This window comes from Natator depressus, chromosome 2, assembly GCF_965152275.1.
Source record: "Natator depressus isolate rNatDep1 chromosome 2, rNatDep2.hap1, whole genome shotgun sequence".
Taxonomy (NCBI): Eukaryota; Metazoa; Chordata; order Testudines; family Cheloniidae; genus Natator; species Natator depressus.
The window spans coordinates 141,660,101-141,781,996 of record NC_134235.1 but is presented as its reverse complement, the minus strand read 5'-3'; the positions used below and the strand labels follow the sequence as shown (position 1 = coordinate 141,781,996).

General features: G+C 44.6%; 1 protein-coding gene and 1 pseudogene across 2 annotated transcripts; one reads left to right on the top strand and one right to left on the bottom strand.

Annotated features, from left to right (window-relative positions):
• Window positions 1–436: 436 nt before the first annotated feature.
• On the bottom strand, window positions 437–28,873 carry LOC141982745 (E3 SUMO-protein ligase ZBED1-like; annotated as a pseudogene).
• On the top strand, window positions 25,394–105,984 carry ICE1 (interactor of little elongation complex ELL subunit 1). Of its 2 annotated transcripts, none has more exons than XM_074945077.1 (20): window positions 25,394–25,526; window positions 32,100–32,158; window positions 33,890–33,925; window positions 34,571–34,588; window positions 35,529–35,640; window positions 40,955–41,031; window positions 43,225–43,262; window positions 45,357–45,439; window positions 45,759–45,798; window positions 45,960–46,019; window positions 49,875–49,964; window positions 50,076–50,135; window positions 54,001–54,374; window positions 55,257–60,299; window positions 60,909–61,077; window positions 63,895–64,055; window positions 91,197–91,387; window positions 92,116–92,222; window positions 103,464–103,562; window positions 105,072–105,984. In XM_074945077.1, the coding sequence occupies exons 1-20, from the start codon at window positions 25,446–25,448 to the stop codon at window positions 105,251–105,253; spliced, it is 7,080 nt and encodes a 2,359-aa protein (XP_074801178.1). In that variant the 5' UTR covers window positions 25,394–25,445; the 3' UTR covers window positions 105,254–105,984. The 2 variants fall into 2 exon arrangements, with proteins under 2 accessions (XP_074801178.1, XP_074801179.1); XM_074945078.1 differs by having other exon boundaries at window positions 25,398–25,526; window positions 55,257–57,476; window positions 105,072–105,979.
• The last annotated feature ends 15,912 nt before the right edge of the window (window positions 105,985–121,896 follow it).

The window sequence follows — 121,896 nt, the reverse complement described above, 5'->3', positions numbered from 1 at the left end:
TACAGTGCTTAAGAATGACTCCTCACTACCCTGCACCTTTGTTCTCCCTATCCATAAGTCCTTTTGTTTTTGGTTATTATTAGGGCTGTCAAGTGATTAAAAAATTTATCGTGATTAATCGCATTGTTAAACAATAATAGAATACCATTTATTTAAATATTTTGGATGCATTCTACATTTTAAAATATATTGATTTCAATTACAACACAGAATACAAAGTGTACAGTGCTCACTTTATATTTATTTTTGATTACAAGTGTTTGAACTATAAAAAAAACAAAAAGAAATAGTATTTTTCAGTTCACCTAATACAAATACTGTAGTGAAATCTCTTTATCATGAAAGTTGAACTTACTAATGTAGAATTATGTCCAAAAAACCCTGCATTCAAAAATAAAACAATGTCAAATTTTAGAGTTTGCAAGTCCACTCAGTCCTACTTCTTGTTCAGCCAACTGCTCAGACAAACAAGTTTGTTTACATTTGCAGGAGATAATGCTGCCCGCTTCTTGTTTACGTCACCTGAAAGTGAGAACAGGCATTCTTATGGCACTGTTGTAGCCGGCATCGCAAGATATTTACATTGCATATGCGCTAAAGATTCATATGTCCCTTCATACTGCAGCCACCATTCCAGGGGACATGCGTCCATGCTGATGATGGGTTCTGCTCAATGACAATCCAAAGCAGTGCGGACTGACGCACGTTCATTTTCATTATCTGAGTCTTTTGTCATTATCATAGTCATAGTCATTATCATAGTCATCATAGTCATTATCTATTTCTTTTGTTTATCATTTTTACAGTGCAAATATTTGTAATAAAAATAATTTATACTTTCATTTAAATTACAACACAGAATACAATATATATGAAAGTGTAGAAAAATGTCCAAAATATTTGATACATTTCAATTGGTATTCTATTGTTTTACAGTGTGATTAAAACTGCGATTAACGGCGATTAATTTTTTTTTAGTTTATCGCGTGAGTTAACTGCGATTAAATGACAGCCCTAGTTATTATTGTTTTTCTATTGAAAAATTCCTGGGTTTTTTACAAAAGCTATTTTTTGGGGAGGAGGGAGGTTTACAATTTTCATCCAAGTTTTGAGCCACTCAAGTACATGAAAATACTGATTATGTTAAGAAAAACCAATACATTACATTAGGTAGATGTCATTTTGTTGTTAATAAATTAGTCTAAGTGTTAATATCAGGCTGGGTCTGTTAAAATAGTAGAAGATACACACACACATACGCACACAAATGTGCATGCATATAAGTACATACTGTTAAAGTACAGTTCATTAAATAAACCATGGAATTATACTTCTTTTACTTTCAATACTCTTATTTTGCTCTATTTGTTGTTTTTTTTTCTATCTGCCATCCCCCAATATTCCAGAAATTTACCCAAAAAACTGAAATTAATTTCACCTGTTTTTAATTTTTGTAATAAACACTGATAAATTCCTGGGAATTTTTAAACAAAATACAAAACAAAAACAAAGAATGTAGTCTATCCATCACAGAAAGCAAACTATATGGCTAGATAGGGGACTTGTAAAGTGAATTTATTTGAGAAGCAACCTCTCAACTGCTTCTTCCCCAGACCAGCGTGTGCCTACTCATGTACCTACCAATTGCTATGCACCATACCAATCTCCTCATTTCTCTCTCTCTCTCACCCCACCAAGCTCTGTCCTCAGTCCCCTAAAATGATTCCCTGCTTGCCTCTTCATCCATCATAGCTTTCTGTGTGCCTGTACACCTATAAACCTACATCAGGGTCATCCTGAGTTAATTTCATGATGCCCAAAACATAAAGAGAAACTACCATCAGTTATTAAATCCTGCCCCCCCCCAGCCACACACCTCCACATCTACCCAAATAAAACTAGTAAAAACTACTGGTTATTTGAAACACTAAAATCTTTAACCATATTTGTGCCAAACCATTTTAGAATTAAAACAAGGCGAAAAATTACAGGAAAGTGCTGAAGAAGTAAATTCACCAGTTTTTGAGCCTTCACATGCTTTGTCTAATTTGCCTCCTGAATTCTAGAAAAAAACTTAGCCTGGCATAAATTTGTGCCAGTCAAATATCAGGTTTATTGTTTTCAGTTTTGTAAGGCTGGTGATAGGGTTATAATGGAAGGCTAGCTTCAACCTTATCTATTGAGCTTCTCTCCATAATTAACATGCCACAGTGTACATAATTTCAAAGTTCCAAAACTTCCCACTGTGCACAAAAATATTTCAAAATTTTAAAATTATTGACATAGACTATGACTGCAACAGCAGTGTATGGAGTGCTTTCATAGGTTCAACATAATTTTGGGTATAATCATGTTCGGGACACTGGGCACTACACTAGGTAACTCGGGAGGGTGGAAGACCACGAGTGTCAAGGAAGCCCTCCTGCTCTAGGCCCAGATAAACCAAGGCCCCTTTGCTCCTTGAACCCTCTGTGATCCTGCATAACACTGAGGAAGCTAGCACACAAACAGACAGGTTTGCACACAGCTCGCCAGCCAAGGCCAGCTTCGGCCTGGGAAACAGATAGATAAGGCAGAAATGTTTAGCAAAAACCAGTAACAAATAGGACCAAATAAGGCAAGGCTCGGGCAATGCTATTGAGGAAAAACACAACTGGCTGCTTTAGCTGATTGGCTACGGTATTGTACAGGGCAACAGGTAATTGGTTGCATAAGCTTGTGTAGTGAAATAGGCAAAGGTATAAAATGTATACTGAAATCTGCTGCACTGCTGCAGGATTTGAGACAGCTCAGTCTCCCTGCGCCCTATTTGGAGCTCCAAATAAATCTCTCTGGTTCTCCACCCTGTTGTGGTCATTGGCGCGACGCACACCGGGCAACGAACCCAGCTGTTGCTTGACTCGGGCACTCTGTGCTGGCAATAATCATATTACTCCATTTGTGCAGTATACCGAAAAAAGTGGATAAAAGTATAATCTTTTCACAAAACTAAACATACTACAATATACCAAGATCAGAACAATTTAACTTTGTTAACTATCCAGTAGAATGTGAACAAGAAATAATCATGCCTTCTGTTATATATTCTTTTACTGTGAAATATAACCAACTTGATTTCAGGCACGAAGTGTAATGTTTAATAAAAACTCAGGAGTCAGGCTTGTCAGGAATCAAGCAATTCCATTTATTAATGACAAAGATGCAGTGAACTTCCTAGAAGATATGCAAACTAAAACAGGCAGAGTTCAAAATAACCCAGGAGGAATAAAGACTTTTGCTGAGGGTTATGCAAAAAAAAGTCAAATATGTAAATATAAAGAATTTTGCATTTAGAAGGATACCTATGAAAACTTTGAGGAAAAGTGTCAAAGTATCCGGAATATTAACACTGTGGAGTAAGAGAAAGAGAAACATGTGACTTGATCAGGGTTATTTTATTTGTATGACTAAATATCCCAAAGTGAATTGAAAAAGATACATTGCATGATATGAACAGACCATTTATTTGATAATTTATATTAATTCTGAATAAAAGGTGAAGTTTTTCAAACAGACGTGGATGAATCCTCTCTGACTATAGTGAAATAAGTTAAAGTCTGAGCCATCAATGAAAATGAGCTACTTTGTCCTTAAATTACAAATGCATAGTTTTTGATTAAAGCTCATTTTCACAGTTCATAAAAGGAAAATTGTTCTGATTGCTTGGGAAAACAAGGAAAACTCTTATCTAAGCTATAGTGAAAAAATGTAAGGTGTTTGGTAAAACATAAGACTTCAGTTAGCTGGTTGTACAATCCTGAAAGAGTGGGAAATCATTACAGCAGGGCCAGCACATTTAGTCATTCCCACTTCTTGACATCTAGATATTCTGTTTCCCAATACCTCTTTCAGTCATCACTGAAGACAATAGGGATTGCCTGAAAACTACAAGAGTTTGATAAACATAACAAACCAGATTCATGGAAGATACATTCCCCAAAAAACTTGCTTGTATTCATCTGTCAGGAATGATCAAGATTCAGTGCTAATAATTGAGGTGTTATCCTAGTTAAATGTTACCTCATTGTGTTTGAAATACTTAGTCATCTGAGTATTAAACACATGTTCAAAGGCTAGGGTTAGTGAATTAAGATAATGTTACTATCACTAATTAAGTTCAGAATCCATGCACTTTATGCCAGTGAAAGCTTTTGAACACAGGCCTACTTATGATGAAAGCGATGCTGTCAAGATAAAGATTATTTATTAACATTTCCCCCCAACCTATGTTAATAACACCTTAGATTCTTTTACATTTCTTCAGGTTTTAATAATCTAACTCTCTTTTATCCTTTGATGCTATCTGTTTACTTCATTCATCTTGAACAGTGAAACTAGACTGGTCAGTTTCACTTTCCTTTAATACTATATTTTAATTTCTGATTCTTGGGCACAAGTGCAATGCTGTTGAATCTTGAGGTTCAATAGTGCAATGGAATTAAATTAAAATGAAAACTGATTTAGCTGAAATTAAAGAAAACCCCCAAACATACAAACATATTATTTCATATTAATTTATGTTAAATTCTTTAACAGACATAGGTGAGATTTTCAAAACTGGGTGCCAAACATTAGGCTTCTAACTCTATATTTAGAGACCTAAATAGGTAGCCTAATTTTTCCAACGTGCAGAGATTGCAGATGTTTAGCAAACTTCCATCTTCAGGTCCCAATGAGCAAAGTGTAAACAGATTTCTGAAGAAGTTATTCCCGCAAATGATGCTGTTAGTTTAAAAAAACAAAACCAGAAACACACACAAAAGGTCACACTCCTCTGCCTCAAAGGAACACAGAGAGAAAATCACCTTAAATGCCTTTTTTGTCTGGGCTTTTGTGCTCTTTATCAGTGCTTTAGATATGGTGCTGTATAAATGCCTAAGAAAGATATATTGGTAGTTATTAAAGATGGGTTATGAATATCAAATATTCTATAGAAGGGCTTGCCAAACGAGGCCTGAAGTAGGCATTTCAGATTTGTTTGATTATGTGATCTCCTAGCTTACCCAGGGAACAGTTTTTATAATGCTGAAGTGAAGAAACAGATTGACAGAGACAGAAGAGTACCCAGAAGTAACCTACTACAGGACAGGCCCAACAAAGAAAATAACAGAACGCCACTAGCCATCACCTTCAGCCCCCAACTAAAACCTCTCCAGTGCATCATCAAGGATCTACAACCTATCCTGAAGGACGACCCATCACTCTCACAGATCTTGGGAGACAGGCCAGTCCTTGCTTACAGACTTCCCCCCCCAACCTGAAGCAAATACTCACCAGCAACCACACAACAAAACCTCTAACCCAGGAACCTATCCTTGCAACAAAGCCCGTTACCAACTGTGCCCACATATCTATTCAGGGGACACCATCATAGGGCCTAATCACATCAGCCACACTATCAGAGGCTCGTTCACCTGCACATCTACCAATGTGATATATGCCATCATGTGCCAGCAATGTCCCTCTGCCATGTACATTGGCCAAACCGCACAGTCTCTACGTAAAAGCCTGGTACTTCTACATATGCACCAAGTGAGCCTAGGGTACTACCCACTTTACCTAGAGAGAAAGGAGGGGCTTGTGGACTAGGAGTCAGGTGATCTGGGTTCAATTCAATTCAAGCTCTGCCATGGTATTCATCTGTGATCTCAGGAAGCTCATTTATTCTCTTTGAGACTCATTTCTCCATCTGTAAAATGGAGGTAATAATATTTCTCTACCTCACAGGGGACTTGTAAGGTAAAATTCCTCACTGCTGCTTTTATCCTCTGATACTGTGGAATGGGGAGCATACAATTTAATTAACTATTAAATAAAAATAACTATGATCTACAGTCACAAAGGAACTGAGGTATAGTGATGTTTAGCCTTGCTATGCTTCATTTATAGGTGCCTAGAAAATCACTGCAATTCACAAAGCCTGAGTTAGGCATCTATGCTCCCTATCTAACTAGAGTAAACCCAGCTAGCCCAAATCTGTTGACTCAGGATGAGAGATTCACTACCATGGGCTCCAAAATGTGTGTAGACATACCCATAGACACCTTAAAATGGGATTCACAAAATCCAGCTTGCTAGGCAGCGCCTCACCTAAGCTAGGCAATGGGAGGTGCCAGGCCAGGATGTGTGTCCTAAACCTTGCCCCTCTCAGGAAGTTTGGCACCTAAGTCTGGGCTGCAAGGCGGTGTCTCTTTTTTGGATTTACAGGTGAAAACCCTCTCCTGGGGTTAGGCACCTACAATGTTTGTGCATGAGGCAGGGGAGAGGAGGCAAGTGCCCACCTCAATCATGTCTTTAGCCCAGTGGTAGGATACTCATCTGGTCTATGGGAGACCCCCAGTTTAAGTCCCCCTCTACCTGCAGGGAAGAAGGGATGTGAACATCTCATCCCTAAATGCCCTAATCTAACAGGAGAGATTGAGGCAGCCCTACCACCTACATCAGAATACCCCGTAGCCCAGTGATTAGAATACTCACCTGAGAGGTGGCAGATCCCTGTCCAAATCCTGTTTCCCCCTCGGGTGGAAGCGGGACTTAAATAGGGGGTCTCTACATCCCAGGTGAATCCCCTAACCGTTGTACTAAAAGTTATGAGGGAGGTGTCTTTCTCTCTGCAACCATTTCATGTGAGCTCACCTCTAGGGAGAGTGTTTTGAGTGTTGGCTCCTATTTTTTCAACTATCTTACTCCAGAAAGGACTGATTCTAATATTTATCCTGAATGAAGGGCAGATGTCATGCCCACCATCTTCAGCGACATTTCACCCAACCTCCAGCATCATAATCACTTCCCAGTTGCAGAAAATTGTGACAGTCAGATGTGCTGATTTGTTGATATAATAGATATGAAAGCATATGAGGTCACTGTTAAGGTTTTGCATTAAACTGAAAGTTGATGAAGTTGGGGTGTGTATTGCCTAAGAGTGTGAGGCTGTGGCATGCATCAGTAAGTTCTGTGTGTCCATAACACTTAATCCCCACTTTAAAAGTACTAATAGTATGTATACCAAAAGCAACCCTCCATGGTGAGAGGAGAGCATATAACCTGTCAGCTGGATGGAATCTCCCTATAGGAATCCATGTGATTCCCAAAACGCTGTAGCTTTCATGAAGTTCTAGAAACAGCCAGAAGCAGCTTGCTTGTGCCTGTATTACAGCAGCCTGTTGCATCCCCTCCTTCCTCTGGATCCCACATCCCTGTCTGTATGAGCATGCTTCTCACTCTTTAAACATGCTAATATGGGGCATATGCCATCTTGCTCAGCACCAATGATTGAACTGGGGTTCTTACCAGCTGAAAGCGGAAATATTTACAGCTTGTGCTAAAGAACCAGACTCCCAAGTTCTGAGCTGTTAACAGATGCACATCTTCTGTGGATTGGGTGCAGAGGGGAACACATACCACACACACTGACCAGTGGGGTACAGAGGCAGAATGTGTGACAAATGACTGAAAGGTGGAACATGTATTTTTGGGAAATGACACTATAACTTTAAGAAGTAATGGGATTTGAATCCTATGAGTTGTATGTACACTATATAGTTCAGCATTGTCCCTTAAGGTTATTTGTACTGCATCTCTTTTCAAAAGTCCAATATCTCCAAATATTCCATCGAATTCTTCCATCTTTCTCCCTGGGCCCATCATGGCTGACATGCTGTGGCTGAGAAAGATGTTGGTCCGTGATCCTTTGATCACATACACCCTGAATGCAAAGCTTTTGTTAGTTGTTTCTATGGTGAACAGGCCAATGCAGTTCAGGATATTTTCAGGGCTTGTCAGAGCTGTGTCAGGTGACTTCAGCTCTGGGAGAGGTTGAAGGTGATTGTATGTCTCTTCTGTGATGTCTGCTCCTGAGTCAATTTTAAAGTCAATAGCCTTGCTATGAATATTCAATTTCACTGCCCTGGCAGTATCTATCAGCCACACCATCAGGGGCTCGTTCACCTGCACATCTACCATTGTGATATATGCCATCATGTGCCAGCAATGCCCCTCTGCCATGTACATTGGCCAAATCGGACAGTCTCTACGCAAAAGAATAAATGGACACAAATCTGACATCACGAATTATAACATTCAAAAACCAGTAGGAGAACACTTCAATCTCCCTGGACACTCAATAACAGACTTAAAAGTGGCAATTCTTCAACAAAAAAACTTCAAAACCAGACTCCAGTGAGAAACTGCAGAACTGGAATTAATTTGCAAACTGGACACCGTCAAATTAGGCATGAATAAAGACTGGGAGTGGATGGTTCACTACAAAAATTAATTTCCGCGTGCTGATACTCACACCTTCTTGTCAACTGTTTGAAATGGGCCAACTTGTTTACATTGATGTCATTAGCACTACAAGTGATTTCCACCCCTTATTGTCTACTGTGGAGAATAGCGCACTTCCACCTTAATTGAATTGGCTCGTTAGCATTGACCCCTCACTTGGTAAGGCAACTCCCATCTTGTCATATGCTGTGTATTTATACCTCCCTACTGCATGTTCCACTCCAAGCATCTGATGAAGTGGGTTTTAGCCCATGAAAGCTTATGCCCAAATAAATTTGTTAGTCTCTAGGGTGCCACAAGGACTCCTCATTGTTTTTGCTGACTAATACGGCTACCACACTGAAATGTGATTTCACTATATTAACCTACAGTTTAATAGATTTCAGTTGCTATTGGTAAGAGAATGTTTTCTATATACGCACATTAAAACTATTTCTTAGCTAATTAAGACACCATTTCAACTGAGATTAGTGTATGTTGTAGAATATGTTTTATAGTATATATAATGAATTACTGAGTTCAATGTTAGATAAATGCAGATTTACATTTGTGCTCCTATCATAATGGAAAATGTCACCTTCCCAAGGAGAGCCACCCCAGACTTTTCTCTCCTTTGTATTTGAAAGAAAAGAAAAAAGGATCACCCTTTATTGTAAGTTAGTGGGTCAACCCTCTCTTGCATTCTGACGCATTCCTCTCTCTCAGTTCCTTTCCATGATAATATTTTCTTTGTCTTTATCTCCGTGAATCCTTTTTCCTTCTCTTCCATTTTCATTTCATACAACTCATTGATTGTTGGTGACCAACACTCCAGTAAGTTGTTACCATCATTATTATCTATTTTTTTCTATTTTACTTTTTTGTTTTTGGTCTAAATAATGATAACTGGTCACTTTGGGCCTTAGTGTTTGGGTATAAAGTTTTCCTTTTAAACCTTTCCCATTATTGTTCTGTGTGCATGTATCAAGGGAATTCTCTTTCTCTGGACATTCTCCAGTCAGCCCCTTTGCAAATTTGTATATTTTGGAAGCAAAATAAATGAATAAAACTAATTGGTAGCATAAATGCATTACAAAACTCATACCTCACTATTACTATTCTTACGTTGTTATTTGTGATCTGAAGCTAGGCCATTTTTTCTAGTTTTGAATATGATTATCTCGGTAATATAGCTGAAGTTTCACGGGTGTGAGAAAACAAAAAGGGAGTTTGGCTAAGGTAATCATAGATGTGAGTCTTCGGTCTCACACTATGTAGGACAGCCTTAACATTTTGCATACTGTGATGTCCTAACAGCTTGATATGCTATCCTGTGCATTCTTCGCTACCACCTTGTGTATGTCTTTAGGTACTACAAGTGTTTTATTAGGTTGTTGCTGGTCAACTTTTTCTGAACACAACCCTTCTACAGGGGAGCAGGACGCCAACCCTCACCTGTGAAGTCAGAGGCGCTGACTTTTCAAAGTGCCAGGGGGCCTTGATCCCTGGCTGTGCCCCAGGACCCACCCCCACTCCACCCCTTCCCTCAAGGCCTTCCCTCTTCCTGCGCCTGCTCCACCCCGACCTGCCTCTTCCCACCCAGTTCCTCCCCCTCTCCCGAGCATGCTGCGTCCTTGCTGCTCCCCCTTCTCCCACCCTCACTGCATGCCGTGAAATAGCTGATTGTGGCAGGCAGGAGGTGCAGGGAGGGAAGGGGAGGCGCTGATCCGCAGGGCCCACCGGTGGGTGGGAGGTGCTGCGGGGGAGAGCTTATAGGGGGGCTGCTGGTGGGTGCTGAGCACCCACCATTTTTTCCCCATGGGTGCTCCAGCCCCAGAGCACCCATGAAGTTGGCGTCTATGTGTGAAGTACAAGCTTGCATGCCTAAAACAGACATGCAGGGAGTGGGAGAGAAAAGAGAAGTAGTTCTGTGTCTGAGGGCCAGATAACACTGTCCAAAAGACCTTGGGATAGTGGAGTGGGAGTGACGAGGGGCTTAGCATGATAACATTGGTCAAGCAAACTGACCAACTGACAGAATGATGCATATACAGTGCCTTGCTGACTGGCTTAAATGCCGCTCAAACAAAGTTGTGCAGAGGTTGGCTTTGGGGAAATAAAATTATAAAGTTACAGGGCCAGATTCTCAGTCTTCTATGGCTACTCTGTATGTAAGTAGCCTTAGACAAGGCCACTGGAGAATTCCCCTTTTAAAGTGAAAAGAAAAAAGAAAAGGAGTACTTGTGGCACCTTAGAGACTAACCAGTTTATTTGAGCATGAGCTTTCGTGAGCTACAGCTCACTTCATCGGATGCATAGCATATCGTGGAAACTGCAGAAGACATTATATACACACAGAGACCATGAAACAAAACTTCCTCCCACCCCACTGTCCTGCTGGTAACAGCTTATCTAAAGTCTCTGTGTGTATATAATGTCTTCTGCAGTTTCCACGATATGCTATGCATCCGATGAAGTGAGCTGTAGCTCACGAAAGCTCATGCTCAAATAAACTGGTTAGTCTCTAAGGTGCCACAAGTACTCCTTTTCTTTTTTCTTTTTACGAATACAGACTAACACGGCTGTTACTCTGAAACCTTTTAAAGTGGAAAATCCCAACTGGCATAAAGCCATATGTGCCAACATCTGAAACAAAAACAACCCTGGTAGATTCCAATATTTTTTTAAAAAGAAATTGGATGTGTTGGTATGCGTAACTGTGCATAGACACATTGCCTGTTCAGCCCACTCACACCAGCTCCAGGCATTCAATATATTTTCACTCCAGATGCTCTGCAGAGGCATACAGCACCTGGAGAAACCCCATGAAGAGGGAACCCGTGATTCACCCGGTCAAATTCCTTCTCCTGGTTGAGAGACAGGAGGGCAAGAGACAGAACATCACTATATGGTAGATGGAGTAGGTCCTGGACCAGATAGATTATCAAAGACGGTTTACCTTGGACTGTGTAGGTCTCCTCTGGGTGGATCATGTCTGCCAGCACAGACTTCAGCCTCAGCAAGATGGCCTTTGCTATGTTATAGTACATGCTGAAGAGTGATATTGGTTGCCAATTCCTGAGGTCATGGAGGACTCCCTTTTTGGACAGCAGGGTGAGTACAGCCTACATGCATGACAGAAGGAGCACCCTGCTACCTAAGGACTCAGCCCAGATGGTGGCAAGATCCAGGCTGAGGATGTCCCAGAACACATGGTAGAGTTCCATGGTTAGCCCATCAATGCCTGGAAATTTGTTGGTGGGCGTAAGATGGAGGGCCCCAAGGAATTGGCCAGAGAAAGAGGGTCCTCTAGATGGTCTTGGTTACCTGTGTTGATTATAAGGAGCTTGTCCCTTATTGGTATGAAGGGTGCCATCCTCCTTGAGGAGGTAGGTGATATGCTTTTTGGCACCCCTCTTTTTCTCCAGAGCATAGAAGAAGTGGGAGCCACAATCCATCTCCTGAAAGAGCTGGATGCAGGATTGAAGAAAGGTTCCCTGTGCCTGATGGTTATTAAGGTTTGTCCTTCTCTTGACAATCTCTGCAGAGAGAGTGCCCCAGGATGAGCAGCCGCCACTCCAGCTCCAACTGCTAAATTGCTGCATCCCTCCTTCAACTGCCCCCCTGGGTGTAAAAGCGGCAGAGGAGGGCAGTGTTAAAGTCCCCACCCAGGCCCAGGCACTTGCAAGGATCCAAGGTGCTGAGGAAGATGGATGCCTGCCAATTGAACTGCATCCACTCGCATAGCAGGGCTTAGATGTTAAGAAGTTTGAGGATCAACCTCTCCACACAACCAGGAGGTGCAGCAGGCATCCCAGCATGACCTGGGGCTGTAGGTCCAGGGAGAACAGGGTGGCCACCCACTCCAGCCGAGAGTGTAGTGTGGTGGCTGAAATACACCCTGTCCTGCCACTCCAGTTGCCAGCTGGCTTCAGCAGCTGGATTGGTGTTAATCTCCTGCAGGAAGAGTACCCCCCACCACACACACAAGAAGGAGAGTACCTGGCACCTGCGAAGACTCTCCCAATAGCCCCTGATGTTCAGAGATGCAGAGGTGTTAAGTCTCATTGTGCAGCTTGAGGGTCCTGGCAGCTGGCGGCTGTGCCACCCGCCCCCCAGGGAACCACGCAGCAACATGTTGTTGATCCCATACGTGATGAGGAAAGCTGTGGGCCTGTTGGTAGACTTTCCTTTTATCCCTTTACTCTCCCACACCAAGACCCTCATGCCCTGGAGAATGTGAATAAAATCCTCCCACTGCTGGAAACCAAGCTGCACCTTCTTCCTGGAGCTAAGTGTGTCTGACAGGAACTGACACAGCTTGACCCATTGCATAGAGGGGGGCCAAGAGCTCTGCAGACTCACGGACTCCCTTTTAGGTATGGGAATGGTTGCCTTAATGGTCATGGAGCCCTGGCACAGCACCACCCATACCACATGGTCTGTCTTGCCCCCTGACAGAGATGTGAGCATCAGAGGGAGCACAGCAGCCCCCACTGGAGCAGGGAAAGGGACAGTGGAGCAGTATTCCCTCCAATTCTCTTTCTTTGATTATTTTTGTAATTCTTTGTGCTATTGCCTTACTTCTTTTATACTTCATTAGATCTTCACTATTCATTGTATTTGTCGCTTTTTATAGGCTTTGTTCCTTTCTTTAAGTGCCATTTTGAACTCTTCATTCCACCATGGAAGTGAGTTTTTAGTTTTGGGATACTTCCGTATCCAAGGTATGGCTACAATAGCTGCTGCTATTAATGCTTTTTTTACATTATCACTGAAATTCTCTCTGTCATCATTCACACAATGATTATTTACAAATTTGGTACATTTACTTGTAAATAGGAGCTCCCAGTTAGCTTTCTTAAAATTCCAGGTGAGTAATTTTCCTTTACCTTACCATTGAAAAGTAATAAGTATAGAGAAATGATCACTTTCCTTTCCTTCTCCCTTATATATTTCCAAGTTGCATTTATTTGCAATATCTCCTGTTATAATTCCCAGGTCTAAGCAGGAAAAGCTACCATCTTCTGCATTAAATCTAGTTGTGATGCCATCATTTAAAACCACTAGATTGTTCTCATCAATGACCTTTTCTAACCATGCACCATTTTCATCAGCTGTCTTACTTCCCCATGATTTATTATGTCTATTTAGGTCACCGCATATAATATATGGTCTTTTATAATTTTTTGCTATTTCTTGTATCTCTGAACTTTCTAATTTCCCACATGGGTTATAGATATTATAAATCCTCAAAAAATATTTCTCTTCTGCATTGGGATTTCAACAGCATTATATTCTAGGCTTGCTTCATCATTCCGTGCTACTATGTAGTTTAATCTTTCCCTTATTAAAGTACAAGTGCCTCCTCCTCTTCTGAGTTTTTGGTCTTGCCTAAAGAAAATATATACACTGGAATTTTAAAAAACACACAATTCAACCAACCATGTTTCTTAGATACATATGACATCTGGTTTAGTTTTCATTTCAAGGATATTTTCTTTGAGTTCTTCATGATGCGCTATCAAACTGTGTACATTCCAACAAAAGATTGAGATCCCCATACTACTCATATTTCACCATTAACTTCATTCAAAATTGCATGACTACAGTCTATTGACAAGTATGTTTTAATTGCCCTTGCTATAATTTTCATTTTTTTCTGATTTTTCCCAGTTTATAATTTATGATTGATAACTTTTTCATGAGTAGTAGACCATCGCCTATTCTTTCTGCAGCGTTTATTAACAACTTTTGACTTTTGTATCTCTTTAGGTTGCCTTGCCACAATTCACCCTTAGTTACTACATTTGACTTCTGTCCCCTCTATACAATTTTCATAGGAATGCTCTCCCCCAAATTTACCGCATCTCATTTTCTCTTTAGCAACAGCTGCTATATGCCCATACCATTGGCACTTATAACACCATATGGGACGTGGGATATATGGCTTGATTCACAATATCTGAAACCATAGAGTTACTATCTCAGGTAGAATCCCTCTGTGACAGATTTATGTTACCAATCTGCCTGAGGCATCAGGTGATCAGGCTGAGGCTGCAGGATCATTGGGGAGGAGATGAAGGAGCACACCAAGTGACTAAATTTTAAACCTTTATTAATAAAATAAAGTAAAATAACAGCGGAGAGTGATGGGTGCTCCCCATGTCACTCAGAGGAAGGAAGAAAGCGTTAGTGCCCCAAGCCCTAACCCACTTTCATACTCACACACGCACTACCTGAGGCTGTCCAAGCCCGGGTGTAACGTAAGAACAAGAGGGGGAAGGGTAGATGAGAGTTCTGTCCTGTGCACAGGTCACCCTGGGTCCGCTGTTGATCTCTGACCTGCCCTGGCTCTTGGGAGGATTTTTAAGCCCTTGGTTCTTCTGGGGGGCATTCCCCCCAGAATGACCTCTGTCCCCCGTGCTCTTTGTACCAGTCCAAACTGGCTTTCTGTGGTTTCCTCAGCTTTCCCAAAACACATCGGCTTCAGGGATGGGAGATGGTTGTTTTCCCTTCACCGTCTCACTCGTTTTCGCAGCCCCGGCAGTTCAGTTCTGCAACTCTCCTTTCTCACAGCTGGTCAGGGTTGAAATCTCGACCCCCATCTTTCTTGGAAAGTAGCAGAGAATCTGTTGTGTGCAGCGGCCTTGGGCTGGAGTCAACCTCTTACTTGTGGACCTAGCTGGAGTGTCGAGTTAACCCGTTCCCTTCTCTCTTCCTCCCCCTTTAGCCTCTTGCAACCTGCAAAGAAATCTTTAACTCTGCACTCACACCTTCAACCCTTCCCGAGATCCTTACAACTACATATAAAAGCATTAGCAATATATAATGCTCGTGCTTACCCAGGGTACCCCCTGGGGGGGAGTTATATTGTGACAGTCCCCCTCTTGACCCCGAATCAACATTCTGTTGTGAGGGGTCACCACTTAGGTTTCCACCCTCCGGTAAGGAGGAGTTCTAGGCTACCCTTAGCTGTACGGTTATGACACACCCCCCAAATCACAGATGGTGCTAGATAGCCTGTACCACACTGGCTATGATTTCTTCCTGGAGCTCTAGGAGAAAACAGAGTTAATAAGACACATGCACCTCTAGATATACTACTGATTACATAAAAACTAACAATATTTTCCACATTTCAAGGACGATTTTAACCAGTTGATTCTGGGAAAATTTCATGGGAGAGTGAATCAGCCACTTTCTTAGAAGCTCCTGAAATGTATTTCAAAATCTTGGAGAGCTAAACTCCACTGAAGAAGTTTTTTGTTATTGTCCTTGACGGTATGAAGCCACTTCAGCGCAGCATGGTCTGTTTGCAGGTGGAAACGCTGTCCCCAAACGTATGGGCGTCGCTTTTCCAGAGCGTACACAATGGCATAACATTCCTTTTAGCTGATTGACCAGTGACTTTCCCTCTCAGACAGTTTCTTGCTGAGAAACACAAGGGGATGGAATTCTTGATCCGGTCCTTCCTGCATTAAAACTGCTCCCACACCACCCTCGGACGCTTCTGTGGTTACTAGGAAAGGTTTATCAAAGTCTGGGGCCCTTAGCACAGGGTCAGACATGAGTGTCGCTTTAAGCTGGTTAAAGGCCTTTTGACACTCTTCAGTCCACTGAACTGCATTTGGCTGTTTCTTTTTGGTTAGGTCAGTCAGTGGGGCGGCGATTTGGCTGTAGTGGGGTACAAATCGCCTGTAATATCCAGTGAAGCCAAAGAAGGATTGGACCTGTTTCTTTGACTTTGGGAAAGGCCACTTTTGGATAGCATTCACTTTGGCCTGTAGGGGATTGATAGTTCCTTGACCCACCTGGTGTCCAAGGTAAGTCATTCTGTTTAGGCCTATTTGACACTTCTTAGCCTTAACAGTTAGTCCTGCCTCCCTTACGCGCTCAAAGACTTTTTGTAGATGTTCCAGGTGTTCTGCCCATGAATCAGAAAACATGGCCACATCATCAAGGTAGGCGACTGCAGATTCTGCCAATCCTGCTATGAGACTATCTACAAGTTTTTGGAAAGTGGAGGGTACATTTCGCAGCCCGAAAGGGAGCACATTAAATTCATACATGGGTGACGAACGCTGACCTTTCCTTAGCAGATTCATCCAGCAGTACTTGCCAGTACCCCTTGGTTAAGTCTAAGGTAGAGACGAACTGGGCACATCCCAGTTTCTCCAATAGCTCATTTGTGCATGGCATTGGATAGTTGTCTGGGCGAGTTACAGCATTTAGCTTATGGTAGTCCATGCAAAAGTGTATCTCCCCATCTGGTTTGGGAACTAGAACCACTGGAGATGCCCATGCACTGCCAGAGGGGCGGATTACACCCATCTGTAACATATCCTGGATCTCCCTTTCTATAGCAGTTTTAGCTTGAGGAGACACCCGGTAAGGTTGGACTTTAATTGGGTGAGCATTACCTGTGTCAATGGAGTGGTATGCCCATTCAATCAGTCCTGGGGTGGCAGAGAACTTCGGCATGTAGCTAGTGCACAGCTCCTTGATCTGCTGTCACTGCATATGCCCAAGGGTCATGGAGAGGTTCACCTCTTCCACGCCACCGTCACTTTTTCCTTCGTAGTAGACACCTTCAGGCCACTCAGCATCATCTCCTCCCTGGGCTGTAAACTGACAAACCCTTAATTCTCTGGAATAAAAGGGCTTTAGAGAATCAACATGGTACACCTTAAGCTTTAGGTTTGAGGTTGGGGATGCTGTGAGATAGTTAACAGCTCCTAGGCACTCCTGGACCATAAATGGCCCTTCCCACAACACTTCCATTTTATGGGCCTGAGGCGCCTTCAAGACCATGACCTGCTCCCCTACTTTAAAGGAATGTTCTCTGGCTTGTTTATCATACCAGGCCTTTTGCTCTTCCTGAGCATCTTTTAGGTTTTCTCTAGCAAGGGCTAAAGAGGTTCGGAGGGTTTTTGGAGGTTGTTTACAAAGTCCAGAATGTTAGTTCCTGGAGAAGGCGTAAACCCCTCCTATTGCTGCTTCACCAACTGTAATGGCCCCTTAACCTCACGGCCATACTCAAGTTCAAATGGTGAAAACCCTAAACTGGGATGTGGTACAGCCCTGTAGGCAAAGAGCAACTGCTGCAACACTAGGTCCCAATCGTTGGAGTGCTCATTTAAGTATCATGGCCCCCAAAGTTCCATTAAACTTCTCCACCAGACCATTTGTTTGATGGTGGTAAGGGGTGGCAACCAAGTGGTTCACCCCATGAGCTTACCACAGGCTTTTCGTGGTCCCTGCCAGGAAATTAGTTCCCGAATCCATAAGGATGTCGGAGGGCCAACCTACCCTGGCAAAAATGTCTGTTAATGCCTGGCACACACTTTTAGCCCTGGTGTTGCTTAGAGCTACTGCTTGCGGCCATCGGGTGGCAAAATCCATGAAAGTCAGTATGTACTGCTTTCCTCTGGGTGTCTTTTTCAGAAAAGGACCCAGAATATCCACAACTACTCACTGAAATGGAACCTCAATGATGGGGAGTGGCTGGAGAGGGGCTTTGACCTAGTCTTGGGGTTTCCCCACTCTTTGGCACACCTCACAAGACCAGACATAGGTAGAAACATCCTTGCCTATTCCCTCCCAGTGGAAGGACCTCCCCAAATGGTCTTTGGTCCTGTTCACCCCAGCATGGCCACTAGGATGATCGTGGGCTAAGCTCAGGAGCTTTACCCAGTTCTTAGTTGGAACTTCCAACTGTCTCTGAGGATGCCAGTCTTCCTGGTGTGCACCAGAAAGAGTTTCCTTGTATAAAAGTCCTCTTTCTACAACAAACCTGGATCGACTAGAAGAGCTGAGAGGCGGTGGGTTGCTCCGTGCTGCTGTCCAAGCTCCCTGGAGGCTTTCATCTGCTTCCTGTTCGGCCTGGAACTGTTCTCTTGATGCTGGAGACATCAGTTCCTCACTGGATTGTGGACCTGGGCTTGGTCCCTCTGGAAGCGATGCAGGGGATGGAGCTGTTTCCATTGACTGTGAACCGCTCTCCACGGGTGCACTATGTGGTATTTCAGGCTCTGGCTGAGCCTCTTGTTTAGGGTTATCTGCTGCTGCTGCCCGTGCAGGCTTGGTGGTGCCCTCTGGTGTTGGAGCGGTAGACAGGGTTGCAAGTGCTGGACTCAGTGCTGGCAATGGTTCTGGTGCTGGTTGCTCCGCCAGTTCTGGATTTGGGACTGGCTCTGGCTGGGTCTCTGCGACTGGATTCACTACTGCTGTCACAGATGTTGGCATGGGGTCTGGTTCCACCACCTCAGTCTGGGTCTCTGGTAACACAGACTGGGCCCTTGTTGAAGGCTCAGAAACAGAACTAGGTGTGACATCTCGCTTAGCCTGGCTGCGGGTGACCATTCCCACCCTCTTGGCTAGCTTCACATGGTTGGCCAAGTCTTCCCCCAGCAGCATGGGAATGGGATAATCATCATAGACTGTAAAAGTCCACATTCCTGACCAGCTCTTGTACTGGACAGGCAACTCGGTGGTAGGCAAGTTAAAGATTTTGACATGAAGGGTTGAATTGTCACTTGGGCCTCTGGGTTGATGAATTTGGGGTCCACTAAGGATTGGTGGATAGCTGACACCGGTGCTCCAGGGTCCCTCCACGCTGTAACCTTCTTCCCACCCACACTCACAGTTTTCTTTCACTCTGAGGGTACCTGGGAGACATCTGAGCCTGAGGACCTTTGGTGTGACTCTGGTGTAATGAACTGCAGTCTATTGGGGTTCTTGGGGCAGTTGGCCTTCACATACCCTGGCTCATTACATTTAAACATCGCCCAGCTGACTGGTCACTTGGGTGAGGTGGGTTGCTGGTGATGTATGTGGTGGGACGATAAGGTGTTTGGGGTTTTCCTGGGGATGTAGGTGGGGCCTTGGGCTACTCCCAGTGTTGTCTCGGGTTGCCTCTTCTGATATCCGCTCCAACTGCTACTAGTTTTTTTTCTTTTCCGCCACCTCCACCCATTTTGTTCCAATCTCCCCCGCGTTGATTATAGTTTTGGGCTTCCCATCTAGCATATACCTTTCTATTTCCTCAGGAACACTCTCTAAGAACTGCTCCATTTGCATTTGGAGAGACAGATCTTCCAGAGATTTAACGCTTGCTCCTGATAACCAGGCATCCCAATTTTTTACAATGTGGTAGGCGTGTCGGGAAAATGCCACGTCTGGTTTCCACTTTAGGGCTCTGAACCGCCGACGGGCATGCTCTGGTGTTAGCCCCATTCTGATTTTGTTTTTTTTTTTAAAAAGTTCATAACTGTTCATGTGTTTCTTAGGCATTTCAGCTGCCACCTCTGCTAAGGGTCCACTGAGCTGTGGCCTCAGCTCCACCATGTACTGATCTGTAGAGGTGCTGTACCCAAGGCAGGCCCTTTCACAATTTTCTAAGAAGGCCTTTGTATCATTGCCTACCTTGTAGGTAGGGAATTTTCTGGGATGGGAAGCGGTACCTGGAGAAGGATTGCTAGGGTTGTCTGGTATATTCTGCTTAGCCCTTCCCATCTCTAAATGTTTTGTCTATAACTCCAGTTCATGCTTCCTCTCTCTTACTTTATCCTCCAGTTCATGCTTCCTCTCTCTTTCTTTTAACTCCAGGGCTCTCTTGTGGGCAGCTTCTTCTGCCTCCAATTCCAAGCGCTTTAAGGCCATCCATATATCATGTTCTTTTTGTCTCTCATCAGCCTCGAATCTGGCTAATTCTAATTTCTTTTGGACGTCACTGTCAGTCATCCTAGCCTTTCTGTGTTTAATCTAGCCTAACCCAAACCCAAGAGCTAGAAAGAAAAAAAAACACTTGTGAATTCCCCTGCAGGAGGTTAACTACCCTGCCCTCAGCCAGAGAAAAAAAACAACAACTCCAGCTGCTCAGAGCTTAAAAAAAAAATCCTTAAAAAAACCCCGCCCTGCTTTCCAAGCAGCCAAAAGGGGAGGGGGGGGGAAATTGTTCTTTTAAAATCCTACTGTGCTTTGGGTTCAGAATGATCCCACCGCGCTGCTACCATGTCAGGGTTCCCTCCCAACTCTGAACTCTAGGGTACAGATGTGGGGACCCGCATGAAAGACCCCCTAAGCTTATTTCTACCAGCTTAGGTTAAAACTTCCCCAAGGCACAAATTCTTTGCCCTTGGACGGTCTGCTGCCACCTCCAAGTGATTTAACAAAGAATCAGGGAAAGGACTACTTGGAGTTCCTATTCCCCCAAAATATCCCCCCAAGCCCTTACATCCCCTTTCCTGGGGAGGCTTGAGAATAATATCCTAACCAATTGATTACAAAGTGATCACAGACCCAAACCCCTGGGTCTTAGGACGATAGAGAAATCAGTCAGGTTCTTAAAAGAAGAATTTTATTTAAAAAAAAAGGTAAAAATCACCTCTGTAAAATCAGGTGGAAAATAACTTTACAGGGTAACAAACAATTCAAAAACATAGCAGAACTTCCTCTAGGCTTTGTTTCAAAGTTACAAAAAACAGGAATAAACCTCCCTCCAGCAAAGGAAAAATTCACAAGCAGAACAAAAGATAATCTAACATGCCTTGCCTGGCTTTTACTTACAATTGTTGTAATATGAGAGACTCTTAGGATGGTTTATAGGGGAAGGAGTTTTCTGACCTGTTGCTTTTCCGCTTCCCAAGAGAACACATAAAACAAAGCCTCCCTCCGCCCCAAGATTTGAAAGTACCTTCTTTCCCCATTGGTCCTTTTGGTTAGGTGCCAACCAGGTTATTTGAGCTTCTTAACCCCTTACAGGTAAGGAGGAATTCTAGGCTACCCTTAGCTGTATGGTTATGACAGCCTCTACTATGACTAAGCGAAAGAATGCATGGACATGTGACTTGCCCATGGGACTCCAAACACCATCTTGTTTATTGTAATTTTCCACAGTGAGAACAATGAGGGTATGTCCACACTGCGAAGTTGTCGACATAAGTTTTGTCTTTTATGGGTACTTAAAAAAGCCCCCCCACAAAAGACAAAAGTTTTGCCGATGCAAGTGGCAGCAGGGCTGTCCTTACCCATATGCAAAGTACACAGCTGCGTAGGGCACCAGGAAATTTCTCTTCCCCATGGCCCCCGCCCTGCTCCGCCCCAGCCGTGCCTCTTCCCACCCCTGCTCCGCCCCCGCCCTGCCCCCACTCCACTCCCTTCCCCTGAGGACTGCAGCAGGGGTCGGGCCTGCCCTGTACTCACTAGGTGGCGGGAAGTGGAGCAACCAAGTGCCAACCTGCTGTGCTCCGCTGGCTCCCAGCTGTGCTGCTGGTAAGTGCTGGGGGCGGTTCCCCCAGCCCTCAAGTCCCAAGGCTGGGAGCCAGGGGAGCAGAGCGGAGAGGGCTGAGGCCGTGTCACTCCACTTCCCGCTGCCCCGTGAGTGCGGGGTCGGGCCCGCCCTGTAGTCACCAGGCGGCAGGAAGTGGAGCGACCTGGCCCCAACCCGCTCCGCTCCAGCCCCAATCCTGCCCCTCAAGCCTGTTCGTGCTCTCCCGCAGATGCGTGGGGCCAGCCCCCCCATTCCTCCTGCAGAGGCCTGCGGAAGGCACCAAAATGGCTTGGGACGGCCCTGAGTGGACAAAGCTAACACTGCTCATGGGGCTGGAAGTATTTTGTCAGCAAAAGTGCTGACGGGTTTCTCTTCACTTGGCAGAAGCTATAAAGGCCCTGGAAACATCTCCATTTTGCCTCTTTCCTTCTCAAACCTCCAGACTATGTGAACTTGTACTAATGGGAGCATTCTAACCAAAGGACCGAGGACCTTCCAGTGACTTGGAAGCAACCAGAGACTTAACAAACCAGCAGTTTATTCCATCAGTGCTACAAGCCTGATCCAAGAACTTTGCAATTGTTGTATGTATTTGTTTCCTTTAATCAAATCTTTTCTTTCTTTCTTTCTTTCTTTCTTTCTTTCTTTCTTTCTTTCTTTCTTTCTTTCTTTCTTTCTTTCTTTCTTTCTATAAATAAACATTTAGATTTTAGATACTAAAGGATTGGGAACAGTGTGATTATTGGGTAAGATCTGAGTTGTATATTGACCTGGGTGTGTGGCTGTTCCTTTGGGATCAGAAGAACCCTTTTGTTTGATTAAATGGGTTTTAAATAACCACTCATCATTAAGTCCAGTGTTTTTAGTTGTGATTCAAGGACTGGAATGCCTAAGGATACTGCTTTTCTGAATACTTGTTAGCCACTGTGGTGAAACAGAAGTTTACTTTTGTTGCTGGTTTGGTATATCTTATGGAAGAATAACCACCAGTTTTGGGGTATGTCTGTCTTATTTCTCAGCGGTTTTCAGTTGTGACCCACAGAGGCACGGTGACAGTTGTATACTGACATCTTATGCTAACCAAACTTTATAGTGCAGACACAGCCTTGGGGATAACCCTGTGCATCACTGACTTGCACAAAGACCAGGAGGCCCTGAATCAGGGGACCACAACTGCATCTCTGCAGCAGCCAGTCTCTGCTATGTCCATGCCTGATCATGGGAGGTGCTAAGCATGCTCCACCTTCCTGGAAGTCAGTGGGGACAGAAGTTGCTGAGAAGGGGGCAAGCATCGTCCCACCAGCTGAGGCCCTATATTATTAGGTCAAAAATTCCAATCTTGAATGCCTGGAGGTAGGCACTTGAACCCATACTTAGGCCTCTAAATAAAAGTCGTTGGATTTCCAGAGGTGCTGTGCATACGCCATCCCCATTCACTATGATGATAGCAGGACCATGCCCAACAACTAGTTTTATGATTCAGAATAATCAGTACAATGACTTCAGTGTCATTACATTGTCTCTTTTCTGCAGACTGGCACTACAACTGATATGCTGAAATACAGAAATGCTGAATTTTTTGCCCTTTATACAACAATAAGCATGAAGAAACTATACAGGCATAGTGGGGTTCAAAATCAGTGGTGATTGCGCGGCTGGGAGATGAAGGGGCAGGGCCAGAGCCGGAAGGAGAGAGCAGCTGCTGCGTGCCGCACCATGGGCAGCATCCTAGGCAGGCAGTGGCTGGAGGCTGCCTGGGAGAGTGCACTAGTGGCTCCCTATGCCAGGGGAACTGGAGCAGAGGCACACCCTGCCAGGAAACGTGGGATGGGGCATAGGCACCGACTTCCCCTCTTTTCCCTGAGTGCTTGACCTCCTTCTGCCCCCAGCCCAGCCCCCACTCCACCCCTTCCATGAGGCCCTGCCCCTCCCCCGGCTCTTCCCACCCCTTCCCTATAGTCTCCGCCCCAACTCCACCCCATCCCTGCCCCTATTCCAACTCCTTCCCCAAATCCCCGCCCCGCCTCTTCCCTGCCTCCTCCCCTGAGTGTGCCATGTTCCCACTCGCCACCCCGGAGTGTGCTAACGCTGCCAAACAGCAGTTTGGTGGTATCTGAGCGGGAAATGCTGGGAGGTAGGTGGAGGAGTGGGGACATGTCGTGCTCGGGGGGGGAGGAGGAGATGGGGCGGGGTGGGGAACTTGGCTGCAGGTGGGTGCAGAGCAACCAATAGTTTTTCCCCATAGGGGCTCCAGCCCTGGAGCACCCACGGAGTCAGTGCTTATGGGATGGGGAGGGGACAGGGAAAGCGCAGGACCCCCGGGTTGGGACGGATCACGTGGGGAGCGGGTTGGGGAGGAGTCACGTGAGGGAGTCATGTGGGGGGCGGGGACGAGTCACTTGGGGGGATCACACGGGCAGGTCATGTGCCCCCCCTTTAGCTGGTGCCTCCTTTGTGTCCCTCCCACTAGTCGCTGTTCAAATAACCATGCTTACTAAATATACACAACATGCAAGCATGCTCAGATTTCCAGTTAGGCACAGTAGGGACGTGTCTAGGGGTGCCGGTGTTCTAGGGGTACCTAAAACTGGCTTAAAAGTTTCATTTTTTATGGAAAACACAAAGGTCAGCTGAAGGTGGTGGTGGTGGTGGGGCACTGAAGATGCTGTGCCTAGGGATGCGTAAGGTGTAAATCCAGCCTTCCATGCAAGATTTAGCTATGTAGTCATTTATACATACACAAGCATGTGCGCACACGTGTGCTTTGGCTGGTTTCTAAAAAGCAAGTACCTTATATCTGACCTTGAGAAAATGAAATCATAAAGGAAATAAGGAAAGGGAGAGGTAGTGAATGTGCCTTATTAATGATGTATCCTGGATTGTTTATATTTGATTAACCTGGAAATGTAGAGATTTTATTTAATAAATCAATGAAGCACTATGCCAAAACTTTTGTTTTTGTTGCCATGCTCCCTTTGTCTAAAACCCCATGGGTAAAATCCTTTTAGTCCGTCTGGCTACACAGTAATCGCTCTCGTTCCCGCGCTAGTCTGGCCCCAAGGCAGCCAGCCCTGCTCTCCGGGACAGCGACCCGCGTCGTTCCCACGCTGCTGCCGCTCAGTGCCCAACACAGCTGTGTGAAATCACCTGGGGCGGAAGCACCATCGCAGCCCAGAGCCCTTCGGGGCAGCTCCCACAGCGCACGGGACAGCGGGAGCCTAGCAGGAACCACCGTCGCTCCTCCAGCCCCTTTGGGGATGCCCCAGAAGACTACAGCTCCCAGCACGCAACGCTCGAGAAGACTGGCCGCATTGCATGATGGGACATGCAGTCTCAGACTCTCAGGCCCCAGCCCACGTCACGTGGGAGGCGGGAAGAGTCCCTCCCTCTCCGCAATGGCTGCCGGTGAAGCGCCGCCAATCGGCCCCGGCAGCGACCCGCCCTAACGTAGCAGGACCCAAGCGGGGTTCTAGGGAATAGCCTGTTTGTAAACATGTCCCTGTCCTGAGCGGCTGCCTGTAGAACCCCTCGTTAATCTGGGTCTGAGCGGCTCTACGGAGCGAGCCCCTGCCCCGGCCAACAGTGCCTCAAGCCACGGCTGTTACTCTGAAACCTGTCATTATTCAAGCCGGCTGGTGTCTTCCGCTCCCGAGCAGGCAACTGGGCGGGCACCAGGCGGGGGGCGTGGCTGGGTCCTTCCTGGCACTTGCGGCTCGGTGCGTTTGTATCGCGTCTGCCCCGGCCCAGCGCTGTGCTGCCGGGGCTGGGGGCGGATGGAGGTGCGCGGCGGCAGGGCACGGCGGCTGCCGAGGGTGAAGCGGCTGCGGGACTGCAGGGCCGGTGCGGGGGACTCGGCGCCGCGGGGACCATGATGCCCGGAGAGGCGCCGGCGGCGGGGATCGCGGCCGAGGCCGCCACGGCCTGTGCGAACTGCAGCGCGCTCCAGCAGGTAACCAGGATTCCGCGCCTCCTGTCCGCCCGCCCGCCCCCGGCTGAGGCCGGGACTGTCCCCTCTCCCCCGGGCCGGCTGGGACCGGTATCGGCTGGACCCCGCTCCCTACAGTTATGCAGGTGGCACCCGGCCACCTGCGCTCCTGCCTGCAGCGGGACCTGCTCCTGTTTTCTGGTGCTCGGCCTGGGCAGGCGGCTCTGGCTCCCCCGCTGCCTCTGGTTAGAGCCCAGCGACCTTCCTGCTGCTGTGGCATTTAACCACAGGACGTGGGCAGAGCCAGTTCTCTCTCCCCTCGTCTTGCTGGACGTCTTGCTACTCCCCTCCGCAGCAGCCCTCGCTCAGCTGATTGGGAGCGTCCTTGGCCTCCACCGGAGCATGTTGAATTTTAAGTCTTAAAAAGAATTAGTTTAATTCTCAATCTTGGTATCTTGAACCTTAATGCGGTGGGCAGGTGCCGAGCCCTCCAGCTGTCAGTAGCCTTTCAAGGGCAATAGAGTGGGTAGGAACATGAATTGCGAATGTAAATAGCAAACGGAAAGAAGTCTGTTTCAGAAAGAATCAGAAAAAAGCCCAGGTCTCTATTGTCACTTTTCTCTAACAATTCCACTAGCGTCACCCTTTCTTCTGCACTTTTGGATTTCCTAAAAGTCTTGGATAACATGCACTTCTTCAGCTGGATTTTACAAAGATTTTCTTTTTGTAAACTGATTTAATTCCTTGTCTACCTAATCTATTTATTTTACAAATTTCTACAGCACTACAAGTGCGTATGGTACTTCACAAAACAGAAAATGGCAGCTTTCTTCCCAGACCAGTTAGTATTACTCTGTGCATATGTGAGCTCGTACTCATGCACGTAGTTCTCTTGACTTTAGTGGCACTCTGCAGAGGCTCAGTGGTCTGTCTTTCTATGGAGAACTCATTGCAGAATTGGGGCCTAATTTAAGAGTAAGAAAGAGTGATAGAAAGGGAGGCCGAAGGTGTTAAGATTATCACTTAAATTAGTGGTGCATGCATCTTGAGGGATATCCTGGGTTTTTTTGTATTTGGTTATGATTTTGAGTAGACACATCACTAGACATCGGCGATACCAGGAGGGATGAGATGGAGTGCTGATGAGAAGCGCAGTGGGGAAAGTAACTGGAATACTTTCCTCATGGGTTGTATTTTCTAAATGGACAACCTACCCTAATTCTCAATTACTGACGGACAGTCTTCACTCGCTGCTATATTTGCTTTCCTCAAACAACTCTCTGTATAACTTTTCATGAGTGATGTTACTGAATACTTGGATGCTAATAGCTAAACTAGGGCTGTCAGGTGATTTAAAAAAAATTAAACCTGATTAATCATGGTGTTAATAATAGAATACCATTTCTTTAAATATTTATGGATGTTTTCTACATTTTCAATTATTTTGATTTCAGTTACAACACAGAATACAGAGTGTACAGGGCTCACTTTACATTTATTTATTGGAAACATTTGCACTGTAAAAAAGAGACTGCAATTCACCTCATTGAAGTACTGTAGTGCAATCTTTTTTTATCATGAAAGTTGAACATACAAATGTACAATTATGTAAAAAAGAATAACTGCACTTAACAATAAAACAAGGTAGAACTTTAGAGCCTACAGGTCCACTCAGTCCTACTTCTTTTTCAGCCAGTCACTCAGGCAAACAAGCTTGTTTACATTTTGGGAGATAATGCTGCCCGCTTCTTGTTTACAATGTCTCCTGAAAGTGAAAACAGGCATTCGCATAGCACTGTTGTAGCTGGTGTAGCAAGATATTTACGTGCCAGAAGTGCTAAAGATTCATGTGTCTCTTCGTGCTTCAACCACTATTCCAGAGGACATAGTCCATGCTGATGATGGGTTCTGCTCGATAACCATCCAAAGCAGTGGGGACTGACGCATGTTCTTTTTCGTCATCTGAGTCAAATGCCACCAGCAGAAGGTTGATTTTCTTTTTTGGTGGTTTGGGTTCTGTAATTTCCACATCAGAGTGTTGCTCTTTTAAGACTTCTGAAAGCATGCTCCACACATCATCCCTCTCAGACTTTGGAAGGCACTTCAGATTCTTAAAACTTGGGTTTAGTGCGTTTTGTAAAATCTGTTGTGAAAGTATTTTTAAATTGAGCAACATATACTGGTCATCTTCAGAGACTGCCGTAATGTGGAATATATGGCAGAATGCAGGTAAAACTATGGAGCAGGAGACATACAATTCCCCTCCAAGGAGTTCAGTCACAATCCTGCACGGCTCAAGTAGTGTTTCTAGCTTTTGCAGTTTTTCAAAATCCTTATTTATTGGCACTGATAGATGGTGCTTTTGAAGAGCTAATGTGGATGTGATAGAGGCTTTATTGCAAAGCAGGTGCTGAATCATAGCCAATGCGGAGTTCCATCTGGTTGAATTATCTTCAATGAGAGGTTCTTGTTTCTTTCCATTTGCAGCTTATTGTATTCCTAGTTCTGTACTGTTATCTGGACTTTGTTTGAAATGGTCTACAAGTTTTCTACATTGTGCCAGCACATTTTCAAAACCACCATCATTGAGCGTTACTGTAATGGATTGCTGCAGACTGAGCAGGGCACATCATGTGTTCAAAAGGCAAGCGACTGGCTGCTGCTATCATTTTACGTGCACTGTCAGTACTAAATGATGTTACATTTTCTTGAATATTCTGTTCCTTCACAACATCCATGAAGCAGTCTGCAGGTGCTTCAGCATAATGTCTCTCTCCAGTATGAGTTACTGTTACAGCAAATGACTGCAGTGTCCATGCGGCATCGATAAGGTGTGCAGTGACACCAAGATAGCTGTGATTGTTCAAGGATGTCCAATGGTCACCAGTCAAAGCAACAGCTAGTGCATTTTTCAGAAGCTCCAACTTTGTAGTGTTCTCCTTGTCATATAGGTCATTTTTTCGTGATGCAAAGTGTATGACTGATTGGAAGATGCAATTTGAGTAATATCTTGTCATTTTACAATGTTGAGTGGTCTGCAGTCCATAGCTATCCACTTTGCAATAGCATTGGTTAAGGTGTTGTACTTTGTTTGATCCCTGGGCTTGTAGCGATCCTGAAACTCTGTAATTGTACTCTGTTGCGGCTGGCTGTATGTATTTGATGGTGGTGGGTTATCTGTAGCACAAGATCCGGACGCAAAAGCATGCTTAGAACGTAGGTGGTACTACAGGCTTGAAGTGCTTCTATGGTATTGGAATTCAGCCTTGCAATAGCTACAGATAAGTCTTTTTAGCCAAAGAACCATCTGGAAGTATTTTAAATATAAACTTCCTAGTCAAAAGACCTGAACTGTTGCTACTTTGTTCCATTACCTTTTTAAATCACTCCAGATCATGAAAACTCAGTAGAACTGTCAATGTCTGGAATAATTCAATATAATATATTTGTATACTGTTCAAAAGAGTCCTTGCCACAGATATGGAAAGATTTTTATCTCAGGGCTAACATTCAGTAGGGGAGTGAATTGTGCAGGAGGCTTTTTTTTCACCTGCTGCTGCTGGGTTAGCCTTTTATATACTATTTTGTATGCCTCCTTTAGAGGAGTGTTGGCTTGTTGAAGGAGTGAGTTTTTTTTTTTTTTGACTCCGTACTCTGGAGATGAGAGGTGTGTGAGTTCTTCAGGAGAAAGGTGAATTCTTGATGCTGCTCCTGTTAGGGTGGGTTTCTGAGCTCACCAGGTTCACCTCCTGTCCAAAGAGAGTTTCATCTTAGAAATCTGCATACAGTGTTGTGGGGAGGACCTGGGAGGGGAGAAGTAAGCAATGACTTGTGCAGGAGGAGGATGAGGGAGGTGTCTTGCTGGTGCTGCTTCTGGAAGGGTGGTTTCTGGTACTGGGCTCGCCATGTTCGCCTCCTTTTACTGAGTTAGGTGGGCTCCCTTCAGCAGAGTGAGCCCTTGTTTGCAAGGGAGAGTGGATTTTAACCTCAGAGACTCATCATACTGCAGGGGTGGAGAGGCTGGGGCAGGGAGGCTGAGCTCGCCAGGCTCATGTTCTCTGTGGGGTACCCCCGGAACAAGTGGCCAGCTAGGGGCAATGGGGCATGATTCAGGGGGGTTGGTCCTGGGAGTGGGGGGCCAGCTGGGCACTATAGGGCGCAGGCTGGCTAGGGTGATGATACGTCCCGTTTTGTCCAGGACAGGCCCCTTTTTCAGCTCTGTCCCGGCCATCCCTTCTTTTTCACCAAAACTGGGCATTTGTCCTGGCAGCAAGGCAGAGCAGAGAGAGGCGGCTGCTGCCTGCGGGGTTAGCTGAAGATAGGACTGCCTGCCAGCAGGAAAGTGGAGAAATTTGCTGCTGGCGTGGAGTGCTGGCTTTAGAGCTGACCCCTGGGTGGTACGGAGGTGGGGAGGTAAGCCTCAGCCGGGGGAGGCACGGAGCTGGGGGGGAGGATTCAGCCCTAGCTGTGCATGGCATGGAGCTTGGGAGTGGGGGTCAGCCCCATGTGGCATGGAGCTTGGGGGGGAGGGGGCGTCAGCTCCAGCGCCATGTGGCGGGAGTCATCCCCAGCCCCAAATGTGGATGGCATAGGTCTGGGGCAGGAGACCCCACCAAGGGCAGTGTGGCGCTTGGGGGCGGGGGCGCTCAGCCCCAGCTGCGGGCAACATGGGACTCGGGAGGGGGTCAGCTCCCAACTTCAGGGGGGGCCAGCCACAGCCCCAGGCGGCATGGGGCTCAGGGGAGTGTCAGCCCCAGCTGTGGGCAACATGGGGCTCAGGATGGGGATCAGCCCCCAAACTCGGGGGGGCGGGGGTCAGCCCCAGCTCTGGGCGGTGTGAAGCTTGGGAGTGGGGAAGTGGGACTCAGCCCCAGCTGTGGACATTGTGGGGGGTGGGGGGGCTGTGGCGCCACGTGGCTCAGCCCCAGCTGCAGGTGACATGGGGCTCGTTTTTGGGTGGGGGGGATCAGCCCCAACTGTGGGCAGCATGGGGCTCGGGAGGTAGGGTCAGCCTAGTTTTGGGGGAGGGTCTTGGGCTGCAGCTGCCCCCCCTCAAAACTCCAGGCAGCATGGGGCTCAGGGGTAGGAGTCAGCCCCTGAGCTCAGGGTGTGTGTGTAAGTCCCACACAGCATGGGGCTTGGGAGGAGTGGTTAGCCCCAGTTGCAGGTGGCACAGGGCTGGGGGGTGGAGAGATCCTGGCATGGGCAGTGCGGGGCTCAGCCCAGCTGCGGGCGGTATGGGGAGGGTGGCTCGGGCAAACCCTTGGCCACCCTGTTTTTACTTTTAAAAAATACTTCCTGGCTGGAGCTGGCATGAGAACCACGTGCATCTTTCTGTAGCCTCTTCTCTTTCTGCCGCCCTCCGGTGGTGGCTGTGTTACTTTGTCTGACCTGAGGTAGGTACTCTGAAGCAGTTTATGCTGCCCTGCTGCGATTAACGCGTGTTAAAAAAATTAATGCGTTAATTGTGGTGTGCGTTAATGGCACGCTTTAACGGCAGTTAATTGACTGCCCTAATCTAAACTGACAGGTTTCAGAGTAGCAGCTGTGTTAGTCTGTATCCGCAAAAAGAAAAGGAGTATTGTGGCACCTTAGAGGCTAACAAATTTATTTGAGCATAAGCTTTCATGAGCGTCCGATGAAGTGAGCTGTCGCTCACAAAAGCTTATGCTCAAATAAATTTGTTAGTCTCTAAGGTGCCACAATACTCCTTTTCTTTTTGCTAATCTAAACTGTATTATTAAATTTATTCACCTAAATTTGGGTTATTGCTGATTATGCACTATATGTATCGTATGACTTTAAAAATAAACTTTGTATTTGTGGATACTCTAAGCACTATACCCAGATGTACAGACACTCTTTTCTTAACCTGTGTACTATATAATTTTTGAACAATTACTAATTCTTTCTCCCCAAGTGGCAGAAGCCTAGGCGATAAATCTTGGGAATAGTGTTTGCAAAGTAAAGAGTAGTTCTGGATTTCTAAGAGGCTGAAATATTGTGTATTTGTCAAAAAAATTTGCTTTGTTTAAACTAGTCTAACTCTCCAGAGTCCAGAATGGCAGAGCAGTTTTCCAAACTGTCGTCTTTACCTCATCTTTCATAAGTGTATCCTTTCAATTCACATACCTTTGGATTTCGGCAGTGTTCATTTAAAATAGCCCATGTGGAAATTTGGATCTTCAATTTTTCATTGTAATTTCTTAAAACTCAGAGGCCCATATTTTCAGTAGTATTAATCAATAAATCCGTTTTAGATGAAAGATAGGCTTCTCTGGTAGGATGTTTTTTTAAGAAAGTTTGAATTGGGAATGAGCATTAGCATTATCAGGAATATTTGAATTGTAAATTAGAAAACCATTGGACATAGATAAATTAAGAGAACTGCATTATGGTTTGGTTTAGTTGTTTTAGTGTTTGTCAGGATTTAATGTGGGGCATAAAAGAAAAAAGACATTAGGTTAACCAGTCAACTTGAAAATATATAGAATGTTAGTAGTTAACAAGTTTCGTCAGTTTGGGGCATCTATAGTGTCTGTGTACTATTTTAGGTGTGAAATTTCTTTGCCAACTTGAGATTTTTTTTCCTTACAGAATTTAAATGAATATGTAGCTGCATTAATTGCACTGAAGCAAAAAATAATTGACACAGAGTAAGTACAACTGATATATTTTACACAAAAGCATTTTTACCATTTTAAGCTAGTAGTTTTTTTAAAAAAAATACATTTTATAGAAGTATATGACTGTTTTAATCTATTGTCCATTGTGGTTGTTGGTTATCACAAAAAAGTAGAATGGGCATGGTTTCCTCAGGAAAGAGTTCAGGTCTAAACTATAGAGTATTGCATTTTAGTTCTTACTTGCAACGTGTGAAGTGTGTAGAGAGGCTTAGCAGTGTGTCTTCAGACTTGCTGTCAGTTTTGCTTTCATGTCTGTACTACTGCATACTCCTGGGGGAATTCTGTTCCACTGCGCATGCAGAATTTGAGCAGAAATTAATGCTGTGTGCGCAGAATTTCCTTCCCTCTGCTGCCTCCCCCCAGCCCCCCAAATTGGCTGCAGAGCTGCTGGCCACCACTAGGGTGCGCTGGATCTGGCAGACCCAGCCCAGCTCACAAATAGAAGACGCTGTAGGAGGGACGGGGAGGGAGCTGGAGGGTTCCTGGAAGCTGCAGTTCCTGGCATGCCCTGAAGGAAGGAGGCAGCTGTACAAGCCTGAGACCCAGCATCAGGCTATTTGTCCTTCTGGATCCCAGGACTCTGGAGGTTAGGGGGTGCAAGTGTCTGGGTGGTGGCATGTTTGTGCTCTGGGGAAGCAGGGGGTGTGAGTGGCTGGGCTCTGAAGAGTTAGGGGGTATAGGTGTCTGAGCTGGGGGAGACCCTGTAGCTAGGTGCTGGGGGTGGCCCTGTGGCTGTGCTCTGGCAGAGGACGGGGTGCAGGTGTCCGGGCTCTAGGTGGCCCCACAGCTGGGCTCTAGTGGAGAGGGGGTGCGGGTGTCTGCGCTGGGGTGGGCCTTGCAGCAGGGCTCTAGTGGGGAGGGGTTGTGTGTGTCTGGGTTGGGGTGGGCCCACAGCTGGACTCTGGGGGTTAGGGAGTCTGTGCGAGTGTCTGGGTGGGCGGGGGCTCTGGAGGATATGGGGTGTGGGTGTCTGGCCTCCCTGTTGGGCTCTGTGGCCGAGGGAGCTGAGAAACAGTGGTTTCTTTACTTCTCTACTCCTGGGGGAATTTTTTTTGTCTGTATTGTTACAGACAGTTGCTGACAGGTATTTTGAAATAAATTACCAAAATAATTGAAACTGGCGTGATTTTTTGACAAATAAAATATGCAGAATTTTGCAGAATTTTTAATTTTTTGGCACAGAATTCCCCCAGGAGTAGCTAATATCAAACAAATATGTGAAAGTAAGAGAGTGTTCCTTTTTACCCAACATGCAGTAAGAAAATTTAGTGGAAAGCTTCTTTGGAGGCAGAGTCCGAGAATTAAGATTTTGTTCTGCTGTCCACTTTTTCTCAAGAAAATTTAGTTCTGTCATTAAGATGCTAATCCCTGTTACCAGTTGTTAATTATATTAAATATAATATACTGGAGTGAGGTCAATTTATCAGAAGAACCAAGTCATAATTAAATTAAGAGAGGCTATAGGTATTCTTAATAGCCTAAATTGAGAAGTGTTGCTGAAGAAGCTTAAATTGAAAATGTTAGGAAAAAATAAAGTTAATGACGTCAAATCCACAACCTTAGCATTGTGTTCAGATTTGACTTTTTCAAAAAGCCTGACAAAATTTAAAAATGGAATCTTAAAACTTGATTGTCCCGGTCAGATTCAAAAATGAATTGAAAGATCACCCTTGTAAACAACTTATTCTTTTCTTTCTACAGCCGTTTGCTGACAGAGTATCAACAGAAGTGTAACGATATCCTTTGTTTCTGTATTTCTCTTAGTGTTTTGTTGTATTTACATGTGAACATTTCAAAGATAGGGCTTTGGGGAATTTATGAAGTTAAAAATTAAGGTTAGAAGCTTATTTGTAGCAAGTACTACTTATTCTAAAATATTGAACAACTGAATATTGGAAAAAAATTGGACTTCAGAGGTGGAAAGTTAACATGCCTGAGTTTTGGCAATTTCCAGTATATATATATATGTGTGTGTGTGTATGTGTGTATATATATATATATATATATATATATATATATATATATATATATATATATATATATATTGTGTGTGTATATATATTTTAAATTGTCTATAGTGAAACTAGGGGTTGAGAATTATTGCTTCAAGTGCTTAACAAAGTCAGTGATTCTACATAGATATTGTTTTTTTCCCCAATGTATTCACTTCATATAATACTTTACTTTGTCATACTTGTTTAATGGTACAACAGAATTGTTACATTACTTTTGTTCCTCCGAGTCATCTTCCATTGGGAAGGGTGTGTTGACTTGATATTTCTTCAGTTGTTGAGATTCCAGCATACTACTTCCATTCTTAACACTTTTTTGAGAAAATTGTGGTAAACTTACTACTTTTTTTTCCCTTAACAAGGTATCACAGCTTCAGGTGGCTGAAAGGTAAGAACAAAATTCAGTTTTAGGTCTGTTTAAATCTCTGCTTGGTTTGGTAATTGTTCTGAAGTAGGCAAGAGGGGTATTTATCAATGCAAAGTAATGGACACTTACATGGCCATTAATTGACTCCAGTTTGCAATATTCTCCCTGTGTAACTTCGACCTAAATGGCCTATCATAGTAATGGCAGCTGCCTGGGGCTGCTCTTTGACCAACACTGCTGTTTGAAATCTCTGCAGTGCTACAACTCCATCCTAGGCATGTCCACTATGCCAAGGCTTTGAAAGGATTCTCTGAGGACAGACTTACGTCTGTCTTCCACAGTGTCCATGCTGGGGAATCTTACCCCCAGCTAGATTCAGGATTTTCAGGCCTTTTTACATGACACACAGGGGCCTAAGTGGAGGTGAGGTTCTTGCCTCTGGTATGGGTTCAAAGTGAGGGGTCTAGGGACTCAGATGCATTCAGTGGAAAGGGCTGAATTATATTCTTATTTATGGTCTGTGAGCAAGTATGGGAACTTAGCTTACCCACTCCACTCATTTCTCTTTAAATCTGACCCAAATTTTCTATGAGGAAAGCATATTACATGGAAAAAACGCTAAGTTGGCTCACACACTAAGAATGTTAAAGTAATTGGAGAGACTATGTGGGTAAGATAATCTTTTATTGGACCAACTTCTGCTGCTGAAAGAGACAAGCATTTGAGCTTACGCAGAGCTCTTCAGGGCCAGCAAAACGTATTACTACACCCACCTTGTCTCTAATATCCTGAGACTCACACAAGTACAATAATAAAGCAAACAAGTAGCTGGAGAGCATTTTCAGCTGTCTTGTAGTGGAAAGCAAAGTAGCTGCTGTTTCGGGAAATACAGCACTGAGTTCAGACTTGAACAAAATCTATGCTTTTTGGCTGAATGTTCTGTAGTCTTTGTCCATTTCAGAGAGAATAACACTCTTCGTCACCAAGTGGAACAGATGCTACAAAAAATCTCTCCTCTAGAAAAGTGTCAGCAAGAGTTGGGGTCTCTGAAAGCAGAATTGGAAGAGAAAAAGGTATGCTGAAAAGTATGAGGATTGTTTAAAAGTTTACAAAATCTTTGTTTAAAAAATGCTTTCTTGCAACAGACTAACTGATTTTTTGCCCCTAGTTTTATTGCCAGTATCTTAACTTTAGTAGTGACTAAACAGCATCTTGGAGTGATCTCACCTCTCCCTCAAACTGCTTGGCAGCTCTGAGTCATAAATTTTCAAATTCTGTCACCTTTACTCTGAAAGTAGATCTATTGTAATCATATTACTGACATTGAGTAGTACCTTTACTGTGAAAGTAACGTAGCAGAATCTGCCCAACGCTGCTAGGACAGCCTTTGTAGACTTGTGGGAGTAGGGCAATTTACAGCTCTACAATACTTCATAAACATTTAGGAAATCCTCTTTAATGTAAGGTTTAAAATTGGCTCAAGTGTAACAAACTTTACAGAATGTCCCCAATATCTAGCAAAGTGTGAAGATATTAATGTGTAACTTCAGAATTTATAATGTACATGGCTTGCATACATGTGAGCCTATCATTTTTCAAGCTCAGCTGGCTCATTACTTGGATGGAAGACAATTCAGTTCCTAGGATGCCACGGTACTTGGTTTTGGCCATTGAATATGAGACACTCTTCCCCTTGAATCACTAAAAGAACAGGAGTACTTGTGGCACCTTAGAGATGAACAAATTTATTTGAGCATAAGCTTTCATGGGCTAAAACACACCATCGGATGTATGCGGTGGAAAATACAATAGGAAGAATCAGTGCTCCTGAGTGGTGGTAGAGCAGAGGTATTGAAAATTCTGTGGTAATTATTTGAAGATTGCTGATGCTTTCACACTCATGGAAATGATACCCTGTGGTGACTCAAGCACAGAATCCTCTTTCAAAGCTGTCTAGTTGGACTGCCTGCGTATGCCTTGTAGTGGCATTAAATGTGTGCTTGAGACTACGTTAAGACCTAGCAGCATCCACCTGCCTCTGTGCCTTCACCTGCCCTATGGAGAGTACTCAAAGAACCCTTTGCAGTGTCTGCAAAAACAACGAGGAGTCCTTGAGGCACCTTAGAGACTAACAAATTTATTTGGGCATAAGCTTTCGTGGGCTAAAACCCACAGCCCACGAGAGCTTATGCGCAAATAAATTTTAGTCCCTAAGGTGTCACAAGGACTCCTCGTTTTTGCTGATACAGACTAACGCTCTGAAACCTGTTTGCAGTGTCTGGGTCTGCACCACAGACCCTTACTTTCTATGCTTTTATTACATATAATTAAGTAGTTCTAGATATTGCAAATTGCATGTTGTTGAGTGCTCAGGGTCTTGCCTTAGTAAAAGAACCATGTAGGGGCTTCAAATACTGTGCCTTGTGCCAATTTGTTTTCCCTGAATTGCGGGGAGGGATAGCTCAGTGGTTTGATCATTGGTCTGCTAAACCCAGGGTTGTGAGTTCAATCCTTGAGGGGGCCATTTAGGGATCTTGGGCAAAAATTGGGGATTGGTCCTGCTTTGAGCAGGGGGTTGGACTAGATGACCTTCTGAGGTCCCTTCCAACCCTGATATTCTATGATTTCTGGGTCCAGTGTGTTCTCAGCTTGTGGGAGATTCTCTCTGTAGCACAGTGTTTGGAGTGCAAAGCATTCATGCAAGAGGCCATTGGTACAGACAACTTTGGCTCTGGGCCAAGCCCACAGTGAATAGCTCGACTTTCTGCCTATGATGGGCAGTGAGTGAAGTGTCCCCTTTAATTGGTATATGAAATGATTCCTTCAGGTGTAGGTAATATATAAAATGGGTTTCAGAGTAGCAGCTGTGTTAGTCTGTATCCGCAAAAAGAAAAGGAGTACTTGTGGCACCTTAGAGAAAAATTTATTTGAGCATAAGCTTTCGTGAGCTACAACTCACTTCATCGGATGCATGCAGTGGAAAATACAGTGGGGAGATTTTATATACACAGGGAACATGAAACAATGGGTGTTACCATACACACTGTAATGGGAGTGATCAGGTAAGGTGAGCTATTACCAGCAGGAGCCGGAGGGGGGCGGGAGGAGGGGAAAAAACACAAAAAAAACCTTTTGTAGTGATAATCAAGGTGGGTCATTTCCAGCAGTTGACAAGAATGTGCGAGGAACAGTAGGGGGGAAAAATAAACATGGGGAAATAGTTTTACTTTGTGTCATGATCCATCCACTCCCAGTCTTTATTCAAGCCTAATTTAATGGAGTCCAGTTTGCAAATTAATTCCAATTCAGCAGTCTCTCGGAGTCTGTTTTTGAAGTTTTTTTTTGTTGAAGAATTGTGACTTTTAGGTCTGTAATCGAGTGACCAGAGAGGTTGAAGTGTTCTCTGACTGGTTTTTGAATGTTATAATTCTTGACGTCTGATTTGTGTCCATTTATTCTTTTACGTAGAGACTGTCCAGTTTGTCCAATGTACATGGCAGAGGGGCATTGCTGGCACATGATGGCATATATCACATTGGTAGATGTGCAGGTGAACGAGCCTCTGATAGTGTGGCTGATGTGATTAGGCCCTATGATGATGTCTCCTGAATAGATATGTGGGCACAGTTAGCAACGGGCTTTGTTGCAAGGATAGGTTCCTGGCTTATTGTTTTTGTTGTGTGGTTGCTGGTGAGTATTTGCTTCAGGTTGGGGGGGGGGGGGGGGAGTCTGTAAGCAAGGACTGGCCTGTCTCCCAAGATCTGTGAGAGTGATGGGTCGTCCTTCAGGATAGGTTGTAGATCCTTGATGATGAATTGGAGAGGTTTTAGTTGGGGGCTGAAGGTGATGGCTAGTGGCATTCTGTTATTTTCTTTGTTGAGCCTGTCCTGTAGTAGGTAACTTCTGGGTACTCTTCTGGTTCTGTCAATCTTTCTTCACTTCAGCAGGTGGGTATTGTAGTTATAAGAGCAATTGATAGAGATCTTGTAGGTGTTTGTCTCTGTCTGAGGGGTTGGAGCAAATGAGGTTGTATCATAGAGCTTGGCTGTAGACAATGGATCGTGTGGTGAGGTCTGGATGAAAGCTGGATGCATGTACGTAAGTATAGCGGTCAGTAGGTTTCCGGTATAGGGTGGCGTTTATGTGACCATCGCTTATCGGAATTATAACATTCAAAAACCAGTCGGAGAACACTTCAGTCTCTCTGATCACTCGATTACAGACCTGAAAGTCGCAATTCTTCAACAAAAAAAACTTCAGAAACAGCCTTCAACGAGAGACTGCTGAATTGGAATTAATTTGCAAACTGGACACCATTAAATTAGGCTTGAATAAAAACTGGGAGTGGATGGATCGTGACACAAAGTAAAACTATTTCCCCATGTTTATTTTTCCCCCCTACTGTTCCTCACATTCTTGTCAGCTGTTGGAAATGACCCACCTTGATTATCACTACAAAAAGTGTGTGTGTTTGTTTTTGTGGATTTTTTTTTTTGGCCCTCCTCTCCTGTTGGTAAAGCTCACCTTTCCTGATCACTCTCGTTGATACAATGGGTGTTACCATACACACTGCATGTTCTCTGTGTATATAAAATCTCCCCACTGTATTTTCCACTGCATGCATCTGATGAAGTGAGCTGTAGCTCATGAAAGCTTTTGCTCAAATTGGTTAGTCTCTAAGGTGCCACAAGTACTCCTTTTCTTTTTATAAAATGGGTTGACATCCTTTGGAATGAAAGCTTCTATATAAAGTAATAATGTATTCTTATTTTTAGCCAGTCTATTGAGGGCATTTAGTGCCTCTTTGAGCTACTAAAATACTTCATAAAAGAATTGTGGGTTGTCTTTGAAGGTTATAGTTGTTTTGTGTGCAAACTGCATACATTAGAGCAAGAAGATCTCTCAGATGTTCTAGCCCATCCCTCTACCATTGTTCTTTGAAAATATTTCAAGTATACTGATTGTACTGGGTCCCTGCTGTTAAAGGGTCATAACTCTATTGTGTGACTAGAGCCTGATTTTCATAGCTAGAGAGTTTTGAGGGCTGCTACCTTACAACAGCTGGTAGTATATTCCATTTTGTGTTGGAAGGGTACGGACCCTACTGCTGAGAGTTCCTTTTCCCTACTTCTGATAGTAGTGCTCATCTTCATTATTGCTCTTTCCACAGTCATTTTAATCAGGCTCAACCTGATAAAGTTAAGCATTTGGAAACTTTTCTAGCATTTAAATATAGGTTACTTGACCTAATTTGATCCTTTTGCTTTCCTCAACCTATAATATATTTGAATACTTTGAGGAGAAATTTTCAGCATCTTTTGGTGTGCTTGGGTGCATGGATAATTTGGATGATTGTGACAAAGTCTGAATTTTCTGTCAGATTTTTATGAATCCTGTATGAGTCGTTGGGGCCTGGCAAATGAAAGGGCTCGCTTCCAGGAGACTGTTACAGGCTGGGGCATTGATGAGACTCTGATAGGCAAGTAGTAGATAGACTATTGCATAGGATTCTCAGCTGTTCTAGCTGTTATGGAGAGACCTTGCCTTTTAGTATAGGGAAGGTATTAGAGAAGTCCAAGTGGAGTGGAAGGATTATACCGCTTCACATGACTTGATTTGTACTGTGTGACTGGTAAAAGCATTACATGTTTTTACTTAACAGAAGCTCTGGCTTCTTGAGGCTTCAGTACATATCTTACTGGAGTGCTGAACTCTCCAGCTCCTATACTCTTAGGAGAGATGGGTTGTGCCCAGAGTTGCAGAAGTTATGCCTTACTTCTCATGGCAGTTTGAACACTGGTTCTTGCTCACTATTTGGTGCTTGACTTTGCCTTTAATAGTTTTCCTTATTTCACTGTTTGGCTGAGGCTGTCTTGGAGATTAAAAAACATTTATGGATACTGCTATACAAGTGTGGGAATTTTCTAGGTTCATTAACTAATGCCTTTGGAGAAAACAATTACCTTTAAATCATGGTTTCTGATTTTATATGTTGAATTAAATCCACACTTATGTATTCACTGTAGACAGTACTTTGGGGATTCATTCATTAATGTCCTTAGTTCCTTTTGTCAGCAAGGGTTAAGTGGTGCTGGCACCTGTTCAGCAAGGGCAGAATGTACCATCCACAGTGTTCGCACAGTTGAGTAGAGTTTAACATCTAGTTAGGTGCTGGGAACACAGACAAATACAGCTGTCACAGCTTGTACCTTCAGAAAACACGAATCATAGCTGAAACACGTCCTTCTCTAATTGGTTTTTATTCCTGAGTAGAGTGTGTTCCTTGATCACTGTCCATTTATGTACTATAGAACAGGCAAAACTCTGCCAACCCACTGTTCTCTGTCCACTATAAGGGCAATAATGCTTTATTGTCATTTTCTTCAGAGTTCTCTCAAGATTTATCAGCAAACTCATCTGGAATATGCTCGGGTGAAAGAAGAAATTGCTAGAAATGATGCTGTGTAAGTGAGTCTTTTCTAAAAACTTACTCTTGTCTGTCATTTCTATGAAAATGCACAAGCTATCTGTAAATTGTCAGATTGTGTTTATTTGTATTTACTCTCTTTATATGCAAATATAATAGGGGGAGCTGGCATCAACACCTATTGTTAAGGTTGCCTAATGCTTCCCATGGGAAGACCCTATTTTCAGTTGCTTCTGACTTGCTAGATTTTAACAATTTTGTGCTGAAATTTTTCTTGATGGTTTTTCATGTTTCAGGATAGTTTTGTTTTGAAAGTTTTTCAGCGAAGATGGTGCAGCCATTTGCGAGTGAGAGCATGTAGTTGGCATACTGAAAATAGAAGTGTAGCTGCAGTGGTGTGAGGGGCTAGCTGCCCCGAGTATGTACCTGTGGTCTTAGATGGGATCATGCTTGGGGTAGCTAGCCTGTTGCACCACCGCAGCTGCACTTCTATTTTTAGTGAGCTATCTCAGTCAGAGCTAATGTGGATATGTCTGCTCCCGCTGGAATTTACATCTTCCAGCTCCAGTGCAGATATACCCTTAATAAAATCTTAAGTTAATGTAACTGAAGTAAGATTTGGGTTTTGTGTAATGACTTCACTTTACACTTCCTTAGTGGCTATGGAATTCTACAGGAATAAATGACAGTACAGAAGATCTATAAAATTAACATTATTTTGTTCTGTAAATATTAATGAAATTGCTAAATTAGCATCACAACGTCTGCCTATGTAATATCTAATTACTTATTTGCTTATAAATGCATTAGTTCATTTTGTTAATTGATCTGGAAACTGGTTCCCCGAAGGACTTATCTATAAAGCTTAAAAGTTCAGCTGTCTTTGACTAAACTGTGTGAAGGAAAAAGTCTTCTCTTCTATAAAACCACATCTGTGTCAGAAATAGTTATCATGGGAATCTTAATATAATGTGGGCCTTTGCTGTGAGGAAAAAATTACAGCAAAGGATGTTAAACATTTGGATTGGATGTTAAAACCCTCAAATTGGGATATGCCATTGTTAAGAGAACGTGTAATCTTAACTCGGGCATTGCATCTGTGTAAGAAGAATTTATTTGAAGTTAATCTAGTTACACTGATGCAATTTTTCTAATATTGAAATGGCCTCTCTACTTTGTTTAAATACATTACAATAGACTTAATCATGTAGTATTTCTTAAATATAATTTAAAATACGTTACTCTTAGTCATCTGTTGGTCTCTGCTTTAAGAAGTTGGGTAAGCATTATTACCCTCTTTATCAATCATAATTAAACGCAACGATGTGAAGAAGACTTCCTGAGAGGTACTATGATCTAGTAAAGACCACCTCAGAAATCCTGTGTTTTTATCTTTGTTCTGCTATAAATTTCTGTTCATTTTTGGGCAAGTCACTGAAGTCAGAGTTTTTGCAATTTGGGGACCAAAAGTTTGGCACTTACAGCCATATCTAAGCACTCTAATACTCTGAAGCAAACAGAGGCTCTGCGACATAGGATTTCCTGAGTTCTATTCCCCTTTTCAGTGACCCATCTTAATTCGGCTTCATTTCAAATCTTGTTAAGCACGGACTCTCTCCACCTTTTAGGGCAGGGGTCTTCAAACTGTAGGGGGGCACAGAGGAATGTTCGTGGGGGCAGCCCCCTCTCCAACTGTGGGCCTGGGCCTGGCCCTGGGCCCAGCTGCCGTCCATGGCTCTGCTCTCTGCCCTAGACCCACCCCCATGGCTCTGGCATCTGCCCCTGGCTCTCAGCCTAGCTGCGACTGCAGCCCCAGCCTTGGCAGTGCTTGGATAGGGGTAAGGGTGGGTGTAGGGTAAAAAGTTTGGGGATTACTGTTATAGATGGAGTAGCTAAAGCACATACAAGTTAAGCCCAAATATTCAAACTGTTGCTTCAGATAAAGTATCTAAATCCATATTTAGATACCTAACTCAGTGGCCTGATTTTTCTCTTTCCCCCTCCCTTCTCCCCCCCATGCAAATTTGAGCACTTCTGAGAAATAGTTAAATCCTTAATTTTAGGCACTCATGTTAAAAGATTTTGGTTTGAATAACTTAATCTATGAAATGCTGAGTGTACTTTCTCCACAAAAACTGTTGGATTTATTTGTAATTCAGCTGGTCTCTTACTGAGATCTAAATATAGAATAATTTTTTAAAAATATTTTTTATTTTTTTATTATGATCAGGAAGAAGAAACTGGAAGCCAAAGTGAAGAAACTGGAAGGTAATTGTCACTTTTATATTCAAGTTACAATATTAGTGGCTCACTTAATCTTTTTTTTAAACCTTTTATTAACGCAAAGTTAAAATCAAACATTAACATATGACATCACTTATTCAGGATCAGGTTAATATTTAAAGAACTTGGCTAAAATTCTCACTTGATGGCTGGGGAGCCTGCATCCTTTGACTACGTTACAAAGGGTGACCAGATTTCTAAATGCCTATCCTCCTTTTGGTTCTTCTCTCATGTATGACGTGATGTGAAATCTTCTTCATTACAAGAACAGTTCATATTTTACTGTATCACAATTCCATAGGAGGAATCACTTTTTTTCAATAATGTGAAATACAAAGTCTAGCTGCTAACAATAAAAAAATTAATTTGTCATTCTGTTTAAAATGTAGACCCTTTACTAGAGTATCTAGTAAGCAGGTACGGGGATCTCTGGGAAGCCAGCATTTTGTCATAAAATGAATCTCATAAATAACTTTCTCCCAAAATCATCAAATTCCTGTACACAGTCACCACATGTGCAAGTATATTCCCCTTTCCCTGCAAGCCCTCCATCAGAGCACAGCCCTAGTAGCAAAAATGTGATGGATATTAACTGGAGTCAAATGCCATCTATACAGTAATTTATAAAATTTTCTTTGTTTTGTGCAAATTGAAGATACCCTTTTTCCCTTATAGAGACCCACTCATCCAGATCAGCTTCTTTGTCCAAATCCCTCTCCCATCTTTTCATCTGGATTGTTTTTTTATCAACAACTTTTTCAATCAAAATTGTGTATATCTTAGAAATTAAACATTTGTTCCGGCTTGCTCCTGGGTCAGCTCCTCAAATTTGTTTAAATGTCTAGATAGAGCTGCCTCATTCAGACTGCACAATAAAATGTTTGACTTGTAAATATTGAAACTATGGGATCTTCATATTACTCACATTATTACCCATCTTGTGGTATGATGTCAAATCAGGACCCAGGAATGGCTATCCAGTTGAGTAACAGATTAGAGATTATTTTTACTAGCATTTTTGACAATTGGAGGAATTAAATGTTAGTATCATAACAACCTGGGAGGAGGAGATAATGGTGTGGTTGAGCAATTTGGTCAACATTTAGCAAGGAAGGAACAGATTTTAGAAAAATGGATTTGATCATGGGCTGGATGTGAGGAGGGGAAGGAGTTGAAGACGACCTCCAGTTTGCAGACCTGGGTGACATGAAGGATATATTAATGTCAGTCACAATGGAGCATGAAGGTAGGAGAAAGGGTTTGGGAAGAAAGATAAGCTCTCTTTTGGCCACGTTTATTGGCTCTAAAGCTGAAATATCTTAAGGATGATAAAGTTGAGAATGAACCATAGCGTACACATCTATAATGGAGAAGAGGCTTTTAGTTGGTGCTTTACAAAATGCAGAAATTAGACTATAACTCCAGAATCTCCTGAGGTATATCAGGATGTCATAAATAATAAGTCATTACAGTCAGTATCTTTGGTTTCAGCTCTATAATTTTGATAAATCACCTTAATAAAAAAACCTCTACAGGTCAAGTTTCAGTACAAAGACCTTTGGTATCCATGCTGAAACTGGACCATATTCAGCCTTGGTGCAAGTGAGCATGGCTCCCACTGAAGTCAAAGGGATTTGCGTCTTATGTACTAGGACTGAATTTGACCAGATTCCTTTGCAACATCAACACATTTTTATTTTTTATCTAACTTCTAATTCCCTAGCCCCTTCATTTAATGGGGCATGTGAAAAATATCATCACCCAGCTTGGACCTGCCTTTCCTATCTGGGGAGTATGGGGCTGTATTTAAGTTCATGAGTGGTGGTTCATATTGTGATGCTTGGGTGTTGTCTTATTGTAACTTTAAATATACATCTAGTGTGTTCTAATCCTGGTAAAATACTTCAGAAGAAATCACGCATACATTGATGGATCCCAGATAAACTTTCAAAGTTTAACAAACCAAAAATGCAGTGTGTTTCTATAGGTCTGCATTCTACACTTATATTTGCTGGTTTCAGGTGCTTTGACTTGTGCATTAATAGTCTCATGCCTATGGTTCTTTTTCCTTAAATAAAGAGGCTGCAACAAAGCATATGCAAGACTTCAGACAGTTGAAGACTGAAAAGAAAGTTCTTGAAAAGGAGCTAAAGAAGGCACAGGTAGTAATTGGCAACTTTGGGGGGGGAAATCTTTCTGTAGTATTTCTAAAAAAAAGTAGATACAATAACTGTGAATTTCATGAATATCTCAGTTTGAGGTTTTCAACTATACTAGTATAGTAAGATCTTGAATTAGCTTGGGGATATTGAGTTACAACACTTAGTATTTTAGTTGCTGTTTCAGACCCTACACAGCATTTATTAAGTTAGTGCACTTTAAATAAATATTGACCAAAGATCATTGGTCTTTTCAATGTGAATACTGTAAAATATATCTGTATTGCATAGCAATTTAACACAGTTAATTAATGTTAAACAGGAAAAACGTGATGACTTTCCCAAAGAGAAATGCAAAAAGGGTGAGTATCCAGTTTTTGTTTGCCTTTAGATTTATAGGTTTCAGAGTAACAGCCGTGTTAGTCTGTATTCGTAAAAATACAGACTTTTTTCTTTTTAGATTTATAGTTATATTTAAACTGTTACTTTCTGTATGTTATTAAACTGTATATATTCTTTTCAGTGTTAAAACATGCAGAGACGCAGAGTGCAAGAGAAGGTCCAGTAGCAAACATAGACAAAGGTACACTTCTGTTAGACTTTCTTCTGTGCAGTACAAATGGTTCAAAACATACTGTAATTCTGCAGGAATATATCTTGCTGTCTTGGCAGCAGTATTTTTAGCAGTACAGATGTTTGAAATGGATTTATAATGAATATATATTATAAGAGCCGATTTAGTTGGTATTAGGAATGAAAAGCAAAATACTTTTATGAGGGAATATACACTACTAAAGTTGATATGCAATTTATTTACATTATTTCATGTGAGAAGGCTCTAAAGACTTATTTTAAGTTGTCACTTTTTAAAACAATTTTTCACTTTTCATATGCAAACACCACTTAGCAGTTACCCAAAATCCAGCCTGAAAACAGACTGTAAGATATCCCATCATCTCATTCCATTTTCTAGTGTCCTCAGTTCAGATCGTGAAGAGGCAAGTAAAGCAAATAAAAGAAAATATGAATCAAATCTTCGGTGGTGTTTGTCAAACTGTGACAGGCTATACCTTCCCCAAGGAGGCAAAAATCCAGGGAGAATGGACTAAAAGAAGGGAAATGAAAAATTTCATCATAATGAATCACTTCTGCCTTATACCTTGCATAAAGCTAACACATCTGCTGAATATTCAGTAGACTGTTCTGTTCTTTTCTTTACCTCTCTAATTCCAAATGGAAATTGCTGAGCAAGCAAAGCAAACACTGTCCTGACTGTAACCTTCTTCCAGAATGCATTTTAATTGCTGAGGAGGGATTCCTCACTTTAAGTGAGGGTTTCCTAACTGATTGTACTTTTGCAACTCACATATATGCTTTTTTTGAATACCAATTGTTTCATTTTTTAAAAACTACTTAAAAATTTTTGATGAACACAAAAACAGGAGAAAAAAAGGAAATGCTTTTCTTTTTTTCTGACCAGTTGTATTCCTTATTTTAGAGCATTTGTATACAACTTTAAGTACAACAAAAATTGTTTTTTGCAAAATAAGTCTGACATTTGTTACTTGTTGCTTATTTGGTTTTGAAAATCCTAATCAATTGCACTTAACTTCATCCTTCTGTTTCTAATTTGGTGTGTAAATGGATACTACTTAAAGCCCTCCCACTTCCTGAAACTGAATTTGCTGTTAATGAGAAGTTTGTTTGGAAAATAGCTGCTAAGTAGATATCTCCAAATCAGAGAACCCATAAATGAGAGGTGGCAGTGGAAAATACCTAATGTACATAACATGCCTATTTATGTGATAGAGGTCATGATGAAGTGTGACACCACAGCAATTTTCAAACTTCAACAAAGCTACATGGTGGTAATCTGACACAAACTATCAAAAGTAAACTTGTTCCAGCTAGCCTAAAATGTATTGTTATGTCTCGAGTTGTGTGTTCTTCCTTACCAGTGACACTGATACAGGATACACACAGGGTGCATGGAAAAAGGGATGGAAAATGTTATACTGCTATTACATAAAACAGTGGTACACTCTCATCTGGGATGCTAAGTTCAGTTCTGGTCACTGTCAGTTCTGGTCCCTGTATCTAATAAAGGATATAGCAGAAATAGAAGGATTCAGCAACAGTGATAGAAATGCTTAGAGACATGGAAAATCTCCATATAAAGAGAAGGAAGATAGGAACAACTTATTTTATAATAGAGATCAAAATGAACGGACATCATATAAATATACTCTTGTTATGATGAGCTCATGAATAAGGCTATGTTTCAGTCATGGGTATTTTTAGTAAAAGTCATGGACAGGTCACGGACAGTAAACAAAAAGTTATGGCCTGCGACCTGTCCATGCCTTGTATTATATATCCTTGACTAAATCTTGGGGGGGGCCCTTGAGCGCCAGCAGGCGGGGGCAGTGCACAGAGCTGCCTGGCCACATCTCTGCCTAGGAGCTGAGGGAAGGGGATGTTGTCGCTTCTGGGGAGCTCTCTGAGGTAAACATGACCCTGAGCCCCCTCCCACACACACACTCCTGCTGCTGCTGGGGGAGGGGGGCATGGTGGCCGGAGATGGCCCCAGCAGCGGCCGGTGCAGCTGGCCCAGGAGCTGCCTGAGCTGCTTGGGTGGCTCCTGGACCAGCTGCTGCAGAAGTCACGGAGGTCCTAGAAAGTCATAGAATCGGTGACCTATATGACAAACTTGCAGCCTTAATCTTGGATGGTACAGAGAAGTGGAGTAGGTGCTCCTATTTACCGTTTCACATTATACAAGAGCAAGTGGATAATCGGCAAAATTGAAAGGAAGCAAATTTAAAACTGATAAAATGGAATTTTTTTTTCATGATGTACGGTTGCCAAAGGAGCTCATCATAAGAAATCATTTGGTATGTCTACCCAATTGGAAATGTGAATCTCGGTGTGCGTGGACAGATTTCCCCTAGCTACATTAGCTTGGTTGCTAAAAATAGCAATATGAACATTGCAGCAGACTTGGGAGTTAGTCAGGCTTGGACTTGGGTGTTTAGCCTGAACTGCTGCCCTTGTTGAAATGTCCACACTACTATCTTTAGTGTGCTAGCATGAGTCTCTCTGCCTGTGCTGGTGGATCACCTCCCAGCCTCAGTGTAGATATAGCCAATGAGGCCAAGAGTTTATGAAGATGCCAAAAATGGCTGGAGAGAGAGAGATAGATAGATATATATGTATGTATATATATAATGTATATCTAAGTACATATAACAAGTATCCAAAATTTCATTAGTAATGTGTTTATAAAAAAAAAAAGTCGTGAAAGACAAACCCTTGTACTTCAGGCTGTAAACTAACCTGTGAAGGAGTCATGAAGAAACTTGCTCTATTAACAGATTCTTCTATAATTTCACACTTCAGAGATTCTTGCACTTTCCCTGAAGCAACTGCTATTGACCTACAGAATTAGGTAGACCATTGGTCTGATCCTGTGCACCTGTACATGTGTTCATAAGGTTGTTAGCGTTCTCTTCATTTTTTGCTTTTCTTTTTAGTGCTGCTATAATTGTATTTTCATTATTTAACCATTTCAGTTTACACCCCTCTGAAAGTTAACACTCAGAATATCGATCTGCCTGCATTTACTTAATTTCGTGTGCTTTGTAGTGCCTTTTAAATAAATTCTTTGTCTTAATATTGCAACAGGAAATGGCATGTAGGTAATTTTTAATTTACTAAAAACCTCCATTAATTTTAACTTGATTGAATCTGCTCCCAAATTTCTTGTTTCGTTTCTATCTCTCCTGAATTTACTGAGATCTGTAGGAGGAGAGAAAGTCATGGCTGGCACAGTGCATGGGGAGGTGCAGGCCAGGGGCTTAGAGACCAGAGAGCCCTGCACCTGCCTGCCTTAGAAGCTCAGTATGGAGAGCATTTTTCTTAGTCTCAAAGGCTCTCTGTGGGGAGGAGCAAGCAGTGGACTTGGGGCATGGTCTTCTCATGAACCACAGCCTCTCTACCCCCTGTGAATCCTACATGCAGCAGTATATAACTTTGGTTCATCTATACCATTCTTGCACTAAATGTTAAGCGACTGACAGAGTGAGGACTACCTGCTGCATAATTCAGGTCTGATCTACTGCTTAGGATATTGGGCCTTGATTGTAGCTAAGCAAATGTGCATGAAAACATACAATTATTGTATTTTCTCCAAGTTCCTACCCGTGAGAAGAACCTGCCTGAAGGACCGTTAACTCCTGGATTGGGTATCTAGGATATATTTCCCCAGATAAAATGGTTGCTTTACATTTTTTTATACTTTTAGTTAATATATAATACTAGATTTTAGTATTCTCTATTTTACTGTATTCATACATGTATGCTTGCTTAGAACAAAAGTGATATGACAAATTCCCAAACTTAAAAAGCTATTTAATTGTAAAGTATTTATTTTTAACAGGAAAAATAAAGCTGCTATTGGAGGAGCTCTGGATGTGCATTGACAGCACAACAGGAAAAACACAGAACCACGAACATGATTATATCTTGGGTGAGATGGAGCACAAAAAGTCTTGGAATGCTGTTGAAACTTTTTTTTTTTTTTAAATCTTTCTCATTGAGAACAAATTGTATTAATGACTGTTTGTTTTTTTTTTCTCAGCAGCTTCTGTTCAGGGTCACTCAAGGATGCCTGAAAAAACAGGCAACTTATTTACAGAAGGTATGTTGCAATAGGTTTTTAATGTATTTGCTATAAAAATAAATGCACTAATTCAGGCTAAATGCTATTGTATTATCTCAGAACATTACAAATTAACTATTTGAAAAGTGTTATGCTAGGTCTTAAGGGCTTGTCTACACTGGCAAGTTTTTTTGATGAAACTAATGTTGCCAAGGAAAAATCGACAAAAGCAAAGGCGCCAAAGTGTGTGTACATTTGCTCCCTCTGTCGACAGATCGTGTCTGCATTTGGGGTGGCAGCAAGAGCAATGGACTGTGGGTATGTATCCCACAGTGCCTGGCGACACCATCTGTCTCTTGGTGTTGTGGGAATGCGGAAATGGAGCGCGGCACATCCTGGGATGTGCAAAATGTACCGTCATACACCGCTTTGTGTCCCACCCCTCCAAAGGTCTCGGGCTTCCTTTTGCGACGTTTTTCCAACTGTCATTCTTTTGTAGTGCACGCCAGCATCTGCAGTGAGAGAGGATGGATCCCGCGCATCTCTCCTATGCGCTGTTAGTTGTCATGAGGACATTGTGCATGGCAGCACAGTTACTTGCATAGTTACTCGCAGTTAGCAGAGGGTGAATTGCAGGCACCCGAGTGTGATATGGACGGCAGCAACTTATCAGTGCTTTGTGCATTCATGGAGCAGCTGCATACGGTAGACCAGGGGTGGCCAACCTGTGGCTCCAGAGCCGCATGCGGCTCTTCAGAAGTTAATATGTGGCTCCTTGCATAGGTGCCGACTCTGGGGCTGGAGCTACAGGTGCTAATTTTCCAATGTACCAGTCGTGCTAACTGCTCAACCCCTGGCTCTGCCCCAGGTCCTGACCCCACTCCACCCCTTCTCCAGAGCCTGCCATGCCCTTGCTCCTCCCCCTTCCCCCAAGAGCCTCCTGCACCTTGTGAAACAGCTGTGATTGGGGAGGGAGAGGGAGGCGCTGATTGGTGGGGCTGCCAGCAGGCAGGAGGCACTGGGGGCGGAATGGGGGGAGCTGATGGGGAGATGGCTGATATGTTGTTGTGGTTCTTTGGGAATGTACATTGGTAAATTCTGGCTCCTTCTCAGGCTCAGGTTGCCCACTCGTGCGGTAGACCATCGCTTTTGGGCTAGGGAATTAGCACTGATTGATAGGCTTGCATTGTTGTGCAGGTGTGGGATGACAATCCTTGGATACAGAACTTTAGGATGCGTAAAGCAGCCTTCATGGAGCTATGTGCTGAGCTGGCCCCCGACCTGTGGCACAAGGACACCAGATTGAGAGCTGCCCTTCCGGTAGAGAAGTGTGTTGCAATCGCTGTGTGGAAGCTGGTGAATCCAGACCGCTACCTGTCAGTTACAAATCAAAGTGGATGGGAACCTCGGAGGCAGTGACCATGAGATGGTCAAGTTCAGGATCCTGACACAAGGAAGAAAGGAGAGCAGCAGAATACGGACCCGGGATTTCAGAAAAGCAGACTTTGACTCCCTCAGGGAACTGATGGGCAGGATCCCCTGGGAGAATAACATGAGGGGGGAAAGGAGTCCAGGAGAGCTGGCTGTATTTTAAAGAATCCTTATTGAGGTTGCGGGAACAAACCATCCTGATGTGAAGAAAAAATTAGTAAATATGGCAGGCGACCCCCTTGGCTTAACAGTGAAATCCTTGCTGATCTTAAACACAAAAAAGAAGCTTACAGGAAGTGGAAGATTGGACAGATGACCAGGGAGGACTATAAAAATACTGCTCAGGCATGAAGGAGTGAAATCAGGAAGGCCAAATCACACTTGGAGTTGCAGCTAGCAAGGGATGTTAAGAGTAACAAGAAGGGTTTCTACAGGTATGTTAGCAACAAGAAGGTGGTCAAGGAAAGGGTGGGCCCCTTACTGAATGAAGGAGGCAACCTAGTGACAGAGGATGTGGAAAAAGCTAATGTACTCAATGCTTTTTTTTTTTTTTTTTGCCTCTGTCTTCACGAACAAGGTCAGTTCCCAAACTACTGCACTGGGCAGCACAGCATGGGGAGGAGGTGGCCAGCCCTCTGTGAAGGAAGAAGTGGTTCGGGACTGTTTAGAAAAACTGGACGTGCACAAGTCCATGGGGCCAGATGCGCTGCATCTGAGAGCACTAAAGGAGTTGGCGGATGTGATTGCAGAGCCATTGGCCATTATCTTTGAAAACTCATGGCAATCGGGGGATGTCCCGGATGACTGGAAAAAGGCTAATGTAGTGCCCATCTTTTAAAAAGGGAAGGAGGAGGATCCAGGGAACTACAGGCCAGTCAGCCTCACCTCAGTCCCTGGAAAAATCATGGAGCAGGTTCTCAAGGAATCAATCTTGAAGCACTTAGAGGAGAGGAAGGTGATCAGGAACAGTCAGCATGGATTCACCAAGGGCAAGTCATGCCTGACTAATCTAATTGCCTTCTATGATGAGATAACTGGCTCTGTGGATGAGGGGAAAGCAGTGGACATGTTATTCCTTGACTTTAGCAAAGCTTTTGATATGGTCTCCCACAGTATTCTTGCCAGTAAATTAAAGTAGTATGGGCTGGATGAATGGACCCTAAGGTGGATAGAAAGCTGGCTAGATCATCGAGCTCAATGGGTAGTGATCAATGGCTCCATGTCTATGAATGTCACGGGTAGTAAGAGAGAACTGAGAGGTGGGCATGCTTGCTCCGCATCACATGCCCTGGGATGGGAAGATATGAGAGCATGCAGTTCTGTTCAAAATATTCTGATTTCATGTGCAAGATGTTGCACTACCAGTGGGATCTATGTGTACAAAACATCTCTAAGAACCACAGATACTGATAGTTATGTAACTTTTTTTTTCTTTTCCGTTCTATCTGGTACATTAGCTTTTCATGTCCTTGGAGATGGCAGTCAGAATGTGAAATGAGAACTGTAATGTTAAAGACCACTTCCACTTCTTGTTTTGTCTAAATCTTGCATTTTGAGTTCTTGAGGACAAGTTCTGCCTTTGCTTTTTCTGTACAGTGCCTGATACAATGGTGTCTTGATCCTTGGAGTCCTTAAGCACTTATATTATGAAATAATAAACTATAACATCACAGCATTGCTTTGTGTGTCAGTTAAGATTGGGTCTATGCTTAACACACCATGCAGTCTAAAAAGCAAGGGAATGAAAAGTTAAGGCAACAAGCAGTTCTCTACCCAGAGAGACATTTCACCAATCGCCATACACCACAGAGAATGAACTGTAATTTTGCCCCAGTAGGGATGCCAGCCTTCTATCACCCTCTTCCCTAAATTACACTGTCCCCACCACCACAAACAATTTAAACTTCTGTCCATTCTGCACGCTTTTCTCTGAAACGACACACACCTAGGTGTGGGAAAGTATTTGCTGGAAGGCTGGAGTCTGTGCTGGCACATCTGTTTGCAGAACCTCGGGCCTATGCCAGTAAAGACACTATACTACACATTGTTCTAATATAAAATAATGAAAATTGTGAGATGCTGCATGTGTATCTAGGGTTATAGAAATATACGTGAAATACTACATTATATAGTTCTAGTGCATATATGCAAATGGACATAGTTAAGGTTGTTCAAGCAGTCTTGATTTTTTGGCCTTTCCTGACTCGAGTCCTTAACTATACATCCTTAATATTCCCAATATCTTTTTGACATGATAATGTATAATTATATTTGAGAATATAATGAAGGTCTTCATTTTAATCCTAGTTCATGAACAGTGTTTTTGAAAATGAAATTTGTTGGTGCTTCTTCCAGTTATCTTTGAAAATATTTAGAAAATCGTGATCAAAATATGTTTAATCACAAAATAGTATTAACTTGATTAAAACAGAACGAAAAATACAAGAACCGGTTATATTTTTGTCTTTTGTAGAAGTTGCACAAACCCACCGAAAATTCAGGAAATCAGACGGCAAAATGCTTCACCCTCGTTCTTCACCAGAAACCACTGAAAAACAAAGTTCCTTAACAACTTTGCAGATAAAAGTAGACAAGGAGCCTTCTGGAAGTGATCAATTTGAGAGCAAGACCACTGAAGAAGGTCTTCAGGACTATAATGGTGACAGTGCTTTTTATGAGGACAAAACTATAGAGGTGGTTGTACAGACAGACTTAACAGACAGTAGCTCAGAGTCCTCTGATCAGGAACAAGAACAGCTTAGTGGAAACTTGCTTGATATATTGAACTGGGCCAGGCCTCTCCCGCCTCTTCTATCGCCAGTATGTTTTTCACCACTGGCTACACAGGTGAGTTACAGTAAGACTGAATTGGCAAAAGCTCAGCTTCTCTAGTACTGCAAAAATAATTAAAGCGATTTGATAGGCTTGTCTAAAGTATTAGTGTTTGTCTAATTTCAAACACTTTACAGGGACTTTGTCACAATGTTTAGATCCAAATTTAAGTTAATATTTGCTGAGTTTAAAATTCTCTCTCTCTCCACAAAATAGAGTGTGACACATCTCTTGTAATGCACTAAGCGTGAATGACTAAAATAATGGCATGACAATCAATAAATATACTGTACTATATACATTACAATCAGAATATAAGTAATGAGTGTGGAGGTGATTTTTGAGTCAGTAAAGTCCCCTGCATCCAGTACTTCTCATGGACTTGGAAATTCTTTAGTTTGCTATAACTGCTTCATGTTGCCTGTTTAGCAAGGTTACCATTGGAAATCTGAATTTGAGAGCAAAACTCTCAAACTTGAGTGCCTAGAGATGTACTTGTTTGATTTTAAGAACCTAACTTCAGGCACCAAGCATTGAAAAGTTGGCCGACAGTAACTTCAGCCTCCTTGTTTTATTGGTGCCTGATGTAGTCCTTTCTCCTTTCCTTTCTGTGTTACTCATTATTCCACAGTTTTCACCAGTTGGTATCTTAGAGCAAAGGTAGACACTGAGTTGTTCTTTTGCCATAAGTGTCCCCTCTAGGCCATTATTGGAGAACATTGATAGAGAGACTTGTAATTCTGCTGTCCAAGCTGTACCTGTTTAAGTGGTTACATTGCATAAGTTCCCAGTGCTTGCCAGTACGTTCACTGAAAAAAATATTATAGCCATAGAATTATACTGAATTTGAAAAACTGCAGTTTGAAAAACTGTCCTTTTTGTATCTTTTAATTGAAGGATACTCTGTTTGGAGAGTCCGCTGATTCCAGTGATGAAGAAATTGATCATAATGCTCACATTGTGGAAAGTATTTTAGAAGAAGGCAAAGCAGAGTCACAGAGTAACTGTAGCTTTGTCAGTGTGAAAGAAAGCAGTGAACATGAGAAATCACATGAGCCTCATGACAGAGAAATCTCAACTAAAGTGAGAGAGAATGAAGAGATACCAATTTATATAGACACTTTCACAGCAAAATTAAGATACATTAAGAAGAAAGATGCTGAAGCAAAGCAAACTGAGATGACTGTTTCAAGTATGAACACATTGGCCAATGAAGAACATTTGGAAGAGGACTCTGAGAATATAGGGCCTGCAAAGATAGACATAACACTGAAGGTAGCAACGCCTAAACTGGAAGCCATCAATGAGAAGGAAGTCCATACTGACGAGATACAAAATGAAGATAAAACCTCTTCAGCTGTGTCATCTAACTTCCAGTACTTGCAAGAAAAATCTAATGAACTAGTACAAACAGAGAAGACTACAGTTATAAATTTAAATACTACAGCCAATTCTGAACCTATGAAAGAAAGGTATAGTGAATTAATGGAAGCAGAGGAAGCTGAATTACCAGGAAAAGTAGAAACGCCAAAACCAGCATCCACTTTCAGAGGTGATGCTCACTTGCAAACTGAGGAACCCATCTTTGCAACTGAAAGTGTTTTGGTAACCCCTGAGAATTTTGAGGAAGAGCCTAGTGAAGTGATGAGGAATGAAGAAATGGAAAATGAATCCAGCGACATACAAACAAAATCTAATGTGATAAATACAACACCCTGCCTAGAAGAGCGCATTGAAAAAGTAACAACGGAGGAGAGAATAATAGCTACAATAACCACAAAGGGATTCTGTGTAGAGACAAGTAGTGAACCAAGTCATAATGAAGAGGAAGATGTGAGATCTAGTTTCAGACGTTCTAAATTCCTTTCTGGAGCAGAGCATGATAATGAATTGATGTGTCAATGTAATGGTGCAAGAACATTTCTGCAAACTGAAATAGACACTAAAGCTAAAGATATCTCCACTAAATCACAATGCTCTGAAGAAAAAATCAGCAATGAAGAGACACTGGATAAACAGTTTGAGCATATAAAACAACATGGAGTAAATGAAGAGGGTGGACTGGAAAAAAATAATGCTTTTAGACATGACTCATTTATACTTGCCACTGAAAGAAGCAGAGATTCATTATATATGGATAGGGAAAACCATACTGCAGAAGTATGCAGAACTGCTTGCTCAGTGTCTGCAGAAGATGGAGATGGGGAACTGCTCAGAACTGGAGAGCAGTGTGTTGAGGTCAATATAACTCAGCCTGAACAAAATATTTTCACTGGTAGTTCAGTAAACAAGGAAGATTTTCTAGAAACATATACGTTTGCTAAATCGCTCCATGTTACGGAAGTTGGAGAATTACGAGATGCAACGGAGGAAAGGTGTCAACAAGCTAAACTAGACCATGAACAAAAAGATGCTAATAACCTATTGCAAAAGAAACCAAATTTTGAAACTACGCTTATGTCACGAAATCCAGCATCTGGTATAAATGGAGAAAATGATCCACTAGAACCTGAAGAAATAGTTCGAACTAATCGTGTATTACTTGCACCAGAGTATGTCACAGAAAGAACTAGTGAAATGAGGCAGGCTAAAAATACATACATTGTATCGGAACAGAGGTCTTCCAAATTTCAAAATTTTATAAGAGTATTTGAATCTCAGGAGATTGAAATGGAACACTTGGAACTTAGAGAGAGAAGCAGTGGGCCATTAGAAACTGAGAAAATAGATACTGTGAAGTCTGTCATAACAGAAAGTGAACACCCTTCTTGGGCACAGTTTTTGAAACCTCTGGATTCATGTTCAGTAACTGAAAATTCTCAGTGTGAGGAAATAGAGAAATTAAATGACAAACCATTTGAGAGCGTGGTGATTCAGAACTGTAACAGTTCACCTGGTCTGGAAGAGAATGGTGTGGAGGAAGTAGAGATGAGAAACCAGATTCCAGATGTCTCAGACCAGGTTGTCTCAGAAAAGGATTCTATTGGAAAACCAGCTTTAACCATAGAAGATGTCTTGCAGACTGGAAGTATAGATACTAAAAAAATTAACTCACCTGTCACAGCAACTTTGGAGAGCACAGCAGCGTTCATTGATTTTACTGCTTTCCGTTTTCAGGTGTGTGGTGAACCTTTCAAACAGAATTGCCAAGCGTTTGACACTAATAGTGAAGAAGATTCTATTACAGCACTTAGTACTGCTTCATCCCTAACTAGAAGAAATGAAAACTGTAATGATCATGATATTCAAAGTATGTCTAATTATTCTGTAGGTAATTTGGTGAAGAGCAAGATAATACATAATGATAAAGAAAAGATCAAGCCACTTGATTGTCCCAGTAATAAATATGAGAATAAAAGTAGAACAGAAATTGAAAATGAAAAGGAGCAGCCAAATGCCAAAGAACCACAAAATATGTTGGTAAATATACAGATCTTTGATACGAGTTCTGTTGACAGGGGTACACATGTGGAAAAGGAAGCTAGTCTAGTTTTTGAAGAAGCAGAATGTGAAACATGTAGCCTGAAGGAAATTAGCACAACTCTTTCTGTAATAAAAGAAACTTCACCTCAGAGAGTGGAGCCTCTTTGGTCTTCTGAAGGTCAGGTCCGATCTATAGAATACTGGCTTGATGAAACCATTAAGAACAATGACAAAGAATTGAACATCGCTAAGCTATTTGGAGAGACAAATGGGAACAAATCTTCTAAAAGTACTTCTGAGGTTCCAAAGGAGACAAATGAATCTGAAGAGGAAGACTTTCCTTATAGAAAGGTCAAGTTTACAAAAGAGCATGAACGTTTTTTAGTGTCCAGTGAGAAATTGAGAACTTCCAGGATTTACACAGTGGATGTGCCAGTAATTCACACAGCTGTTGATGAAAATAGTGACCAAATGTGTGAATTCCCTCCTTCAGTGTACTCAGATGCACTAGCAGATATGCCTATGCCTTGTATAACTCACCATTCTCCAAGTATTGTGAAGAAGCAGTCATGTTTAACAGAAAAGGTTTATCCTAAAGGCAAACTTTTCTCAGCACATGGAATTGTATTCCATAATAATGAAAATAATGAGAGAGCATCTGAACATAGAGAAAATTCCAAAACAGTTGGGTCAGCATCTGGCAATGAGAATAGCTTGATAAAATTAGAAGAATCGTCTACATCTGCTGAGGTATCAGAAAAGATCCCCACAAAACAAACTACTTCAGAAATTAATTTATCACACTATATGTTAGCCAAGTGCTCAGAAATCTACAAACCTGTTACAAAAAATAGTAAATTAGACACACATCTGTCTGGCAATTTTTTACAAATAAATGGTAATGAAAAACTTGCATCAAATATGGAACAAAGTGTGTCATGTGATGCTGGCATAGAAGGGTTTAAATCACATACAGTGTTTTGTGAAGAATTAAATGATAAACAAAAAGAAACTTGTGTTGCTTTTGCCTCAGCAGATATTGACACAAATATTGTTCAAGATGGCTGTCAGTCTTGTTTTGATGACCGTTACAGTGATGTTTTTCTTAAGGAGACACATTTTCAAAGAAAAGGTAGAAAGTTTTTGACAGAATTCTATCAGCATCCAACTGTGCCCGATGAAATATCTGACCCTAGACCCGTCAATGAAACCTCTAAATCACAAAAAGCAATATTTGAAAACACCCACACTGTGGACTCAGAGTCATCTCTAGATCTTATATCCAAAACCAACAGTAGATTGAAGTGGGAAGTCCAGGAACCATCAGATGTCTTAAATGTTTCAGCCAAGACATCAATCCAAGCAGGCCAGGGCAGAGTAACGCGGAGATTACTTCAAGGTAAAGGAAAAAGAAAAACTCAGCAGGTCCAACTAACCCAGCCAGTTCTAGCCAATGCTGATACTTCTACACCAACCAAACGTTCACCTGAGACCATCAATAAAATTAGACAAGAGATGGGTCCACCTTTACCTCCCCTGCTCCCACCTCTAATAGCTACCCCTCCAAGAACTGTGCTTCCTGTTTCTCCGATAATGTCTTCATCTAGCCGGTCCTCTCTGCCATCTCCTCTTGATGGTCTTATTTCCCCTCTAAGAGTAACTCCATTTCCTCCACTAATGTCTCCTTTGTCAGATGCTCCAAAGTACAAATCTCCCCCTATATTTTCCACTTCATCTCCCTCAGAGACAGCAGTTGGTCTAAGAATCCTGTCCTCACCTTTGCAATTTTGTGCTGCCACACCAAAGCATGCACTTCCCGTGCCAGGAAGATTTCCTCCATCTGCAGCTGGTAGTTCTGCTTTAGATGCTCCTCAGGAGAACTCTGTGAAAATCTTGGACACTATGTATCCAGAGCTATCACCAAGAGCAAGAACACTCAACATTCTCAAAGGTAACATTCAGCCCACCGGGCATGCCCCTTCAGAATACAAGAATGTACCAGGGCCAGTGAGTCAGTTCAGTGGGTTCAAAGCAATTTCTTCTACATCCACTGCTTTTGTTAAAACAGGGAGTAATTCAGAATCTCACAGTAATAAAGATCAAAAAGATTCAGGGAGTCAGAGTCATGTTGGAAAAAGGATATTGTCAGCCTCTATGCCGAGAAGTGCAAAGCGGCTGAGGCTAGACAGTGAATTGCCACAATTGGAGACCAAGGAAGATGTTGCAATCAAAGCTATAGGAGACTTTAATATCGAAGTACTGAGTGCTGCAGGTAAAACTGTCTCACTCAGCAATTGTGAAATTGGGCAATTAGCAGGCAACTGCAATTCAGAATTGCCTTCACCAGTAGAGAATATTATTGATCCTGTGACTTTGGCACTGAAGAAAATTGCTGAATCCTGTTTTGACCTGTTACCTGTTATTTGGAGTCATGTGTACGTGGGAAATATTTCGAAGGTCCCGGTAATGAGAGATGAAGAGAAAGAAGTTGTCTATGAATTTGGTATCGCAAACAAGGTACATAGTGTAATTCTGAATTTCGTATTTTAATAATCCCCCTTGTCCAAATAGAATACAAATGTGTAATAAATTAGACTAAATTAGCAGACAGGCCAGTTGTAATGCAGATATTTATACTGTCAAAATGATCATAGCAAAAGGCTGCAAACTTTTGAAGGTATCGCCTGGTTTTGGTTAGTCTAAAATATCCCAAAACTTGCCTAGCCAATTTTCACTGTTCATCTAGGGGTTTCTCCACTTATGTGCCAGTCCTATTTAATAGGATGTTCCTGTAAGTCTGTGTTATCTCATAACTTGAACATTTTTATTTTCATTTTATTTAAAAGGCAATGAAAAGTCACATTATTCCTTCTGGTTTGCCTCTGGTTTATTATACTTTTTTGGTAGGTCTGGCCTCACCTTGGGTACTAGTATTTTTATCTTTTTAAATTTGTTGCAAGTTTCACCATGTGCCTTTTTTAGTACAATTACCAAGAGCATGGTATTTTTTTCAAGGACAATGTCACAACTGTTTACTCAGCATACACCCAGAATAGTACTTGTGAAGTTCTGTCAACTGTACTGTGGATAATGAATGTTAGTAAAAATCGCTTTTGTGTGTTACAGCATTTAGCAGAGCCACTGCTGCATGCTATTCTCAATAAACTGAAGACTCAGAAGATGTCTTTGAACCACAGTTTTACTCAGGCTTTATGTAGAGTATACGTAGGAATCTGTCGGCAGTTGGGAGATTTGGAAAGAGCTCGCCTCTTTTGCTACAGCTTACTTAAGGAAGGTATGGTGTGACATAGCCATTTTGTGTTTGTATGCTTTTTCTTTCTAGATTGTTTTCATCACATGCTTCATAGATATTAAACTCCAACGAAAGCTGTTCAAGCAAACAATCCCAAAACACATTGTAGTTCTAAGAACTTGAAGGTGAATATCAAAAATTAAAATTGTCTGCATTGATTTTTCAGTGTTCAAGTGTAGAGAAATGCAGAATAAACTGTGTAAATAGCAACAAATTATTTAAATTTTTATTTAAATCTAAATAAATCATAGCAAAACGTTTGTTTGCAACATATGATTGCTTAACATTCTGTTTTAAACACTGTTAGAATCCCTGTCCTACTTGGTACATTTATCTCATGGGAATCACCAAGGGGACTTGCTGAGAGTTCTAATCTTGTTCTCTTGGAGCACCAGGATTTTCTTAACCCTGTAGCCTGCTTTTGCATTGGCCTTCTTCCTGCAATCTTGTCTGATTCTCAAGAAACTTTCTAACCTTCACTCCTGTCTTATTGAGAACAAACATAGCACCTGCTTGCATGGTGCAGGTGGTGATGAGATATTTCAGTAGAGTTCACTGGAGAATCGGAATGATCATGAAGATAATTTCTTCATGTTCACCAATATCCGCTTCCTTCCATCCCATGTGTGCATGTATTTCTTTCCCTCTGTCCATGGCCATGGAGCTCGTAGTTAAAATTCTTCATATATGGTTTATGCATGATGAACATAAATGCTGCTAATGTCTTTAACATATGAAGAAATCCTTCACTAACAGGGTACAGTACACTGTTAACAGACAAGGTCACATTCAGCATACTGTATTGATACCAAGTTCTTCTTCGGGTGATTGTCCACATAGTCTGCTCACTGAGTATGCACATTTTGTATGCAAGATTGGACACTTTCGGCCATCAGAGTTAGTCACTGGTATGCCAGATTAGGTAGGTATCCCCAGTGTCAACCTCTCCTCCACTGGCTGTAAAATGAAAGTTTATTCCTTTGCTGGGTATAGTAGGGACTCATCTACCACCTGTCCACCTTTCCCTCCATGGGTAACACAGTGGGAGTCAGGAAAGGAGTCTAGAGAGGATTCCATGAGAGGCAGAAAAAAAGACTTGGCCCTCATAAGGAGCACCCCTCCTGACACCTGTCCCCCACCAAGTGTCCCCTACCTCAGTTTTTCTACCTTTAGCAGCCATGGCCCTATTGGACATCCAGAGTGTACAGCCATACTCCAGAAAGCCTGCATCACCCTCTGTTTCTTGGGCTAGTTCATTCTCCCCTGAAGAGACAAATTAAATCACCTCAGATAAACTAGCTGGTGCAGTCTTGGATACTGTAGAGGCAAGAAAAAGATAATGAAGAAGAGCATCAACTGTGAGGAGAAGAGCCGATCCCTGCTGCTATTGTCTCATTCTTCCCAGATGAGGAAGTGAATCTTTCTATAGCTGCATTGGTGGATGAATTCAAGGTGTTGAAGGAGCTCATGAAACACATGGTGGAGACCTTGGATATACAGTTGGAGAGGTAGCTCAAGAGAAATAAACTCTTGCACATCATTCATGCTTCTACCCCAGAGGGATCACCATGCCCGTAAATGAGGAACTACTGCATCTACAGTGGCTGCTTCAAAATGAGTTGACAGGAGGTGTCAGGCCCCTGTAAGGGGTTTGAATATATTTACACCCATCTGGGACCAGGTTCACTTGTAGTAGCAGCTAGTCAGGAGAGATTCAAACTTAAATCTACTCAGGACACAAAAGAAATTGGACCTCTTGAGTTTTAAGGTGTACTTGCCAGCTAGCCTCCAGATGAGGGTGATTAATTACCAGTCCTGCTCTCCAAATACGACTATTTTTATTTCAGTTTGTAGACAGTCTCACAAAGGAATAAGATAACACTTATGATGTGCGGCTTAAGGAACTCAACTAAAGGCAGAAAAAGTTGAGAGGTGACATGGTTACTGGGTATAGGTACTTATAAATGGAAAAATATCTGATATTGCAGGAAGGGGGTTCAACCTTGCTGACAAAGGTATAACAAGATTCAGTGGTTGGAAGTTGAACCTTGAAATAAGATATGGTTTTGCAGCCGTTAGAGTAATTAACAATTACCAGAGGCTAGTGGTGGGACTCACCTTCACTTAGTCTTTAAAGTGATGTTAGATATCATTCTAAAGAATAAGAGATAATCCAGTTTGTGGGAGAAATTCTGAAGCCTTTGTGTGCGGGGGTCAGAATGGATGGTTGTGTTGACCAAAACGCAAGAATTGGGGGTCATGCAATGGAATTAATAGGCAGCCAAAGGGACAAACAAACCTAAGGGCGTATTTCTTCACACAGTTCAGAGTCAACCTGTGGAACTCCTTGCCAGAGGATTTTGTGAAGGCCAGAGGTATTACTAGGTTCAAAAATGAAACCCCACACAAGGGGAAACAATGCAACTAACTAGACAGTGTCAACTGCACAAAATAAACTGAAATATCTTTGTCAGATCTCATAATCTTGGGTTTATCTTTAACAATATGCCAAAAATCATTAATTTGAATTGCGTTACCAGTTCCTACAATTCCTATTTAAAAGATGAATGATTTTGAAGGTACTGTGTATATGCCAAGATTGTATACTAATCTTCTGAAAATTATTTTAGTAAAGTAGCTCAAAAATTTGTTTTAAATGTGCTAATTTGTCTTGTGTACCTGTTGTACACACTGGAAAAATACCTGTAAGGAGTTAGCCTTTGCAATCTGAGCAGTAAATTTAAAAGGGTATTCAGAGGTTTATCTTTTTTGATTTATCCTTTCTCATTTCTCTTCCAGACTTCCCAGAATCTGCCAAATTAACTTTGTTTATCACAAATGTGTGGGATGATATATTCTCCTTCCAAGGCGTGATTAACAAAGCTATGCAGTTAGTTGTCAGGAAACGTGCACGAGGAGAGGTGCTGAACTGTCTGCGTGCTTATCTCAGTTGGGAAAAGGTAACTTTCACTTTTACTATTTGGGTAGGTCCCTTATGCCTGCACTGATTCCTAGGAAAGATCAAAGCCTAATTATACAACTTGCAGACTAAAGGCAAAGAAGGCACACTGTACAAGTCCCCCACATAATCTGTTAAATTTCACGACTAACGCTGCTGCTTTTTATAGCTTTTTTACTTCTGTCAAGTCTCATTTTGTTAAAACCTTGATGGTGTATCTTTTTTCTTTTTCTTAAACTTTGCCTGCAAGTCTATTAGCTTGTCCCTGACCTTCCTGTTTTAACTCTGGTTTTATAAAACCTTTCCCCCCCTCCCTCCCAATCTTAACTCTCACTATCTCTCATACATGACCATAGCTTTCCTCTCTGCTCCATCCTAAAACTCATCACCCCTTCCATACCTTCCCCCACCTTATCTCTATAGAAATAAAGGCCATTGTTGTTCCCCCCCACATGAGATTATTTTTCTCGGATGACCTACATAACTCACCTGTGGTTTTGCTCCTAACAAGTAATATGGCCATCTCACTCATGCTGATAAACCTTTGTAACACACCAACACTTATATGCATACACAGTATGTTTCATATCTAATGTAATGGGCTATAGTTACTTTAGTGCATAAAAGTATTACATTTCAATAACTACATTCCATTTGACGCAGTAATATGAGTTGCCTCCATTATAAACTTCTGAATCTGTGTACATTTCATAAAGGACTTGTCTTTAGACAAGTTGTACTGCTTTATACTGTTATATTTAATGGTGTAACCGTCCTTGTGTAGAAAGAGTTTTATATATTGGTATAAAAGTGTATTATACCAATACAACAATTCCCGTATGTGAAAGGGAATAAGCTACATTGGTATAAGACACCTTTGTACAGTATAATTGTGTGCAACACTAGAGGTTCTACCGGTATAACCATTTCAGTTTAAAAAAAAAAAAAAAAAGGCACACACAACTGTGTGTAGCTCAGGCCGAAGAAAACAGTAGTATAATAATATACTTCTGAGCAAAATGTGTAATTACTGATTCTTTTGGGGTTTTTCTAGTTTTCTTTGGTGCCATTGCAGTGACTATTTCAGCAACTTTCACATCATTTCTCATTTATGTTCTGTAAATCCCTATGAACTGGAAGTTTTGGCTGGTAGTGCATGTTTCTCTGGGACAGATTCTTCCAACAGTGCAAAATATTAAATGGTTTGAATAAAAAGAACTGCTACCTCTAAAGTAAGAGATGAGTGATTCTAGAGGAGTTGGAGCAGTTCTAGGTTGCTTCAGAGCAAGTTTCTGAAGTGGTTGTTCTGTTTTTGCAGGGTCCTTCAGATTTCTTAAATTTACAGCATAATTTACAAGTCAGATGAATAGTGTAAATTTACACCTTAGTTAAAATATTTGTTTGAGTAACATGCCCAGAAGCGAAGACTAAACTGAGCAACAAATTCTGTTTATAAATCGTGCACATCCTAGCTGCTTCCTTAGTTGTGGATCACTCAGTTTTATAAATGTTGATGCCGATTAACTCTGAATAGGATAAGATGTGTAATCATTGCATGGTAACAGAGTTTTCTTAACTTGTGGAGGGAAGGGGAAGAATTTTAAAACAAATATTTTGGGTATTTAACAGTTAAAAATTGCTGTTTACCTTCAGTTTGCTTTACTCTGAAAATTTTGGTAAATGACAAAATAACTTAACATGAATGTTCTAAAGAGCTGGCCCTATACCACTGCAGCAGCAATTGGAAACATCTGGGTGCTATCAGAGCATCTGTAGTAGTGTAGGGCACGAAGACGACCAGGCTGGATTTCTCCCATAGCCCCTCAGACCCAGCAGATGAATATGCTAGCAGCCTCTCCCGTCTGCCCATGGGGCAAGCACATAAGGCAGGAGGCCCCCTACATCCAGCAGGCAGAGGTGAGGACTGGTCTGGAGACCCAGTATGTGATACGAGTGACTTATTTCCACTCTGAGATCAGCATACTCTTTCTGCCTGCTAGTCTCATTTGTCCTGTATCTCAAGTTGTAGGAGTTTATGCGGTGCTGGAGGATTAGGGTTCAAACCTGCTGATGATGCATGATGGGTTAGTAGTTACAATTGTATAATAGACATGTTTATCTTTTTCCTTTTAAAAAATCCCAACAAACCTTAGAAAATTACATACAAAAAAAAATCTGTCTTTAAAATATAGATTGCAGGTCAAGTACTCAAGAGTTTAAAAATGCCACATTTACAGTTGCCTGTACAACCTTAATTTTGCCTCCTTGTGTGTTTGCATTATGATGCGGTCTTTAATTTACATGATCACATATTTGTTTTTTTCCGATAGAATCCCTTTCTCATTCAGTGGACTGGGTGGACGCAGAAGGGAGCAGAATTAAGGTTGTAAGGCAATCTTAAAATTGGTACTTCTACTTGAGGGCCTCTGATTGCCACTCATAGAATTTGACACCTCTGGCATTGAGCTTCTGAACTGCCTTGAAAAACAGTATCTGTTGGGTGAGGAGAGATCTCGTATGAAGGTGACATCATTGACCTGCCCTATATAAGGGAGTGCACCCTCCACCCCACCAGCTTTTTCCTTTGTCACTGCCACAAATGGAACGGAACTCATTCTGTTGTGTCCTCAGGTCAAACCCTAGCCTTGTACATTATATTGCAAATAGCGTAGTTTGTTTAGTTGTAGTATAAATAGTCATAACCTGCTGTTGGGACTGGGCCCCTTACTGAGATTGTGTTGGATCTTGAACCCCCTAAAGCCTACAAGCAGTATACCTCTTGCCCAACAATCATACCAGAATCTGAGACCCACGTCCAGTCCTTTCTGTGTGGATGAGGCCCACTCTGCTACCCAATGTACATCTTGCTCTGCCTTCATTCTCGGGACCAGAAGGGGGAGAGATGTTGTGGGTCCAGACTTATCTCTTGCCTGTTGTTGCTTAGAGCAGGGATCAGCAACCTTTGGCACGTGGCCCATCAGGGAAATCCGCGAGGGCGAGGAGGGTTTGTCTACCTGCAGCGTCTGCAGGTTCAGCCGATCGCTGCTCCCATTGGCCACGGTTCGCCGTTCCAGGCCAACAGGGGCTGCAGTCGGCCGAACCTGCGGACGCTGCAGGTAAACACCTTCCCGGCCCGCCAGCGGATTTCTCTCATGGGCCGCGTGCCAAAAAGTTGACGATCCCTGGCCTGGAGCCTGATACTCTAATGGGCCTTTTGGTAGTACTGAATGAGCCCAGCTTGTGAGCCAAAACCTTCTTGTAGGATTCAAGAGAGATTCCCCCTGCTATGGATTTAACAGCACCTTCTGCCAAGGTCTTGAGACCACAATCTCCTTGGCCCTTTACAGGGAGTGGATCCCCCAGATATCACCATTGGCACAGGAAAGTTTTAAGGGCATCAGAGATTCTCTGAACAATCAGTGCAGACAGCACAGTGTTTGCTAAGGCAATTAGGTCTGATGTCCTCATTGACCTATGTCGCATTGTTTGCTCGTCTGAACATGAGATCTTTGCAGCTCTAGGTGGCAGAACACTGCACACTAAATATGCACTGCTTTCAGAGGAGACAGACCGTCCCTCTTCAATTGCTCCAGCAGCTTTCTTGGTGGTAGAACAGGAACAAAATTCTCCAGGAGGTATCCTTTACTCTGCCCCATCCCTTTTAATCGTAATAATCACTGATGTCTATTCTGGACTGGGGTGCACATTGTTCCTAGAATCCAAGGCCAGAAGGGACCTCTGGGATCATCTAGTCTGACCTACTGTGTAACACAGGCCACAGAAGTTCTCCAAAATAATTCGCAGTGTGCATTTTCTAGAAGGATAAGCAGTATTGCTTTAAAAATTATCAGTGTTGCACAATTCACTATGACCCTTTGTAAGTTGTTCCAGAGATTAATTCTTTGACTGTTAAAAATGTACACCTTATTTCCAGTCTGAATTTTTCTAGCCTCAAATTCCAGCCATTGCATCATGTTATACCATTTTCTGTTAGATTGAAGAGCCCATTATTAAATATTTGTTCCCTGTGTAGGTAGTTATAGACAGTGATCAAGTCACCCTTTAACCTTCTCCAAACCTCTTCCAGTTTATCAACATTCTTGAATTGTGGATACCAGAACTGGGCACAGTATTTCAGGCCAAATACAGAGGTAAAATAGACTCTCGACTCCTATTCGAGATACCCCTGTTTATGCATCCGAGGTTTGCATTAGTTCTTTTGGCCACAGTGTCGCTCTGGGAGCTCAACTTCAGTTGATTAGCCATTATAACCCCTGAATCCCTGTTTCCTAGGATAGAACACGCATTCAGTAAGTATGGCCTACGTTCTTTGTCTCTAGATTTATATAATTTACAGTTAGACATATTAGAACGTGTATTGTTTGCTTGAGCACAACTTAACTAGCGATCCAGAGCACTCTGTATTAGTGACCTGTCCACTTCATTATTTACCACTCCAGTATGTGTCATCTGCAAACTTTATCGGTGGTGATTTTGTGGTTTCTTCCAGGTCATTAATAAAAATGTTAAATAGCATAGGACCAAGAATTTATTCCTTTGGGTCCCCACTACAAACATACCTGTTGAATAATGATTTCTCATTTACAGTTATGTTTTGAGATCTATCAGTTAGACAGTTTTTAATCCGTTTAATGTATGCCATGTTAATTTCATATCTTTCTAGTGTTTTAATCAAAATTTCGTGCAGTATCAAGTAAAATGCCTTACAGAAGTCGTGTATTACATCAATACTATTAGCTTTTATCAACCAGATTTGTAACTCATTTTAAAAAAAAATCAGGTTAATTTAACCACATCTGTTTTCCATAAATCCATGTTGATTGGCATTAATTATATTACCTTTCTTTAATTCTTTATTATGCAAGTCCCGTATCAGCCACTCTAATATCTTGCCCAGGGTTGATGTCCGACTGATAAGCCTATAAATTACCAGGATCACATTTACCGTTATTAAATATTGACATGACGTTAGCTGTTTTCTGGAACTTCCCCAGTGCTCCAAGACTTACTGAAGATTGGCATTGCTGGTCCAGCCAGGTCTTTAAAGACTCTCGGATTTAAGTTATCCGGACCTACTGGTTTTAGAATGTCTGTGTAACTTCAGTAGCTTCTGTTTAACATGCTCCTGAGGTATTAATGGAGTGGAAGAAGTAGGATACTTTATCATCTGTTTTTCTCCAAATACGGAACAGAAATATTTATTGAACACTCTTTTCTACATTATTAATGATAATTCTACCATTTCCACCTAGTAATGGACCAATACAATTGTAAGGATTCTGTTTGTTCCTAGTATGCTTAAAAAAACTCCCACTTATTGCCATTACTCTTCTGGCCATAAAATCCCGTTTGTGATTCTTTACTTCCCTTTTCAACTTTCTACAATTCCTACCTTCCCATTTATATTCATTGCTATCAACTTCCCCTTTCTTCCATTTGTTTTATATAACTTTATTTTTGATAGCTGGCTTCACTTCCCCCCTAAACCAGGTTGTTTTTAATTAGTCTTCATCAATTGGGGCTTTGTGTATCTAGTAAAGTGTTCTTAAACAATTCCCATTACCATTCACATTTTTCTGATTAAATTCTTCCTCCCAGCTGATTTGTCTCAATTATTTTCAGCTTTGTGAAATTGGCCCTTTTAAAGCACCAAATATGCATAGCATTGATCTGGATTTTATTCTATTAGCACATTATAAATGTGATTAAGTCATGATCATTTGTACCTAAGTAATCATTTTTTAGTTCTGTGATCAGTACTTCTTTATCTGTCAAGAAGAAATCTAATATAGAATTCCCACATGTTAAGACATCCAAGTATAAGCCCTCTGGAACATCTGGAAGTCCAGAGGCTGTGTTAGCTTACTGAAGTTCAGGGCAGTACAATGGGTCCTCAAGACTTGGAGTGGTCTGTAAACACCTGTTCTACATGGCCATGTATTACATCAAGAAGCAGGAGGGGAGCATCTTCTCTGGTCTTATCTGAAGACACAGGAAAATGGGCTGTGGTACATCCAAAGTCTAATCTTTTCTGTTGTGCTGCACCTGGCAAAGAATGAGAATGGAGAGGAAGATTTTTTTGTGATCCTTGAAACCCATTGTGTCCAGAGCACAGATGCAGCCACCCAGTAATGGACCTCTCTGTGTCTGAACAAAACTTCAAATTCCCACATACCTTGCACAAGAGCACTGAAGCTTCCTCTTGGATAGGTTTCAGCTCTGTTGGAACCAACACTTTTTTTTTTTTAAAATGACTTCCCTCCCTTTTCCCTGATATCTAGCATTATAAAGATGATCAGGTTGGACAGAACCAAAATTGTTAGTTCTTTGAGAAGTGTCCCTGTGAGTGCTCCACTTTTAGGTATTTGAGCGCCTCTGCGCTTCTAGTCAGAGATTTAAGGTAGCAATGCCCTGGTTGGCCACGCACACGCTGCAGCCAGCGCATGCTGCTCTGTGTGTAGCTGTCCCCCAGTTTCTTCTTTGCCACCGTTGGCTTCGGTCGGAACAGCTGCACCTCAGAATACTTTTCCTCAGAATATTTTTTCCTTTCCTTTTTTGCCTGAAATTACCCCTTCTCTTCCCTGCGGGGTTCCTGTCTCTTCCCTTTTCATTTAAAAAACGATAACCAGAGACTCTCTTCAAACGGCTATGCCTGGCTCTCCAGGCTTTAAACATTGCATCACCTGTAGACTGTCAGTACCAGCTTCTGATGGACACTCCCAGTGTGTTCGCTGCCTGGGGGAGACTCATGTTATGCAGAAGTACACCACTGCAAAAAGCTAAGGTCAAGGACCAGAAAGGCTAGGGAACTCCAGCTCAAACTGATGCTTTGGAGAAATCCCTGCGTCCTGCCTCTGACCATGAGCAGGGGACCCTTCCCTACCAGCTCACTCACTCACCAGCTGCCGTGTTGGACATGGGATCCTCCTCTAAGACTAGCACAAAGGACCCAGCCCTCATGAAAACAAAGAAGCGGGCTCACTCCTCCCCCAGCCAGGGAGAATCACCATGCAAAAAGTAATCTCCGACCGCTAAATCTGCCCTGGTACTGTCGGCACACAGGGCCTCAGGTTGTAAGTTAAGACTGTGAATTTCCCTGCAGGAGGTTAACTACTCTGCCTCCAGGCAAAGAAAACCTGCAATTCACAAAGGTAATTCCCTTTTGTCTCTGCTCTGGCCCCAAAGCAGAGAAAAAACTAGCTGCTTTCAGTTGGACCTCCTTTCCAGCAGCCCCAAAGGAAAAAAAAAAAATCTCCTTTTTAAAAATCTGTTTTTCTGGTTCAAAAAATCTCAAATTGATCTCAAAAGGATTTCAGGTTAATCCCACCTCTCTGCCACCATGTCAAGGTTCCTTCCCCACTCTGAACTCCAGGGTACAGATGTGGGGACCTGCATGAAAACCTCCTAAGCTTACTTTTACCAGCTTAGGTTAAAACTTCCCCAAGGTACAAAATTATTTTACCCTTGGATTTCCACTGCTATCACCAAACTTTATCTGGGTTTACTGGGAAACATAGTTTGGACACGTCTTTCCCCCCTAAAATCCTCCCAACCCTTGCACCCCACTTCCTGGGAAAGGTTTGGTAAAAATCCTCACTAATTTGCATAGGTGACTACAGACCCAAACCCTTGGATCTTAGAACAATGAAAAAGCATTCAGTTTTCTTACAAGAAGACTTTTTTAATAGAAGTAAAGGAATCACCTCTGAAAAATCAGGTTGGTAGATACCTTACAGGGTAATTAGATTCAAAACATAGAGAATCCCTCTAGGCAAAACCTGAAATTACAAAAAACACACACAGACAGGAATATTCATTCTATTCAGCACAGCTATTTTCTCAGCCATTTAAAGAAATCATAATCTAACACATACCTAGCTAGATTACTAAGTTCTAAGACTCCATTCCTGTTCTGTCCCCGGCCAAAGCATCATACAGACAGACACAGGCCCTTTGTTTCTCTCCCTCCTCCCAGCTTTTGAAAGTATCTTGTCTCCTCATTGGTCATTTTGGTCAGGTGCCAGTGAGGTTACCTTTAGCTTCTTAACCCTTTACAGGTAAGAGGATTTTTCCTCTGGCCAGGAGGGATTTTAAAGGGGTTTACCCTTCCCCTTATATTTATGACACACCCAGTGCTTCTGTACTGCTCTGTACACCCAGCTGCAGAGACAGTGCTACCATCGTCAGCCAAGACAACGACAGACACCGGGGCAATGCGCCATGTCCACCCATCTACTTCTAGACAGGCATTTTTAGTGTTGGTTGAGGGCATGAGAGCCCCTCACATTCCATTATCGCAACCATCTCCCGATTCCAGTCCATTTGGAGACCGCCTAACACCTTTCTATTCGGTCTGGGCAACCATTACATCGGACAAATGGGTTCTGGAAATTTATATGCAAGGGCTATTCCATCCCCTTCACCTCTATTCAACAAACCCACCGCCCCTTCCCCGTCCCTCTTCAGGGACCCTTCTCATGAGCACCTACTATAGCAGGAAATCCCCTCCTGCAACTCGGTGCTGTAGAACCTCTACCTCCCAAGCACAGGAGGACTGGGTTTTATTCACACTATTTCCTCATCCAAAAGAAAACGGGCAGCTGGAGGCCCATATTGGACTTGTGCAAGCTAAACAAGTTTATCAGAACTCAGCGTTTCATAGAATCATAGAATATCAGGGTTGGAAGGGACCCCAGAAGGTCATCTAGTCCAACCCCCTGCTTGAAGCAGGACCAATTCCCAGTTTCAAGATGGTTACCGTGGCATTGGAGAAGAGAGATTGGCTCTCAGCCCTCGACCTCCAGGATGCGTATTTCCATGTTACCATACATCCTTCACACAGACGTTTCACAGTAGGCAGCCTACATTTCCAGTACAAAGTGCTCCCATTTGGGCTTACCGTGGCCCGTGAGTTTTCTCCAAAGTCCTCGCTGTGGTCGCAGCCCATCTTCACAGATAGTGGATAATTATATTCCCCTATCTGGACGATTACCTGTTGAAAGTGTCTACATGCCAACAGGCGGTGGACGCTTTGTCGCTCACTGCAAATCTGTTCATAAGACTAGGCCTACAAATCAATGCCCTAAAATCCACCATAATTTTGATCCAACAGTTGGAATTCATAGGTGCCCACCTGGACTGCACCACGGCATTGGCAAGTCTACCCCAACAACACTTCCTCATATTAATGAACCTCATAGTAACTATACAAAACAGCCCGCAGACATCCGCCAGGTTATGTCTCCAACTTTCTAGGATACATGTCAACAACCGCGTTTGTTGTGGAACATGCACGACTTCATATGAGGCACCTTCAGGCATAGCTCCGTATAGTATACATTCCTCACAGACATTCCATTCACAAGCAACTGACCATGCCCACCACGATAAAGAACTCGTTATCTTGGTGGACAAACCATTCCAATATCTGCATGGGTGTCCCATTCCAACGACACACCCCATTAGTAACGATAACCAGGGTTGTGTCTCTCCAGGGCTGGGGGGCACACCTGTCTGAACATATCATCCAGGGCAGATGGTCCTCCATGGAGTCCATGCCCCACATAAATCTATTGGAGCTCCGGGTGATCCACAATGCATGCCACCATTTTCTGCTCCTCATTCACAACAAGATAGTGCAGATCCTTACAGACAATTTGGCCACCATGTTTTATATCGGTCACCAAGGTGGGGCTCGATCTTACCCATACTGCACAGTTACTATCTCCCACAACATAGTTCTCAAAGCAGCCTACCTACTGGGAAGCCAAAACATCACAGCGGATGAGCTAAGCAGAAACTTCTCCCAGATACATGAATGGGAAATGGACCCAGAAATCCTCACCACTATCTTCCAACACTAGGGTTCCCCAAAATAGACCTTTTTGCAATGCCCCACAATACCAAGTGCCCTCAATGCTGCTCCTGGGCAGGACTCAGGGAAAAATTCCTCAGGGACGCCTTCCTCATGAAATGGGAAGCATCTCTAATGTACGCTTTTCCCCCGATTCCTCTGATATCACTTGTTCGTTACAAGATAAAACAGGACAGATCCCGAGTAATCCTGATCGCACCACCATGGCCTAGACAAACCTGTTTTCTCTACCTCAACCAGATGATTACACCACCACCACGGTCCCTCCCACTCGTACCTCACCTGCTCACACAGGACTCAGGTAGTCTCCGCCACCAACATCCCGATCCTCCATCTCAAGGCATGGCTAATTTGTGGCTGACACCTCTGGAGGCAGGCTGTTCCACAGAGGTCCAGGATATTTTGATGAACAGCAGACTATTAACCACACAAAAAACATATGCTCAAAAGTGGCGTCATTTCTTACTATGTTGCGGAGGCAAACAACTTTCCCCTTGAACAGCCTCATTACCTGCAATACTTGAATATATATGCGGACCCTAAAAAAAATCAGGTCTTTCTATCAGTTCACTCTGGGTACACTTAAGTGGAATGGAAAGCTGTGATTGCAAAGTAGATGGCCTCACTATATTCGCACATCCTCTCATTAAACGCTTCTTCAAGGGTATATAGAATACTTACCCTACTGTCAGAGACCCTATTCCTATGTGGGACCTTAACTTAGTCCTCCGTATCCTCATGGGCAAACCTTTTGAGCCTCTGGCTACCAGCTCACTATTACACTTGTCCATGAATGTTGCCTTCCTAGTCGCAATTACATCGGCATGACGGTTTGGAGAGCTTGGTGCCCTGATGGTAACTTAACCTTACACCATATTCCTCAAGGACAAGGTAATCCTTCGCCTACATCTGAAATTCATACCTAAAGTGGCCTCATCCTTCCATCTCAACCAGCTCACCTACTTACCTGTATTCTTCCCAAAGCCACATGCTGACATCAGGGAAGCATCTCTTCACACGCTGGGTGTTCGTAGGGCACACACGTTCTATATAGATAGAACAAAGACATTCAGAAAATCCACCAGACTGTTGGTTTCCACAATGGAACTATCTCAAGGACTAACCATTTTCAAACAATGATTTTCAAAATGGATATCTGAGTGCATCTGATTATGCTACCACGAACATGACCTAGAACCCCCCTCTGGTCTTCACACGCATTCCACCAGGGCTATATCCATATCACTGGCCTTTCTTAAAGATATACCCATCATTGATATATGTAAAGCAGCTACCTGGGCATCACACCACACCTTCACCAGTCATTACGCAATAGAGAAGCGATCAGCTGTTGACGCTCATTTCGGAGAATCGATGTTATCCACCGCTCAGTAAAAATCTCCAAAGCCCCTCCTTCCACTGAAAGGTACTGCTCCATAGTCACCTAAAAGCGGAGCACCCACAGGGGAAGAAGAAGAAACAACCACTCACCTGTGCAGTAACTGCAGGTCTTCAAGATGAGTGTCCCTGTGGGTGCTCCACTACCCCCCTCCTCCCCTCTGCTTCGGAGTTTCTCTTTGATCCTCTGCAGCAGAGAAGGAACTGGGGGGCAGTTGGCTACGCGCTTGCGATACCCACTCCGAGCAGCATGAGCGTCGCCGACCAGGACACTTCTACCTTAAATCTCCTATTAGAAGCGTAGGGGCGCTCAAACACCTAAAAGTGGAGCACCCCCAGGGACAGCCATCTCAAAGAACCTCAGTTACTGCACAGGTGAGTAATCTTCTCTTCTAGCGTGGCCTTGTCAGCACTGGCCTGAGAACCTATGTCTCAGATGTTCCAAGCCATATTACTGAAATGCTATAAACAGAAATGAAGCAGTTCTCTGTTTGGGCCACTAGTAAAGGACTAATCCCATTTGAGCTGAGGTCCCTGCAGTCCTAGAGTACCCTGTACACCTTAAGTTTCAGGGTGTAGATATAGCTTTCTTAAAAGTCCACATGGGAGCAGTATCTGCTTATTGTAATTACATGTAGTGTAGTTGTAGCCATGTCAGTCCCAGGGTATTAGAGAGACAGAGTGGGTGAAGTAATATCTTTTATGGGACCAACTTCTGTTGGTGTGAGATACAAGCTTTTGAGCCACACAAACTCTTTAGGTGTAGAAAAGATATGCTGAGTGTCATAGCTAAATGCAAGATGGAACAGATCCTTTTAGCATAACTAGGTAGCACATATTCTAAGGGACCATTCAAGGTAGAGCAGCCCATTAACACCTCTGCAGTCATAGGACAAAAAGAGGGGGATAGTGGATTACAGATTATGGCTTATTACAACAAATCCAGTGTCTGTTCAGTCCATGATTTTTAGTATCTAGCAGAGTTATGAATTTTATCTCCCAGGCTTGTCTTTTGAAAGTGTTGTGCAAGTTTTCTTTGAGGATGGGGACAAGGACTGATAGGTCAGGCATAGACTGTAGACACTTATACACTCTTCAGGGACTAATGCACTACCCCTCCCCCCCCCCCCCCCAAGTGTTTGCAGTGACAAACAATCTTTTCAAAACAGAGTAGGGTTTATTAGTCAGCTGGAACATAGCGTTCAAAGTCCTTATGTTAACATAGAGAAATAAAGGTTAAAGCATAGTCCATTCTGGTCAAGCCAGAGCAGATCACCAGCCAAGTACAGTGGATTCTATCTCAGGCTCTCTCGGACTCACTTGTTTGTCCTAGGAGAGAGCAGCCAGCTTCCTCCAGAAGCCCACACTTTATCCCTTGCTGTTCATGTCTCAGTCCTCTGTTCTTAAGCTGGGGTCTCTGCTCAGCTTCCGTGATGCATGGTGGGAGGAAAATCTCCTTCCTCTGTGTTATTTCCTAGGTGTCAATGTTCTGGCCACTGGGGCTTTTTGTTGTCTCCTTTGAATTCAGTATTGATCTGTTACTTTCAGCAGGTTTCAGCCAATTCCTTAGTGACCCTAATCACTGCAACCCAGACAGCAAGGTAACTCAGGTCCTGTGCTGCCCCTAAGAGAAGACTTAGTCCTGGGGGATGGGGGTGGGTTAAGTACTAATTATAGAGGGAAACTGAGGTGCACATAGGATTCATAAAAAAATGCAGAAAATTCCACTTTCACACATGGTAAAGGTGTCCCATCCCCCCCACCCAGTTAGTGAGTTCTCATCTTCATGGACCTAAAGCTTGCCCTGATTAGGTTGATGGTCCCTACTTACGCGTATCTGGCACAAGCCTCTTGAGTGCTTTTCAATCAAAATGGCCATCTGCTAGGAGGGTGCATGAGCTTAGGCCACTCCACTTCATATTATGGTACAGCAGTAGAAAGTCACCATGATGCCCCATCCTAGCTTTGTGTCTAAAGTGGTCTCAGATTCCCAACTATCTCCTTCATGTTCTTCCCTAGACCCCATTCTCTTGCAGGGGAAACTCTTCTCCATATTCTAGATGTAAAAAGGATGCTTTGTTTTTACCTGGAAAATACCAAGTCCGTTAGAAAATCCTATAGGTTATATGCAGTATATGGGGAGATGAATGATGGTTCACTGGTTATGGCACTAGCTTGAGACCTGGGAGATCTGGGTTCAAGTACCAAAGACTTCCTGTGTGAACTTGGGTCACTTAACCTCTCTGTTGTTCCATGCCCCATCTGTAAAACTGGGATAATAGTATTTCCTTACCACACAGGAGCACACTTACATCTTTGCTAGAAAACCAGTGTTCCCTGGTTTAAAGAGTGACTCCACTAGAGCCAGCACTCCATTAGTGGCATGCCTCTGGCAGTTTCCCTAGTGGAGATATATAATGCAGCAACTTGAAGTTTAGTGTACACATTCACCAATCAGTACTCTTTGGATTTAGCTTTGTGCTCTGATCCCCAGTTGCGGAGAGCGGTCCATATTTAGCTAAGAATTCCTTGCCCACAGCCATCCTGGTGAGACACCACTTGTTAATCTCCCTGAAATGGGAATACAGAGCCTCTCAATCATGAAAGAGAGGTTACTTATCAGTATCTGTTCTTCAAGTGCTTGCTCATGTCAATTCCATTCTAGATGTGTGCGCACCCATGTGCAGAGTCTTTGGAGATTTTTGCCTTAGCAGTATCCATAGGGTTGGCTGTGGCGCCCCCTTGATAGTGTCGCGCTCATACGCTAGTATATTAGGCGCCGCCAACCCTATGCCCTCTCAGTTTCTTGCTGCCTGTGATGGTTGGAGCGCCTTGTCTTGCATCGCAAGACCATTAGCGGTTCTTATAGTCCATTGTTCTGTCTCCTTTGTTTTTAGTTGTTAGGTACTTAGTTATACCATTAAGTTAAGTGTTAGAGTAGTTAGAGTCCTGGCAGGGGCTTCACCTTGGAACTGGGCTTTAAGCCATGCTCATCCCCATTAGTGACCCCCCCATGATAGTTGTTTAAAGTGTTTGGGGGAGTCCCACAGAAAGGACAAGTGTGCAGGATCTTCAAAAACTTTCACCCTCAAACTCAAAAGGAGCAGAATATTCGTTTGAGGGCCCTCCTCGTGGAGACGGCGCTTCATTCTGCCTCAGAGCCCTCTCAATCGGAGTCCAAACTCAGCACTTTGGCATCAGCGTGCAGCGCACCACCAGCACCAGAATCTGGCTGGCACCGTTCCCCCTCGCTGGCGCCTAAGAAGCGGTTAAAGTCGATGGGGCCGCCGGCACCACAGAAAAAGGGGGCTTCAGGCAAAGGACCTGTGTTAGGCCACATGCCTGCCGTGGAGCTACTTGAGGTAACACTGCAGTCGGACCCCCAGCTCAGCCAGGGACCCACTTCTGACTCCGAGAGTGGCAGGGGGTCAGCCCCTTATAGGACCATCTGTGCCCAAAGAGGGCCTGGCAGCCAAAGAGCAAGTAGACTGGCAGGCACCGCAGATACCAAGCCAGGCGACAGGCCCTCCTAAGGCCCCGGCCTCTTCGGGCAAGCCGGTTATGGGACCCCCTTCTAAAGCAGCCTCGGTCCCCTGTCAGAAGGCCCAGGTCCCTGACGCCAAGGTCTTCACCTACGAGGCACGGATCATCTGAGCCATGACGCCGATCCCTGTACCCACAGTACAATTGGGCCTCCTACCAGAGATCGCCAAGGTGCAGATCACCATTGCCTTGACAGTCTCCCAGGCTTCAATCCTCCCCCCCCCCCCCCTCCCCGCAGTGCAGGATTGTTCCCGGTCGTGGCACTGGTCTCTGACTCCCCAGTGCTGCTCTTCGGGCAGGCACCGATCCTCACCCTCTCCTTACCGGTCATTGACGAAGGTCAGGTCGGCAGACTCAGGCATCTACGCTCCGACCTGGTCACCGGAAGGGCAATAGCCCAAAGGACAGTTCAGCCCCCTCACCTATAAAAGGCGACTTGCCACTAGGCCGTGAGACCAGCACGGCTCCTGCGGCAGTGGCGTGGAGGCAGGGACAGGGGCCCACTCAGTGGCAATATTGGAACCAGTGGGGTGTACCTGTTATGCTGGTCCAATACTCACACCGTTCTTCCCCGGCACACAAACTGCCCCCGCCATTACTGGAGTCGGAGCACGCTGCCGAATCTGATGTCGGGGTGGCACAGTGGGCACCAATGCCCTAAGAGCTGACTGCAGATGAGCAAAGGGAAGCCACCCCTCCCCTTGCAGTGCAGTAGTCTCATCTCTGGATGAAGTGGTGGTGGGCCTCTCGCAAACTAGCATCCCCTCTGACAACTTCAAGGAGCAGCAAGCCATGCTCAAAAGGGTGGCTGTCAACCTGAACTTGGAGGTTGAGGAGCTAGGGGAGGAGGCTGACCTCTTTAATGTCATACCCTCCTCCACCCTGGCCCAAGTCGCGTTACCCAGCTATCCAGGGGTCCTACAAATTGCTACGTCTGTATAGCACACCCTCTCTTCCATTCCGCCTATCTACAATAAGATGGAAAAGCAGTACTATGTGCCAGCAAAGGGGTTTGAGTACCTGTACACTCACCCTGCAGTGGGGGTCCTTGGTCATCTCCACCATCCACGAAAGGGATACGCGGGGCCAGGTGAGTGGCACACCAAGAAATAAGGATGCCAAGAGACTGGTCTGGATTGTCAGGAAAATTTATTCAACAACCAGCCTGCAATTTTGGGTGTCTAACCATCAGGCCCTGCTAGGAAGGTACAACTTCCATCTGTGGTACTTTTTTTGAGCAAGTTGAAGGAGGGCCTCCTACAGGATCGAGCCCAGGAGTTTGCCACATTGGTGGAAGAGAGCAGAGGGGTGGCGAGAGGCACCGTCCAGATGGCCAGGGACGCTACAGACTCAGTGGCCAGGGTAGTTATCTCTGTGGTGGTCATGAGGCGCAGCTCCTGGTTAGTCGTAGAGCCATAAAATATCAGGTTTGGAAGGGACCTCAGGAGGTCATCTAGTCCAACCCGCTGCTCAAAGCAGGACCAATCCCCAACTAAATCATCCTAGCCAGGGCTTTGTCAAGCCTGACCTTAAAAACCTCAAAAGGAAGGAAATTCCACCACCTCCCTAGGTAACCCATTCCAGTGCTTCACTACACTTCTAGTGAAAGTGTTTCCTAATATCAAACCTTAGATCTCCCCCACTGCAACTTGAGACCACTGCTCCTAGTTCAGTCATCTGCCACCACTGAGAACAGCTGAGCTCCATCCTCTTTGGAACCCTCCCCCCCTTTCAGGTACTTGAGGGCTGCTATCAAATCTCCCCTCACCCTTCTCTTCAGTAGACTAAACAATCCCAGTTCCCTCAGCCTCTCCTCATAAGTCATGTGCCCCAGCCCCCTAATCATTTTCATTGTCCTTCTCTGGACTCTCCCCAATTTGTCCACATCCCTTCTGTAGTGGGGGGGCCAAAACTGGACACAGTACTCTAGATGAGGCCTCACCAATGTCGAAGAGAGGGGAACGATCACGTCCCTCGATCTGCTGGCAATGCCCCTACTTATACAACCCAAAATGTCGTTAGCCTTCCTGGCAAAAAGGGCACACTGACTCGTATCCAGTTTCTCGTCCACTGTAACCCCTAGGTCCTTTTCTGCAGAACTGCTGCCTAGCCATTCGGTCCCTAGTCTGTAGCAGTGCATGGGATTCTTCCTTCGTAAGTGCAGGACTCTGCACTTGTCCTTGTTGAACCTCATCAGATTTCTTTTAGCCCAATCCTCTAATTTGTCTAGGTCCCTCTGTATCCTATGCCTACCCTCCAGCGTATCTACCACTCCTCCCAGTTTAGTGTCATCTGCAAACTTGCTGAGGGTGCAATCCACTCCATCCTCCAGATCATTTATGAAGATATTAAACAAAACCGGCCCCAGGACCGACCCTTGGGGCACTCCACTTGATACTGGCTGCCAACTAGACATGGAGCCATTGATCACTTCCTGTTGAGCCCGACAATCTAGCCAGATTTCTCTCCACCTTATAGTCAATTCATCCAGCCCATACTTCTTTAACTTGTGGGCAAGAATACTGTGGGAGACCGTATCAAAAGCTTTGCTAAAGTCAAGGACTAACACGTCCTTTCCTGACGACTAACTGCTTTCCCCTCATCCACAGAGCCAGTTATGTCGTCAAAGAAGGCAATTAGATTAGTCAGGCATGACTTATAGATTCATAGATACTAAGGTCAGAAGGGACTATTATGACCATCTAGTCTGACCTCCTGCACAACGCAGGCCACAGAATCTCACTCACCCACCCAATCCTGCAAAAAACCTCTCACCTATGTCTGAGCTATTGAAGTCCTCAAACTGTGGTTTAAAGACTTCAAGGAGCAGAGAATCCTCCAGCAAGTGACCCATGCCCCATGCTACAGAGGAAGGCGAAAAACCTCCAGGGCCTCTTCCAATCTGCCCTGGAGGAAAATTCCTTCCCGACCCCAAATATGGCGATCAGCTAAACCCTGAGTATATGGGCAAGATTCACCAGCCATATACCCAGGAAAGAATTCTCTGTAGTAACTCAGATCCCACCCCATCTAACATCCCATCACAGGCCATTGGGCCTATTTACCATGAATATTTAAAGTTCAGTTACCAAAATCATGTTATCCCATCATACCATCTCCTCCATAAACTTATCGAGTTTAATCTTAAAGCCAGATAGGTCTTTTGCCCCCACTGCTTCCCTTGGAAGGCTATTCCAAAACTTTACTCCTCTGATGGTTAGAAACCTTTGTCTAATTTCAAGTCTAAACTTCCCACTGACCAGTTTATATCCATTTCTTCTTGTGTCCACATTGGTACTGAGCTTAAATAATTCCTCTCCCTCTCTGGTATTTATCCCTCTGATAATATTTATAGAGAGCAATCATATCTCCCCTCAACCTTCTTTTAGTTAGGCTAAACAAGCCAAGCTCCTTGAGTCTCCTTTCATAAGACAGGTTTTCCATTCCTCGGATCATCCTAGTAGCCCTTCTCTGTACCTGTTCCAGTTTGAATTCATCCTCCTTAAACATGGGAGACCAGAACTGCACACAGTATTCCAGGTGAGGTCTCACTGGTGCCTTGTATAACGATACTAAAGCCTCCTTATCTCTACCGGAAATACCTTGCCTGATGCATCACAACACCGCATTAGCTTTTTTCACATTGGCAGCTCATAGTCATCCTGTGGTCAGCCAATACTCCAAGATCCTTCTCCTCCTCCGTTACTTCTAATTGATGCGTCCCCAGCTTATAACTAAAATTCTTGTTATTAATCCCTAAATGCATGACCTTACACTTCTCACTATTAAATTTCATCCTATTACTATTACTCCAGTTTACAAGGTCATCCAAATCTTCCTGTGTGATATCCCGGTCTCTCTAAATTGGTAATACCTCCCAGCTTTGTATCATCCGCAAGCTTTTTTAGCACACACCCACTTTTTGTGCCGAGGTCAGTAATAAAAAGATTGGTCCCAAAACTGATCCCTGAGGAACTCCACTGGTAACCTCCCTCCAGCCTGACAGTTCACCTTTCAGTAGGACCCGCTGTAGTCTCCCTGTTAACCATTTCCTTATCCACCTTTCAGTTTTCATATTGATCCCCATCTTTTCCAATTTAACTAATAATTCCCCAAGTGGCACGGTATCAAATGCCTTACTGAAACTGCTTTTCCTCTGTCTAAAAAAAATAATCTCATCTTCTCAAAGGAGGAGGTCAGGTTGGTTTGGCACAATCTACCTTTGTTAAACCATGTTGTATTTTGTCCCATTTACCATTGACCTCAATGTCCTTAACTACTTTCTCCTTCAAAATTTTTTCCAAGACCATGCATACTACAGATGTCAAACAGGCCTGTAGTTACCTGGATCGCTTTTTTTTCCTTTCTTAAAAATAGGAACTATGTTCGCAATTCTCCAGTCATACGGTACAACCCCTGAGTTTACAGATTCATTAAAAATTCTTGCTAATGGGCTTGCAGTTTCATGTGCCAATTCCTTTAATATTCTTGGATGAAGATTATCTGGGCCCCCCGATTTAGTCCCATTAAGCTGTTCGAGTTTTGCTTCTACCTCAGATATGGTAATATCTACCTCCATATCCTCATTCCCATTTGTCATGCTACCATTATCCCTAAGATCCTCTTTAGCCTTATTAAAGACTGAGGCAAAGTATTTGTTTAGATATTGGGCCATGCCTAGATTATCCTTGACCTCCACTCCATCCTCAGTGTTTAGCGGTCCCACTTCTTCTTTCTTCGTTTTCTTATTTATATGGCTATAGAACCTTTTACTATTGGTTTAAATTCCCTTTGCAAGGTCCAACTCTACTTGACTTTTAGCCTGTCACTTTATCCCTACATGTTCTGACCTCAATAAGGTAGCTTTCCTTGCTGATCCCTCCCATCTTCCACTCCCTGTATGCTTTCTGTTTTTTCTTAATCACCTCTCTGAGATGTTTCAGAGTAGCAGCCGTGTTAGTCTGTATTCGCAAAAAGAAAAGGAGTACTTGTGGCACCTTAGAGACTAACCAATTTATTTGAGCATAAGCTTTCGTGAGTTACAGCTCACCTCATCAGATGCTGTAGCTCACGAAAGCTTATGCTCAAATAAATTGGTTAGTCTCTAAGGTGCCACAAGTACTCCTTTTCTCTCTGAGATGCTTGCTCATCCAGCTTGGTCTACAACTCCTGCCTATGAATTTTTTCCCCTTTCTTGGGACGCAGGCTTCTGATAGCTTCTGTAGCTTTGATTTAAAGTAATCCCAGGCCTCCTCTACCTTTAGATCCATAAATGCTTCAGACCAATCCACTTCCCTAACTAATTTCCTTAATTTTTGAAAGTCAGCCCTTTTGAAATCAAAAACCCTAGTTGCAGATTTATTCTTGTTAATCCTTCCATTCAGTTTGAACTGAATTAGCTCACATCACTTGAACCAAGATTGTCCCCTACAACCATTTCTTCTATGAAGTCCTTACTACTCACCAAAACCAAATGTAAAATGGCATTCCCTCTAGTAGGTTCAGCAACTACTTGATGAAGGAATCCATCAGCTATCGCATCTAGGAAAACCTGAGCCCTACTATTATTACCAGCACTCGTCCTCCAGTCTATATCTGGGAAGTTAAAGTCTCCCATGATCACCCAGTTTCCATTAGTATATACTTCATTAAAAACATTAAAGAGGGCTCTGTCGATCTCCAAATTAGATGCCGGCGGTCTATAGCACACCCCAAGCACTATCCCAGGGGAGGCTCCAGTAGTTTTCTTCCCCAGTGTAATTTTTTGCCCAGACGGACTCTGTCTTATCCATTCCATCGTTTCTTATTTCTTTACATTCTACCTCATCATTGATATACAATGCTACTCCACCACCTTTGCCTTCATTTCTGTCTTTCCTAAACAGCACATACACTTCAATACCCATAGTCCAGTCATGACTACTATTCCACCATGTTTCTGTTATCCCTATAATATCTGGTTTCACTTCCTGCACCAGTAGCTCTAGTTCCTCCATTTTGTTACCTAGGCTCCTCACATTGGTATACATCATCTTAATTTTTGCTGTTTGGCCTCGCTCACATTCTGTACCCAATTTAGGCATGGTCATTCTACAGCCAGTATAACCTACTAGACTGGTATCCACACTGCCCTTCCTCCATATATACATTCTCCTACCCATGGCTGTATCCTTTCTTTCTTCGTTTTCTTCCCTCACAATGCTAAAATCCGGTGTGGATATTACCTGGACATCTCCTAACCATCTCCCCCAAATTCCTAGTTTAAAGCTCTCAATCAATTGTGCCAGCCTCCATCCTGGAAGTCTATTTCCTTCCCTACTCAGATGAAGTCCATCCCGAGAGAACTGTCCTTTGTCCATGAATGCCTCCCAGTGGCCATACATCCCAAAGCCCTCCTTATAGCACCACTGCCTAAGCCATCTGTTGATAGTCATAATCTTGTCACACCTTTGTTGCCCTTCTCTAGGAACAGGCAGAATCCCACTAAAGATCACCTGAGCGTCTTCCCCAGCCTAGCATAGTCTCCCTTAATACTTTCCAGCGAGAATCTAGCCATATCATTTGTTCCCACATGAAGGATAATTAGGGGATTCTTTCCCGCTCCCTTTAGGATCCTTTTCAACCTCAGGTCTACATCCCTTATCTTAGCACCTGGAAGACAGCACACCCTTCTATTCTCTGGATCAGCTCTGGTTACAGGCCTGTCTATTCTTCTCAGTAAAGAGTCCCCGATCACATAGACCTGCCTTTTCCTGATGACGGTGCTATTCTCCAGTCTATCCCCTGTTTCCTCTGGCTGCAAGTTCTTTGCATTCCTATTCTCCCTTGCAATCCTCTGCAACCTCTCCTGTATCTTCCTGGGGCTTATATTTGGTGTAGTCTCCATTGACTCTTCCCGTTTTCCTATAGGACTAGCCGCTCTTCTCTTCTTCCTTGCCCTTCCACCTTCAGTGACTACCTGCTGAGCCCCTTCTTCATTTTCCAACTCTGCAAACCTATTTTTGAGCTCTGTTTCTCCTTCACTAGCCAGTCTTTTCCTCTGCCTGGTTCTTTTAGTCATATGCTTCCACTGACCACTTTCCTCACCCAGCAGTTTCCCCTCAGAATTCCTCAGTCCTGCTTCCATCTGCAAGTCTTGAACTTTTTCCTTCAGATACCTCAATGTCTTTGCTCCATAATCTGCTTGAACCCCTTTCTAAACTCAACCAGACTTTCCACCTGCATTTCCAAACCTTGGATCTTTTCCTCTATCAGCTCTATCAGACGGCATTTCATGCAGACAACTCTCTTACCAGGTACCCCCTCCAGGATCCTGTACATACCACAGCTTCCACATCCAGTCATCTTCATTGTGTCTTCCACTACATGGGTCACTCCCACTGCTGCCTCTGTAATAGCCTTCCCACCTAAATCCTATTAATCTGGGAAACACCACCCACAGCAAAAACAAACCCCAAACAAGCACCACAATACAAACTCCCCTTTCAAACTCCCACTGAAACTCCCCTGTTTACAGCTCAGTTTGCTGGCTCCTGTGCTGCTACAGCTGTCTGTGACTTGCCCTTGGTGAATCCATGCTGACTGTTCCTGATCACTTTCCTTTCCTCTAGGTGCTTCAGAATTGATTCCTTGAGGACCTGCTCCATGATTTTTCCAGGGACTGAGGTGAGGCTGACTGGCCCGTAGTTCCCCGGATCCTCCTCCTTCCCTTTTTTAAAGATGGGCATTACATTAGCCTTTTTCCAGTCCTCCGGGCTGTCCCAGGAGATGCAGATTACCCTCCAGGACCTCCCGTTTGAGGGATCAGGGCTCTTTTTGAAGCTGACCGTTGCACGGCTCCATGGCCTTAAAGACTCCCATGCCATCCTCTGGTCCTTGGGCCTAACCACCCATCAGCAGGTTAGAAAGTGTACTATCCCCCACTGTCAAGGTCGTGGGGTTTCCCTCAGTCCAGCTCCTACAGGAAGGTGGTCAGAGACGAAGAATTTAAATGGTGTCACCCTTTATCTTCCCGTTCTTCTACCCAGCCTGATTCTTCCAGAGACTAAGGAAGCCAGAAGCTGGCATTTTGAGGATGCTCCTGAGGACAGCGCCCCAGTCACTTCCCATGATGCACACACAGACCCCCTCTCCCCCGCTCTTTCTTCAACTACCTTCGCCTCTTCTGGTTGCAGTTGACCTTGCACCATTGGGTGCTCGACATGATGTTTTCAGGCTACACCCTACAGTTTGTGGCCGACCCTCCCTTCCATCTCCTTTCTCAGTCCCTCCTCAGGGACTTTTCTCATGAGCAACTACTCATTCAAGAGATTGAGAACCTCCTATGCCTGGGGGGCAGTAGAGGATGTCCCTCCGGACTTGAAAGGGAAAGGGTTCTACTCCTGCTATTTCCTATTCCCCAAAGCAAAAGGGGCCTCAACAAGTCTCTCAAGAAGTTAAAGATCTGCATGGTCTCTTCGGCCTCCATTATTCGCTCCCTGGATCTGGGAGAGTGGTACGCTGCCCTCGACTTAAAGGATGCATATTTCCATTTTCCCAGGGCACAGGTGTTTCCTCCATTTTGTGTTGGGCCACTGCCATTTTCAATTTACAGTGCTACCCTTCAGTCACTCGTCAGCCCCAAAGTATTTACAAAGTGCATAGCACCTGAGACGCCGAGGGGTTCAAATTTTTCCATACCTTGACGACTGGTTAATAAAGGGTCAGTCTCAGGATCAGGTATGGTATCAGCTCCACCTGTCATGACCTGGGACTGTTAATAGAAGAGATAAAGTCTACCTTAATTCCAGTGCAACACAGTTCATTGGAGTGGTCCTCGACACTACTCAGGCCAGAGCCTTCCTCCCCCAGGCTTGGTTCCAAGCCATGGTGGACTTGATCTTATGCATGCAAGCCCATCCCCCACACCACTGCTCACACGTGCCTGAAATTGTTAGGCCACATGGCGGCCTGCACTTACATGGTCCAGCACACATGGCTCCACCTCAGGCTCCTGCAGGCATGGCTGGTGTTGGTCTTCATCCCCAACAGAAATAGTATGGACCCTGTGATCAGGGTCCCGGACCACTTACTCTTGTCGCTCACATGGTGGCAGAATCCACCAGGTTGGATGGAGTTCCCTTCGCAGTTCCGTCCCTCTTGATGACCCTAATCTCCGATGCTTTGGAACTGGGGTGAGAGGGCAATTTCAGTACACAAGATCTTGGTCAAGTCGAGATCGCTCCCTACACCATCAGCGTCGGGGAGCTGAGATCAGTTCGCCTGACTTGCAAAGCCTTCCTACCTCACATAAAAAGCTGGGTGGTCCAGGTCCTGATGGACAATACAACGGCTATGTTTTATATCAAGAAAAAAGGCAGAGCCAGCTTGTCTGCCCTTGGCCAGGAAGCCCTCAGGCTCTGGAACTTGTGTGCAACACAACATCCATCTTGTAGCCACACGCCTCTCTAGGGCCAGGAACGCTTTGGCAGATCACCTCAGCAGGACCTTCTCGTCTCATCACAAGTGGTCCCTCCATCCAGAAGCGATCAGCATCATCTTCCAGAGGATTCCCCAGGTGGACATGTTTGCATTCAGGCAGAACAGGAAGTGCCATATTTCTGCTCAATTTGGAGGATGGACAAAGGCTCCCTGTCGGATGCTTTTTCTGCTTTTCTGGTCGGGGGCTTGGTTATATGCCTTCCCCCAATGCTGCTAATTCAGAGAGTCCTCACCAAGATCAAGCAGGACAGGGAGAAGGTGATCCTCATAGTGCTGGCTTGTCCGTGCCAGCACTGATTTGGCATGCTGCTGGACCTCTCGGTGGCCGCTCCATTACTGCTTCAGCTCAGGCTGGACCTGCTGTCCCAAAACCATGGCAGTCCTCTGCATCCGAACCTGGCAGCATTGCACCTGACAGCTTGGCTACTGCATTGTTAAATGTGGGGGAGCAGGAGTGCTCAGCCACTGTCCAGCAGGTCCTGTTGGGCAGCAGAAAGCCCTCAACCAGAGCGGCCTACCTGGCCAAATGGAAGCAGTGGTTGGATCTCAGATAAATGCGTTCTGCCAGAGTGGACCTCCTCCAGGTAATCCGTATCTTTTCCAGGTAATCCTGGACAACCTTCTGCATCTCAAGCTTCAAGGTCTGTCCCTTCTATCAAGGTCCACTTGGCTGCTATCTCGGCCTTCCATCCGCTACTCTAGTGTACGTCAGTTTTCACCCAGTACATGACTGCCAGGTTCCTCAAGGGCCTCGTGCACCTCTACCCACACGTCAGGGACCCTGTTCCTCCAAGGGACCTGAATCTTGTGCTATCTCAGTTCACGGGACCCCCCTTCAAACCTCTGGCTTTCCTGATCTCTCGTCCTTTCCTGGAAGGTTGTGTTCCTGGTTGCAATAACATCTGCCTACCCGGTCTCTGAGATTACAGTGCTTACCTCAGAACTGCCCTATATGGTCTTTTACAAAGACAAGTTCCAGCTGCAGCCACATCTGGCTTTCCTGCAGAAGGTGGTCTCAGTTTCATATGGGACAGTACATGTCTTTTTTTTCAAAGCTGCATAAGTCAGAGGAGGAGCATAGGTTGCCGTCCTTAGATATCAGGAGGGCGCTAGCCTTCTACGTTGAAAGGACCAAGCCATTCCGCAAGTTGACACAATCTTCAGCTTGCGGAATGTGGCCGACAGGATGAAAAGTCATCTGGTGTCTGCTCAAAGAATTTCTTCTTGGATCACTGCCTGCATTCACTGCTGCTAAGATCAGGCAAAGGTGCCCCCTCCAGTGATTGTAACTGCCCACTTAACTAGGGCGCAAGCCTCTTTGGCAGCTTTCCTAGCTCAAGTGCCTATCCAGGACATCTGTAGGGTGACCACTGGTCGTCCGTCCACATGTTTATGTCCCATTGAGCACTTACCAGCAGGCCTGGGATGATGCTGCCTTCAGTAGAGTAGTGCTGCAAGCCACTAGACTGTGAACTCTGAGCCCACCTCCAAGTCACCTAGAATGGAATCTACATGAGCAAGCACTTGAAAAAGAAAAAACGGTTACCTACCTTTTTGTAACTGTTCTTCGAGATGTTTTGCTCATGTCCATTCCATTACTTGCCCTCCTTACTCCTCTGTCTGAGTTGCCAGCAAGAAGGAACTGAGGACGTAGGGTTGACGGCGTCTAATATACCAGCGCATGAGTGCGGCACTCAAAGGGGTGCCGCAGCCAACCCTACAGATACTGCTAAGGCAAAAATTTCCGGTGACTGCGCACATGGGCGCGCACACACCTAGAATGGAATGGACATAAGCAACACATCTCTAAGAACAACAGTTACGACAATGTAGATAACTGTTTTTTCTTTGGAAGTTACCTCTGTGCATTCATGCTACTTGCCCATCTTCCCCTCTGCCTTACAGTTCTATATAATATCAGGGTGCTGCAAGTAGAAGGAAGGAACTGAGGCGGTGGTAGCACTCCCTTATGTGAGTAGGGTGAAGACATTACCCTCATGTGAGATCTCTCACAATCACCCTTTCTCCCCCAATGGATGTGGCTTTTCAAAGCAGTTCTATCAGTGTGCAGGACATCATATTCCATAAGTGGAAATACACAGAGGCAACTTTAGAAGAACAGGTCCTGGTAAGTAACAGCTCCTTTATATAAAGATCCATATTATCCGATCAGAATTACCCCTGTCTATGAAAGTATTAAATCTCTCAATTTCATTCAAGGTCACAGTATCAGTTCAGTGTAATGAATAATCATTCCAGAATTTACTGCTGTTCTGTTGTAACAATATCTGTCCTGAGAAAATTAGTTCTGCACCTGGATGTTTAAAAAATGTATCTGCATTTAAATCCCCTGATTATTCTAGCTTCAGTTTGGATCTGCAAAATAGTTGTTAATCACTTGTTACTTAGCTAGTTTAAAATATCTTTGACACACTTGCTTGGAAACTAGCCTCTAGTAAGGATTAGACAATCCTTAGATTAGACTTCAAAAATTCAGTAAATGTGAGTTGTGAGCAAAAATGCCTTTTTGCAGTGGAAAATGTTTTCTCACCCTAGCATAATTGAAATGAAAATGTTCTAACTGCCAAAAAAAAAAAAAATCCTGTTTGGAATGACACCAGGTATAGAAAAGGAAAATACTGAGTATATACAAATGGGGTTATAATTCCAAAAGTAATCAAATTATAGTATTTATACAAAATGAATTCCTGTGAGAATAGTGTATGATGATTTTGCCTGCTGGCCATTTTTAGGATCAGAAAAGTACACTCAGTTCTGGATAGTTGCCTTTTCCTGTTTTAAGATAAATTGATTATAATTTTCCAGAGTCCACCTTTGGATACGGGCATTATGGCCTCAAGTCTGCTTTTGGCACTACAGTTGTGTCCAAAAATGGAATTCCAGTTGAGTGAGCGATATGGAGAAGATCTGAGTGAAAGCACTTGGGAATATATACTTGCTATTGATCTCCTCTGCTGTCACTTGAAATGGAGTTGGACGCATGACAATATCATAAGGTATCGTGCTACTTACTCCTTACTTCAAAATGTTAAATTTTTCCTTTTCATTATATTCAAAAGCCAGTTCTTTTGCTTTTAACCTATGAGCTTTAAAAACAAAATCCTGTAGTGATCATTTTATGTTTCTCTAACTGATGACAGTCCAGGCTATAAAATGGCTACTGTTTTTGGTAGTGTCAGTCCATACTAGAACAGCAACAGTAACTAGTCAAAAATGATTTACAAAATTGTTTGATACTATAGCAAGAAAACATCAGTGTCAAACTGTGTGTTACCAGAGTGGTTTACTTTGTAAATGGATTTAGGAGCACCTCTGGGACTCTTGGCTCAGCTCAATATATAAGTGGAAATAAAATGCTTGATCATCTTCTGAAGACAATAGTTAGTTTCCAACAGACATAAGAGTGACTGGAAAATACAACTAAAAATTGAAATGCATTGTATCCAGAACTGCTCCAGTATTGAACAGCTGTAACCCAGCCACACTGTGACAAGTGTAATATTCTGGGTTTCTGCCTCAGGAGGCAAGTCGTTTCTCTAACAGGTTAATTTAAACGAACAAACAGCTGCTCGGGTTGGGAATGTATAAGTTCCAAGTAGATGAATTATTGAGCAGGTGAGATTGTAAAAGGTGCATGATAATTTATCTCACAGCTCTTTAATTTAATTTTATCCTATAATTACCAACACTATACCATGTGTTTTCAACTAGTCTTCTTTCACAGTAAAGAGCTTTGGCCTGTCATGGATCAGTGGGTAAAGCATAGGAAAGGACATGAGACTGTTCCATCTACTCCAGATATTATTGTAGCATCAACACTTAGGCTAATTGGTGAGTACCATAAGTTTTGGTTGAACTCCTGTTTTGTATAAATAAACCCTCTGAAAATGCCTGGATGGCTTCTGGAAGCTGGAATTGAAGTACTCACACATTTTTGGCTTTTGAATTTCATTGTTACTTTAAATGTGATGTTTCACCATTGTCAAAAACTAAGTAAATATTTCTTCTCTCTACTCTGTCTGTGAAGATCAGTTATATTGATATTAGGGCTGTTAATTAATCAGTCAACTTACACGATTAACTCAAATTAATTGTGGTTAAAAAAAATTGCGATTAATCACACAACAATAGAATACCAGTTGAAATTTATAACATTTTTGGGTCTTTCTACATTTTCACTATTGATTTCAATTACAATAGACTACAAAGTGCACAGTGCTCACTTTATATTGTTTTTGATTACAAATATATGCACTGTAAAAAATGATAAACAAAAATATAGTATTTCAATTCACCTCATACAAGTACTGAAGTGTAATATCTTTATCGTGATAGTGTAACTTACAAATGCAGATTTTTTTTGGTTACATAACTGCAGTCAAACAAAACAGGGTAAAACTTTAGAGCCTGTAAGTCCACTCAGTCGTCCTACTTCTGCCAATCGCTAAGACAAACAAGTTTGTTTACATTGATGGGAGATACTGCTGCCTGCTTCTTATTTATGTCACCTGAAAATGAGAACAGGCGTTTGTATTGTACTTTGGTAGCTGGCGTTGCAAGGTATTTACATGCCAGATATGCTAAACATTTGTATGCCCTTTAATGCTTCAGCCACCATTTCAGAGGACATACTTCCATGCTGATGACGCTCGTTTAAAAAAAAAAAATGCGTCAATTAACTTTGTGACTGTACCCCTTGGGAAACAGTGTTTTCTAATATCCAACCTAGACCTCCCCCACTGCAACTTGAGACCATTGCTCCTTGTTCTGTCATCTGCCACCCCTGAGAACAGCCTAGCTCCATCGTCTTTGGAACCCCCCTTCAGGTAGTTGAAGGCTGCTATCAAATCTCCCCTCACTTTTCTCTTCTGCAGCCTAATTCCCTGAGCCTCTCCTCATAAGTCATGTGTCCCAGCCCCCTAATCATTTTTGTTGCCCTCTGCTGGACTGTTTCCAATTTGTCCACATCCCTGGTAGTGGAGGGACCAAAACTGGACGTAATACTCCAGGTGTGGCCTCACCAGTGCCAAATAGAGGGGAATAATCACTTCCCTCGATCTGCTGGCAATGCTCCTACTAATACAGCCCAGTGTGCCATTGGCCTTGGCAACGAAGGCACACTGACTCATATCCAGCTTCTCATCCACTGTAATCCTCAGGTCCTTTTTTGCAGAACTGCTGCTTAGCCAGTTGGTCCCCACCCTGTAGTGGTGCATGGGATTCTTCCTTCCTAAGTGCGGAATTCTGCACTTGTCCTTGTTGAAGCTCATCAGATTTCTTTTGGCCCAAGAAGAAACAAAACCCAGTACTATTTGACAAGCCAGCTCTTTGTGAGCCATTACTTGGGAATCTCTATACAAATTAAAAGATTTTCTATTGGTTTGCTCATCCCACAAAGATTTCATTATACACTTATATTTTATATAAATACCATTGATTCCAGTAGGTGACACTCTCCCCTCTGAGTTACTAAAGAACAAATTCTCTAGCACAGTGGCTTTGAACCTTTTTTCATTGCAGATCCCTGAAAAAATTTCAAATGGATCCCTTTGGAAAACTTAAACATAGTCTGCATATCTCCAGGGTCCATAGATGCCCAGGTTGAAAACCACTGTTCTATGGTAACAACCACCTTTTGTGAGCCCTTTAGACATAGTCTACAGATCTCCAGGGATCCGTTTTCTACAGGTGAAAAACCATTGCTCTAACATACTGGTAAAGGGCATGGTGCTGCAGAAGGAGCTGTATTTCATGTGAAACTTAAAGCAGGTTTGTGTGTGTGTGTGTGTGTGTGTGTGTGTGTGTGTCAGTCACACTGTCTGGAGTGCCTCACAACCGTGAGTGCCTATCTCAGGGCAGATCATCAGAAAACAAGACCTGTGGTCTCTGAAGAACGAAAACTCCCAACTGAATATAATTTATTTAAAAAGTCTAATTTCAGTGACTCTTCCTTTAAACAACATCTTAATTCTCTTGGAACTCTTTCTAGGGTAGTTTAGCAGTTAGCGTATAGAGCATATTAAAAGTGAATGTAGAAAATAAAATTCTGCTAATTAAAAAGTAAATGACATCAAGACACTTGGAGACAAGGTAAGTGAGGGCAATCTCTTTTATTGGGCCCAACTTGAGTTGGTCCAAGAAGAGAGATTAACCTCACCTGCCTTGTCTCCCTAAGTGAGCTTTACGAAAGCTTCGCTGTCTCACCAACAGAAGTTGGTCCAATTAAATATTACCTCACCCACCTTGTCTTTCCAACTGTCTTAAAGTCATTTAGTTTTTAATCAGCAGAATTTTATCTTCTGCATTCATTTTGAAGTAGGGGAGCAAGTTTTGATTTAACTGTTTGGAAATAACATTACTCAGAGGATATAACAGGTTTCAGAGTAGCAGCTGTTAGTCTGTATCTGCAAAAAGAAAAGGAGGACTTGTGGCACCTTACAGACTAACAGCTACAGCTCACTTCATCAGATGCATATGGATATGGTGATCCTAGCTGATTTCTGGTCTCTTTTCATGCATCTCACATGAAGGAAAAAGCAAGCTTTTTAGATAAACATTGCATTTGGTTATTTCCATAAATCCTTTGGATTATCAATCTCTTCTCTCGAATTTTAACTATTTCTTCAGTATATATTATGTGACTAACTACAAGAGTTCCTTAAAGTTCAAACAAACAAAGGAAAAAAATAGCTGCTGCTACGTTTGATTATTCTTGTTCAGTTGATTATTGTGGCAAAATAAACGCTAAATGTCGTTCATAGGATGGACTGTGAGAGATGCTTGCTTAATCTCTTTAATGAAAGTTGTAGCAGAGTGTATAAATACAGTAGTAACTGCCATAAAGAGTATCAGATAAGTATAGCATGCTCATGAAGGATATACTTATCTCAGACTGTTTTTTAGTTTGATCTTAGAAACTAAGCAGGATTGCTCCTATGCAGTATGTGGACAGGAGATCTCCAAAGAACACACAGGTGCTGTGGAAAGCTGTTAATTCAGTAGGTGGCTCTCTTTCCTGGCTAAGTACTGATGCAATACAGTAATGAGGCGCACTGGATTTTTGGAGGTGCTCTTTCATGTCAGATGTTTAACCCATTTGTGGTCATTAAAGATATCATGCTGCTTTTGAAAGAGAAATGTTGTTGTCCCCAGTATCCTGCTTAAATTGTAAATTAAGTAATCTTCCTACAATTAATTTAGGCTTGAATAAAGACTGGGAGTGGATGGATCATTACATAAAGTAGAACTATTTCCCCAGGTTCCCCCCCGGGCTGTTCCTCAGACTTCCTTGTCAACTGCTGGAAATGGTCCACCTTGATTATCACTACAAAAGGTTTTTTCCCCCCCGCTCTCCTGCTGGTAATAGCTCACCTTACGTGATCACTCTTGTTACAGTGTGTGGTAATACCCATTGTTTCATGTTCTCTGTGTATATAAATCTCCCCACTGTATTTTCCACTGAATGCATGTGAGGAAGTGAGCTGTAGCTCACGAAAGCTTATGCTCAAATAAATTTGTTAGTCTCTAAGGTGCCACAAGTCCTCCTTTTCTTCCTACCTAAACATTCATTCTGCAGTTTCAATTGTACATACAGTATTATTGATTCTTCTTTGAATGATGGTCCCTATGTGTATTCCACACATGGGGGTGTGCATCCACGCCATGTGTCTGAGTCTGGAAGCAGTTTTTAGCAGCGTCAGTTGACCAGCATGTGTGTAGTGCATCTCCTCATGCTCCAAGCCAAAAGTATAAGAGCTAGTGTCAATCAACACCTCTCCAGTTCCCTCTTACTACCACATAGCCTGAGTTGGAACCCCCTGTTCCTTCAAAATCTTAGTTTTCTGAGAGTGTGACTCACCTCTACTTCATTATAAATAATAGAATGTAGGGTTTTTTAGTGGTAATTAGCTGAGTATAAATTAGTACAGTAGTTCTTTCCCCATTCAGTGACTGTATTTCCCATCTCTCTCTATATATATATATTATATAATACACACACACTTCCCCTGGGACTGTGCCCCAGGCTCCAGGTTTCAAAAACTTTCTCCTGCCCAGGCTCCCTTTTTGTGGGCAACAAGCACCACCAGTGCCTCTACTGCCTCAGCAAGGCACGCATCACAGCTCGCTGCATCATTTGCAAATCCTTCTTGCCCCAGACCCGGGAAGCCCACAGGCTTCACCTTCATAAATACTTGAGGGAGGAAGCGATGAGACCCAGGGCACACTCTAATCTGGGACCAGGAGAACCCCCTCCTCCGCCCCATCACCAGCATTGAGCACTCTTCTGAGCACTGCGCATGCCCTGGAGCCAGTATTGAAGGCCAAAGATAAGTCCCGGCCCGAGAGCAAACACTCTCCCGGGCACAAGATCAGATCGCAGCGTTTTCTTCTGGAGCTATGCCAGGTCAGGTGAGAAGTCGTGTGGATCTGGCTGGACTGGCACCCAAGATTACCTGGATAGGGAGGGTAAGGCCAGGTGCAAATGGGATTCAACTGTTACCTTGGCACCCAAGCGACCTGCTCACTGGCATGCGCACTGCCTGTTCCACCAGTACCTGTGTGTTTCGCAGACATCGCCAGGCCCATCCAGTAGCTTGACAGGTACACTGCAGACCCCTGGATGCTTAGAGGCATTTTTGTCAGTGGAAGAGTTGATCCTTTTCTACCCTCTGTCTTGTCTTCTGTCTGGCCCCCTGCTCATCCACACCATCCTGACCCTGTAGGACAAAGTCCTTCTGCTCCTGCCAGAGACGCCGGTTCCTCTGCCAGACCACAGCCCTCCGGTACCGCCGCCCCTCCCTCCTCTGCCAGAACCATATTCAGAGTGCAAGGAGTTAATAGAGCCGGAACCCTCTTTCTCACTGTTATGCCAGCGTCTGGACATACATCCCAGGCTGCCCTACCCTCTGGCATATGATCTGACAGCAGAGGCCTGGTACTGCTTCCTGTGGGGCCCACCACTTCTGAGAGACCCTTCCTTTTGGCCATACTGGAGACCCTGGGATCCCTACCACAGACGCCAGGCACTATCTCAGGTATCCTACCAGCTGTCTCCCGTACACTCACTAGTGCTGTCGATTATACCAAAAAGAGGGAGACATCAAACTGGTTCTGACAGAGCATCCTCCTCACTGGATGTGGCGATCATCCCCCTCCCACACACTCCATCAGATGGCCACTGCCAGTACCAGGACTTGCTACAGAGGGTAGCGGCAGACCTGGGCATCCCCTTGGAGGAGGTTCAGGACCCATGACATCAACTTCTGGACAGCCTCCAACCCCAGGAGCCATCTAGGGTAGCCTTACCCATCAAAGAGGCCATCTTCCAAACAGCATGATCAGTGTGTCATACCCCTGTCTCATGTGTCCCCACACCTAAGTATGTGGAGAGAAGATATTTTGTGCCTTCTAAAGGGGTGGATTTTCTTCTCCCGTTCACCCCTCAGTCCCTAGTTGTCCAAGAGGATGCAGAACGGGCAAAGCAGCAACCACAAAAGTCTGCTCCTCCAGACAAGGCAGCTAAGAGACTGGACCTGCTGGACAGGAAGGTCTATTCTTCTGCGGGGCTGCAATTCCGCATCACCAACTAACAAATTGTGCTAGCCAAATATGACTTGAACAACTGCAACAGGCTAGCAGAGTTGAAGGACAAGCTGCCACCAGAGTATCAGCAGCAATTCCAGGTGTACCTAGATGAATGGGGACTGGTTGCCAAGGTGGGCTTCAGGTAGCGGTGGATGCAGCCGACACATCCTCCTGCTCTCTTGCAATGTGTGGCTACAATCATCAGGCTTCCCCAGGGAAGATCTCCCTTTTCAAGAGAGCAAGATGTCCCATGATAATATGGACCAATACCTCCACTTACAGAAGGATTCCAGAGCCACACTATGGTCACTTGGTATATATGCCAGCCCCAAGATGCAGGCAGCAGAAACAACCTTTCTGCCCATGTCCACGTATGCCCTACCCTGCCGCCTACCAGCGCCAGACTCCAGTCACAGCAGGCTCGCTTCCCCACCTTTACCACAGCCACCTTCACAGCCCTCTCCACAGCCCTCTCCCAGCAGCAGACCAAAATCAGAGTTTTCACCGGCAGGTCAAGACCCACCAGTCTCCATCAATGCCACCTGCGGTACCCCGTAGCATTTTTGGGGGCCATCTTGCCCTTTTTGCCCACAATTGGACAAAATTGTGGATTGGGCCAAGAAATCTGATGAGGTTCAAAAAAGACAAGTGCAGAGTCCTGCACTTAGGACGGAAGAATCCAATGCACTGCTACAGATTAGGGACCGAAAGGCTCGGCAGCAGTTCTGCAGAAAAGGACCTAGGGGTTACAGTGGACGAGAAGCTGGATATGAGTCAACAGTGTGCCCTTGTTGCCAAGAAGGCCAATGGCATTTTGGGATGTATACGTAGGGGCATTGCCAGCGGATCGAGGGACGTGATCATTCCCCTCTATTTGAACATTGGTGAGGCCTCATCTGGAGTAGTGTGTCCAGTTTTGGGCCCCACACTACAAGAAGGATGTGGAAAGATTGGAAAGAGTCCAGCAGAGGGCAACAAAAATGATTAGGGGACTGGAACACATGACTTATGAGGAGAGGCTGAGGGAACTGGGATTGTTTAGTCTGCAGAAGAGAAGAATGAGGGGGGATTTGATAGCTGCTTTCAGCTACCTGAAAGGGGGTTCCAAAGAGGATGGATCTAGACTGTTCTCAGTGGTAGCTGATGACAGAACGAGGAGTAATGGTCTCAAGTTGCAGTGGGGGAGGTTTACGCTGGATATTAGGAAAAATTTTCACTAGGAGGGTGGTGAAACACTGGAATGCGTTACCTAGGGAGATGGTGGAATCTCTTTCCTTAGATATTTTTAAGGTTAGGCTTGACAAAGCCCTGGCTGGGATGATTTAGTTGTGGATTGGTCCTGCTTTGAGTAGAGGGTTGGACTAGATGACCTCCTGAGGTCCCTTCCAACCCTGATATTTTATGATTCTATGAAAATCACCATGTGGGTACTGGAGATCATCCACCACAGATACTCCATCGAGTTCCTCTCATTCCCGCTGCACCACCCCTCCCCCCAATCTGACTCCCCTGGGGACTCGTACTATCAGCTGATCCTCCAACAAGAAGCAGACGATCTGCTCCTTAAGTGGGAAGGGGGGGCAATAGAGCAAGGCTTCCACTCACCTTACTTCCTCATCCTGAAGAAGGGCAGAGGGCACTGCCCTATTTTCAATCTTCAGCTGTTGAACATGTTTATACAAAAGTCCAAATTCCGTATGGTCACACTGGCATCTGTTATCCCCTCACTACCCTGGAAAGCCAGGTTCACAGCTTTCGACATGAAAGACACTTACTTCCACGTCGACATTCACCCTGCCCAATACAAGTTCCTCCATTTTCAGGTAGAGGGCTCCAACATTACCAATTTCGGGTCCTCCGACTCAGCATAGCAACAGCACCACAAGTGTTCACAAAAGTCTTTGGCCCAGATGTGCCGCCTCAGCTGCTTCGCATTCTCTTACCTCAGTGACTGGCTTCTAGTGGCGCTATGACGACAGGAATCAATCTCCGTGATCCTGTCTTCTCGGTCTCCTGGCACCTGAGTATCTGCATCAATGAGGACAAGTCAGTGTTGACACATACAAAGACGATACACTTCTTTAGGGCGCAACTCGCCTCCATCGTAGCAAGGGCTTTTCTCCCAGCAGATCACTTTGCAGCACTGACCGTTCTCACTGTGGATGTGCGTCACAGACCACTCACCACTGCCTGCGGTTCTCTCTCCTTTTTTGGACATATGACAGCCTGCACCTTCATGACACTGCACACACATCTTTATATGTGTTTTCTTCAAGTTTGGCTCCTCTCCATCTACAGACCCAGCAGAGACCATAGAGACTCCAAAGTCATTGTACCCAGGAATGTACTGTCCTCCCTCACATTGTGGTCTGATCCCTCCAAGATTATGATTGGCACTGCTTTCGCCCCTCCCACACACCACCATCACAACAGATGCTTCTCTCGTGGGCTGGGGGGCCCACTTAGGTCACCATAGAGCTCAGGGAGTGTGGACACCACAGGAAGCCAGGGGGGAGGGATAGCTCAGTGGTTTGAGCATTGGCCTGCTAAACCCAGGGTTGTGAGTTCAATCCTTGAGGGGGCCATTTAGGGTTCTGGGGCAAAAATTGGGGATTGGCCCTGCTTTGAGCAGGGTTGGACTAGATGACCTCCTAAGGTCCCTTCTAACCCTGATAGTCTATGATTCTTTGATATAAATGTGCTAAAACTGCAGGCAGTCCAATTAGCATGCCAGGACTTCCTCCTGCTCATTCAGTCCCTCCACATTCAACTGCTCTCCCACAACATTGCAGCAGTAGTATACATCAACAAGCAGGGTGGTGCCAGGTCTCCCTCCTTCTCCTCCGAGTCAGTCTGGCTCTGGTGCATCAAGAACCATGTGGTGCTTTAAGCTTCCTGTCTACTGGCACCCAGAATTCCCTGGCCGACACTCAGCAGGACTCCCTGCCTCAATCACAAGTGGGAGCTACATGACAACACGCTCTTATACCTCTTCATGAAGTAGGGCATACCCCTCCCACTGATGGGACCATTGCTACTCACAAGAACAGAGAGCTTGCCCCTCTATTGCTCTAGAGGAGCACTGTGGGAGGGCTCTCGGGGTGATGCTTTCCTCCTCCCCTGGACAGGCGACCTTCACTGCGCCTTTCCCCCCATTCCCTTCCTGCTGCAGCTGCTATGCAAGATTCATTGGAACAGAGCCACCATCGTAGCCCTGTTCTGTTCCCATCGGTTCTGGTTCACAGAATTCCTCAGATTCTCTGCTCGCACACGACTCCACCTCCACATACTCCTGAATCTGCTAACACAAGATTGGGGGCGGGAGGGTCCATCATCCCAATCCAGGCCCTCTTCACCTTTACAGCCTGGTATTTGGATGGGAGTTGAGGGTAGACCATGCATACTCTACCCCCCTTTGACACATCCTTGCCCAGAACAGGAGATAATCCACCAGCGCCTGCTATCAAGCTAAATGAAGACACTTCATGGCACGTGCCCACCGCCACCACTACTCACTGAGCATGGTCTCTCTTCCAGCGATCCTCGACTAGCTCCTTGCCATTAAGATGTTGGTCCTGGCCCTCAATTCTATTCAAGTGCCTTTCTCCCTCCCATGGACGGCACCTCGGTGTTTACGCACCCTGCCACTATCCACTTCATGAAAGCTTTACTAACGCCCTTCCACCAGTACTGAAGCCCATGCCACCCTTTGAGCCACTAGCGATATGCTCCCTCTCCCACCGAAAGTGACTCTTAGTAGCCACTACCTGAGCCAGACAAGTCAGTGAATTTGTGGCCACGATGGTAGAACCCCCCACATGATATTCCACAAGGACAAGCTGTCCTTATGGCTGCACCCTAAATTCCTCCCAAAAGTGATGCCCGAGTTCTACCTCAATCAGTCCATCCACCTGCCAGTTTTCCACCCCAAACCACATGCCTTCCCGACTGATGTCCAACATACACTGGCATTCTACCTCCATAGGTACCCCACTTTGCATATTGCCAAAAGTATTTGTGGCCATCGCTGAATGATCCATAAGTCAAGCCCTCTCGTCCCAACGCATCTCCAAATGGGTCTTGGGGTGCATCGTGAATGCTACAACATACCCAATCCAACATACCCAAACAAGTTGCCACATCAGCCTCATTGACGTGTGTGTCCTGGCAAGACGTCTGCCGCACAGCAAGATGGCACTCTGTTGTAAATGTGTAAACACACTATGCCATTGCACAAGCAGCAGCAACAGATGCCACTGTAGGCCAGGCCAAACGGTAGATTTCACTTCCATTGGAATCCTTGCACCCACCACTGTGCTGATCATTGCTCACAAATCATCCATGTGTGGAATACACATGGGGACCATCACTCAAAGAAGAGGAGGAGGTTACTTACCTGTAACTGGAGGTTCTTTGAGATATGTGGTCCCTATCTGTTGTCCAGAAGCATTTCTTAGGATTTAGGGACCACATATCTCGAAGAACCTCCAATCTGTATTCCAGTACCCACCCTCCATTTCCTCTGCTTCGGACTGGATTCCATTATGGTAAGACAGACTTGGGAGGCGTTGCTCCCAGCCGAGAGCATAAGAGGTAGTATGGGTCATGAGGAGATGCACTATACACATGCAGGTTAACGGACGCTGCTAAGAAATGCTTCCGGACTCAAGTACATGGTGTGCATGCGCACCCTCATGTGGAAAACAGATAGACCAGACATCTCAAAAAATCTTTAGTTACAGGTAAGTAACTTCCTCTTTTCCTTAGTCTTAAACTATTGTGCAGTGTTGCTGTGCACTGTTAAACTGCCATGTTCCTAAGAGGAACTTTACCTTGATTAGGTATGTGATTTCCTGTAAATTTTGGTAAATTTGAAAAGTGCTTTGAGATTCTTAGTCATAAGTGTATTGATATAGCCACTTGTTTCCTAAAATAAATACAGAAACCAGTCCAATGTTCTGTGGCTTCATATTTGAAATGAATCGTTCATTTTATACATATTAGTCAAGACTTTTGTTTCAACAGTAGAACCTCAGTTACGAACACCTCAGGAATGAAGGTTGTTTGTAACTCTGAACAAAATGTTATGCTGGTTCTTTCAAAAGTTTACAACTCAACATTGACTTAATACAGCTTTGAAACTTTACAATGCAAAAGGATATGCTGCTTTTAACCATCTTAATTTTAATGTAACAAGCACAGAAACCGTTTCCTTACTTGGTCAATTTTTTTTAAGCTTTCCCTTTTTTAGTAGTTTGTTTAACAAAGTACTGTACTGTATTTGCCTTTGTGTGTGTGTGCTGCTGCCAGATTGCATACTTCAGATTCCAAATGGGGTCTGTGATTGACTGGTCAACTCATAACTCTGGTGTTCGTAACTGAGGCTCTGCTGTACTTTGTTGTATGTTAGGAAGGTTATGTCTAAAAATAAAGCTTCTTTAGTGATCAATTATACAGATGCATGGTAATCTTTTTCTCCTTTCTTAGGTCGCTTAGGCCAAATAGGTTTGAGGGAAGGATTCTTTTCTGCTGTGAAAAATATCAGTTCTATTATTGGACGCTTTATACAGCATGCAAAAGAAGAAGGTAATGTTTCTGTAGAAAATTTTTTTTTACTGCAGATTCTTAAATCAAGGTTTTTTGCCAGTATGTTCATGAAGGATGGGAGCTGTGAATTCAGTCCTTCAAACACTTCTGTATATACATGGATAGTCCCATTGAGGTAGGTGACTAATCACATGAGGCAAGTTACTCACTTTTGTAAAGATTTGCAGAATCATGCCACGTAATAACTTCCCCACTCAGTACCTGGTTTAGCCTTATGTAGATCAGTTAGCAATAGAAAATGGCTTCTAAATAGGTCTGGCAGACCAGGAATAGATTTTATTCAGTTTTGTCCTGAGGAGCTATAACTGAACAAGTAGACGACTGATTTTATTTAGAACCGTGCTATATCGACCTCAGTTCCTGGATTCCTAGCTCCTGCAATAACCGTCTGAGTCCTTCTATCGCTCTTTCATTACGTGTCTGACTAATTTACGAGGTGACATTCACTTTAGAGGTAGACGTGACCATCCTAAAGGTATGAGATCCCATGGTACAGGAAATAAATGATGCTGTCTCCCTTATAGTCAAAGTGGTGTGACAAGATGGCCGATGTTCATACTGTGGGTCCTGTGCTTTTCTGGGGGGGGGGGGGGTGGGGAGGCAGGCTAAGATGCCACCCCTTGCCCCTGCTCTTGGGTGCCGAGGACCCCGCTAGTGGCCCTGGAAAGTGATAAAGGAGGGAAACGGGGGAGGAGTCTGGGTTTGCTCCGTGCGTTGAGTCCCAGCCCCTCTCAACCCCGCAGGTTTCTTACCCTCATCCCCCTTAGATGGGGTTACCCTTGGTCCTTAGACACTGGGGGGAGGGAGTCTCCCTGTCCTGCTGAGGCAGGGTCTCCCTTACTTCAGTTCTCTGATCTTCCAAATCTCACAACACACCTCCAAGCTCCAGTCCTCTCTCCTTCCTCCTTCTCCCTGACTGCCTGAAGCAGGGGGTTTTATTAGTTTCCTGACAGGGCCTTAATTGACAACAAGTGCTCCAATTAACCTGTAGCAACCCTCCCTAGTCTACAGGGAACCATGCCTTAATTAGCCTAGGGCTTATATATTTCCCCTCTAACACTGCTCCCTGGCACTCCTGTATCACAGTGGAAACAGTAATTATGCTTGTAGGCCTGGATTTTCAATGGGGACTAAAAGAGTAAGTGTTTAACTCCCTCAGGTGCTCATTTGAAAGTCCTAGATACATTGAATTCAGAAGTTTATTTAAAACATTGAAAAATATTTTTTTCTAACGGGAAATCGGATGTCATGGATTTTAAACTGCACACAGTTTGGAATACAGCAAATATATTAATCCTATTTTTAAAGTATCATTGTACTACTTTTCATAGGCCACCTTTTAATTTTTTTTCCCTCATAGATGCTTTTAGTTCTTGACAAGTAATAATCTTCTGAGATCAGGTTAATTGATGAAAAATATTATATGTAAGATATCTTCTTAAATACTGATTTTTTCTGTAGATTTACTATCTTACCAAATCTTTGCAGATGTGCCTTGGGGAGTGCAGTTGGCAGCAGTATATGCACTCTGTGACTTGGGTTCAAGCAATCCATTAGAAGTTGTTGAGACCATCCAAGCTTGGAGAACAGTGACTACTAACAGCATCCCATCTGCAGTCACAAGTGGCATATCTGAAGTCAGCTCTCTGTGCACAGTAGAATTACACTAAGATGAGGGAAGGTAGCCTCATCTACAGAAAAAGTGCCTTTTATTAATGAAAACTAGGTGATGTCTTTTAGGAGGAAAGTTAGAAACAGTATGAAGGGGGAAAACCAGGAAAAGAGCCCTGTGCTTTCCTTTTGGGGAAGGTGGGAATCTTATGCACTCATTGTTTATGTAGGTGTTGTCTGGTCAGACAGCATTATAAACAAAATAGGCTCTGAAGTATTTTGTTTGCCCTCTGCTGCAGAAAGACATGAAGTCAGATTTGTGTGTGTTCTGGTGTAACTCATAGGTTACATGAGTGCTAGTGGCTGTTTAAACCAGAAAAATCCCTTCCCTATGAAAGTGGAAAGGTTCTGTCTTGATAGGTCCTCCATTGGCTGAACCTCAGGCTACCAAAGCTCTTGTCTTTTTGGTGGACTACTTGCTGTAACAGAAGACTGTGGGCAGCGGTTTATAAATTAAACTATTCATCCACATCATATTTTATGTGGAAGATGCAGTAAAAACTGAAAGATTGTTGGACTCAATCCAACTTAACTTTGTCCCATTAACTTAAACTACTTATATCAGACAATTATATGTACAGTAAAAAGATTGAGATAACAAATCTCTGTCCGTTTGTATATATGGTATATGCCTATAATGTGTTTCACATTTGATGTTGTTCCACTTTGGGAATTTTAGTGTGTATATATAGAACACTGGTTTAAAAAACTTACCTTGTTTAAACTTCTAATATCCTTGTACACAGCATTTTTTTATTGTCTGAATGTTTTTATAATAAAAAACAAAAGTGAACCATTCATATGTCTGTAGTGGTCATTTCAATACTTTCACCTCAGATGGTAACTAATTAAAAAGAAGTAGCTGAGACAAGTTTCCAAAATAGTTACTGTATTTGGAAAAATTGCCCAATAAGTTTGTTTAGTAACTCTTGATTGCCATGGAAAAAGTTTTAGTGTTTCCATTTTGCTTTTATACATATGAAGTGCAGAGTTATTAACAGGCTGCTTTCTCATCAACCTTAAAATACAATTTAGTTATACGTTACTTTCTTTTACTTGACTGTTGCATACCAAACATATCTATTTCAACATTGTTAAACCCGTGCTTTAGCCTACACTGGCAAGGCAAAACATGTTAAAAATCTTAATGGCATAATGTCTAAAAGTTTTGCTAATAACTCACTGGTGTGCATGGAGCCATGCAACTTTCACATCCTTTTGTAATCTTACTCCTTTTTCTAAAGATATTTAGATGTAAATTAACATGGATTCATTTAGTTTTGTATCAAAGTATGTTTCTAAAACAACTATTGGTAATTCTTTTGATTAGAAAAGAGAAATCCTGGTCATTTTTGGACCAGAATGGCCAAAGTGGAAGACTGCCACTAGAGGGCACTCCAGTGCAGATCAATAAATAAAATCAGTTAAAACAGGGTTTTATTCGAGAATGTAAAACTGATACTGAATACTGGCTTGCTGATGTGGCTACTGGACTTCAGGATTTGATGAGATGTAAAATACTCTGTAGACAAAGAACCTGTATTTTGACTTTCCAGATGAGAATTTTGGATAAATATAAGAGGCCTAAGAGAACTTGCTACATGTACATAAATCATTCACTACTATTACATATTTTAGATTGTATTAAGTTGCTGGTTCTCAAACTTTAAGTGTTCCACAATATGGAAATGTTCCTTTCCTTGCCCAGTTCTCTTCCCAAGCCCTAATTTGCACCTTGCATGGAGTAACTACAATGAAAAAAGTGTTTGACAGAATGAAAATGTTTACTTTCATATCTATTCATCGTCCTTAGTTTTCATTTTTGCATTTATTTTCTCTCGGACTGTAGGGACTTTGGAACTGAATTTTGGATGTAGATAAACATTGGCAAATGGGGGGTGGGCAGGGGAATAATTAGCAACTAGCCTGTACAACTGATGTCGGTGTGTTCATTGAAGACATACAGCAGAGTCTGGATATATTTGACTGATTCTTTCACTTGCCTAAAAATCAAATGCCATTCAAAATGAAATTCTGTACACTTGATCAGCCTTACTTTACATTTATAAGTAACAAATCTCCCTTTGTCTCCCCCTCCCCCCCGCAGCCCTCACACTGCTCTTAACTTTCTAAGTAAATTTGCAGTGTGGTTCTGTTTGCCCATGTGTGTTACTAACATTTAGTTTTATCTTCTGCAGATTTAATCATGGTCAAACTTACATTAAAAAGTCACCAGTTAAAAACAAACTCAGAAAAAAACCTGAGAAAGTGCAGGGACTACTGGTGAATGTTTTTATAGTTGGCTCAAAAAAAAAAAAAGTCTCCCTGGTCACTTAAGTCCTGGAGTGGGCTACAACTCTTTGGAAACATCACTGGAGTGATCAATCCTTAAAAAGTTAAAAGCAGCGGCTCGGCCGCCTATCAGTAGTCCATTGGCCAATTTGAGCGCCAGTACTTTAAAACCAATATAACAATAAGTACCAAGATGGTGTGAATTAGTAGGGTTGTGGTGCAGACCTCAGATGAAGGCAGACAATGCAGCTTCTTTCATCTGGAAAGTATGTCAGTAAAAGCTCAATGATGCACTCTCTGGCAGGACTCATTGCTTTTAAGCTAGCGAACAGAAGCGGCTAACAGGAGTTTTGCGAGGGAGTTCTCCAGGTGAAGGAGGTGAGATTACGTGACCCTTGAGGTAAGTTTGTCTTTAGTGTGTGTGTGTCTGTCTGTCTGTGGTGTGCTTGCTGCTTGACTGAAATACACAGTGTGCCCTGTTTGTTTAGGGGACCATGTGCTGTCCGTGAACAGGAGCGGCTAATGGGAGTTTTGCAAGGGAGTTTAGAGGGGGAGCAAGGGGGTTGGGGGGCTAGATTACTTAACATTTTTTTAAACTTAAAGCCAAAAAAAAAAGCAGCCACTGAAAAACAAAAACAACAACAAAGGAACAAGCTTCAGGAGTGAAAAGATAATGGAGACAGAAGGCCAGCAACAGAGTGGGGGCTATCCAGTTTATTACACCCAATGCAGCATGTATGATTACCTGCCCATAGGGCAGGTAGTATAGGTGTTCATTCGGTGCAAGGAGCTCCTCGCTCTCAGATACAGTGTACGGGCTTTGGAGACCAGAGTGGCTGAACTGGAGGAGCTAAGAGAGACAGAGGTACATAGATAAGACTTTCTGGGACACTGTAGAACAGTCCCACCCCCCAGTCTGACAACCTCTCTGGAAGAAAGTCTCAGGGAAGGAGAACATACAATGGGAGCAGAGGGAAACAATCCATAGTTGGGACCCTTCTTCCAGATGATGAGAGATCCTCCCACGTTGAGGATACCTCGCCAGGGGAGGGAACTCCGGTTATTAGGAAGAGACAGGTAATAATTATGGGAGATTCAATCATTAGAAACATAGCTGGGTTTGCATAGATAGCTGGGAGAATCGCATGGTGACTTACCTGTCTGGTGTGAAGTTTGTGGCTCTCTCAAGACATCTAGATAGATGTATGTGTAGTGCTGGGAAGGAGCCGGTGGTTGTGGTACATGTAGGTACTGTGACAAAGTTCCTCCTCTACCTTGGTGGGTCCTGCGCTTATTTGCGGATTTGCTTTCCTCAGAGATTCACGGCAGCCCTCAGTTTGGCCACTTTTGTGGCTCAAATCTGCCATTCACTCAGATAACCTCATCACTGGCTAGCATGGGGAAGAAAAGAACAACCCCCTGCAGTCTCTGCTGATCCACCATGTAGGTCAGGAACAGCCCAGAGACCTCCCCTCTGGTGGAACCCACAGTCCAGGTCAACTGCTCCTGTGTCTGATCAGGAGTTGGGAGGAACCCAGGCCCACCCTCTACTCTGGATTCCAGCCCAGGGCCCTGTGGATTGCAGCTGTCTAGAGTACTGCCTGTAATAGCTGCATCACAGCTACAACTCCCTGGGCTACTTCTCCACAGCCACCTCAAAACACCTTCATTATCCTCACCACAGGGCCTTCCTCCTGGTGTCTGGTAACACTTGTACTCCTTGAGTCCTCCAGCAGCATACCTCTCACTCCCAACTCCTTATGGACCCCCCCTTACTAACTGATGGGAGATCCTTTTTAAACCAGGTGTCCTGATTAGCCTGCCTGCCATAATTGATTCTAGAAAGTTCTTAATTGGCTCCAGGTGTCTTGATTAGCTTGCCTGTCTTAATTAGTTCTAGCAGGTTCCTAATTGCTCTAGGGCAGCTCCTGTTCTGGTCAGTCAGGGAACACCAACCTACTTCTCCCTCTGGCTTAGAAGGAGGTGAGAGGCTGCTGCTAGGCCCTGGGCTCTCACTACTGCTCCAGCTTCTCCCCTGGCTGGGCCAGACACCACCCCCTCCTTTTCTACTACCTGGTTGCTGGACCCCCTTCCTCCTTCCCCCCCCCCAGTTACTGCTGCTCCAGCCTGTTGAGGGGGGGCTGCTGGCCCGCCCCCCAGAGGAGGGGAGTGAGGGACCCCTACCCCAGCTGTTGCTACTGCTACTGTGGATGATGACACCACTACCACCTGTGAGGGGTCCTCTCTGCCTGCCTGGCCACCGGGCTGCTGCCTGGGGCTGCTGGACCCTGAAGGAGGAGGGGACGAGGCCATCTGCTGCTGGGGGAGTGCACAAGGATTCTGCAGACCACTGTGGAGGGGGCCTGAAGGCTGAGTAACTTTTGGACTGTGCTCTTGTGGTGAGGGTTCTGACTGTGTTTGTGGGGACATGGGGTGTGGTGTGGAGCCTGCCCCCCAGTCCATCTGTGTGTCCCCCCCCAACCCTCACCACCACTGTCGGCACTGCCCCCTCCACCACCCCCAGTGGACACTTACCATCTGCCTCAAACTCCTGCCTCTGGGACTCCGCTGCTTGCTTGGCCTGCTGCGCCCTTTCACCACCTTTTGGGCCTGAAGCAGCAGCCAGCCCGCACTGACTCTTTACAAGCGCACATGGGCGCATGTGCCCCCCTGCCCCATCCTGGACTGACCCCCTTCAGCAAGCCCCCAGCTTTGTCCCTTGCCACCTGCCCCATTTTGCCCCTTGCAGCCTTTTTGCCCTCCCCTTTACTCCAACACCTCACTGGCTTCAGTTTGCCTGCCCTGCCCTTCTCCCTCTGCAGCCTTTGTTTGTTTGCCCCACCCCTGCCTCTGAAGCTAGTTCCTGGGTCTCCTTGTCCTACCTCCAACCTGGTTGTTTCCCTCCCCCTGCGATCCCTCTTGCCCTGATTAGCCCCTCGCTCTGTACGCCCATGCCCCCCTCCTATGTGCTTGTGCCCCTTCTGTTTTAGTTGACCCTCATATCACTGCACCCCTGTCATAAATATAAAAGGAAGGGTAACCACCTTTCTGTATACAGTGCTATAAAATCCCTCCGGGCCAGAGGCAAAATCCTTTCACCTGTAAAGGGTTAAAAAGCTAAGGTAACCCGTTGGCACCTGACCCAAAATGGCCAATGAGGGGACAAGATTCTTTCAAATCTGGAGGGGGGGACAAAGGTTTTGTCTGTCTTTGTGATACCTTTGATGGGAACAGATCAAGAATGCAAGCTTTCCAACTCCTGTAAAGTTAGTAAGTAATCTAACTAGATGCATTTGATTTTCTTTTATTTAATGGCTTGTAAAATTAGCTGTGCTGGAGAGAATGTTTTGTGTCTTTTTGTAACTTCAGGTTTTGCCTAGAGGGATTCTCTATGTTTTGAATCTGATTACCCTGTAAAGTATTTACCATCCTGATTTTACAGAGGTGATTCTTTTACCTTTTCTTTAAATAAAATTCTTCTTTTAAGAACCTGATTGCTTGTTCATTGTTCTTAAGATTCAAGGGTTTGGGGGTCTATGTTCACCTGTACCAATTGGTGAGGATATTATCAAGCCTTCCCCAGGAAAGGGGGTGTAGGGCTTGGGGGGGATATTTTTGGGGAAGATGTCTCCAAGTGGTCTCTTTCCCTGTTCTTTATTTAAATCACTTGGTGGTGGCAAGGACAAGGCAAAGTTTGTACCTTGGGGAAGTTTTTAACCTAAGCTGGTAAGAATAAGCTTAGGGGGTCTTTCATGCAGGTCCCCACATCTGTACCCTAGAGTTCAGAGTGGGGAAGGAACCTTGACAACCCCCCTATGCTATTGTAACCCCCCCCCTCTAGTTCAGCTAAAGGAGCTGGAATCCTGTCCTGAGTTGGTGACAGATTTCCCCCCCTTTTTTGGCACCCTCCTCCCCTGCCTGCAGCCTAGCGGGGAGGAGTGGTTGACCTGTTCCCCTTCTCGCCCCTTCCTCTGGTGTTTCTCTCCCCCCCCCCCCCCCCGCTTACTATGGCAGGGGATGAGGCAGGTGGGACCCCTCGGGCAGGCCCCACTGCCCCTCCTCCACCTGCCCCCATCACCTCCCCAGCCTATACCTCAACCGCTGCTGCTGAACCACCTGCTATTGCCCCCGCTGGGATGCTGGCAGCAGCGGGCAACGGGGTGACCTCCGCTGCTGCCATGTCTCTAGCCCCCTCTGACTCTGGGGGAGCCCCCCCAGCTGGTGGGTAGGGCCAGGGCAAGAAGAAGGGTAAGGGCCCCACCAAAAAGACTAGGCCCCCACTGTTGCAGCCCTGCCACCGGCCACAGCATCCCTCCCCACTGCTCCTTCCGCCAACTATGTGGGTGCCCTTCCCCTAGCCCCCAAGGCATATGCCCAGGTGGCAGTGCCCCCCCTGCCCTGCCTGCCGCTTCGTCATCTCTGACCACTGCCTCTGCTACTATCTATAGCGGCTGGGGCCCCTTCCCCCCCTTGACCAGGAAGCATGGCGTCCGTTGCCTCCTGGTGCCCCACTCGCCCCATGTAAAACCTATGTGCAGGCATTGGCAAGGGTGGTGAGGCCCATGGCCATCGTGGTGGCCTCCAAAATGTGTGGAAAGGTCGTCATCTTCCTAGCATCAGAGGCCACTGCCCAGGAGGCAGTGGAGAAGGGCCTGGTGGTGGTGGTGGGGTGTTCGCCCCCGTGGAGCCGCGAGAGGACCTGGGTGTCTAAATAGTCCTGACCTCTGTCCCTCCCTTTCTTCCCAATGCCACCTTGTTACCCGCCCTCTCTACCCTGGGGAAACCAATCTCTGTTGTCAGCCCTTTCCCACTGGGCTGCAAAAACCCCACCCTCTGTCACGTCCTCTTGTTCTGCTGGCAGGTGCAGCTTCAACTGCCACCACCGGCATGTGACGGCAAGGGGTCCTTCCTGGTCCCCTATCAGGGGGCCCGCTACTGGGTGCATTATTCAATGGGGGAGGTCTGGTGCTACTTCTGCCAGGCGATGGGGCATGTCCGGAGGGACTGCCCCTTGGCCTGGCATGGAGCAGTGTCCGGGACCCCCGACCCCAGCAGGGCGCCAGCCCCATCATCGCTGGCTGCCCGGCACCCGGAGTGGCCCCTCCTCCTTCTCAGTCCACCACTGCTCCCGCTTGGGCCCAAGGGGCACCTCCCCCAGTACGCCCAGATGAGCGGGAGAGCCCCACCTCCGTTGCGTGCAGTCTAGCGGGACCTGTGGAGGAGGGGGCAGAGGGGTACCACCAGGCATGGGAGAGGGCCTGCCATAGTGGGTATCTTCCCTCCCTTGTGCTGCCCCACCGCTACCTCCCTGAGCCATTGCCCCTTCCCTCTGACCCGACCCCTGCTAGCCAGCCCACAGATGATGCCATGGAGGGCTGGGCCCTAGTACAGAGGAAGCGGGGCAAGCGGAAGGCTCGGGCTCCACTCCTTCCATTCAATGCAGAGGCCCCCGGAAGACCAGGAAGGGGGGCACTGATGCCGAGCCTTCCGCTTTGCCCACGGGTGTATTCCATCCACCAGTGCTGGCTGGGGAAAACGTGGCAGCACCGGAGAGAAGAGCTGCCCCTCCATTGGAGTCCCTTCCCACGGAGGCCCCTGATGGAGCCCCTCCTGCCCCTTAAACATCTGAAGCCCCTGTGAGCCCTGAGGCAAGCATTGCTTCAGGTGTTGCCGGGGAGAACCTCAGGGTGGTGGAAGGCAATCTCCCTTCCATCTATGAGGAGATCAAGGCCCTGGGTCTGACCCTGGTCACCCAGGGGGAGGACAACCCTCCGCCAGCAGGCCTTGATCTGGGCGACCTCACCCCAGTCCCCATTTCCCCATGTTTCCTCCCCCAACCGCTGCTTCCGCTCCCGCCTCCGAGGGTCCCCTGGATTCTTCCAACTGCCCGGCCGCAGGTGGCACCCCGAGCCTACTGAGGCGACAGCCAGTGCCACGCCACCGGGACCCGAGTCACCAGGGGCAACCCTCGTTGGTACAGGGCAACCGACCTCCTTCCTGGGCGGGGGCCTCACCGAAGATTGACCACCTCCTGATGCCGTCGCTGTCACACCTGCCATAGAGCCTGAGCCCAGCATCACAGAGGGCCCCCTTCCCACCCTGCAGACTCCTGAGCCTGACCAAGAGGGGCCACCTCCCAGCAGCCTGGCTACTGGGGCCCACGATCCCGACCCTGTTCCCGTCCCCTGTCCTGCCCCTGATACTGACCCCGTCCCTATCCTCTCTACCTCCCGTGATGCTATTGCCACCCCTGGGGCTGTCTCCTTCCCTTTCCCAGAGGATGACCCCCAGGAAGCAGCCTTCATGTTCCCCTGTCCCGACCCACTAGGGGCTGCTATCTTCCCTCCGCCACCCCCCATTGAGTTGGGGTCTGAGGTGGGCCAAGTGGCGCCAGCCTATTTGCTGCCACATTGGGGGTCCTCCCTTCGCCTCCCCATCTCGGTGGGCCACAGGACTGTGCCAGGAGCCCCTCCAGAGGAAAGCCGGGGCCAGTGACCCCGGCCCCCCATATGCCAAGACAACAGCTGTGGGAGTTTCTTGACGATGTCCTTGGCCCCTGCAACAAGGTGCAGCTCGCTCTCCAACGATGGGGGGATTTTCACAAAATCCTCTGGGCCGCAAGGGCCCTTATCGGGGAGGGTAAAAGGACCAGGAAGCAGGCTGCTGTGGCCTACCAGAGGGTCCATGGCTTCCGTGACTCCTTCCTCACCTACGGGGTAGGTCACAGTTTGCTGCGCTGCCCAATGGGGACCGTGAACGTCCCTGCTGGCGAGGATCCCCCCCAGCCCTCCTCATGGCATCTTTGCAACGTTGAACACCTGAGGCTGTAGGATGGGTCTCCGCAGCAGGATCTTATTAAAGAGGAAAAAGGCAAAATACCACATTTATTGTGAATACAGAAAGAATCATAGTAAGCAGTTAGTTATAGCTATAACATTCCATTCAATTTCATATTTATTCACACATTCATTCATACACACACACACACACACACACACACACAGGTTCTGCAAGGTTGTTATCATAGTTACCAGCCTTAGAGTTCCTCATGCCAAGCCACTGGCCAGATGGCCTGGACATGAGGAGGGAGCAGAGCCTTGTCAGATGCTCATCTGATGCTCCTGAAAGTTGGTTTGCAGAATCAGACCCCAAAGTTCTCACTTTCTAGAGTCCATTTGTATAGGGATTTCTTCCTTTGCCAGTCTATGGGAATTGCTTCATCATGCTGTTGCTGAATCAATCAGCAGATAGCACATTCCTGACGGCTCCGTGCTGCTAGACGTTATCTTGTTCTTTGGTTCTCCCATTCTTGAGGTTGTTGGGTGGATTCCAGTCTGCCCTCCGGGGGTCCTCTGGTTATTTCCACTTGACGCCTTCTTCAGCCGATGGACACTGGATTGTTAGGCTGGCACCTCCCTGATCATTCAGTTATTATCCACACCAAGCATCCATCCACATACATCCTCTATCTCTATTTTAATCACAATTGTTAATACAACAAAAGGGCGGGGAGTCTCTGGGTGCTGTTTCTGTTGTTACAGAGTATTGCTTTGAGTCTCTCTGTGTGAATTGCTTTGAGAACAGACTCTGTCTTAGAATGTACTAACGCAATTAGCAGCTTGCAAGTTTCACACATAGAGGGAGAGAAACAGTACCAAAAACCAAGAGACCTCTTAATAAGTAATATCCTGGAATTTAAACTATGGGGAATCAAACTCATTTGTGATTTTAATACAGAACTTGTTTAATATGATCCAACATCCCCCCCAGCCCTCCTCATGGCATCTTTGCAACATTGAACACCTGAGGCTGTAGGATGGGTCTCCGCAGGTGCCAGGTGCTCTCCTTCCTTCGGTGGGTGGGGGGTACTCTGTGGTTTTCCTGCAGGAAACCCCATATAGATCTGGCCACCGAAGATAGCTGGAGTGAGGGGACAGGGTCTACTTTAGCCATCTCACAGTTCGTACAGCTGGAGTGGCTACCCTGTTCTCCCCCAACCTATGGCCCAAGGTGCTGGGGGTGGCTGAGGCTGTGCCGAGCTGTCTGATGCACCTCTGGGTCTGCAATCTTTGGGAGATTGTTGACCATCACTCCCTGGTGGATGTCTGGCATGACCACCACCCAGACGACATCTTGACGTTCACCTTTTTCCGGATGGAGGCCCATCGGTTGTGCCACTCCCGGTTGGACCGCATCCACTTGTCACACTTCCACCTTTCACGGGCCCTCTCCTCCAGCATCCAGCCGGATCACCATCTAGTCACTGTGACAGCCTCTCTCTGCGCAGAGAGGCCGGGGCTGGCCTATTGGCATTTCAACAACAGCTTGTTGGAGGATGTGGGCTTCGTGGCATCCTTCCAGGAGTTCTGGCTGGCCTGGTGAGGGCAGAGGCACACCTTTCCCTCCACGTGGTGGTGGTGGGATGTGGGGAATGTGCACGCCCTGCTCTTCTGCCACGACTACACCCGGGGTGCCAGCCGACAGAGGGATGCGGCGATAGAGCAGTTGGAACGAGAAGTCTTAGAGCTGGAGAGGCGTCTGGCTGCCAGCCCCAAGGATCCATCCCTCTGCAGAGCGTGCCGGGAGAAGCGGGAGGAGCTCCGGGCCCTTGAAGACCATTGAGCCTGGGGTGCCTTTGTTCGATCCCACATCCTCCTCCTTTGGGAGATGGATCACAGCTCCTGCTTCTTCCACACCCTGGAGAAAAGGAGGGGGGCCAAGAAGCACGTCACCTGCCTTCTGGCAGAGGATGGCACCCCCCTCACGGATCCGGAGGAGATGTGCGGGAGGGCCAGGACCTTCTAAGCAGGCCTTTTCTCCACAGATCCGACTGATCCTAAAGCTTGCAAAGTGCTTTGGGACAGGCTTCTGACAGTCAGTCCGAGCGATTGATACCAGCTAGAGCTGCCTCTCACTTTGGGCGAGTTCTCGGAAGCCCTCCTCTGCATGCTCACCAATAAATCTCTGGGCATGGATGGGCTGACCGTGGAGTTCTACCGCGTGTTCTGGGATGTCCTTGGCTTGGACCTAGTCACCATCTGGGCCGAGTCCTTGCAGAGCAGGGTCCTCCCTCTCTCGTGCAGGCGAGCCATGCTCGCTTTATTGCCAAAGAAGGGGGACCTCCACAACTTACAGAATTGGCGTTCTGTCTCGCTCCTCAGCACAGACTACAAAGTTGTAGCGAAGACCATCTCGCTGCAGCTGGCGTCCATGCTGGCAGATGTGGTCCCCCCACACTAGACCTACACCAATCCTGTGCCGTACCATCTTTGATAACCTGTATCTGGTCTGGAATCTCTTGGAGTTTGGGTGTAGGGATGCTTTGTCATTTGCCCGCCTGTCCCTGGATCAGGAGAAGGCATTTGACAGGGTGGACCACAGGTATCTCCTAGGCACTCTGCGAGTGTTAGGCTTCGGACCGCAGTTTGTGGGCTTTCTCCAGGTGCTGTACGCCTCCACAGAGTGTCTGGTCAGGCTCAACTGGACCTGACTGAGCCGGTCAGCTTCGAGCAGGGAATATGACAGGGGTGCCCCCTCTCAGGCTTGCTGTATGCTCTGGCCTTTCCGCTGTCTCCTCCACGAGACGTTGATGGGGTTGGTGCTGCGAGAGCCGGAGCTGCGGCTGTTCCTGTCAGCGTACGCCGATGACGTGCTCCTCGTGGTCCAGGACCCAGGTGATTTGGCGTGGGTGGAGGCTTGCCAGGAAGTCTACTTGGCAGCCTCCTCCCTGCGGGTCAACTGGGTCAAGAGCTCTGGCCTGGTGGTCGGGGATGGGTGGCAGGTGAGCTCCCTCCCACCTGCGCTTCAGGCCATCCGGTGGCGCGCAGGTCTACTGCTCTATCTGGGCGTTAACCTTTCTGCCACGCATCTGTCTCCACCAGAGAACTGGCAAGGTTTAGAGGGCAGGGTGACAGAGCGGCTCCAGAAATGGACAGGACTACTCCAGTGCCTCTCCCTTCACTGGAGGGCACTGGTGCTCAATCAACTAGTCCTGTCCATGCTCTGTTACCTACTCAACACCCTAGTCCCAGCCCCGGGCTTCCTGGCCAACCTCCAGACGGTGATTCTGGAGTTCTTTTGGCCAGGCATGCACTGGGTCTCTGCAGGGGTCCTCCACCTGCCCCTGGAGGAGGGAGGGCAGGGCCTGAAGTGCCTACCCACTCAGGTCCATGTCTTCCATCTCCAGGCCCTGCAGAGGCTCCTTTATGGTGCAAGTGGTCAGGTGTGGAGAGTACTGAAGCATGCCTTCCTGCGCCGCTTCTGAGGGCTCCGATATGACTGGCAGCTCCTTTATCTCCATCCGAGAGGTCTTCCGCAAGACCTCTCCAGGCTGCCGGGCTTCTACCAGGACCTTCTCCGGACCTGGAAACTGTTCTCGGTGACCAGGTCCATGGTGGCCACCGAGGGGGCAGCTCTCCTTGCGGAGCCCCTGCTACACAATCCCTAGCTCGGTGTGCAGGTGGTGGAGTCCCCCTGGGTGCACCAGAGGTTGGTCCTGGCAGAAGTCACCAGAATTGGAGACCTCCTGGACTACGACCAGGGAGAGTGACTGGATCCCCTGACGCTTGCTTGGCACATGGGGCTCTCCAGACCTTGTACTCCCCAGCACGTACTTCAGGAGGTGAAGGCCGCTTTACCGCCTGCTGCTTGGGCCTACCTCGACTGGGTCCTGTGAGAGGGCACGACCTGCCCACCCTCCACTCCAGGGTCTCTGGACCTTTTCATCAGGCCCCTGCCCTGTTGACCTAACTGGCCCCCCCGCCCCTTCACTGTGAGCCAGCTGCACAACTTGCAGCTGGTTCATTTCCAGACTGCACCAAGGAAACATCTATACACACTCATGCTCCACACCCTTCACTTCCTCACCCTCACATCCTGCCCCAACACAAAGTGGCTGGATCTCCTGCCACCTTTAGAGGGTGAGGAACCCCGGAGGCCCAGTCTATACTCTACCCTGGTCCTGAGGCCCGCTGGGGATATCAGTTGTCGGCTCCATGGTAGCATGCTCTGTGAGCATGGGCATGTATTTGGCGCGGTTTACCCCTGTCCCGGACACCTGCCCCTTCTGTGGTGTGAGGGAGACCCTGGCGCACGTTTACTTGGAGTGCACCAGGTTGCAGCCCCTATTCCGGCTCCTCACAAATATTTTGTTAAGTTTCTGGCTACACTTTTCCCCTCACCTCCTTATCTATGCACTCCCTATCCGTGGCGCCACAAAGCCACGGGACCTCCTGGTCAACCTCCTCCTGGCCTTGGCTAAAATGGCCATCTATAAAACCAGGGAGAGGAGGTTGGCCGATGGAGACTCCTGTGACTGTGGGGCCTATTTCCGATACTCCGTCTGTTCACGCATCCGTGCAGAGTTCCTCTGGGTGGCATCCACTGACTCCCTTGACGCCTTCGAGGAGCAGTGGGCGCTGTCCAGGGTTCTCTGCTTGGTATCCCCTTCAGGCTCTCTTTGTTTGACCCTTTGACCACACTCCTGTTCCTGTTATTTTATTAATTGTTCCTCGAAATCTCTTGGCTTCCAGGTCCTGTGGATCCCCCTCTTAGCCTGGGGTGGGGGGGGAACGACCTGTTAGCAGTTGGCTGGTTTAGTCCAGCCCACTTCCTGGATCCCAATAGGACCAGATTCCTGTACCCCACTGGTCTGGGTCTGTCACAGGACCAATGACATGGGGAAGGATAGAGAGGTCCTGGAGGCCAAATTTAGGCTGATAAGTAAGAGATTGAAGTCCAGGACCTCCATGGTAGCATTATCTGAGATTATTCCAATTCCACGCTCAGGGCCAGTTAGACAGGCAGAACTGCAGAATGCCTGGCTGAGACGATGATGTAGGGAGGAGGGGTTTAGATTGATTAGGAACTGGGGAAACTTTTGGGAAAGGGGGAGCCTATACAGGAAGGATGGGTGCTACCTAAACCAAAATAGAACCAGATTGCTGGCACTTAAAATTAAAAAGGTTGTACATCAGTTTTTAAGGGCTGTGGGAAAGCCAAAAAGTGTGGAGGAGCATGTGGTTCGGACAGAGACATTCCTAAGGGGAGGATCTATTAATGGAGATTCTCTATGTCCTAGTAGGGAGGAGAGGATGGAAAATGGTAAAATAGAGGTAGGATCTGATGAGAAACAGTCAAATGAAGAAGAGTACCATTCAATTACATCACGAAATGGCAGACAGCTAAAGAGCGACATTTTTAAAGTACTTATATACCAATGCTACAAGTCTAAATAATAAGATGGGTGAACTAGAGTGCCTCATATTAAATGAGGATATTGATATAATAGGCATCACAGAAACTTGGTGGAATGAGGATAATCAATGGGATACAGTAATACCAGGGTACAAAATATATCAGAAGGACAGAACACGTCATGCTGGTGGAGGAGTGGCACTATATGTGAAAGAAAGCGTAGAATCAAATGAAGTAAAAATTGTAAATGAATCAAACTACCGTACAATCTCTATGGATAGTAATTCCATGCTCTAATAATAAGAATATAGCATATTACAGACCACCTGACCAGGATGGTGATAGTGACTGTGAAATGCTCAGGGATATTAAAGAGGCTATTAAAATAAAAAACTCAAAAATAATGGGGGATTTCAACTATCTCCATACTGACTGGGTACATGTCACTTCAGGACGGGATGCAGAGATAAAGTTTCTTGACACCTGAAATGACTGCTTCTTGATGCAGCTAGTTCTGGAACCCACAAGAGGAGAGGCAATCCTTGATTTAGTCCTAAGTGGAGCACAGGATCTGGTCCAAGAGGTGAATATAGCTGGCCTGCTTGGTAATAGTGACCATAATATAATTAAATTTAACATCCCTGTGGCGGGAAAAACATCACAGCAGCCCAACATTGTAGCATCTAATTTCAGAAAGGGGAACTACACAAAAATGAGGAGGTTAGGTAAACAGAAATTAAAGGGTATGGTGCGGATATAATTGGTTACATAATCATGTTACAATATGTTAGGATTGGTTAGTTAAATTTCAGGAAAATGATTGGTTAAGGTATAGCTAAGCAGAACTCAAGTTTTACTATATAATCTGTAGTCAATGAGGAAGTGAGTGGGCATGTGGGTGGGAGGGGGTGGGTGTGTGTGGGGGAAAATGGGAACAGGGAATGGGGGTAAGGAAATTGGAATCATGTTTTGCTAAAAGGGGAAATGGGAACAGGGAATGGGGCTGGGGAAATTGGAATCATGTTTGGCTAAGGGCAGGAATGGAAACAGGTGTAAGGCTCTGTGGTGCCAGAGCTGGGAAGGAGGATACTAAGGAAGGAAACTGGAATCATGCTTGCTGGAAGTTCACCCCAATAAACATCGAATTGTTTGCACCTTTGGACTTCGGGTATTGTTGCTCTCTGTTCATGCGAGAAGGACCAGGGAAGTGAGTGGGTGAAGGAATAAGCCCCCTAACAATGGTGCCAAAAGTGAAATCTCTGCAAGCTGCATGGAAACTTTTTAAAGACACCCTAATAGAGGCTCAACTTAAATGTATACCCCAAATTAAAAAACACAATAAGAGAATCAAAAAAAGTGCCACCGTGGCTAAACAAAGTAAAAGAAGCAGTGAGAGGCAAAAAGGCATCCATTACAAAGTGGAAGTTAAATCCTAATGAGGAAAATAGAAAGGAGTATAAACTTTGACAAATGAAGTGTAAAAGTATAATTAGGAAGGCCAAGAAAGAATGTGAAGACTAGCTAGCCAAAGACTCAAAAAATAATAACAAAAAAAATTGTAAGTACATCAGAAGCAGGAAGCCTGCTAAACAACCAGTGGGGCCACCTGATGATTGAGATGCTAAATGAGCACTCAAGGATGATAAGGCCATTGCTGAGAAACTAAATGAATTCTTTGCATCAGTCTTCACGGTGGATGATGTGAGGGAGATTCCCAAACCTGAGCCATTCTTTTTAGGTGACAACTCTGAGGAACTGTCCCAGACTGTGGTGTCATTAGAGGAGGTTTTGGAACAAATTGATAAATTAAACAGTAATAAGTCACCAGGACCAGATGGTATTCACCCAAGAGTCCTGAAGGAACTCAAATGTGAAATTGCAGAACCAGTAACTGTAGTCTGTAACCTATCATTTAAATCAGCTTCTGTACCAAATGACTAGAAGCTAGCTAATGTGATGCCAATTTTTAAAAAGGGCTCCGGAGGTGACCTCAACCTGACTTCAGTGCTGGGCAAACTGGTTGAAACTATAGTAAAGAACAGTATTCTCAGACATATAGATGAACATAATTTGTTGGGGGAAGAGTCAACATGGTTTCTGTAAAGGTTTTTGCCTCACCAATCTGTTAGAATTCTTTGAGGAGGTCAACAAGCAC

Coding starts and splice junctions, on each gene's coding strand:
- ICE1 (XM_074945077.1), top strand. CDS start 25,446: ATGATGCCCGGAGAGGCGCCGGCGGCGGGGATCGCGGCCGAGGCCGCC. Junction 91,388..92,115: donor ACGCATGACAATATCATAAG/GTATCGTGCTAC, acceptor CTTCTTTCACAG/TAAAGAGCTTTGGCCTGTCA. Junction 92,223..103,463: donor ATCAACACTTAGGCTAATTG/GTGAGTACCATA, acceptor CTCCTTTCTTAG/GTCGCTTAGGCCAAATAGGT.